Source organism: Calypte anna, chromosome 14, assembly GCF_003957555.1.
Source record: "Calypte anna isolate BGI_N300 chromosome 14, bCalAnn1_v1.p, whole genome shotgun sequence".
NCBI lineage: Eukaryota > Metazoa > Chordata > Aves > Apodiformes > Trochilidae > Calypte > Calypte anna.
The window spans coordinates 6,858,043-7,002,221 of NC_044260.1; the positions used below are offsets into that span (position 1 = coordinate 6,858,043).

Consider the following 144,179-nt stretch of genomic DNA (forward strand, 5'->3'; position numbering starts at 1 on the left):
AAAGACAAGTCAAGAGATGAAAGTCTAATTTAACAGCTTCAGAGTTTGGTTTGTTTTTTCTTTTCCCCCCTGCATTTCAGCACCTTGAGTCCTGCTTTAACAGAAACCCCACGCAGTGCCACCATTTGAGTAACGCCCTGGAGTGAGCCTGGAGTGAGCCTGGAGTGCCTGCACACGTGGACACCAAGAACCCTTGACACATCCAGTGAATGAAGATAAATCACATGAGAGACACCAGTTGTTTCACATGTGCTATCTTGAACCTCTTAAATGTGAAATGCACCCACACTGAGCTGATTAAAAGCTCCTGTGAATATGAATTCTTCTTCCTGAATAGGTTTCTTCACCACAAAGGAACATTTCATACATCATATTTGAAACAGATTGGAGCCTTAAAAGCAACTTTATTCTACTGCCATTACGAAACAGAGCTTTCATTGTCTGCTGCTGAAATGCTTTGAGTCATCTTCTTCCAGTAATAACTAATCTCTCGCTCGCTCTCTTTGTATCTGACAATTCATGGACAGCCCAATTACAGGAGAGGAAAGCAGCACACCAGATTCAGAGGGTGGACTCAAACACCCAACTCATGTTAAATGATTTTGGTTTGGAGTATATCAGAATTCATTTGCTTAAATAAATTAATCTGCTTTTAGAGCAGGCTGCAATAATAAATGGTTAAATTGTAGCAGCATCTAGTAAAGATGGAAACGAATATGATCACAAAAACCAGCAGACTGAAATAATCCAGTATAAATTGAGAAACCTGACTATTCTCCATGTAAAAATCAAAGCTCGCATTTTTATCTACAGTTTTTCATGCCAAATGAGCATCTTAGTTACACATCTTATCACTTGAGTGACCCACCAGAAAGCCCACTTCACACCAAGACAGGTATGTGTGTGAAAGTCTACCAACATGTATATCTCCATGAATTTCACCCAGACTTAAAATATGACTGGCACAGCTTTGATGTCAAGGACTTGTCACCAGTTACCCTCATGAAGACCCAGCCAAATCTATCAAGGAGCCTGGAATCTACAGGGAAAACCAAAACAAAACCAACACACACAAAAAACCCCAAACAAACAAACAAACAAACACCAGCAGGAGAAATTTTTAAGAATGGCATAATGAGCATGCCCATGATTTCAGATACAATTTTAAATTTCATCTCTCTTAATTCTCAGAGATTTTACAGAGTAATATTGTGAGGTTTGGGGGTTTTTTCTGTAATACTTAATCTGAGGGAAGAAACCTTAGAGGGAATACTTGAAGTGGACTGATAATTTATGTATTTCACTTTCAAGTATCTGCTCAGCAAGATGCATATTGAGCATATATCTGAAGTAATGAGACAGAGGGAACCCTTAACTACAATCATAAAAAATTAATTGCAGCTAAGATGCATACCATGTGTTCCTGAAGATAATCAGGAATTTTATATACCACACTATGTCAAACCACTTACCTACTAATGGACAGTCATTGATTACACACGATTTATCAGATTATTTCCTCCAGACCTGGAAGAAGGCTCATGTAAAAATTCTAAAAGTTTTCAGGATTTACCTCCTTGGAGACTGACATAATTCTGGGTCAAGAGCATGTAAGCCTTATCAGAAAATAGAGTAAATCTATAGCATACATTCATGAAAGATGAGAAGGAAGTATTAACATCTGCACATTAACACTCTCAGGGATTTCATGAAAATAATTATGGTTCCCCTACTAGCTCTGCTCCCTTACATCCCACATTTTCTTTTAGGAGTTTATTTGAATAACCAAGAGAGATGTCACAAACCTAAAACGAACAAAGTTTGTCCTTTAACTTACATTCCCATTTTTCTATTATGATTTCTATTGGGAACAGACAAGTGGCCAAACTTTGTGAGGATTTCCTTTCAGGGAATGCTGTCATCTCACTGAGCAGGATGTATCTAACACATCCAAAAGCTACTGCATCTCCTCTGATGCAGCCTGCACCACATTTCACAGCTAAAATGTTACAATCTTTAATGAAAAAAAAAAAAAGCCAACAATTCCTCTCAAGTCATGAAAACACTAAGCTTAGTTGTGACTGACTGCATACAGAGTATGTTGTGACAGATGCAGAAAGTGTTGTTTTATAAGAAAAAAGTTCAGACACTTCTTGCCAATGTAATTTTGATAAGAAAAAATCTTTGCCAAAGACAGATATTTGTTTTCCAAATCCTTATTTAGTCCACATCATTTATGTATTTGAGCTTCCACTTGTATATGCTGGCAGACAACATGACTGAAGCTTTCATCTGCACACAAACCAAGTGTGGGAATAAAGGGGCCATGCTTTATTCATCAGACAAGGAAACAGGACCATAATATAGAACAAAAAGTATCTGCTGAGACCTAATGAACTTTCCTGCCAGACAGATCTCACAGCAAATCCTTTGATCCTCGCAAGCACTATGTCAAGAAGAAAGGTCTGATCTCCTTGATCTAAATGCCTGCATCTCAAGCCCACAAACTGCCCAGCCTTACCTGTTACCACATGGCTGAGAGTCAGTCAGGACCCAGCTGGCTACCATTCTTTTTTACCATTTTTTTACCATTTCTTTAGAAAAGTCATGACTTGCTTGATGAGACCTCCTTTGCTCTTGCTAATAGCTAATGGGAAAAAGGCAGCAGCAATTCAGCTGAAGGAAGCTCTGGTCCATCTCACCTAGGAAAGAATTGAGAAATCCAAAACAAAAACAAAACCCAAAACCAAACAAAAAACCCCAACAACAAACAGAACTTGGATGAGAAATCCTCCAAGTGTAATAGTTTCAGAAAAACATAATGCATTATTACAGTTCTATCAGGCAAACAAGTATTTCAAATTTTATTTAAAAAATTCTAAGATTAGATTATTATAACTCCCACCTAGAATGAGGTATACTCCTTTCCTTAATACCATGTTCTATTTTACAACAAAAAAATGAGCACTGATTTATTTTCCAGGATTTTTATCTAAAAATGGAACATTTTTCCACGAATTCATTCACAATTCAATAGTACCCTAAGTTCCATTTTCAAAACTGGATTTTATTTTTCCTGCTATGTTATTGTTTTATTCCAAGGGGGAAAAATGCATTTAAGTTGGAGTGCAAGGTATATTCGTCATTTTTAATACCAGATATACTTTTTACTAGTCAGAAAGTAAAACACAGCTGCAAATTCATAAATTAAATTTGCAAAACTATACATTAGCCTCTATATTATATTTGTCACATACTCTAACATTTAGGCATAACTAACATACAGAAAAATTTTCTATACTAACCACCAAAGGTTTCATGCCCAGTGCAATGCTGGAATATCCCACCTGAAAAGGTGGCATGTTTAAGTAACTAATACCTGAGCTCTGAGATGACAAAGTCAGACATACCATAAAAATCTACATAACACAACCTTCAAATGGGTTTAAATTCATGAACTTAATTAACGATTTTGAGTTCATTACAGTCATAGCTGCAAACTCATATCTGTGTGTGCATTTGCATATGGATTTAAATATATACACATGCATACACAACACTTTCTGTCCATCAGCCTCACATCTCCCTGCACCAGGTTCAGAGCATTAGAAGTGTAGCATGAGATGAACAGAAGAGAGTGATGTGACCCCTGCACAATGCTGACACTCAAGACCCCTGAACAGGTCTTTTTGAAACTCTGTAAGAGATCTGTGTAAAGCACTTCTCACTTTCATTTTAAATAATGACTCGACTACAGTTGTACCTACCACAAGCCTGGACCTGCAGGTAATCAATGAGTTAGATGTTGTCTATCTGTTAGCTTGCAGGTGAGCTCACTCAGGAAAACTGATCAGATTGGCTTTCATAAGTTCCTTTGTCTCACAGACAGTACATTACTGAATGGTGCTAATTAACTTCAATTATGTTATTCTGAGCACGATAATGAACCTGTTGACTGCATATTAAAACCTAAAAGAAAAAAACAAACCCAAAAAAAAGTCCCAAACCAGACCCATCCTTTGGTATGGCAATCAAGATCATCTTTGCTTCTGTGGGAATAACAGAAATCCCCTAATTGAGTTCATCTGCAGATATAATCTTGAGCTCTGAACAATTACTTAAAAGTGGAATTTCTTGTAGACATGAAACAGACTATTCTGGTTAAAGGGTAGACTCTTAGAAAACAGATGGTTAACACATTAATTGGCTAGGAAGAAAGACAGTATACTGAAAGAAAAAAAATCTTGTATGCATACTTCCTATTTTCAGCTCTTCTGCAAAGAAATTCAATGCTATACATGAGAACATCACATCCATATGACATTAATGCAGTCATCACCCTTTACCATACAGGTTGTATTAAACTCACTTCGGGGTCTTTTCTATTTAGCCCAGACTATTATACTAAAAATATTATTAATAAAAAGAATACCATAGGGAGTTTTACAAAATATTTATTTTGAAAAAAATCACTCTGTACAAATTGAACATTCTCAACACCAAAGTTTTATAAAAATGCTAACACAACAGAATGACAAGTAAAACATTAAACTGATCTTTTCTTAAATTACAAAGAAACAGTCATTCTAAAGAAGCTATTGGAATTCCAAACATTAAAAAAAAAGAGAGAACTCTATAAGATATATTTTTATCTATTACAGTGAAATACATGTATCAAAGAATGACTTCTTCCATCCTTTTTATAAACTCCCCCAACACTGCCCACAACTAAACCAGTTACCCTAAATGGTTTACACTTGTACTGTACATAGCTTGTGCTCCACGAAAAGCCAGCACAATTTGATCACCATATTCTCAGTGCCTAACAAATAGTCACCTCTATACATTTGGTACAAAATTCTCTGTACAAACCAACATTGCTCAGGTAAATTTGAAACAAACTTAAAGGAAGAGTATTTATTTGTACCTTCAGTTTGGTATAACGAAGGGACAGCAATTAAGTAAAATTTCAAATAAAATTCAATAACTGGGAATACTGTCTTCTTTTTTTAGTAGTTACTACAGTATAAAAAATTTTATATACTGCAGGTTATTAGGAATGGCAGACCCTAAATCTAACAGTGCTAGTTTTATAGTTCCCATCATAAAATAAGATTTTACTGTACATTACTTAGGTTTCCTCTCTTCTTTTTAAGCTATTTGTGAAAGCTGTCATTGCATATTAAACTATCTTTTATAAACAGGAGGAAATATCCCATCACAAAATTAAAACAAGTAAAATTTTCATATCACTGTAAACACAATTAAAATGAAGACTGGCAAAATGCAGTGTGACAGATAAGCCATGGTCTGGAAAGCTTTTTCACATTTTCTTAACACAATATATGGTTCATACCACATAAAACAGCAACAAAAAAAAAGCTATTGAAAATTTCAAGTTACAGCCAGGGGTGCCAAGCAGGATCCATACGACAGAGATTATCCAAGCTATTTGCAGCTGCTACCAGAGTGTTGACTTTGCTTTCTCCTCCTTCAAACTGAGCAAGATTATGAAGTCGAGTCATGATAGCAGTAACAGCTTTTTGAACTAGTGAAACTAGCTGCTGGCTGTCCATATTTTCTGGCTGCCCAGCTGCTGAGAGTGGAGAGGAAGTATCCTCCTGGGTTTTTTTGTGCCATGCAATTATTTCATCCCGTAGCACTGTTTTTAGGATGCCATCAACCTACATGAAAGAAAAAAATTAGACAAATAAAAACTATTTCTTTACAAAATTTTATGCTCTCAGGGAATGATGTTTTCTGCAAAACAGGGAAAGAACACTGGCTGACTGCAATATACATCCATATGTATATTATATATCTGTATAAACATGTACATACAGGCCACTTCTATCCTCAGGTGAAAAATAAATGCCTGCACCAAATAGTTCCCTTTTTTCCCTCATCACTGTGTTGAGTTACTGACATTAAGCTGTCAACTCCAACAGTCCTGAGCTTCTAACACAAACTTTTAGTTATGCTGCCTGAGTCAAAATCACTGTCCATATTTTATGGACATTAGTAAAAAAGATAAATGCAGAAAAATGTTAGAAGTACCCCTGTCATATCCAAAAGATAAATAATCTAAAGCAATAATTGCTACATGACTGAACTGACCTGGGCACCCACTGCTCAAAAAAAACCTGAATGGGCATCTGTGCTTTGACCTTCAAGAAAACAAAAAATCTTAGAATATGTTAAGTTGGAAGGGACCAATAAGGATCATCAAGTTCAACTCCCTGCTCCTCATGGGACTAAACCAAAACTAAACCATATGACTAAGATTGTTGTCCAGATACATGTTGAGCACTGACAGGCTTGGTGCAATAGTCACTTCCCTGGGGAACCTGTTCCAGTGAAAAGCCTTTTCTTAATGTCCAATTTGAACCTTCCATGCTACAGCTTCATCCCCTTTCATGGTGTCTGCTCACCAGACAGAGGAGATCAGCATCTGCCTCTCACCTGCAACCCTTGAAGAAGGTGTAAGAGTGCAACAAAAGCACCCCTCAGCATTTCTTAGAAAAGAACCAATCAAATTATCTCAGCTGCTCCTCGTGCCCTCAAAACCTTTCACCATCTTTGTCAGCCTCATCTGGACACACTGGTAGCTTGATGTCCTTATCCTGAAGCACACAGAACTGCACACACAACTCGAGCTGGAGCCACACCAAATCTATGTGGCAAGTATAACTGGGCATCTTACAGGCTCTATCTGCAAATTCATTGGCACATATAGGCATGACTGTGTAAGATAAGATAAAGAATAATTAAAAAACACAGCTTTCTGCATTAGAGGTAAAGAAAAAAAATCACTTAAAGATAATTTCCTTCTTTTAAAAAGTAACTAACTCACACCTTAGCTACAGTACATTCTGTGCAATGTCATTCTGGTGCAAACTGCATGCCTCATTTTTGGAAAGCATTAGAATTTAAAAGAAGTTAAGACAATCACTTTAGAAAACTACACCCTGCTAAGAGCTATAATTCATCAAAGTACATCTTTAGCCTTCTATTCCATTAACAAAGAACTAAGACACATTTCAGTTCACAGATTATTATTATGAAGATTCTAAACAATATTGTTAACATATTGTTAACACTAAAACAACACAATTGTTATTTTACTGTTTATCACTGCTAGAATATTTAAGGTTTTATGAACCTAGAGCACTGAAACAATCAGCCTGAATTAACATGCTTGGACAAAAAATCAAGTTAAGGGTAGAACTACAACTAACTTCCTCTTATTTGTTCCAAAAAGAACAACTGATACCATTTCAGCTGCCCTTTGTGATTACCTGAGGGTAGGATTTAGAAACAAACACAGACTGTTCAGTTTCTATCTTAACTGATAAAGGGCTGTTCAGTATATAAATTGGCAAATATAACAAGCTGCAGACAAGCTTTCAAAAGGTATACAAACCTTAAAGTTTGGCTGTGCAAAGCAGCGAGCTACTGCAATCATAGATGCAGTCAGTGGACCAGACACCCCAATGGTGGTGAGAAATTCAGAAATGTTTGGTGTGAGCCGGAATGGAACTGGACGATTGGCATCCAAATCTCCAGTAGCATCATTAATGTCAAAGCGAAAGTAAGCTACATTCAGCTTGCCAGTATCCTGGATGTAAATCAAGAAGAAGAAAAGTAATTAAAGAAACAGATTTTCATTATTGAAGCCAAAAGAAGTTAGTTATTTTTATTTATTTATTGTGAATACTCAAAGTACAAATAATACTCCAATAGGTTTTCACTCAGTTCAAGAGTTTTTGAACAAAAATGTTACAGTCATGCACAAAGTTGGGTATGAACTTCTCTCCAAAAACATGTTCAAAATCCCTTAGAAAATACACATTATAGTAATATGAAACTCAAGAATAGATTCTTCTGTATCATGGTCTGTAAGGAGTCATGCAGACAAAATCTTTCTTTTCTATGCATCCCTGCTCTGGCAAGTACTCTCTGCATTTTTCACTCTGGGTAAGCATCTGAGTGCTTGAGAATAAGCCTCCATCCCTACATGCATTAAAAGAGAAGAAAGATTTTAACATACACCACCTTTGCCTTGCTAAGGTGGCAAGCTCCATTTTAAACGTTGGGTTAAAACAGAAAAAAACCCTATTTATATGAGTTGTAGCTTCCTTTGATGGTGATGCTGAAAAGAGAACAGAATTTGAAAAAGGAAGCTCTAAACGTTTGGGTTTTTTAAATCTGTTTGACAGAGAGATATATTAAAAGCAATACATTTGGAGAAGGACTAAAAAGAGAGACATCATTCACATGAACAGTTCCAATTCTGAAGAATGATTTTATGGACAAAGTTGTAAATTCTCATCACAAAAGGCAGGGTTGATGTCCACGGAGACTGCAGCTTAAATTGCTACCTACATGATGTGCAATGAGATATAAATGAAAAGCCTACTGAAATGCACTGTTAATTATATATGTTGAATCCCCATTTTGACTCATTTCAAAAGTATAGTTGAAATTTCCATTTGATCAGATGACAGCATTCATTTAGAACAAACTAAAGAATACCTGGGCAATCTGCAGCATTTCAGGGTTGAGTCTATTTAAATGAAAGATGAATTCTGCAAAGCCAATTAGGGCCAACTGAATAGTGAACATCTTTCGAAAAGTCCAGTAATCCGTAGCATTGGGGAATGTATGCAAAGCCCACTCCTTGAGCATGCTGCGTGGCACCATGTTGCTCTGTACCTCTTTAAGTATATCTCTGAGAACCTATAAATGAAAATACTAGCTCAATGAGATCATTTTTAACACCATTCTTAGCAACAAACAAACATGCAAAAAGCAGTTACCAAACATCTTCACTGAATTGCTGACAAAACCACAAAAATATCCTGAACTTGGATGCTTTCAATGTATCGCTGTTTCCTGATTTCTTCATCAAAACACAGTATTTTCCTAGCCCAAATTCTGCACAGCTAGAAAAAATTCTTTATCTGAAAAGACTGAATTTTCAATAAAACCATGTAAACATGAGAACTGTAAACAGGCATGTTAGAAAGCCTGAAACGGAAAAGTTATGTATCCTGATCTGAAATATCTTCTGTTCAAGATTTTCAATCAGAAGTGAGCTAAAGAGACATTCAATTCACAATGCTGCCCTTCCCTATGGGAAACTAGAGGAACATACTTCATTATTTTCTAGCTTAAATACAAGCTAGATATGCATTCTGCAGCAATGAAATACTTTATTTTAAGCATAATGGCAAAATCTGATATTATACATGGGCCCTGCAATGCATGCAAAGATGGCTCTCTGCATGGTTTCTTCATATACAGGGTAGAAGTTAGATTATTTTTATTATATAAGATAGGGAAAAACACTGGGTAATTTGCATTGTATATTACAGAAGCAAAATTAACTAAAAAATATAAAAAGATAAAATCTGAGAGCTGTTTTTAACTGGTTGTTAAGAACACTGTACAGCAGGGTTTTCCCTGGATGTACACATTTGAAAGATATAAAAATATTTAATTACTGTAGCCTAATCAATAGAAAACAGAAATAGAATTAGGATCTCTTCTTTTACAGTAGAAACCATGATAATGACACTGACTTGACTGAAATGGTTGTTAAAGAGTTTCATAACCAGAAGGAAAAAGTCTCAAAATAGAAGCAGATGTTAGGTAACACTTCACTTTATTTTGTAACAAATTTTCCCTAAATGATATCTGTGATGTAATTATACTGTGTATTTTCCAATAGCTGTATTTGAAATGGGACAGATATTTTATGCAAGAATTTGCATTAACCTTAAGATAAAAAACATAAAATACTTTATTTTTCACAGTTGGATGTGTTGGTGGCTACAGATAGAAGCAGCACTGTTCTTTCCAGGTGTTATGATTTATTAGGGTAAGATTGCTCGACTGTTTCTATTCAATTTAAGTTAAATGAATCCACAAGCAATTTTAGGAGAGGCATTAGAAGAACATGGGGAAGCCTGCCTCAAACACCATGCTGTAACTACTTATGTAAATCAGGAATGTTGTTTCCCATGTTATGAATTGATTATTTTCAAAGCACAAAAGGTAATAAATGCCTTGTATTTTTCAGTTGCAGTTACCCTAAACAACCTAGAGTAAAACAAATACAGCTTTTTTGAAGCTTTTTAAAAAAAATCTGAAATACCAGAGATAAGACTTTACAAGAATGCATTAAGCAAGATCAAAATAAGCCCACCACCTCCTCCCCCCCCAAAAAAATCAAAACACCAACTCTACAAAACAGATATGACATCTAATAAGAGGTGAAAGCTCAAGCAGGGGATACGAGAACGATTGGACACAAAAGAGTCCTCAGGAAAAGCCCTTGATTAAAATTCATTATATATTCTCATACCTGATGGCTGGCTTGAGTCCCTCGTGCTTGGACAGTTGCCAGTCTGTCATAGTAACGGGAAATGGGGTTATCATGCTCAATGCCTTTCTTGGCACAGCGTTGCTTATAGATCTCCACCAGGGAAAGAGAAGAGGGATTGTCCTCAACCAAACGCATCTGTGGAGAAACTGCTACAACACGGGGCACTGGGCATCATTTGAGAAGGGTGATGAGAGGATGGTGGCAGGGAGGGGTGGGGGCAGAGAGAACAAAAGAAAACAACAAAACAAACAATTAATCCATAACCTAAATACAAAGAACTGGCATGCAAGTATCAGGCATCAAAACACAAGTGTGATGACCAACAAAGAGAAAATTATTACTACACTCGTAAGTAATTCACAAGCTCAGTTAAAATGAAAATAGGATGGTAGATTTTTTTTTAATCTTAACAGAACCATTAACTATATTAGCAAAAAAAATTTTTAAATCAGCACTTGTTATTCTTCCTACTTTTCTTTAATTGCAGAAAAGAGGATAAAACTTTCCTTAGACAAAAAAGAGTTTGTAGTGTGTGCTTTCATGATAACTGGCATTAGGTCAATAAAAATTACTTTGAAGGAAAAAAGCTACTAAACTCAATAGGGTATTTAAAGTGAGTCAGAAATAATGGACAACAAAAATTTGACCATAGTTGAGTAGATGTTTAAATGACATTATTTGAAAATAACATACAGAAGACAGCAAAATACTCAATAATAAAATTTAAGCCACTGAGCTTTTTCACTGATGAGCAGAAAATCTGCAAAAAAACAATTTGCACCTTCATGGTGCTTAACATATGTATCATCCTACTGATTCTTGCCTGCATCCCCACCTACATTCATGACAGAAAATGCCTCTTCCATAGCCAGCTTTTCCAGTGACAATGTTTCTACTGTTTGACAGTGACCTCCAGTTATCACCAAAACTGTTCACCAATTGTTTCTCTCAGAATCTGTAATAATTAACTTCAGAAAAGTTATATATAAAGTATAGGGAAAAGTTGTTTAAATGCATTTAAATTGGTTCATGTAACTTCTTCAATCTTGAAGAAGAAAATCCATTCTGCAGAAGAGGTATTAATGAGCTGTTTCTCCTGGTCTGCTTCCATTAACCTCTGGCAGCAGAGAAACAAATGTGCTTTAGGTTCTTTCAAATAATATCAAACCGCGAGGCACAGAATTATTTCCAAAAATACTATAGTTTGAAAGCAGGCCTTTGAACAAAAGCATGTTACTTTACTAATCATGTTATATCAAGAATACATTTCTGTACCAGTGGCCTTCTTTATCAAAACCTTTCAAGGCTTTATCTAATGCAGTTCTGTTATTTTCACCTCAGAGTGATGCAAAATTGTCTTCACATATGTAGAGATACTGTATTTACCTTTTGTTATAACAAATCCTTGGCTTGTACATTTTGGTCTTTTTAAAGTTAGAACTCAAATAGACATTTCTAGATCCATATGTGCAAATTGCCTCATCTGCCCACCTACACTCATGACAGCAACTTCATGTCAACAGATACTATTACCCCAAAAAGAAAGACACAAACTCATACTTTTTTAAAATCACAACTCAGCACTTCTTAAAAGGACAACAGCAAAGCAGCAGCTTTGATGTCTTAGTGTCTTTGACAGAAGAATCCCTCATCAGTAATACTTTTCCTGCTCAGCAACCAAGGATTATTAGAACTGACTACAGTAATGTACAGAACTCATTTACTTGAAGTTATTGGTTCATTGACCATCTGAAATGAAAAGTGTTTATGCATTAATATGAAGTAGCTATGTAATTGTAGGCTGGAACTTCAATACAAAACAGAAGAATTTAACTATTTTTAAAAGATTAAAACATCAGTATTTGAACAACAAGCAGATCAAGTATATTGCCAGGTAAGACTCTCAATCCTGTTTTTCATTTCATGAATGAATTACTTCTAATCAACACATGAAAAAGACATGATAGACAAAGAAAGAAAACAAAATTCAGACTTTGGGTTCATCCTTCATTCATTGTTTCTGCTTTAAAATGCCTGAATTTGTGGCCTTTTTATTACATATTCTGGCAATTCATACACATAAGTCTTATTAGAATCCTCCTTAATTCTCATTAATTCTGTAATGTTAAAGTCTTGCCACGTGGTGCTGCTGGTAAACTGCACTCTCCAAACCAAGTAATGTTTCACAGGGTCACAGAAGTATGTTCAGCAGAAGTCATGTATTCAGTACCTAGATTATGAATCAATTTTATTTGGCAACAACTAACCAGTCAGTACCTATTCCTTAAGTTAAGCACAAACTTGGATATATAACGTTGCTTCAAAAATTATAAAGACATGTTCCCATATCACTCAAAGCTCAATTAAAAAAAAAAAAAATAAAAATCTTTCTTCTTCTGTGGAAGACCTAAAAGAAATCAGTATTCATATACTGCAACTTGGGGAGAAAAAGGTTTGTTATGTCCCTCTCATAATGTCTCTAAATGCTTCTTCTGAAGTACATATATCCACTTCTATAGCAAGAGACCCAATGGGCATGCTACTGCCTTCCATATGTTACAAATGAACTTTATACCATAAATGCTGCGTGCAAGCTCTTCTAGAAACACCCTAGATCAAATGCAATCAACTTTACCTCTTCAGAGGTAGGCTACAATGCCAGGGAAGAGCTAATAATCTAGACAGATGTGAATTTACCTTCTGAATATTAAAAAATTTCAGTATCAGTGATTAGTAGCTGTCAAAAACTTCAGCAATTCTCATCTTTCAGTCTAACACATATTTAAAAGTGTTACTAAAATGCAGTACCTGTAAAAAACAAATGTCTTTTTGTGGTTTCCTTCCTTTTCTCTAAGCAGGGGTTCAAAAGGCGAAGAAGCTGTAAGACGCGCTCCTCTCTGCGAGACTCTGTCAGGCAAGCATCATTCATCACCAGGTAGGGGTAAATCTTCCCATTATGGCCTCGGATATAAAGTCTTCTGGCTGCAGTGTTGTGCTTCTGAACTATCTCCACTCTGGGCATAAACCTATCGGGAAGAAAGGGACATTAAAGCACCTGAGCTAATCGCCTCTGATATTAAAACATGATGTAAAATGAAAAATTCCCAAAGACTTGAGGTGGCACAACTTTATTATAAAGTTCAGTTCTATTACCCAGCTAGTACAGTTCCTTTTTGTAGTCAAAAAGCTCTTCTGTTTTATTTCATTATACAAACACAGCTCTTGAGCAAAATTAACCACTAGACCAGACCTTTATCCCTGTTTTGAAGAAAGGCACCTCTTAATGACTGCAATAGAAAAACCAATCTCAACTTATACCAACATAAAAGAAAACCAAACACAGTCTTCAACTAACAGCAGAGTTGCTTAGCAAGGCAATGTACAATTCCAAAAGATGAAATAAAAGAAATAAAAACGATACTAGAGAATGACTCTATACATGTTATTTAAATACATGAAATATACACATCTACTTGGGCAGAGTGGATGGAATAAGGTCTAATTTTCTTCTCTGTTTTCAAAATTCCAACTACAAAAGGGTAGTTTTAGGTTACCTTGCTATCTTGATGTAATAATGTGTTGGCTTTGGCATAAGGAATTCTCCAGGTATCTCTACTTCTGCAGTTTGAGCCGAAAAATTACTAAGAAAGCGGCATTTTTCCTCTATGAGGAAAAACTTCGGAAGCTGTTTAGTTTTTGCCTCCAGAATTTTGATCCATTTCTTCAGTTTAGAGATAAGATTGTGAAGTTTCATTGATCCTGGCACACTGAAGTCAAAGTCTACAAGAATAAATAAATAAATAAAGATATACACAGATCCTCAGAATTTCAAATCCTACATATATTCTACACAGGGTATTTAACCAGTAAGTATCTTAAGTTTGCATTTTCAAAGACAATCTTTCAGTCACATGCCCTAAAGCAAGATACTTTACCATGTTGCACATGTATTATGTAGAAAACCATCACACTGGCCTCAAATAGAATAGTAAAAGGGAGAGTTACTACAATCAGCAACTCACAGACAAATAAAGGAAAGCACAGCTAAGCAGAGAAACATGGCTACCTATGAACACTAAGCACAAAGGAAAACTAGCAGGTTCAGACAAACACAGAATTGACATAAGAGCCATTACCAGAAGAGTCAGAGTGTAATTGGTTTAGAATCATACAACTGCAAAAATATGACAGTGGATGCTTGAGAAGAACAAATCCTACACTTCAGTCATGCCAACTGTACACACACACACATACACAGCTGTACTGCCTTTGAAATGCAGGCTCTCTTCAGTATTTAGTCTCTATAGCAAATCTTTTACTAAAGTTCTAAAATTATATGTAGTTTCAACCTGTCAAAATGTGCTCTCTTTTTCTGTACCCAGCTGTAAAACATTCCCCATTTCTTGGTAAATAATTAAATTTGAGATTTTCCCGGTTTATAGTTATCCAAACATTCAGATAACACACTCTGATATCTTTAAATACTATTACTGTATTTAAGTGTCTGTATACTGCAACCAGACAGTAAGCATGGAAAGAAGGCAGTAATAAACCCATCGATTGAATTAGATCAGATCATTTAGTGGAAGAGGAAAAGTAAGCCTATTTTACAGTTCAGCACTCTAATTTTCTGCTTGTTTCATGAAAAGTGATTTATTTATTTAAACATAGTAGAGGCTTTATACTTTAAAGATGGATGAAGAGCCTCAGCTGGGTAGAGAATCTGTGAGCAACTGCAGGACAAGTAGTAAAATTGCTATTATTATTATTATTATTATTCTAGTATGAGCTGCAAGAAAATTCCTTTTATTCTTTCCTGGCTTAGGTAGCCACCACATGGAAGAACAGATATGACAGACTAGGCAAAAAAGACAATCTTATACAAACAGCCTGCTCTTTCCTCTGCAGTATAGCAGTAGAGCAGCATGGAACTCTCTTCAGCCCACAAGCAAGTCTCAAGATCAATACATGGTCTTCAATATTCTATGCAAATATTTCTGTAACAGAAATCATTGCAATATCAACCCTTTTCTGGGCCAATATCAATGCTATCTTCTCAAAACTGTTTTCACTAATTTCAGAGAAAAAAAACCCAAACAAACAAATAAATGTGTTTGAATTTCCCCAGAGAGGGAAAAATTAATAAACCACAAATACAAATGAAATTATGGTTCAGCACTTCAGTACCAGAACAAGGAGAATGAACAGAGTGAGATAAGAAAACAGCTGCTCTCTCTAAAGCTCCTTAGTTATGTCATCTCAGATTATGCAAGTTAACCAACAGACTTGAATTTTTAAAAATCATTTTGTATACCAAAGAGTCTAAAAGATGCCATTTTAAGTTCAACATGTTACAAGTCAAAAGCAACAAGAAGAAAGAAATAGACTGTCTACACCTACACTTCTCCAAGTTCCCTTCATTATATGTACTATTACCAAATAAAATAATGCAACCTAGGATTCCTTTCATTTTGCTGCAGTTCATTAAACAAAGTATTAGAGGATACATAAAGCAATGTATTTCATTGTGCATACACAATATACTGATATGCTAGAAGATTTCAGTTAAAGTATACTAGACAAAGTCTACTAGACAAAACAGAAAAAAGAAACTGTAACAGCACATACAAAATCTCTTCCACTTCCATAAGAAAAAGTCTATCATCAAAAGTTCAATTTCATATCTATGGAACTCAGATATTAGTATAGCTCTGTAACATTCTCTTTTCTTTTTCTACCTGGTATGGGCAGTGTATCTATTGCAATATCACTGTGAAACATTCACTATAATCCCAAGCCTACCCTCTAGTGAGCAATGGGAGTAAATCATTTCATTAAAGTGACAAAAGTATTGAATCATTTCTCTCCTGATTCTCTGAAGTACAGGAAAGCATCCCCAGCCTGCAACTCATTTTTTTGCTAATGTGAATCACCAAAGACATAAAAATTTGCATCAATATATATTCCTTAAGAATAAGTCATGAATTTCACAAGAATAGATCTTTTTTGTGAAATACTCTATTTTAACTTTTTTTTTTGTTATCTTTTTTCCCAAAGGCACACAGTTCCATTTGCTTTTTTGCTCATGTTACAGAAAAGAAAAATCAGCTGGAAGAAAGGGAAATACAAAAGCAGATGTTATTTGTGTACAAACTCTCTCTTTGCAGACATTTTAATCTATATAAGCAGTAATTCTGTTTCAAACAAGTCTACTTTTTCCAGTACATACTACTGGAGATGATCTTCTCCAGGTAGCACATGCTGAGCTGAAATACCATACAGCTCATACCATCTTTTCCTAAAAAGAACAGGTGGTTTACCTCCTCATCTTTAATGGAGATATTCACAGACCATGATACTTTAGAAACTGCATTTCAACTGAGGGAGCCTGCTCTCTATTCTTAATGATGCTGAAGATTTTAGAGTGATGTATGTATTTCAGATGGATACACTAATTCAAAGTCTTGAATTCCTACCACAATCCATCCAACCCAGAATCATTGGAAAGTTCTTGCCATTCTCAATGAAAGGACAAAGAAGGGGAAAATCCTCCTGCCAGTGGTACAAACCTAAAAAATCCTGATAGTTCTTCACACAACTAGAGAAAGTTTAATACTTCTGAATTAATCACTTCTCAAGAAGCATCACAAAAAAGAAAAATATACTTTAGCTAGTGAGATTAGAGTGCCAAACCCTCTGTCCCCTCAAAGCCCTTGACCTACAGCATATTAACATGCATTAAAAAAACAAATAAAACACCTCCAAAGACTTGACAACAAAAACAATCCCCTGCTGCTACACTGGCAGAAAACAGTCTAATCTGTTAATGCTTTTAGCATGAGCAATAGCTCATTTGCAAGATTTTGAAGATTATTCTGACCATAGACAAAGCCTCTTATAAAGTTCATGACCCAAAGATCTTTAACTGAAGAGCCAGGACATTCATCATACAAGTAGCCACTTAGAAATTAAATGTAAGCTTAGCTTTGACAAGCTGTTCAAATTCTTTATATATAGGATACTGAGGAAGATCTGAGCATTCTCCAGGGAAGAAGAGGTGTCTTGATCTTGAAGTTATTATACAGACACTTACATACTCTCTCCTTTCCCAAGGGTTCTTTTTAATCTTACAAGAACTTCTGAAGAGCACCAACAAACACGAAAAATCTCAGTGACACTTGCACAGAAATATGAAGCAGGACTTGTGTTTTTTCAGCCAGCTCCAGAGGACTTTAAAGACCAGGCCAAGGTCAAATAACTAACTACAATCTAATCTCTTCATCTATATTTTGTAGATAACATCCTGTTATCTAAAAACGAGAAGTCAAGTAAGTAAATAGCTACCCAAGTGATTCTGTGCTCATGCTTGAGAGCAGAAAAAAAAAAGAAATCCTTTAAAAAACTGGACATTATTAACAGACCTCTTTCCCCTGCCCTCTCCCCACACCTCAGAGACACATGACCTCAAGCTTCCCTCTGATTATGCAGTTTCCATTTGCAGTGCAGAATTAATTGTGCCGAGTGCCAAAATTCTCAAGAAAATTATCCTGCCCTTCAAGTGTGTATTTTGGAATTTTCCATTCATAGTCAGCTTGAGTGGGGAGATGGTTGCAGAAAGAAGCCAATCCAAACTCTAAACTATCATCTGCCCAGGAAAGAACAATTGAGGCAGTGAGTTTCTTCTTTCACTGCTGAGACAGCTCTTAAAGGCAGTATTTCTTGCCATTTGCCTGTTCTTTGATGCCAAAGGTTTAGCAGAAAAGGAGAGAAGGAACAAAAAACAGATGGTCAAAGAACTATGAACTTGAAGTAAAAAAAAAAAATAAAAAATTCAAAGTAAAATTAGTCTTTAAAATATATAAGTTGGGATGGAAAAATATGACCTATCAAAGCTCCAATGGTCCAGACTGCTGCAGACAAACAATTTAGAATGTAAGAAATGGTGTGAGAGTCCCCAGTGACTCCAAACAGGAATCAAGATACAACTCAGATGGTGATGGAAATGATTATGCAACCAAAAAAAGTTGAAAGTATCTATAAAACGTAGCTGCCAACATTAATCTGGAAATAAGTGAAGAAGAGAGTTTGCTCCAAGACACCTCCTGATCTTGGATACTTTTGAAATGGAGGACAACCATTGTAATTATCTGTCCATCATCTAAGTGCAACTGGTACTGAAAGTCAGGAAAGCAAACTAACAGGAACATTCTAGTGTGATGCAGTAGGCAAGAGTTACAACTGGTTTCTCATAATGCTAAATCAGACTTTTCTATCTTTAGCACAGTAATTACAATCCTATTCATTTCTTTATGTACATTTTGCTGTTATTAGAAAATTATTGAAAATCTCTGTTTTCTGCATAATTAATTAAATTACAAAAATTCATAAGTATATTGACTAGTTTAATTTCTCCTGTTTTCTCACACTTCCCACACCCATACTGAGCCTGTTGTCAGTAAGCACCTCCAGGTCCCTTTCTGCAGAGATGCTCCTAAATTATATTTGTGCCTCTTGCTACTCCATCCTAGGTACAGAATCTGGCATTTAGATTTGTTGAATTTTATCCCATTAATCGCTTCCCAGTTATGATTTTTTTTCCCTTCTATATTTCCTCAATACTCATTAACGACACACAATGTTTTGCTACTTCTATTTCCCTCCTTAGAACACTTCATCCATTAAAAATGTAATCATTTGGTTCAGGACTTTCATTTTCTGCTCTTATGCAACTGTTGTGCCTCAAAGAGGACATCATGCCATATGCAGTGTGCACGAGACATATAGATCATATCTACGACCAAGTTACTTCCACAAGATTCCCATCAGTTTACTTATTTTCATAAAACTATCAGTAAAATGCTGAAAAAACAGCACAAGTCTTCTTGTCAAACTCTGTAAATGCTCAGCAGCTGTGTTGACCTCCAACAAATTTAAGTTAAAGCAACTTTATGTAACTTTGAAATACAAGAGTAACTTTCCACTGCAAGGTTCACCTCTGCAGTGGAACCAGTTTGATATGGATATGGAAAGGGTATGTTTTTAAGAAAAAAACTAACCATCTAAGATGATAGAATTGAACCTCATGCCAGCATCAGCTAAGTCCAAGTCCCAGTGAAGTAAAGAGAAAAGTAGATTCAGGAAAAGATGAAAAAACAGGTCTTCAGAAAAATTCTCTCTTTCCAGTTTTAAACAAATAATAAGTTTGAATTTTTCTGTTAAAAAACCATCACCTATTTTTAACTATTCATCTTCACCTAATCCTACCATTACCTTTATTTAGTTTGATTTAGTTGCTATAAGAACCTATGCAAACCTCAACATCCTGGCAATTTGCAACACTGATGCCAATCAGTGTCATTTTCTGTCATATGTAGCTGCATGGCCTTAACATTTTTCACCAAATATATCAAAACCAAGTACTCTCTACTGTACACAAGCTTTTCTTAGAATTTTAAATCAACACCAAATACTAAAAACATTCAGCTCCATTGATAAAGAGAAAATAAATCAAGGAAAAACCTACATCCCTTAAGTATAATTTTATTAGCTGTAATTTACCTAAAAACGATTTAACTTTGAGCAATAGGATATTTATAATTTATTTGTATAAATCACTGAAGTAATCTTACTCATCAGAGGTAGCTTGTTTTGAAAAACTTCACTTAACATTGTAAGTTTGGGGTTCTGGCATATTAGGAATATTTCATTAAATACTTCATTAAGTTCTGGCATCACATTAAAATAAGATGTAGAGAAACAAGATAAACCAGGTGCCTCGAATTGCCAAAGAGTGGATGTGAGTCCACCTGTGCCTGGTTAGGGCAGGCCCCCTATTACCAGGGGGCCAATAAAGGTGGAACACACCCACAGAGAGAGAGAGCTCACTCTTGTGCAAGGCAACGGAGAGGCCAGCAGCTCGTTGAGCCTCAGGAGCAAGTAAGGCTCATCCTGCTACAATAAGAGATTATTTTATCTCCTCATCTATAGCAGGGAGTTCTATGCAAATTGCTAAGATATTATAGTGAGGTAATCTAATTTATTTTTAAACACATATGTGATTTGATGGTAGTCTTACGTAATAACAATACAATATATTCATTTTCTATGCTGAGGTCTGTTTTGCACTTGAATTATTTTTATTATTGCACAATTATTACAATTACTGCACAAATTGTTTCAGGTCTGGTGAATGACAGAAAGGTGCTGTTTTCCATATTTTATCTCAGGAAAAACATTGGAAGAAGAAAAAAGGAGAATGACTTCACGGTTGAACTTTCAGGGGGATATTCCTCTGGAGATTAGAAGTACAATTTTAGAAAAAAAAATATTTAAGATTTACCTGTTGTAAATTGTCCTTTTAATTTCTGGAACACGGGATCTTGAGCTGTTGCCTGTGCTCTCCTAGCTAGTGACTCTGATGCTGCACTAGAAAACATGGTGGACACATTAGAGACATTCTCAAGACCTACTCCAAAAGTGCTGACTAACTTCTTCACAAAATTTAGTGTATGAGGAGTGATTTTGGCATCTGAAACAGCTCCACTTTTCTCAAAGGCAACTGAATAGCACTTCGCCAAGCCCTGCTGCAGTTGTCTTAGAACCTAAGGATTAAAGAACAAAAAAAAAATAGTGAGGAACATCAAGCCTTCTGATTTATTCCCACACTGCATTTTATGTAGTAAAGTTATTCACTCAGAAACATTTATTTAAAACTGTATTTTAAATTGTATCTAAGAGTTAATCAGAATGACAGAACTGAGCAGTGGAAATTCTGCATCACAAACTACACCCTGGGCCTTCAATAGAAGCTAAGTTTTACGTGTCATGTTTTGTGATACATTAAAGTGATGCAATATGACAAATAGTTCTTCAAATAAACACTGCTCTAGGCATACAGACAGAATAGCTTGACACTTTGAGAGGCAAATAATAAAAGTGGAGTGCTATGTCCATCTGCTCTCTGCTGTAATTCAAACTTTGGACAATAATCACTGCCCACCAAAATCTAGAAGGAAATTAGTATCTGTGGAAGTTAGTGCAAGAATATAAACTTTCAGTTACTACAAGCAACAGAGCCATTAATCAAATTAATACTTTTGGGAAACCTCTGTATTGCTTCCAGCAATAACCAAGCTCCTTAAAACTCCAACCAGAACAATCAGTTCTTCAACTATATGAGTTCCACAAATACATCAGTTCAGGCATATCATTCTAGATAAATATTTTGCAGTTAACCTTTCCTTAGATGATACATTCATATGAAAGTGTATTAAAGCCAAATACCTCTTCATGCCAATTCTCTCTGAACCAGACCATCTGATCTACAATGCCTTCCAGAGAAGACAAAAGTGTTGGATGCAATTCTCGCTGCATATGCATAATTCTGCTGCATCGCCACATGGGTGCAGTGGCTCTGATTGGCCCAGGATCTGAGGCAGAGTGGGACTGATTTCCAATTGAACTTGGCTGTTGTTGCCCAGAATCTGGAAAGTGCAAAATGTTGAAAAAAAAAAAAGTTACCTTTCACAAACTTGATACAAACCTGCACGAAATAAAAAGAAATTGTTCCAAGAACTTGCTTTGGATAATCAATAAGTATTACTCAAGTATTACCTAGTGAGTTTCAGATAATGAGATCAAGTTTCTTTTTTAGAAAGAAAATTTCCTTTTTAGAAAGAAGACTCTGCTCCAGCATTTATGACCCAGTTGTTTAAGTTATGGGGGGGCTCCTCCCTTCTCCTTTGGGGACATCTTTCACAGATAACTGAAGAATAAACATTCCTATTCCTACACAGCAAAATTCTCAGAGTTTATCTTTTAGTACAGCTGATCTCTCAAGTTACAGCTACTTTAGACAGTGATTAACACTTTTCCTTTAACAGATGATCATCCCCTACTACTTTACTGAACACCCTGACAGACCAATAGGTTGTGGCAAAACCTACAGGAAAATATTCTAGTTGTTATTTCTAAATGCATCTGTGGAAATATCGAGAATTTGGCACAGAAACCTCTGTCACTGGATACAAACATAGTGAAGTATTATGGAATGTGGCACCTCCTCTTCCAAAAGAGCACCCAAAGAAGAATAAGACATTATTTAATTAGTGCCTTTCAAAATTTTATACAGAAATTTAGTGAACTGACGCCCAAGTAAAAAAGAAAATGAACTAAACAATGCTCTTTGTTACAAAGAATACAGAACAGAAGGGAGAGTTCCTCCAGGAGCTCTCTGGGGATTCCCAGGCAATTATATGGGACAAGAGAACAGCTAAATTCTGTAGAACTGTTTAACACAACAATTCTAAATAGAATTTATTACTGGGAGAAAAAATGTTGTACAGTGTTTTCCCCACTTTCCAGACATTTCTTCAAAGTCAAAATTGATACTATTTTGTGCAAAGTTAGATGCTCATTTTACTTGAATCTTCACCATAAGAATTGAGTTGGTAAAGTATAGATTATTCAAAAAAAGCAGTTTAGCTTATCTGAGTTATATAAACTTATCTTTTTCTAGATTGTTTTTAAAAGTTTGACTTTTTTGAAAAGAAACTGAATAATTTATACCTCCAATCCAAATTACACTAGGACACCTATAATGCTCTTTTGTGTTTGAATTTTGTACCTCTCCACCAATTTTAAAAGATAAAAATGCATCAAAGAACATACATTGCTCAACAATCAGGGTGACACAAGAATGAAGGAGGTCAAATTCTTCTTGGTGAACTTTATCTAAGAAAATTCAAGCCATTTCAAGCCATCTGTAGATCTAACTTCACAGAATGCAAGTGAAGATTATAAAGAATTTTTTTCCTTTGTCTTACTAAATATGTCATTTTCTAGAGACTCTATTTCCCCAGTAAAATCAGGTGAAACTCAATACTGCAGTTACCAGGAGCACAAACAATTTGACCATTTTCAAGCTCACCACTTTTGTAGCGCTCTCGTTGCTCTATCTTCAAGGTCAAATAGAGAGTCCTGATGGGGAAGTAGACAGCCTGGGGATAGACCCTTCCCACCTATTAGGAGATACACATATACATATTTCTCTATTAAGGAAAACTGACCACAGATCAGATCAATACATACATGCTCTCTCTGCTAATGAATGCAACTCGCTTACCATCAGCTCCCTGTTTTAAATAACTGCTTATGGAAAACTAAAATTAAAGAATCTTTCAGCAACAGAAACCCAAAGAAGATGAAATGGTAACTCCCTGCACACACTGGTAAAGTATTACCTAATTAGGGCTTCCAGACCATATTGCCTAATAAACCTAAAAACAGCGTAATGCCAGAGAACCAGCTGGGCCAGCTCAAAGATCTTACTCATGTACATAATGGAAGCAAAACAGACATAATGACAGCAGTTACTCTTTAAACTAGGCCACAAGTCCCAGAGAGCCTGATAAGGAGGCCCATTAGAGAGCAGCTTTACTCCAACTAATTGTGGCACTTAATGCAAGAGGAAAAAAAATAATAAAGATTTTATGACTTACATAAAAACCCCAAAACCTAAAAAGATATTAACATCCAACACCCCATTTAAAATCTGCACGTTTCAGTAGCTATTAAGGGAAAGAAACAATGTGTCTAAGCACTAAACCATGATAGAGCAGATCTTAAGACATTATTAGAGGCTTCTCCAGCTACAATTTTAATAAATCATAGATTTTTCCCCCATCCCAGTGGGCGCAATACATGGTGGAAATTTTGCAATGGGATTTAACTGTTCAGTAATGTATTTATGGCAGATTACTAATGACCTGCATATGCTTCATTCTTTAATTCAAGAGTAAATTATCTGACAATAATTGTAAGGTTTACAATCTACCATTTCTGCAAATTAAAAATTTTAAATTAGTAAACAACAACTTTTTGTAATTTTTTATTCTATATTCCTTCTGTGGACCTAAAGCATTAAAGGAAAGACAAACAAAAATATCTTGCCATTTTTATGGGCCTAAGCTCCAGCTACAGTAGGACTTAAAAATAGGCACTCACTTCTAAAAATGTTATACAGATCTCAACAAAGTGTCTAAAACTCACTGAAATAACTTTTTTCTCTCTGCTGTCAGATGACAGATGAGCACACAGGTGTTGCAAGACAATACAAAGCCATACACATCAGAAATTTTGCCTTAGCTAATTTGCTTTCCTAAGCTATTTGGGTACGTGGTCTCTTCAAAGTATAATTTAATTTTGAGCACAGTTCACACTGAGCAGTAAGAGAACATTAACAGAAACATGTCCCTTATTATCCATTCGTTTACAGACATGCTTGAAGCACCTTGATACTGCTATAGGTGTATGTTCTATTCTGAGATTCTGCTTCAGAGCAGACAGCCACAGGCAGTAAAAACTTCAAATCCCAAAGCAAGATTAATCAAAACCCATATCTGCCAGTTCAGAGGCAAAAATCCAAGATGCAAGTTTCTTCATCTAACTCCCTAAACCGTATCCTTATTTGTCTCATCATTTGTTGTGCTAAACTTCAAGCAAAATTTTACAAAGCACTGGTAAAGCTTTCTGACAGACAGAGCCTTGTTTTTTAAAATCAAGTCTAACAAAAAACAAAGCAGTAATGAAATAGTTTGCCCTTTAGTCCCTAAAGCTAACAATTCTTTATTTCTATGTTACAAGCAATTAACTATATATTTCTAAATAATAATATTCCCCAAAAGTCCAGAGGGAAAGATATAATGCACATATGGCACACAATTTCTCTGGATTAAGTCTCATTAAGTAACACTCTGAAATTTAAACTATTCCACTTATCGAGAGAAATTAGCATTTTTTAAACTCAGCAGCCATTGCAACTAATAGCATTTTATAGCTTGGAATTTTCTTAATTTGCTTTGAAAAATATTTGTGGCTCATCTTAAAAAAAAAGATTACAGACAATAAAGAATTAGTGATTTTCTCCTGCACCTGACTGATGAGGTTCAGAAGGAGTTTGCCCTCTGAGCCAACCAGGCACGTCAACAGCTGTGGAATCCAGGCCAGCCACTGGATGGGTGGGACACCAATACAGTACTTGTCTACAGCATCTGCCAAGGTGTTCTTATCATCATCAAAACTCAGTAGCCAAAGAACCTAGAAGAGAATTTCAAAAGTAAATCTCAGGGCTTAAGTTATCATCACTCATATGATGCAGAAAAAAGCCACGGATATTTTATAATATGATAGTGAAGTCCTTGTAAGTGTCAAAGCCTCTTGGAACATAAGAGCTCACATTCATTCTGCCTGACCAATGGCATTTTTCCCCCAGATGCAATATCTAAAGGAGTTAAAAAACTAAATTGAAGGATAATACATGTTGTGAAACAGTGAAAAATGCCAATTATCATAACATTCCACAGATTCTTCAGGTTTCTGGCTTTTTGGTTGAGTGAAAAATGAGGCATGTTTATAGAACCTAAAATATGCTATTCAAATAAATTAACTTTGAAGAGAGAGCTTCAGTGGCTTTTTTGTTGTTTTATGTTATTTTTGCAGTCCACACCTAAAGATACTTTTTCTATAATTCAGTTTAAATGCAAATACATTTAAGTACTGACTAAAAATCAGTAATAGTTATACAAGCAGACAGAGAGAACAATAAACTTCGAGTGCTGTAGAGGCCACCTTTAATCTAAATTAATATTTTCTGTGCTTGCTTCACATTCTAAATAGATTGTCTTCCAAGGTCTGCTCTCATTTTTTACATTTTTTTCATGAGATAGGTTAAAGAAAATATCCCCAAACTGAAAAATACATATTGGAAAGAATTTGGGCTGAAATTGTTGAATTAGAGTAAAAAATTACAGAAGAGAACTATCTTGAATAAAATGTAATTTTCAGGTAAAAATATTAATTATCCAAACAATAAACAGACATAAAATTATGTTAATTTTAGAGCACCAAGGGACACCTTCCTGCAGCTATTTCACTACATTATGTAGTAGAAATGATGAATGTGATTTGTCCCTTCTACAACAGAGAGGTTCCACACTTTAAAATAACAACCCAGGTAATGCCAGTGAAGTAGAAAACACCATGATGAGTTAAATACGATGACCCAACAGCAACCACATGCAGACTTTCAGTCTAAATGAAAGCTTTCTATCAATAACTGATATTTCTCCTATTACACAAATGTCATCATTGAACATTACTCATCCCATTTTTGAAGGGTTGGAGCTCCAATTCTTTTCTAACCATCTAGGTCTTACCTTTGCTAAATATTTTCTTGATTTGCTCTCATTCTGATGACGACAGGCATGCAGGTAGCAAGTGATAGCAGACACACCCAGGTGAAGCTGACGTTCTTTCACAAAGATATTCTCCAGATAATCACCCCACATTGCCCAGGCTTTCACCAGCACATCATGCATTTGCACGGCTGCAGAAAAAGCTTTGTTTGCTTCTTCAGACCTGCATTGTGACAAGTGAGAATATAGATCTATACCAACAAAATGTTACTGTATCAGGTAAGAGTTTGATTTCTGATAGCATACTCATTTTCTAAATACTCATTGATATTTTTCCATTAATTATATTCTTTAGTAAGGTCTCATGCATGTTTTGCCTTAGCTTTCCTTAAAGTTCAGCAGCTATGAAAGCAAACGCTTAATAATGGAAAAAATTACAGAATAGTTTAAGATCTGCAGATACTTCCTGACAAAAACCTAAAAAAATCTTCCAGTGCACTGCAATTGTAATTCAAGGAACAGAGTCTGATACTGGGAGAAAGAAGAACAAATAATAACACAAGAATAGAAGGAGCAAACACAGAAGTGTCTCTGTGTTGAACACAAAAAAAGAAAGAGCAGTATTGGGAAGTTGCTAAGTTAGCTACCTTTTAGAAGACTGTATCTTACTTAATTCTTCTTGAAAAAATTTACCATCAGTTATATGTGGAAAAGTCAGCTTCCTCATCCTCCTCAGCTTTAGAAGTGCTTTTCAACAGGAAAAGTGAAGGCATATGAACCACACAGTTCTTGAGAATCAAAAGATTATTTGTTTGAGGCTTTTAAAGTCTTCTCTAGGTTTCCTGAAGTGTTCCTAGTTCAAGATTTGGCATAACTCAACCCAAGCCCTTAAACCTATGTAACTTTCAGGCATAAGAATAAAGGATGAAAAGCCTCACTTGCCCATAACCAAAATTAAGAAACTTTTAAAGCATACCAAGAGTCTTTATAACTAGAAAGAGCTTCTCTTCCTTACTAAGTAAGCACTGAAATAAAGCGTCCAAAAGTAATGTAAAGCTTGTTTGACTAATTTTTTTAAATTGTAAAGCATTTGTTTATTTTTAAAGTATTGGTTTGGAGTATTATACTGATAAATTAAAATGACTGATTATTGAGGCAAACCTGTTAAAAGGAAAGCAAATTTGTCTGTGGAAGTATGCATTAGTTTCCATGCTACATGAAAAAGTTACATCCTTGCTGAGTCTTTCTGCCCCCTAGACAGAGGCTTTGAAGTGCAGTACCAGAGCACCAGCCTGATAGATGACTTTGTATCTCTGCATCCCCTTTATGAAATAGGGACTTTTCAGTTGGGTTTTTATTCTCTCCTTCTAACAATCCATCATTCTTGACACTTGAGATGATTTTTTTTAAAATGCTTTATATCACCCTGCTCAGCAAATGGGCAGCACAGGGAGATGCAAGAGCAGAGGTGACCTTTAACTTCCAGTTTAGTTGACACACAGGTAATGAGCGTGTCACAGCCTCAGATTCAACAGTGTCACTGCTCCTAACTGTAACCTTCCTAAATTCCTGACCTCAGCTGTGGTGCTGAAAAAAATGCCTGTGTGTTTTTTGGTAAGATTAACAAATTGTAAGCACATCAGAGCCAGGTTTTAAACAGAAACCTTTATCCCTTCTATCCTGAAAGAACAAGCAGGGGCAGTTTTAGCTGCCTTTTACTCTACCTGCATGAATTTAAAAAAAATATTATTAAAAAATATATATTAAGGGAAGATGCACTTTCTTTCCTTTATATCTCAACTGAAACTAAGCTCCCTTATGATTATAAGAAAAATCCCATTGAAGTTTCCATCGCAGGAATTACATTCTACATATTTAAAATTCTCTCACATTCACAGAAGAAGTTATTAATATTTCCTGACTTGAGTGCTATGTGAGGTTGCAAGGTACAGCTTAAAACCTGATGGATATCATTCTTTAAGTGTCCACGTTGTAGTGGTAAAGGAATTATTCTACCCATATGTAACATGGAGCAATACTAACGTTAAAGATTGTACATAATAAAAGTTGTTGAAATCTGAAAGGTTTTTTTGGCATCACTGAACAAAATTAAGACTAAAATATTTGTTTGCTGAATTAATAGACAGATCTTCCTCAAAGTAGTAAGATGCCTGTCAGTATAAATCAAAAATATTAAAATGTAGTTGTGTGACAGCAAGGCTTACAGCTAGGTGTTTAATTGCTGCAATGCAATATATTTATAACACACATTACATTCATCTTTTCAATTGATTTATCCAAAAAGTGTAGCATTTCCATGTGGCATGACACACCAGATTTGTCTAGGCACTCTGAACTATACTATCACACATTTTCCTATGTCTTGACTAGTTGCAGGTATTAATGGGATCCATACAATGAAAATTTAAACAGAAAGGAGAGAAACAAAGAGATAGGCTAATTTTGTTTAAGTAGCTATAAGATTATAGACAGCACATTTCATTTCTTTGGTTTTATGTGTGATGTTTACATTAAGAACATAATTAAATAAGTCTCTTTTTGTCAACTACACTAAGACATCAGTTAGGCATCAGCTTGCCTAATTACTCACAGAACCAGGGCAAAAGTTAAGCTGTAATGCTTTGGACAAACCTATTTGCCCTGCCTCTTCCCATCTCACCCCTCAAAATCTATTTTTTTTTCTAAAAACAACTGGTGCAGTGTTTCCTTTAACTAGTTCTTTTCCTGCAATACTTGGAAATATGAGCAACCATTACACCTTCTAACTGCAAAGGAACTCATGTACACTTTGACTTTCCTACACAGTTGTGGCAAATTTAGGCTGGTATAAACATATAGAACAACTTTCCTGCTCAAGTACTTTCAGCTGCATTTTTCTCAGATGTATGCCAGTGCCTCTTCCAGCCAACATACTTACTTGTTAATCTGTGCCAAGAACATTCCTTTCAGTGCATAAAACTCAGCAGTCATCTCCTTGGTGAAGTACTTCAAATTGGTTGATTCAATAACTTCAAGACCCTGTAAAATAAGCCTTGGTGAGAAAAGCTTCAAAATCTGAAGTTTTTATTACAACAAAAGTGCAATAAAAAAACCCATCCAAAATATTCTCTTGAAATTTAAAGAGAACAAGTTTCTGGTATTGAATTTTCATTTTAAAAAGTCTGGACTGACAACAATTTTATGTTTCCACTGGCCCATGCAAAAATATTAGATATTGGAGACATTTATCTGGTGCCTACAATCACATTTTTTCCTTTCCTTTTAACACATACAATTTCAGTTCAGTAGGCTAGCACTCATCACTCATCACTCAGCCTGAAAACTGACTTAGAGCTTCAGTTAGTCTTGCAGTAGTGGCATTGCTTCCAACTGCACATAATACAATTTTCCAAGTATTTTCCATTCATCTATCTTGCAAGATGAAAAAATAAATAAAATACCAAAACCCCAAAAAACATACTCCCACTTTTTATTGATCTAATTTTTAATATATTCACAGTATTCAGTTCAAAGAGGACAATAACTATTTGACTAACAGCATTAAGACAACACTCTAGGCATGGTATAACAATGCCAAGAAAATTCAGACCCTGCTCTGTACACAGGTAGTTCATCTAAATCAATGTATCTGATGGCCCTTGTAATCCTCCTCCACGTTACAACAACATCAAAGAAAAAGCAACTGTACCTGCATACACTCATTTTTGCCCATAACTCCAGCCAGCTGAAGATAACATTTAACTTGCTGACGGATCTTCTGAAAGCAATCCACAATGGGCACAGTTGGAATTGTATGGATGCGACTCAGAATGTCCAGAGCTACGTTGACCAGTCCTTGTTTCCGAGCAATCTTTCCATACTGGATAATTGCTGATGCAGAGGCATGAACTCCCAACATAGCATTATTGGAACTAGGATCATGCTGAGAACTATTTTCATATGCAGTTACAATGGCTAGAAATAAAACATGGAAAGTTTTCCTTTATAAATGAAATTATATATACAGCAGTATCTCACACAGCAACACATATGAAATGATGACTTAAGATAATGAAACACTAAAGTGGAAACTGAATAAAATCCAACACTTGTCAAAGGCAAAAATATTCCTGTATGTTTAAAGAAAACAAAAAATAATACAAAGAACTTATTTCAAACAATGTGTTGTCTGGAAAATTACATGATGAATGCATGCTGGACCAGGCAGTTTTACCCTGGTAATGATGCTGTCTCCACATGAAAATGCTGCTCCAATGGGATAAATCATCTGACACAATAGGTAACCTGTTCCTCCAAGTCTTTACAACAGTCTTCATGTCATGTAAACTGTTGTTCCTCCCCAGATTAGTTGGTTGCAATCCTGCATTTATTTGGGCTGCTTCCTGAAGTTCAATTATTTGCTGTGCTGCCTAGAAAACACAGACATCAAAAAGGATAGGACAATAAGCTGGGCAATTTCAGTTAGAAAAAGCTCTCTATGAATGATGCCACCTTTAGATGATCAAGTAAGGATGAAACTCCAGGGATGAAATACAGGTATTAAGCAGTCGATTTCACGCATACCTCATTCTGACAAAACCTAAATGCCCTAACACTACTTGGTCACAAAAAGGCATTACTGATCTGTGCTTAATGTGTTCTTCCAATAGTACTATGAGTTTGGCTGCCAAGTTTAATATTGGGAAACTGTGAAATGTCTTTCTTTGATAGTATTAAGATAAAAATTCTCATCCTTTCTTTTATTTTGAACTGCAAATGTTTTCACAAACTATCCCTGAATGGAACAAACAAACAAAACAACAAAAGAACCACCACAGCAAAGGAAAAAGAGTTCACTGGAATCTACAGACTCTCTTCACCCCCATCCTTCTCTCCACACACATCTAAATAATACCACAGGTTAGAATTAAATTCTAGCATAAAGGCTGAACTTACTACATCAACCCTGGTCATAGAAAAGCCCAAGCAAATATATTTACAGAATGCTAAATACAAGGATCAAGTAAAAATATTGAAATTAGAATTTTTAACTTTCAAGACCATAACAACAAAACTTGTAACATAACTTACTGGTATAAACTTCCTGGTCATGATCTGACTTCTTGATAGAAACTTGCATGTACAGAAAATGCTACCTACGTTCTCCTGAAAGTATTCCCTTAAGATACTCTGCAGGGACCTTCACTTTGAGAAGTTACTCTAGTTTACAATGTTTTGTCACTGACATCTACTATCCTCAGATTAATGAGAGGAACAAACAGGAGATGGCAGAAGTCTCCAACCCACTAAAGCCTGCAGACATTTTGTTAAAACTTCAACAACCTGAAAGCATGAAAACTTTAATGGACTTCATTACCTATAGTACAAAAAAAACTGTGTAGTACTCTCTAGGCTACTGCTTGGTAGATAAAAGTTGTATTCATTGTTAATCAACCAAATAAAAGAGCTATTTGGGAAAAAAAAACAAAACAAAACAAAAAACCAAACCAAACATCACAGTCCAAATTTATTGAGTGAAATCTCTTGGAAAAAAATTTAAACAAAGTAATTTTCCTACAATACTCTCAGAATCAGCTCTCACAACAGCTTAACCTTCATCCTACACCCATTCATCACATAAATTTAATTTTCTCACAGGTATTTAATCACATACTATCTGATATTAAAAAAGTAATTACTGCAGTGCCAACTCATGGCTGCATTTGTACCTCTGCCAGTCATCCACTAATTTATTGATTCTTCACAAGGGATATATAAATATTAGATTATTTTAAAAGCTTGTTTTAATTTATATCTGAAAGCATTTAAATACTTCATTTAGCAACCCTAATTCCATCATGCTGCAGATTCTGCCATTCTTAGTAGAGGAAAAACTTCAGCTCAAACAAATGAAGCATTGTACTGATTTACTTAGCAACTTCCTCACAAGATTAAGAAAACTTCATATTCATTCACTTTCATTCACTGCTGTGTAAAGTCTATCCACAAGTACAGTTAATTTCTGCAGAGGTACCTTAGATCATGCAGATTTAGTTACCTATGAATCACACTGGGCATGACACACAGACTGCCAATCTTAAGCAGAATTACAGAAGCCACTATATCAAACAGAAGTCTGAGAGCAAAGTCATCTGCATTTCCACAGGTAAGGCTCATTCATAGTTCTCTGAGCAATGGTTCATCAAGACATTTATCCCTGTGATCAGATTTCAGATTGTTTCACTGAAATATTCCAGAAATTCTCCTCTGGAAATGAAACATTCCCTTAGCAGTAACAAGAGCTGATTTATATCAGGTATGTGTTTATCAGGCCCCCTGAACAGGGACACAATCAGCCTTAATGACAAATGAATGGTGTGTTTCATCCAGATCACACTGCAGAACAAACTGAACAAAATCTTGCCCCAGCCCCACTTCTATGCTCAGGCTGCAGCTGTACAATACATACCCAAAGGGCACAAAGCTCATTTTCAAGAAGCTTCTGGAAACATCAAGGCAAAATGCTATATTTAAGATGAGTTTAGGCACCTACTTCCATTAGACTATTGAAGCAAGATTATTCCTGGCAGTAACACCTACTCTCAAAAATCTCTTAGTGTAAAATGAGGCATTTATGTAATTAAATCCAAGAGAAAACAAAAGATTAAGGCTTGACACTTCATCTATTTCAAAAGGAAACAGAAGTCCACTTTCTTTATGGTGAAATATGTGTAAAAGTTGCAAAGGATATAAGCAATGCAGGCTTACATGACAGTATGAAACTTAAGTGAAAAAACTTTTTACTTCTTTTAAATGATCTTGACAACGAATTAAGCTACTTAAAGTTAGCTAAACTCAACTTCTGGCAGGTTTGATTTTATTTTTTTTTTTCATTTATTTATCTGCCATCTGATCAATTTTTAAATAGCTCCATTCTGCAGTTTTTAACAAAAAATACCATTACAAAACATTAATCAGTAGAATGCTTTATGCTTACGCTTATTCTAAGTCCTGAAACATGATAATGAAAAATAACTGGTGATAAAAAAGACTTTTAAGTCTTACCTGGAGGAGAGGAGTATGAACATGGGAGACCACATGAGGAAGCCTTCGCCATTCTCGAATAGCCAGACTACTGGCCATCTCTACCAGACGTTCAATGAAGTTCAGCTGCTGCTCTTCTGGATGGCAGATTGCTAAGTATCCTCTGTACATATTCACTTTCCATGCCATCTCCTTTGGACAACTCAACTCCACCTGGTAATGAAACAGAAAAAAGTCTAGTAAACAAAATCTTCAGACTCACGTGCCTTCTTAAAACACATACTTTTATTGTGTTATAAAAATTAGCTCAATTCGTAAAAATATCAGACCAAAATATCAAAATTCCTGTTATTATAGGGGTCTCGGCTCTCAAAGGTATTGGCAAGGGCAGGCTAGCAAAATAATTGCAAGTATGGCACAGAAGTGCCTGCACACAACCTGCTGTTGGGGTATTTTTACTCTGACAACTCCAGGGTAGCTCAGACAGGGCTGAGCAAGCTGAAAGCAGTCTTGCAATATGAGCACAGAGCTTCCTGCAAACAACTTCACCCTCGATAAAGAAAAAAAGGTGCTTTTCAGTAGATAATGCATACTACCTCTGAGGAGTTTCTGAGGCTCTAGAAGGAGTAATGTCACTTTCTCATTTAAAAGGATTCTGTCCCCACCTGTCAGCCCATTATGCCAGCATGAGGCTTCTTAACTGCCTGCTCAAGGGCATTACTAAGTTCATGAGAATGAACAGTTAATATTTTAAGCCATCTCCAACCAACCTTCCCATTTATGTCAAAGAGATTTCTGAATACAGGTGAAAACTCAGATCAGATTGCTAACATCACTGAGTAGTTTTAAGCCATTTGCTTAAACTTCTGGACCAGTAGAAACTGACAGAAGCAACTAAAACCAACCAAGAACTTGAACTGCCTAGCAGCTAAATTCTGTGAGCAGTTTACAATAAACTTGCATTTAACCAATGCTCCCTAGATGATACTGCAGGCCTTAAATCTAGAACCTTTTCCACTTCTCTTTCTTCTGCTTTAAATCAAATCCCTTATGGGTGGATATGCAACACAAAAATCCCTCAGCATTATCTTCTTGTTGATGGTCTGTACCTTCCCATTACAATTGTTATTTCTGTTATCCCCAACTGACTTTTACACCTGAGCCAGCAAAGAGAAACTGCCAGGTAGCAACCTTACACTTACACAGGGAAAATAATCTCTTTCTTTATTACATTATCTACTGGATCATTAAACACAATGGCAATGTGAGCAAATGGAAACGAGTCTCGGGTCCTATCAAAGGCCATTTGCTATTTTAATAGCTTAACTTTTAATGGCTCTGTAGGTAGATTATTAAAATTGTTCCACAAAAATTTACAAAACCTGATACATATTTGCCATCTTTTCTGACTTCTCTTGTGAATCAACAATGGAACTTGATAAAAAACAGCCACATTAAAGAATATCAATAAAATTGGAGCAGCAAGTATAGCAGCACAGAATCAATTATTCTTTCATATCCTAATGTTTATGCAAACATTTCCTGACACTTTTACAAGAATCAGAGTAGAGCCACAAAAGCTTCGTTTATGGCTTCAGCAGCATTTTCTCCTTAGTCATTTAGTAAATGTCTCATTACTGCAAATATCTCATTTAATATAACTGCAGCTAAAGCACATCAGGAGTTACTCGTGGTTGTCACCTCCACTCAGCTTGTAAATCTCCAAGCCCAGAACCTGTCAGAAATGATTTATTTAATTCTGTTCAAACTCAAGTTTTATAATATACTGCACAGCATAGTTCATATTTTAGGCCTTGAATGTTTCTCAAATATTATTTTTCTAAGTAGCCACTGAAGCTGCATGCTTAAAACAGAACACAAAATACCAATTGTCATAAAACCAAAGGACGTTAATTAAAAATTAAATATAACTGGTAAGATAATTTTTGTAGCATAAGGAGCTTGCTGCTTACAGATTTGGCCTCATATTGCCTGATTAATGATAAAATCCATCCTTAAAGATACTTATTTAATCTGAACCATGGGTACAATAAATATTGAAAAATTCCATTTCAAATGTTGCCATAGTTGAATAGTCTTCATTTAGGTTCCATCAAAAGACAACCCTACCCTTAATTAATTCAGCAATTTTTAATTTTTTCATGGTTTAGCCTTTGAAGCAAAACATACTGATTGTATCCACCTATTTTTGGTTCTGACAAACTAAAACATTACAGAGAATAAAAATAACTACATTTTAAAAACATAATATTGAGTCTGTTTTGATGAAAGTAAGAGAGACATACAACTCAGCATATTTATTATGCAAGACTAAGTTGTCAGAATGAAGCATGCTGTTAAGAGTATTTTGTAAATAGAAACTTCATCCTGCAAGATATTGGAATTAAAGGATGCTCAGCATTTTTCATAACCCTGTTTTATCTTTTACAAATACTATAAAACGAGACAGTCAACTGCCAGCTTGCAATGCAACACATTTAACTAGGAGGTATTGCTTTAAACTTAACAGTACTGATGAAATAATAAACCCCAGTTAATCAAGGGTCTAATTCTTCTCTCTCTCAGCAATATGAAAAAACAAGTGCCCAGGGCTCTGCTCAGAGCTTTGTCAGGGGAATTGTATTTTAATTAAGCAATTCATCCCCTTACTCCAAACTCTGGCATCTTTAGCAGAGTCATTCCAGTAATGTGACCCGATATGGCAATGGTTCAATGAAGATCCACAAGCTACTCTCTTGTAATTTAATGCAGTATTCTCACATTTCAGGTTTTATTTCTACACCTGGTTTATGCTTCTACATTATGCAATCACAAATGAACAGCTCTACCTACCATGAAAAATGGATTTATTTCCTTAAAATCAAAATATTAATGATTTTTTTCCAGTCTTCTATATAAAAGTGATTCTGCATGTGAAGTTTTAAAAAATAAAATAAAAATTGCCAGAAAAATCTATTGATGATTCCAATAAGCCCAAGATGGCTTCATAACCTGACAATCTGTAGCAATCTCAAGAACAATAATTACCATCTTATTCACATGGAATGTTTCTTAAAACATTTGGGAAGAAAGATGCTTAAGAGAAGAGATGGAGGAAATTAACACCTTTTCAGAAAAATGAGTGGTTATTTTCAGCATGTTTCCCTAGCCATTTTAATCTTATTCATATAAAAAAAAAACCCACATCAAAACAAAAAACCTCCAACACACACTTGGAAAGTAAAAAGATCTTCCTGATCTAAATCTTTCAAAATGTTATTTTTCTGTAGGTACTGAGCCCCCTGCCTTTAAACAGTCCTGTAACAGCCACAACCTTATGGAGCATTCATTCATCAAGCACCCAGACAGCACAGAACACACAGCCTCATGAGCAAAACCCAGGAAAGGACAAAGGGAAGGTTAAATGTTTTACAAGTGCATGTTGTTCAGCAAAACGAATTACAGGCAGAACACAATAATGAACTCTATAATGAATCAGGAAGGTCAATAGCAGGGAAGTACAAACCATACATATTATCCATAACTAAATGAGGATGATAACCACCTCACTTGCCATACACAAGTTCCTTAGTTTCTGAAGTGCTGTACTGATTTCTAACACAACATAGAACAGGCAGGGCACATCCATTCTACTTCAGATGATGGCAGAAAGGCTCTGGCATTTTAATTCTTAGAGATACCAAAACTCCACTGGACAAGGCAACTTGATCTGCTTGGCCCTGCTCCAAACAGAACATTGCACCAGATGACCTCCAGATGTCCCTTCCAGTTCTAACCACTATATGGTTCTGTAAACATTACATTAAATCATAAAAGCATAATCATCAATGCATTAAGCTTCTGAGTAACATCAGAAAATTCCAAACTCAAGTTTTCCGATTCCACAGAAAATCAAATAAGGAACTTACAGGAAACAACTACTCGCAGTGCTATTTTGAAGCATCAGCACTCTCTTTCATACACATATATACCTAGAAGTCTGTACAATCATTATATTTACTTCAAGCCTAAAATATACTACAAATTGTCACAGTTTCAATGGAGATAAAAATACTTTTCAGCCTTGTTTCATTTTTTCAATAAAGACTGTAGATTTAAACAGTGTCATTTCACTGAAGTCTACTCTTTCTTGTCACTGACCTCAGTATTTTCACTTGTATGCTTTCTAGAAAAGTTTTTGGAGAACACATTTGAAAGACAACTATCTAAAAGCTAAGCATGCCCTTCTGCTTCTACCTTACAATTCTCTTTACTTTATAAACCTGTTTTTGCAGGTTTATCAAAGTATTTTTCCTCCCAGAAATATCCTATCCTTTTCTGTAATCCTGGGGATCCTTATTTAAGTCCAATTCCCATCTCTCTCCCTATCAGTCAATTCAAATCCTGTCTCCTGCACAAGCAGTCTCATTGATGCATCCTGCAATGTTTAATTCAATGCATTTCTCCTCTCTGATAGTTTTACCCAGTCCTTTACACTTGTGCAAATAAAATCACTTTCTTTGGTCTATTTACCCACTTATCCCTGCCACTCCTACTCAAACCTGTACTCCTCCAGCCTCACCTCATACTCTTCTCCTTGATTCCTAATCTCAGGGTCATTGCCTGAGGCTCATTACGTGGTCTTCTTGTCCCCTCATCTCTCATTAGATCTCCACTTTCTACTTGTGATCACACTGGGTCTAATCTCTGGTGCTCCCAAGATATTTTTAAGTTACATGTAATGGATACATTGCAAAACCAAATGAGCCTTATTTTAAATGGAACTCATTTTAAATGAGAATAGTTTCAGAAATCTAGTAGCTACTTTGCAGTAATGAAGTATTTGAATATTTTTAAAGAAAGAAAAAGATAAAAAAATACAGCAAGCAGTCCCCAGATATCACAGAAAACAACTACTACTGAACAAACAACAAACTTTCTATTATGTCTCTGCTAAGCAATCCTGCAAAATCTAAGAAACAAAAATCCCACGATGTCCCAAGTAAGTATTCCAATACTTTTCTCACCACATACTGACAGCTTGAAATTTGTCACTGTCTTTGTTAAAACAATAACTACTAGTAAAATCTGCAGTGTACACCAGCCTCATCTGTATAGCAGCACTGAAACTCAGATTTCATGTTTTGCTCTTTCAGGATTTTTTTTTTTTAACAAGGATCCTGAAACACAGCCTTACAAACATTCCTCAGATACAGTAAGGTATTTAATATAAACCAAATTCAGCTGAAAAGTTCCTGACCCTCATATTTTCATACATGTCTTCATCTCCCTTCAGATGCAGTGGAAATAAACAGAACAAACTTTGTTAGGCAGTTTTAAATTTGGACAGTAGGAACTGAAAATGGTTTGGCTTTATGTTTCAAGTGCTAAAGTAAACAAAAACAGGGATAACGGCCTTTTACACCTGAAAGCATAGTTAAATTGCCCACAGACTGCAAGATGATAATAGATTATTTTCATACTTTATTCCCTTTCACAAAAGGAACATCTGTTCTTGTAAAGGTGTAAAACACCTTTATAATATAGGTGTATTATATAATATATATATTATATTACAGGGTAAAATAAGTGTATAAAATGGTATATAAAATAGCATCATATTGGTATTAAATCACATGAATTTGCCAGGGGTCCCATTTTAAGTTTCTGGCACAAACTTCTGCAACAAGCATTTGCTGGTTTTCAGAGACTCATTACCATGCACCATGTTTTTCACTTGTCCTGGCTAAATTTCTTACATAGAGCAGCTTTATAAACAGATAGAATAGAGAAACAAGTTTGTCTGTTGAAAAGATACTCTTCAATTGCCAAAACTCCCAGCTGTGTGCTGGGACATCAAAGAGAACTCCCAAAGAGCAGTTCACTGGGTCAGTGAAAGGAACAGTAATGATGACTTGACAGAAATGTAATCCATGAAATGAACAAAAAACCTAAATATTACTATAAAAAGCCTTCACTCACCTGCACCAGAGCCTCCTTCATAGCAGTCCAGTTTGAGACCCTCCATGCACATTCCAGAACTAAGTAAGGATTTATATGACCTTTTGACTGGCCATATTCTGTCAAAGGTTCCCACTGGTTCAATTCTTTTGAGCAACTAAGAAAAAACAAAAACATTGTCAACTTGGTCAACAAAATAATTTCAGTAAAGGTGACTTTTGATGTTGTGTATTGGAATGTTATCTGCATATTTGTCTATGAACAGCTTTGCAAGTACTGCAAAAGATTTAGTTTTATTACCAATTATAATACAGAAACTTGTGAAGAGGGAAGAGCTGCATTTTGTGTCTCCCAGAATAAACATTTTAAAGAGGAAAAACATATTTTTGCTCTAGTCTATTTCCACTGATAGCATATAAATTTTTACCAGCACTTCAGGCATATTACTTCAGAGGCTCTGCTAAAGGGAGTAAAGGAATAGTGGGTTTTGTCCCTTTTGTTTCCCTTCTGTTTGAGCTAAGTTTATTCTCTTAACTAATGCTTTAAACCAGCAGGGTATTTTACATCTATTGCAGGTGAAAATACTTGTTGTATATCAAGTATATATTTAAATCTTACCGAATCCAATGGTCTTTCCCACAGCTGATACTCAGGGAAGATAGAAGGGAAGCATTGTTCCGTTCGATGCTCTTTTTTAGCCTTTTCCATTGCTTTTTCATAAGTTTCTTGTGCTAAATAAAATTTCAAATCATTTTTTTTCCATCTGCTGTATGCACATTAAACTCAGCATCTTTTATTTTTTTACATGTGGTAAGAAAACATCTACAAATTCTAAATTAAAAAAAAAAAAAAAGTTGAAGTGTGTTAACTCATTCCTTAATATGGTGATTATTTGGTAGCTTTACAAATGTAATGAAAAACTGATGGATGTGTTTGAGTATTACATCATTTAAACTACTACTTTGGCCAGAAGGGATGCTGTGGCACTTGCAGTTTTAGAAGCCTCAAGTTCTTTATTAATTAGAATATTTTCTTGCTGAACATAATATTTCCCTCCAATGACAGTAGAAACTATTCAAATTGTTCCAAACATCAAGAATGTACCTGTTCAAAAAAGCCATGTTGTTCATAGGCAATAGCAGTTGCTGTCTCTGGGAATTTACAGCGTTTCTGCCATAGTCCAGCCCACATATCCTCCTCTTGTAACAATGAATAGAGCTCAGCAAGGGAATCCAGTATCTCCTAGAATGTTAAGCAACACATATTTCTCCACAGTCAAACTGTCCTTACAAAATATGATAGATAGCAAACCATATGTTTTACATCAAACAAATGGAGGACATGGAACAGAGAAATGTTTATGTAAGCTCCTTTTAAAAGCTCTAGAAGGCAGCATTAGCAACAACCAAGAGCAGAAAACAGTAAATGACAGAAAAAAGAAACAAAAAAAACCTATGGCTTGTACACTGATTCTTGCTTGCCTTCCCTAATATATGTGATCAAAACCACCAAAAAACAAAAACTGTTTAAACAAGCAACAACTTGCTTTTAACTGTAGGAAGAATCTGTAATATTTGGCTTCCTAAGGTGATAGCAAACATGACAAGGCAGATCAAAAATACTGACAGACTACTGAACACCCAGCACTTGTTTACAGGGCACTCTGATTTGTTATAGCTAAGGTCATAATACCAAGAGACTTAATTAGGAAAACCATAGTCCCTTTCAGGGAGACAGAGACAACTTCTACTTCAGGATTTAAAATGAGGGTCAGAAATGGTTTCATGTAATAGAACACTACCTGTTGAGGAGGAGTAAATGCTTTCCTGCTCATAAAATTCTGTTGATCTGTTTAGGTTTAATTTGTAGACTCAGTCCTTTTTCAAAAGCTTGATGTTCCAAGCATCAGGCGTAGAACGAAACCAGAGATTGTGAGTTTTACCCAAGTATTTCAGGACACAAGGTCTGATGGGAATGGGGGACACACTGTGACATTGCCTTCCACAAAGCAATTCAGTGCAACTTGGCTGGCAGTCTCGCTGTACTTGATGACTTACCACTGCACAAGAAGGGGCTTATTCACCTGCTAAAGCCTAGAAAATAAAAAGAAACCATAAAAATAGTTATCTGTTCAATCAGATTCTTCAATTAGAGAATTTAGATTTAAAAATCCTGTTAATACAGGGAACAATTACTTGACCCAGTGTATTTCTCTCTGTTAAACTGAAGGGCCCTCTTTCTTTCAAAAGATGCATTCATAGAGGTGTATAGCATTCACCAATCACAAAGAATGGAAGCTTCTCAAAGCAAGTGAACCAGTCACTTATGAACAAATACATTTTTCTGAAACAGCAGTCATTTACAAAGTGGAATTTGTAAGTGAGGAGAAAAAGATTCTCACGTGTTGCTGTCTGTCAGACAAGATTTTCCAAAGTCGTGAAAAAAGCTGTATCCAAGTCTTCTCTGCTAATGGTGTAGAAATATGACATAACTGAACAAAGGCACTCAGCAATGCTCCAGTCTAAAACAAAAAAAGAATATGTATATAAATGAGAAAAATACAATTAATACTGTGGAAAAACAGCTCACAGTTATACAGTTGTTTAAAGTGTAATGCAAATGCCTTTCCCAACCAACATAAAGATGTTTCATTTAATAATACAGATAACTGTAATAAGAATTTAATCCTACTTTCATGTTGATTGAGACTCTGATTACTGTAACTGAGGTTTTTTTATTGAAGAAAAAAAAAAGGGGAAATGGAAACAAGTTGATAATTAATTGGATAGAGTTGTAACTACTGCTAGAATTGTTTCAACATAGGTTTCAGCTAAAATTATCTTAATAGAAATTATTTAAATACAAGATGGCAATACACTTTTCTGATCCTACACACATGGTCTTTGCCATCATTGTTTTCTTATCTAAATGGTTAAAATACACTTACAGATGAAGCAGGATGAAATCTAATTTTTTAGTAAAGGGACAAAGTAACAACCAGCAATAAAGTGAAGGCTTAAGAATTTTTTACCCTATGCAAATAAGAAATTACCTTCAAATAAGAGATGTCTTAAGATAAAAATCATTATCTAAAAAAAAAAAATAACAAGGACCAACAAACTGTACCAACCTTTACTTCTCGAAGAGAGTCAAGAAATTTGTCATGCCTGTTGGTCAACATGTGCAGCTGATTGCCAATGTCCTTCTCAGAAAGTTCCTTAGTTTTAGGTGTACTGGTCTGATCTCCCGGAGCCAATTCAATGTCTATTTCAACATCCTATACAGAAGCATGCAGATATTTTCTAAGTACTTTTTGGTTTTATCCAAGCAACAACAAAATAACCTTCTAATCAACTTATTTCAGGTCTCACTGCTTATTTTTGCTAGTTCTTCAGGTTCAGACACAGAATTGCTACAGGCTAAATGAATGACTGCAAGCCCTGAGAAACCCATGCACTATTAAACTACAATGTCTTAGACCCAGGACACACTGAACAATCCTTGCACATCATCTTCAAGATATTCTCCAAACTCATTTGATGAGAAACTAGGAGGAAGTATACACCATCAAAAAGAACACAGTATTTTCTGTTACCTCTTCTTTGGATTCACTGTTTTCCCTTTCACGAGGCTCTTGTTTGACGTGGGTCACCATGGCAAATGCTGCTCTGTCATGACTGTCAGCAAGGTTGATAACATTGGTGATAGAGGGAAGCATAGCACCCTGACAGCTTGTCCCAATTGTAGTATTTCTCTCACACACTGCCAACAGGAGCTAAGACATTAAAAACCAAGAAGAGTTTTCAAATATAGGTTTTACAGCAGTATTTCAGGGAAAATATCACTATGTTTTAATATTTAATATTTATTTCTTTATTTAGTATTTAATTTTGATTAATAAGATAAAAGTTTCAATAACATGATTAAGGCCAGTTTATCACTTTTATTCATAAACACAGTAATACATTTTCATGTTCATCTTATCACATTTTGCCACCATTTTGAAGTTCATGACTGTATATAGTATTTCAAACCTCTCCTGCAAAACACTGAATAAAAAGGGATCTTACATGCCTAAATCCTGTATTTTGTACTTTTTAACAAATAGATTTAGTTCCCCCAATCAACTAATATATGCAGAGATTCCCCATTACAATAAAAGCCTAAAAGAGGTTTGGTCCCCTCTTATTTTAAATAAACCAGCCAAAAATTTCAATTTCATTTCCATGCTACCCCAACCCAACAGTTGTCATACCAGGAAGCAAACACTTTCCAGCCTTGAAATATCTACAATATCAACACCTGTATTTTTATAATCACCATTGTTTACAAGAGATGGATTGTCTTAAGCTGGTCATTAAGCTTTTCACAGAGAAAAGATATTTTAAAGGTTGATTTTAAAGCTCCTTTCCAGGAAGCAGCTTTGTGATTTTGACACTGTACACATTTTAAAGCACCACTGGAAGTATCTGAGGCAGCAGACTTTGTATTTTTAGCTTTGATACCAACAGTACATACTAAAAGACACAGACTGCACAATGCTTTTACAGCCAGCCAAGAAAAATGAGGAATGAAACATTCCTTAAATTGTGTTAGTCCCCTACCTCGATGCACTGCTTTATCCAAAAGTGATTTCCCATTGCTTCCCAGTTTTGAGAACAGGTCACATAGAGCAGGCGCTCATAAACTCGACGTTTCATGGAATTGTCAAACACCTCAAAAAACTTGGCTCGTATGAGTGGCTGAGCACAACGCAAACCCGACAGAAATGCTGGCTCAAGTTTAGCAGTAAGTTCACTACCAGAAAGATTCTCATCCCTAAAATGAATAAAGATGAAGGACAGAGACATCAAAATGAAACTCTTCCTACATTTTGTGTATAAAATATGGAAAATCAAGAGAGGTGACTTCTGCAGAAGCCCCCATGGTGTGGCACACATTCGGGTGCAGCAGTTGAAAAAAAAACAGCAAAGAAAATACTGCTGCTTCTGAGAAAACCACCCCAGAACTATCCCAAAAACTCTTTCAGGATAAAACTATATCATAATTGTGAAACGATATTGGCCATATTTGCATCTTGTTTGAAATGCCAAATGATATTAAGTGAGAAAAAATTCTGACTACCAACCAGGTCCACAACAGGGCTTTGCACAGGTAACCAGAAAAGAGAACAGCAGCAAACAGCAACTCAAAAGATTGTGAATCGTCAGCACAAAATTAAATACCTGGCATTTTTTGATTCAGTAACTATTGCAATTATTTCATGTTACAAAACCTGCCAGTTTAGCTAGCAAAGAAAACTCTCCAGGAAGTATAATTTATAATAAATTTCCAAGAGGAAAAAAAAAATAAATCTTTATATAGAGGTGAAAAGAGACAGATTTCAGCTGTCACCACAGTGTTTAGAATACAACCATCTACAAGGATCCCCTGGTGCCCTGAGGAAGGAAGAGGCTGGGGTGCAGCCAAAAGAAAATCCTTTCTAAGGAACTTTTATTTACCAATTGTTTTTCGTAATTATGAATTGTAGGATCAGTGAAATTAATTGATTTTGCAATTTAGAAAAGAAATATTAAAATATATTACTTAATTCAGACTTTAAAAAATCAATGGCATGTTATAAAGGTCATATATGGTACAAATAATGAACCAATAAGCTGCAATAAATGATAATTGCTATAATTACCTATAGACATAGTTAACAAGGTCTAAGAACTGAGCATTTAATTCAAGGTCTTCTGGAAAACGCTTTTCAATGTAAGTCATCATTTTCACTAGTAAAATGGACTTTTCCCGGAGAGTAGGTGTCTGTGTTAAAAGAAGACATGATTAATTTTGTCAATTCATCTTAAAGCATGCAGAGAACAGGCACATTCAAAGTGCAGCTCAGCCATCCTTTATATCACTCTTTCACTTCTAAAGTGCTGAAAAATAGCTTGGTAGAAGGTCACGGTTCTTAAAAAGAAAGTAATTCAAGTGCTTATCCTTCTAATACATGCTAGAAAATTTTCAAGCCATGACTAAAAGCTTGCTTAAGTAATTCAATGATTACAAAAATCAAAAGCATCTTTCAAAAATGTAGGTCCCTTTATACAGCACTTGAGTGTTAAACACTCAACTCGAGCAGAAAATAAGGCAAATTGAAGAGGGCACAAAATGTTACAGGAATAACACAATTTAAATCAGCATTAATCTTCCTCCTAAAGACTCTCCCTACCCAAGATAATGTGAAAGATATTTCAAAATCTTAACTTCAAAACAAGTTCTCTGCAATACAGGTTTTGAGATCAAACACCTAATATCAGACTACAAAACGTTTAGCATTTTTAACTCCAGTTACTTTCACAGATCCTTACAAACCTCGATGTCAAAACCTGATGAGTTATAACAGTACCTTATAGTGACTTAGAATTTAAGAGCAATAATGATTTTGTCTTCTCAATTTACCTGATTAGCTGCCATTGGGGAATTGTTTTTCACCCACTCTTCCACTATTTTTACCACTGCACGAAGAATTTTGGAATCAGTAGATTTTTCAATGAGAGATGTCAGAATAGCCTGTATAAAATTTTTTCTCATTTCCATGCTCATCACAGCCAGGCGAGTTTTCACAAGATCCAGGCTTAGCATTACCAGTTCACTTGTACCTGCTACAGATGCAAAAAAGGGATCAGAATTGTGTTTTCATTCATAAAAAACCTAGCAAAGAAATTTTCACCATATGCTACTGTCATTTTTCAAATAGCAACAAGAATATCTGTTAGCTGGAAATATATCCCTAGAAATAATGTTTCCAAAATTACTAAAAAGCAAAAAAACAAACAAACAAAAAAATTAAAACCAAACAACAAAATCCATTCAAAATCCTGAAGGCAAATCTGTGTGGCTTCATTTCAGTCAATCTTTGGTAAAAGATACCACAAAGCCCCAGCAATTAAAAACTGCAATTAAACTTGTGAAAGGAGTATTATATGATGCAGCACACCTATTCAATTCTGTTCATTTCCTGACTTGCTTATCTGTCAAGTTTAATAATTTTCCTGTTGTTTCTCAGTGTTAATAAAGTCTATAATTTTCTTATAATTTACCTAATTAAATATGGGCTAGGATTCTAACAGCAGCAAATACTTTCAAAGTATTTTCTTCAGTAGCTTGTCCATTAATAAATTACAGTGCTTTTGACCAGCACTGAATTTTCTTCTACAAGAACATTTGATTTTTTTTCTTTCAATGATTCATGACCTAATTCACTTGATGACAGAGTTGTACAGACTTAAAAAGATGCAATTTTAAGATAAAACCAAAAGCATCAGCTACAAGAAGTCGATTTCAGTTTTTCCAATACAGTGACATAAGAAGGAGTTAAAAAAAAAAAAACAAAAACCCACAATCAAAAAATCATGAATAATTTCTAGATATGCTGTAGATCAACAAATATTCACTAACTATTCACTGAAATTCTTGGGCTGATGTTGAAATACACATATTAAACAGGTCACAGGAACTCAAAGCACATTATTGTACTTCAATACATCAATAATACTGTTCACTAATGCTGAAGTATTTTTCTCTACAAAATAATATAAGTCCCTTTTAGGATGAAGATATTTTAATACTTTATAGCACTTCTAATCATCTACATCCTTAGACTATATAATGTAATACCTGTATTTGCTTCTGCTGTTCCTGCTGTAGCCTGTGGGTTTAGGTGCTCCCTGACCATCTTCTGCAGAGATCGCATGAAAACTGAAATCAATCTGTCAATATAGCTGGGATTGTTACTGCAGGCAGACTTCAGAATCATCAAAGTACCTACAGGAAAAAACAAAACTTAAGGAAGTAGAACTTCCAGTGTGCATGACCTGAGTAAGACACTGGTTTTCAACTTGGATATTCCATGTGAAAACACAGGGAGGTGTTCTAGCAGTATTTTTTCCTCCCATTAAAGAAGCACAGGACTACCCAAGTTGCAAATACTTGAAATCTGGATAGATTTGAAGAGAAATTTCAGTCTCAACTTTAGTCTACCATTAAAAAAGTTATTTTTGCACTAGTCAAAATATTTGAAAGTTCTATATCAAAGTGTGATGGAGGGCAAGGGGGAGAGAAGGGAAATGAAAGCAGACATTTCTCTACATCCTTAAATTATTTTTTTTTTTAAATGTAACTAACCAGGCAAAATTACTCTGCTCCTCATGTTGCACATTTCTTTTAGCAGCAAAACATAGGAAAACTTACATGAATAGGCCTATGTTTAGTAATTTACAATAACTTTTTTAACAAAAATTGCACAATCTTGGTTTTCTATTCTGGAAACTTTTTATAAAATTTCGTAAAGTTTGCATACATTCAAACCCATGAGGTTAGCAACATCTATGCTTTAAAATATTTAACTCTTTTAAAAAAGACATCCATCCTCTCAAAGTACACCCTCTAAATAACCTATAGGTATCCCTTTCCTTACTACAACTTCCGTCATTCAAGAAAAATCTACAATAATATTTATTAAAATGTGCTTTGTTCATTGAATTGCTGCTTGGAAAGTCTTTCATGCTCAGCTGTGCACAAATTTGGCACACAAAGTTCCACATCTTAAACACAGAATTAGTAAGACATGCACTGCCTGGTGGTTAGAGTGCAGAGCTGCTCTTAGGCTCTGGACAAAATGTAAGAAACATCTTTCTTGGTTAGTTTGTTGTAAAGCACATCCTGACATCTGACAAATAGGCAATTCCCAAAGCAAAATTACAGCTATCCACACAGATCACAGAGTAGAATAGTGAAAGACATTTGCCATTTAAATCAGCAAGTTTTCCAAAATTGTGCAATTTCAGGTCTGTATTACCCACACAACCAGTTCTGGCCCAAACCATATTACTCCGATATATCTTTGTCACTCCATTATGTAGCTGAACTCTCCACCAGTTAAGTGAGTACAAATAACAAGAAAGGTTGCACATTTCACCTCTTCAGAGTGGCATATGTTAAAAATTCATATTTTCTCACTTGAGGAAAAAAACAGCATTTTTGTAATTTCTTACCTAGTGAGAATTCTAGAGCAATAAAAAAATAAATCTTCCTACACTATTTAAATCAGCTGATAAATGAGGCTTTAAAAACAACAGAAAAAGAAAGTATAAGGCAATGTAAGAATGTTTACACAGTTCCTTGAAACATTCTACTGTATCTCAGAGAAGCAGGATTTTGGCTTTTTCATGTACTTCATATTTTGGTTAACCTGAATGTTCCCCGTGTCCTTTGAATAGGAGAAGGTTTATATCCAGCACAGCTGCAGCTCCCCACTTCCAATTATTGCTCCCAAGTCAGCTACCAGGAGAAGACAGAATGCAATGAACCCCCAGACCCTTTTTTCACAGACATCCCAAGCTTTTTGCTCAGGTCAGCTCCCAATGCTTCCCACAGCCTCCTCTGCACTATATCAGATTTCAGTTTCCTTATGGAAAATAAAAGCTGGTGCCAAAGATCATACTCAGTGTCGGGCACTCTATACACATCTACCAGTGATGGAGGAAACTTACCAAAGAGCTGAGAAGGATTAGCATTAGTGGCTTTTTCATAATTAGTAAGTCCTTCATAAATAACCTTTCCAACTGCAGCATAAAGGCACTCCAGCTCTTCATACTTTGAAGCTACACTTGAGGTACCTACAGAATTTACAGGATTGTGTTTACTTTTGTTAACATTAGCTACAGAACAGACAAGGAACAGTTACACTATGAACACTATAATTACACTATGAATCTTGCTTCTAAACCAAGGCAGCACTAACAGATCCTTCATTTATAGAAAACTGTTATACACCAGTGTGTCTTTTATAATAGGGCACACTTCTAAATAACTCACTTTGATGAGACATCTTAGATTACTGGTTCCTTTTTAAGAAAAGATTATCTAAGTTAGTTTATATTAAGACACACCATATTGTCTTTCTTTTTACACTCTAGCTTTCTTCCTTGGTTTAGCAAAACAGGAAAGCTTAGCGACTAATAAATTGCATTTCTCAAGCTGAAAAACTGTAATTGCAAAAATACATTCAATTTATAGCATGCATTTCTTCAACCAAAGTTACGACAGCCACAGGTTATTAAGTTTTTATGTCAATGGATAATGATGTATTCCACATGATTACTTATTTCAGCTTTTCTTTCTTGACACAGGGGTTGAAAGTGCAAGCTCAAATGGACCATTAAATGCAGGAATCATAAAACAGAATATTAGCCCATTCTAAAGAGATTCTTCACCCCACCCTTAATCACTAACTTACACAGCAACGAAGGATAAAAGGAAGAAGAAAGAAACAACATACTTGGTTCTGTAGGGAAAATCCCCATCAAGCGAGAAAGCAAACTGTGGACTGCTCTCAAAACTTTGGTGTTTCCACAAGTCATACAAGCTGCTACACCTCGTTGCAGGGGTTTGAAGCTACTAAGGATAGCAGGGGGCTGCAGTACAGTTAAGAGGAAACTTAAGACCTCTAAGCCAGTGCAGATGTTGGCAAAGTTGGCCTGATTGGGTTGTTCCTAAAGAGAACACAGACAAAAAGGCAGTGAGCAGGGGAAAGCACACAAGTATTACACAGTTCAGTAAGTCTGGATCAAATCTGTGGGAAACAGATAATAAGGTTCATTATTCTACATGAGTGAAGTTTCAAGTCAATCTTTTGTATAATTCATGAAATATAAAACTGTAAGATACAGGGCTCTATAAAATCTTTTAGCATAAAAATGTTACTTGTGCATTTACAGTATTTGTTCCTTCTAATGTTTTGTAGTCCTTTGAAAGTTGCCTGCAACCTTGCTGGTGAGGAATGCTTTCAGAGGACAGTGTTTTATCTTTTTGTCAACTTTTTTTTTAGAGGCAGTGAAGAGCCAAAAAAGCATATTCTATGGTAAGTTATAGTTTAAAAATAGAAAAGGGGACATTTTGAGCTCAAGAAAAAAAACAGACCTATAAATTATCAATTCGCTGGTAAATTAGTTTTCTGCAGAAGCTTTATTCTTTTTTCTGAATCTCCTGAGTAACTGACACCATATACCACAAAACTATGATCAAAATCCCTCTTTTAGAAAGCTTCTATCCCTGTGTTAAGTAAACAGCAATCATGTCCACCTTCCCCAAGCCAGAGGGATGGTATGGTGCATGTTTGTCTTGAGGCAGGGAAATGGCAATTTAATGGCAATTTTTACTCAGGTTGCACACTTCTCAAGAAAAGATGAGTAAAGCAACAAATATGAGCTCCCTGGAGCACTATTAACCCTTGTAAACCCAAAACAAACACAGCCACATAAAAAACTCTTCCAGCAGGAGAAAAGGAAGAAAGTAAATACTTGCCCTTTCAAGGACTATCTAGCTCCATAAAGACAACAGTGTTATGAAAGTATAGCACATGCAGATCAGCATTTGGAAAATAATGAGCCACAGCAAATTTTCATGTTTATCTTCAAAATGCTTAAGTTTCCAAAACATACATAACTCCTTTATTCAAGGAAACAAAAATGACATTAAGAGAACTCCTAAAAAATTAACACAGTAAGAGTTGCTAGTCTATTGATTGATATGATACAAATAAAATACACATAGAAAAACTTTTTATATGGCAAAAAATATACAAATAGAATACAAATTATAAACAAAACACGTTGTATCATCAAATAAAAAAGAAGTTAGCCTTTCAGGGAATTTTATATTACCATGAGGTAGCCAGAAAACTAAGAACCAATAAAACTCTATCTCAATATGTAAATCTCCCTACTAATAAAAAAAAATATTACCACTGGAGCAATTCATATACTTCACAATCTATGCATTTGACTACAAAGAAGATAAGATTAAGACTGTAAAATCAGTCTCCAGATCTCAAGATACCATCAGTATTCAATCAACTTATGTGCTAGTAAAACCTAAAGATGTACAGGACTGGAAGGTTACCTACCACAGTCATCAGCAGCTTATCAAACCACTGCAACTTCAGTTCTGATTTTGGCCACATGTCTGGTCGTAAAGCTGTTTTCAGAAGGTTGACACAGCGTCGAGACAGCAGCTCCCCAGGAGAACCAGCAGTGTTTGAGTTGTCATTTACCTAGCAATGAATCAGAATTAACACAATGACATCCTTTAGTAACCAACTCATTAATTCATTAACACATTCAAAGCAAGCTTATAATTCCTTATTTCTGAAATGGATGAGCCTAAGTAGTTTTATTGGTATAGCTAGGGAGCATTTAACAGCATAAAAACCTGACAACTAAAAAGTAAATATGCGAAGTGGTGCCTACACTGCTAGCTAATTACCCCAAATCACCCATCAAATGTATCTTAAAAAAAGCTTAATCTACAACTCTGAACATTAATCTTTTCAGTTCCAAGGTGTCCACAGACATACACAGCTCTTCATTCATTTCACCTTTATACTTCAAGAGCATGTCTGTTCTGTGCAATAGACCGTGGTGTATAAAATTACATATTACTTGCCAGCAATCTGCTGCAGAAATAGAAGCCATAAAATTAGTCAGCTTTGGGCTACACTCAGCTAGTTTTCCTCACTCTAGAAAAGCTAATTTGCAAGAAGACTTACTTAAAATCTTTAGTAAAATGGAGTCTTTCAGTTTCAAAATCTGGATTGCATCTGTTTACAAATTTTTACTTCAAACACTCCTTGTATCAAACTATAAATGTACAACACCAATAATATGAAACTAAAACACCTCTCATGACTAATAACCATCATTTGTGAAATGAAAAACATGCAGAAACTGGTTAGCAAATTCAATTTTCTTTCCTCTTTAAATGAAAAAAATTTGCTTTTTATGAAATTTCACAATAAAGGTTCTATCATTTTAGCAAAAGAGAGTATCCATACACTAGAATAATACAAGCATAAAATGACTCTTATGAAAAGAGGGGTATATGCTTTTGGCTTCTAGCCAAAAGGAGGGTGTTTGGCTACTCATGCTGCTTTGGTATTTGCATATCAGAATAAACAGACTACCTGGCAAGCAATTCTAATCAAGAAATTCACAACTGTATCTGTATGCTGCTTGTCAATCGGCTTGGCAAGAAGTGCATCAGCTCCTGGCAAGGACTGGCTACGTCCAAATACCTGCATATATACAAAACACACACAAAAAAAAAAAAGCAACATGGAAGGAGGATTACAACAAGCAGAACAGATTTAAAATATTTTTTTTAAAAAAATAACTTTCAATTCAGGGAGTTTCACAAGTACTCTTGTGAAACTTTCACTAAACTGTCAGTCACTGGAGTTTATAATTCCAGAATCTCTGAACAAAACCTGATTTTTTTCTTACAGCACTTATGGCTCCTGTAGCTGTCCTGAACCGTTTTACTTCTTGACCAGAATCAACAGACAATCCTCTTTTAACAGCAGATGAGGCAGAACTTGCTCCTTCTCCACTTGCACTTGAATCCATATCTGAATCTGGCTGAAATAGCAATGTGCACGTTAAAAAAGCATTTAAGTGTATAACAGTTCAAGCTTTACCAGTTTATTTAGACTTCCTACCTGCTGGTCTTTAATTCTTTGCAATTCCCATTTAATAACTACTTCAGCAAGATCCACAGCTAATTTTCTTTGCTCTATCGTAACACTTGGAGTGAAGCCCAGTCTCTGCATGGCACTAACCATATGCTGAACCAAGTGATGTCTCACTGGATAATAAACCTGAAAAGATGATTTCACAGCCATGTTAGCCATTACCCAACAAAATCCTACACAAAAACTACAGAGTTGAAATAAAGTAAAGTAATTAAATAGTCTTTAATTCCAAAGCTTGGTAAATCCATACCATATTCAAATTTTGAAATCTGGAAAGGGAACCAATGCTTTGAAAATAAAATGTTGGTAGTGATTAATTCCACAAAATTAAGAGGTACTTTTCAAGATAAATGATTTTTCTCAAAGACAAATCATTCTAATTTTTTGCCAACCCTTTTTGAGATCTACAATGAACATTTGAACAAACTCCAATTTTTTTTTTCAAAAAGGAATGAGGCCTGAAAAGTGTTTCAAATGCATATTAGGTATCTACCATTTTGCATCATATTTTAACATTTGTCTTCAAAAATGCTCCTATCCTGACATACTACAGAGTTCTCCATACTACAGAGTTCTCCATTTGATTCAATATTGCGCAACATACATTAGCTGGAGATAAAAGTAGCATAATTAACCCCACAGAATATACATAGTCAAATAAACAAGGATTTCTGGAGGATGGAAAGGATGGAAAAGAATATATATTTCTGCTCTTTTTTCAAACAACTCTTGAAGAGTCCTCACAGCTCTATTAAAGAGTACTAATTGCATATGAAATAAATTAAACTCACAGATCTTCACCTAACATTTTTGATTCTAAATTCAACCATTCTAAAGCTCAGCAAGTTGTTTCCTATTTAATTTTAATAGTTGTCTTCAGTTTTAAATCAAACAGCTGATGTCCTTTGAAGCCAAATTATATACATCAAATTATTATTTTCTAATCAAACTGCAGTTGACCTCCTTGATATCTTGGATACAGTGACAACGAGAAAAACTGCTACAAGTACCTTGAAATGTTGTACTATCAAGTGCAAAATATGTACTAGCTGGGGAACTGTATGACCCTCTTCCACAATGATTTTCCGTGTCCAGTGAGTCAGCATCTGGTGTCCATCCTCCATCCGAGCAGGCACAGCTGGAGTCAGGATTGCCATGGCCTGCCTGACAATAGCTCGGGCCTCCATTGCATGAGCTTTCAGAAGACTGTGAAAAACCTAAACAGCAAAGTTTCTGATCAACATTAATACTATATATATTTACAAATATATACAGAGAAACTGAAGCATATATTCTCAGCAACATGAGTTTTTTCCTAAAGGCCAATACTTTGGTAAGTGTATGATGGAACTTTATCATCAGAAATATATAGTATACACTTCTGTCTTCTTTATGTTTCTTTTTTCTTTCTCCCTCTCCACTGTCCAATTTGAAATTTTCCTTTGGTCCCCACACTCTTACTCAAATTAAATGGCTGTCTCTTAAATGAAGATATATTACCAGGTCTGTTAATTCTACCAGAACAACTTTTCCTTGTCCCATTTACCCTCTCTGTTTTCACTTATCTTCAAACTTACTTCTACACTCTCCTATCCCCAAATAAATTTGTTATTTATATTTGGCTTGCTGCTTCTTTATCTGCTCATTGCACATCAATTTAACTCTTATTTGTATACAAAGTACCCAAAACCACTTCTGTTTAAAATTAAAATGCAAAGAAAGCACACTAGAGAACTTCTATCAACACACCCTAGATGTATGAATTCATGCCCATAGTCAGTACCTGCAGAACAATCTTCTTATGTATGGCAAATTTGGCAATGATGTGTGCCAAGAGCAAATGCCCACTGTATTTGCATGCTGGGTCTACACAAGCTTTGGACAAGAGGCAAGGCCAAGCAAAGGTCATCAGGCGCCGCAGTTTGCTGTTCCGGTTTTTGTTATTGTCATGAATGTGATGTGGAGCGTGCTCAACCAGGAGTGTGGCAAACTGCAAGAGATAGATCCTGAGAGAATCCAGCATATCAGCCTGTTTTTCTGGATCAAGCACCTAGTTCCAGGAATAATAAAAGTGGAAAAAAGGAAGGTGAGAAAACACACAACAAAATAACCTTATTACCTATAAAATTCCTCTTTTTTTGCTCTGTCAGTGGTTTTTAAGAGGACTAACAACTATAACCGTATTTCTCATTCTGTTTAATGCCCACAAAACAACCTCCTGAGGTGAGAACTTTTAAATAAGCAAACCCAGTAAATTCCAAGGTGTTAACGTATAAAAAAAAAATAATTAAAAACCCAACCCTCATGTTCACCATGATCTATTTTATAACTGCTAACTGGTTCAATGAAACCAAAGTAAATTACAAAGATACTGGTTTTCAATAACAATAAGCTTTATGATAAAGACTAGAAATGGGCCTGTCAAAGACAGACATCCAAGTGAAGTCAAAGAGCTATTAGAAACTGAAAATTGTCCTACTGGTGAGTGATGATCTCACAACTGTTATACGATTTGACACAACTAATCAGATTCACAAATAGCTTAACTAATTCAAATAAGGATTGAGAAGCAAATGAGAGGAACAACTTTTTGTTTTAATTTTCTAACACCTAACGTAAACAAGGACTGTTACCTTTGTTATAAAAACACTTGTGATGCTTTCTGGATTATCTCCCTCTGGATTTGGGGGTCCCAACAGCTGTTCACCTTCTCCTTTTTCAAAACTGTACAAGAAAGCAGGATTCATAATATGTTGCAGCACCTAAAGAATATAAACAGAAGAAAAATTACACTCATCTGTAAGATTCTGTAAATAGCTGTCAAGTAATTACATATGCAAGCCTCTGTGTTAGACATTCACTTTTTTACAAAAGGAAGATATGAATAAAACTTTAAGAGACAGATACACACAGATTTCTTCCCAAACCTCCCCCGACCATTTTCCCACAGCAAGGTCAAAGATTCTTAGAAAGTGTACATTAAAATAGTCAGCACTGAAAGCAAGATAAATTGCTGTTTCTGTTTATTATTGCTATTTCTCAGGTATGATATTTTCACCTAAATGGCTCTGCCAATTATCAAACTCATTGACATTTAAGTAAGCGAGTTTTGTTGCCCTAGTTCTCAAGAAGAAAATTAAACCTAAATACCAGAATTCTTTGCTATAATTACTTAAGTTACCTTGGCTTTGAGCTCATCTCCAAAGTTTGGGTCATTGAAGTCTACAAACCGGAAAAACAAAGCCCGTTTTTGGGGAATACTGTAGTTTTTGGGGATCTCTTCCTCCATGTATTCCTTTAGGAAGGTCATATTGCAGAGAAATCGACCTGTAAAAGCCCGAAGCAACTGGAAGAGCAACTCTATATCTCCATAATTCCGCCTGTGGAAATACAGAAAACAAAAAGCTTCTCTGAAAAAATACCCGACCAAACTACTACACTGCTAACTTGATGAAGAAACTAATCTTGGTTTTAAATAAGCAGAGTGCCAAGAGCAGCCAGGACCAGTGGCATGGTTTTAGAGCTAGTGACAGTCTTATGAAATATATTAAACTTTCTCTTCAGTAACTGCAAACTCATTTTAGTACCTCAGAATACCTTTACAGTATTTTCAAAATTTAAATGAAATCATGTATGCAACCTATAGAAAATAAATGTTTTTTACATACTTGCAGTAATTCAGCAGGCAATATGCTAATAGCTTAGGTTCTTTCCAATTTGTCGCAGCCATATTCTCCTTACGGTGTCTCTCCTGAAAAGCTTCACTCACCCATACACGTTTCAGCTGATTCACCAAGGAATGTTGATTTGCCAACCAACATTCATCATTCTTAACAATAATACTTATGATCTGTCAAAAGGCAAAACAAGATAAATGCAGAGTCAACATGCAGCAGATCTGTCTGAAGAAACAACATAAAAGCATTTCTTTAAATCAATTAAGGGTTCTAAAATGTTTAGAGAATGTCAGAAACTATTTCAGTTGAATTTTTAAAGGAATTTCTCTTATAAAAAAATAGTTTACGTTGCCATGTTTTTCTCCTGCATCTTACTTGATTAAATAAAAAGTAGAGCTCATTTCAGTCTCTCTTCCCTTCCTAGATTGACTCTGACTACAAAAACTTTACATATTTGCAAGCATTTTTCACCAACCTTTAAAACATACACACACTTGAAAGTCTCTGTATAACTGGCCTGTAACTAAAGAGGTTTTAACTATCTTCTGCAGAGACAAACAAGAATAAATGAATACCTTAATAGCCTGAAACTGAAGATCAAGACGCATTGTGGTAGTGCTTGGAGAACCAGGTCTAACAGCTGCTTGGGTACCAACAGGTAACAGCAGAGTGATGAATCTGTTAGGATTAGCTGCCAGTACATCTCGTAGAGGTTTGGCATCTTTATGTTTCAAGAAACTCTGAGGAAGAAATCATTTTAATAATAATCTTTAAGAGAAAAAAATATCAAAAGGCTATATCATACTTCAGCTTTTATATTACTCACTAAAGTTGTAGAGGTTACATTTAACATATATAAAAATAACCACTACAACTTCAGTAACAATTTTACATAGTCTGGAAAGGATTAAAATCAACATCTCAGGACAAACAAGAGACAGAATAGGTACCCTACAGGCAGAGTATGACCGTGATTAGGGAAAATATTAAAAATTTTTCATTCATCAGATTTGTGAAGATGAGGGGTTTTTCCTACTCTCCTTCCCACACAGCTTACCATAAACATTCTGCTCCATTGTGGATCATTTAAAGTGGCTTCCATCATGAACAGCTCCACAGTCTGCGACGGATGACGTGTCAAAAATTTTATCAGTGGTTCCCTGAATGGACTGCCAGCCTGAAAGATTCAAAAAGCTTAAATTAAAAACACAAAATAAAGAGTATTTCTGCAAATTTACCAAAATAAAGAGTATTTCTACTAATCTACCAATTCTGAGAAAAGCATATTTGACTGGGCATTTAGGCAGCCACAAAATATTCAGAACTTCAATGGTGAGAATTTATTGACAGTTTCAAAACTTCACTTTTAAGAGTCTAAGAGAAATATTAATACCTCCTAAAAGTCTTGAAGAGCATATTTATTTGTTAAATCAAATGTTCCCACAACATATTTAGATTATAATTACTGTATATTAATGTTTAAAAGTACTATAAGCAAAAAATATCAGTTAAAAAAACAGTTGATTTCCACTTTTACCTCAATTAACATTGCTCGTTCTGTTTTCATAACAACTTCCAGGAGGGGTTTAACCAATGTCTGAGGGGCAGCTGGGATCAGATGGAATAAATTTATAATTGCTGAACAAATCTTCATTTCCTACAGGTAAAAAGAAACACAAATTAGTATTGCTAATTAGATACATAAAAACACTATCACATATCCTTTCCTCTCTTTAATAGCAGAGCCAGCAACTAAATGTAAAGGGTTAATGTATATACAGCATCTACTTACCATGATGTATACAGAAAACTGTTCTTGCAGAAGTCTACCCTTTCTCCCTTATAATATCATGGTTTAATTTTAATTTCTTTGTACCTGTAGTGGTGGTTTACATGTATGAGCTAAACACTGAGTAATGATAATGCTGATGGGGGAGTTATGGACTGATCACTGCACTGGCAGAGTGGTTCATGCATCAAAAATCCAGACCTTCCTTTCTAACCAGTTTCATGTATACTCCCCACAACCCTGCATCAGACATGATGAGAAAGACAGGCAGCTTCTCACAGCACTGTTCAATGGATCTTGCAAACAGCTGGTTACTTCAAAGAAAAGTCAGCTCTGTTTTTCCACTAGGTATTGAATTCTTCTTAAGTCCAAAATAATTCTGTGGTTTTCATTGTGTAATTTAAATGGGTACTATACTTCAGTTTGTTGGAGTGTGGGTTGTCTTCAGTAAGAAAAGTGAATGGAAAAACACAAACCATCCATCCCCATCATTTCTCTAAAGCAAATTTCTGATGTGCAGTAACCAAAAGAGCATTACATTAACCAAAACGCATTACATTTCCTCAGCTGCATTTAAGCACAAAGTATTTGGCCCCACTCCTTTAACATGATCCTCCTAAACAGACCTTCAAAAGACTACTTAGGACTAAGAACACATATAAAACCTTATGCCTTCACAGAAGCTAAAAATCCTGCTTTTCCTATTACAAACATGCTTTACATCCTTAACAGCAATGTTACCAAAACAACCCTGCCACAGAAAACAGAAGACAATTCACAGCACTGCACTCAAAGGCACAGTGCACTCTGCCCAGAACACAGTAATAACACTAACAGATCACAGTTTAAGAGAAAGAAAATAAAATAAAAATCAAAATCACAACAACAAAGAACTTCCTGGTCCTGAGTTTCTCACCTCTACCCCTTCCATGGCAGGTTGAACCAAAACAGAAGTCACAGAATGAAAAGAAAAAGCCCACAGAAACATCAAATAAATGAACAAATCAGTAAATGCTATTATTTAAGTTGCAGTCAGAAACTGACTTTCATAGGGTTATTTTCCCATCTCAAACTGAAAGAATGAAGACAATGAGAATCTCCCATGCGGTGAATTGCTCTCCTAAGAATTAGGATGAAAAGCATCCTTTTTTTTTCTTGCACATTGTTCAAACATAGCTTTTCAAATATTTGTATTGAATAAAATATATTAGAGATTACTAAGTAAGGGGAACAAAAATTTAACACCTTCAGTGACAAATTTGTCCAGAATGAATAATGAAATCACTTTCAGTACTTCAACTACAAAACTATAAAGTCCTTCTAATAGGCTACAGTCCAGAATTTCCACAGTGATGTCCCTGTTCATGAGGACAGCCAGAGGCAAACCCTCTATTCAAAACTTGTTTTTCCAATTACCAGACATGACCTAAAACCCTTTCCCTTTCCTTAGGGAAGCAGAGAATAGAAGGAGTTTAAATCAAAAATTTTATTCATTGGGACAACAAATTAGATCTTAATCACTACTTAACATGTTACACTTTAATTTGTTCATTTATCTGAACAGCCAAGTTCAGGAATACAGTAGGACTGCCAAAGTTAATTAGGTGAACAAAGAGCTCAGTTATTTTAGCAGCAATAGTTGTTAATATGCAATATTTATAACTGAGGTATCAGAAGTTTTTAGTTTGTCTAGAATCATTTAAATATGTAAATTCATTTCACAGATATTTGGACTGCCCCATTAAGTAACCTGACTAACTGCTTCCTGCACTATGAGGGAGAATTGCATCACAACATCAGCACCTTCATAATGTGCTGCTGGAAAAAGATGAAAACTCTTTAGGTCAAAGAAGTCACTGTAACAGTGCTGTGTCCTGTTTCAGCTAGCAAACACAAGGCTTTTCCTCACCAGCTCCATTGTCCCTTGTGTGTTTATCATCTTCTAGATGTAACCACTCTCACTCAGACTGAATGCTGCAACTCCTCCAACAACAGTCCCTAACATTGCCTTCAAGTTAATATCTCAGATTTTGGAATCTCACTATGATCAAGAAGAAATTAGAGTAAGAGAAAGGCCAACTACAGTAACTCTAACCACCAGTTTCACCATCCTAGTTTTTTACACATCTAGAATTTACAATTATTGCAACAGCACAATGTACATACAAATGTAAGTACAAAGACTGCCATAGCAATTGTATAGAGACCTCAATGTCTGTTCTAAAGTTTTAATTTTTAAGAAAACTTGACAGCAACAGCTGGAGGAGTTGAGTAGTTTCAATTAGTTTTTCAGTCATACAATTCTATTTTAAAATGCTTCCACAGATTTCTCTCCTCCCTTAAGATGTGACACTATATTTATTTATAAAGTGTCTGATGTACACCTTGCCCTCAACATAAGGAGGTTACACACCAATACAAAAGAAAAAAAAACAGGTTTAGAAACTAAACACACAGAAACTACATAGAAAACATCAACAGAAAACATTAAAAGCAGAAGAATTCACATTTAAGTGTGATTTAGGGACAACTAAATACTGTTCTAGAGGTGCCAGATTGCAGTTTGGAAGACTATTGTGATAAAAAAGATCCTCACGATATCTGTAATCATCAAGTGTGAGGAAAAGTGAATCCCAAAAGAAGAATAGGAAGATTTTACAACTACTTGAACATGAATAAATTGTGTTTAACTAAAAAATGTACAGGTTTTAAGTTTAAACATAAGAAACAAATTCTTTTCAGTTAGAGAACATCTAGGTCAAAAAGAAAGCAATCACTGCATTCACATTTAAAAGCTTTCTTTGCAGTGACAGGAGAGAGTAATGAAAAGCCATTAAGCCACTGCCATGTTTTGAAGGAAATATAAAGCCAAGCTAATTTCATTCTAATTTGAAAAACAAAGATTAATAAAATTCCCACCAATTTTTTCCTAGTTGAAATAACAAATCTCAACACTTAATATAAATTATTAATTAAAATTATGAAAATTCTGGTAACCTATATTACACTAAAATAGGAATTTCCTTCAGTGCTGTATTGCTAAGCACACACTGTGTTGTCATTATGCTCTGTAATTTTCCATTTATAAGAAAACTGATCAGCTGGCAAATAATGAACTCATTTTTCATAACTTATATGTTAAATTAACTGGGATTATATTATTATTAGTAGTAGTATTATTATTATGTATAATTTTCAAAATACTATGTTATGAAGATCAAACATATTAGTGAAAAAAGGATTATGCTGCTAAGCTCATCAGCCATTCCAATAAAGAACAGATTTCTAAGCAGAAAATCCTGAGGAAAAAAAAAAATTGAAATCCACGATCTGTTCCCACAACAACCTGTATAGAATAGGCTGGAAAGTAACTGTTATCAGCAGATAAGAAGCTCCTCTTACCACGCTTTGTAACAAACATTCGATAGGTTCATTATCTTGCAACAAAACAGGGTGTAATCTGTTGTGGCAACATTCACAGCTGAATGAGTTTTTTAATTCCAAAACATTAATACTATTTATTTCTTATCTTCTCACATTAAAGCATTCATTTACTTACATTTCCATCACTCCGTTGTCCACCTTTGTGAGTAATAACAACAACTTCCATCCATTTACGCAGGTGTTGCTAGAAAGAAAGAACAATTAGTATTATTATTCTAATTATACTGTTCCATTATAGCAAGTGACAGCCTGTGCTACGAGAACAGAAGGAACAGAGGCAGGAATTATTGTTTGAAGAAAACAAAGGGAAAAGGAGTACCCATTCTTATTGCTTCAGTTGAAGAGTTTACTGTAGCCAAAAGTCCTCTCCAGAAAAAAGGAGTTATAGGAGTGCCATTAAAAGGCACCAAAATCTGAAGTCTGGTGGGCTTACACTTGTTTAATTATTTGCCTTATATGCATATATTCTCAATATTTAAATATCCAAATTTAAAGGATTTAAATTTAAAGGCTAAAGGGCAAATAATTCAGGTATACATTTTTAAAACTGTACATAAGAAGGGCAATACCTTCTGCCATTTTCTGTATCAAGAACACCAAAACAGACATACCCCACTAGGAAGGAAAACATGTTTTCAATGGTTTTGTTAGTAATTATGCTGCTAGCACCTTGCTTAAAGAAAAATTTGTCCAAGCAGATCTTAGCATAACTAGGTATGTCTGCACTAGAAAACAATATCTCTTAACATTTCACTTTAGTTGTTTTTTAGAAATTAACTCATTTTAAAGATTGTTTTTCTATTAATTGTGAAACAAAAATCTTTTACTTCCTATATGTATATACATGTCAAGTGTCATAATTTGTTCTCTGATTTTTCAACACCACCAATATTAACTAAAAGAACTTCTTCTGGAAGAGCAAAAGAAAACTTAAATTGACATACCATCATTTGATCACAGAATTTATCATTAAAAGAGTTTGGGAAAAGTCTAGTGACAGATGTCAGACGATTCACAACATTCAGTGTCAGACTTCGATAGTCTCCCAACATCATAAGTAATGGTCTCATGTGTGTGTGAATTTGATCAACTTCTATGGTAGCTCCTTCCAAGAACTGCAAGAGAATAGAGTATTAAGATACAGATGCAGAGAGGAGTGACTTTTGTACAAGTATCTTTCTTAAAATAAATTCTGCTGACTTGATTTTTCTTCTTTTATTTTGTACTTTCAGATCACAACAGCCTAAACAGTATTTATTACTGGAAATATATTACTAACAAGATGGATTTGTGAACCACTTAAGTATTTCTGACACACTGTAAGGTATTCCATGAAACAATCAAGTAGGAGATCTTAATTACAGATGGAATGAAAAACTACCTCAATTATAAATTCAGTATACAACTATGCACAAACTGCTTAGACACTGCTTTAGTAAGAGCTGCCTGTGAATCTGGCTGAAAGCAACAGAACAAATTTCTGTGTATAATCTGCATACATCCTGAATAATGTAAAAGGTCAAGAGAACCCAGCTGCAAGTAGACAGAATATTTCCTGTCATAACCAAACACCCTGTGGGCACAGATATATCACAGGAAAAAAGACTAGAAAAATTCTATACCAAATGCATAGGTCAGGAGTACCCTTACTTGCTCCCTTTTACCTCTCAATCCAACCACATTGCTAATAAGCCATAAATAACAAGTACATTCCCTTTGAAGACCAGTGTGACATGAAAAGATATCTGACCTCTAATCAGTCAATGGCCTAAAAAAAATGTAAGCCATCAGTATAACTACAGTTATAGTCCTGTTACAAGCCAATCTACACATCACTACCATGTAACTATTTTGATTATAATTTCAAAAATATAGAATTGTATTAAAATCCTGCTGAAGCAGAATTAAGCATATCTACTGGGCAACAAATCATGATGAGATAATATCCTTTTCCCTGTCCTTCCAGCTTTTTTACACTATAACTTAGCATCTAGAGAACAGATAGTGTAGTGTAGCACCATGTAAGGATATTATTTCTGACCTTGTTCACTGAAGACATAGTCCTGTCCCCCTGAAGGAAACTGTCAAACTGTGATGCAGAGTTTAACTTTGCTGCATTGCTTACTTTTTCAAAACCAGGTCTAGGGTCCCTACCTATTTTTCTAGGAACAAAGAAACCCAAGAAAATCTTTTACAGTAAAACCAGGAATGCACATTGATAAAACTGCTGGGATGGACTCAACCTGTTAATTTAGAAAAGAAGATAACCACACAAACAGAAAGACTGAAAGACTGGACAGACAGAAACACTTACCATGTTCCTTGTCCAAGAGCTTACAGTACTTAATTTCAAGGGCTAGGTAACCCAAAAAAACCTGCATCTGACAGAAACTTAATTATATTGGTGTCACTAACAAAAACTTAACAGAATCGCTATTATTTTCTGTAGAGACCTTACCCAGGAAGCTTTGTAACAAGAAAGTAAAGCAGAAAGAATTATAGCTTCAAAAGCAACAATATTTTACTACACCAACCTTTCTCATGCATGCTTCTCCTGCCTCCTGCAGTTCATTATTTGTTGAATTAAGTGCCTTGAAAAGTGCAGCAATGATTTTCTCTCTGGACTGAGGCAAGTAATTGCAAGCAGCTAGAGCATCTGTAAATATCAAAGTAAATGTGTTCTCTTTGTTAAGCCAGTTTCACAAGAGAGGAAAAAACACTTCCAATTCTACATTTCTTCTCTTCAAATTTCTTTTTATTTGGTCTTAAATTAGAGACAGCTAAAACTTAACATGCTTTGCCAAAAGCAACAAACATCATGAAATAGTAAAAGAAAGGAAATTCTATTAACAGTGTTCTGAAGTGTTCCTAATGCTATACAACATAATTAATCTAAAATATTCTAGGTTCATTTCAGAAATTAAACCTGAATCATTAAGGAAGCAACAATACTTTCCTATTATTCTCCATTAAAGTGTGACCTCTAGAGAGCAGTCATCAGCCTTCTGCTGATCTTGGTTCCCTGCTGATCTTGGGAAGACGACTGCCCATTGCTCCAAAGTATACTTCTCTACATCAAATTTTGCTTTGGAAGCTTTACTTACTTAAGGCTGCAATCCGAAGAGGTACAAGTGATGGAAGACTCTTGTAACAAGGTAGTTTCATTAAGGAACCATCTTCAGCCTCACACAAATTCAGTAACTACAGAAAAAAGAAACAATGATTCTAGTAAAGCGCTGCAAATCACAATTGAAATTACTTTATCAGTTACCTTCTGAGTCTTGTTTATTCAAAGAGCCAAGTTTATGCAAAGCCATTAATCTATCTCCAAATGTCACCAACACTCAAAAATTCTACTCAAAGGTGTAAGTTCCCATGAAGAGCAGTGATTAGCTAGAGGTAAGAGAGCCCATTAGCACTGCCATCAGTGAAAAGTCAGGCAAAAATTAGCCCTTTTGCATGTTGTTGGCCAATACCTAGCTGCTCTATTTGTAAACAGGTTGCTCATACACTAAAAGAATAGGTTTGCAGAAAAGCTTGCCTCCTGAATGGCAGTAAAAGTACTGAAAATATTGAGAAAAGGAGTAAGAGAACAGAAGGAGATTTCTAGAGAAGAAATGTACTGAAAATGTCTTCAGTAATTCAGTCAGTCATAGTAACTGCCCAGAAAGACAATGCTTTTCTGAACAGCTCTCCTCTTTGCAGGTATTTTCAATATATGTCTGTGGTTTGTGTTGGAAAACAGTGAACAAGTAGAAACAAAGTTATGAAATTTAACAACAACCAGGTTGCACTGATACCCAAGAATGCTGTTAAGATTCAGACCTTCACAGTACCAATGTATCACTCTCACCTTTACAGACATTTTTTGATCTACAGCACTTTGGGTTTGTCTTAAAGATAAAACTGAGGATTCTCCATTTTAACAAGGGAAGTTCTAACACGATCACTACATTGAAGTATGAGTATGCCAGAAGAAAGTACCTCTGTGTAGAAAACCTTGTGTTCCACAACATTTAGATCCATGGTGAACAACCGGGGTTGCAGGGTCGTGCAAAATGTATTTCCCTCCATCAGGCCAATCTGGGCATTTGCAGGTTGATGCCTAAGTAAATGCTTTTTAGGAGGAACCATGTCTTGGAGGACCTACATAATGTAATTTAGATTACTGAATTAGAAGCCTGTTCAAATGACCCCAAGCTTTGTTCAAATGAGCCCACAACCTAGCCACTAAGAAGACATCATTAGTCAAGGCTCCATTTACTACTGTGGTTCTAAATGTATCTTTTTAGAAATCACTAAACAAGAATAAATGTTTTTCTCTGAACTAATTTAATTCACAGCCAGTTAATGAAACCACCCAGTATTTATAATTATTACATATTTTCTGTGAACAGATCTATGATATTTAGTAACCTCACATAATGTTATAAACAAAGGCAGTGGTATAAATAACCATTTCAAAGGCTCAAGAAACATGCATATTTTAAGCTCCTTAAACAACAGAATTATAAAACCATTACTGTATCTTTTGCCTACTGCATCCACTTCTCAGGTAGCAACTAGGGAACTCCTTTGTATATTCCCAAACTACAATAACAACATCTATAATTTCATATGTTGTGGTGGCCTTCTGTACATTTATTCGTCTTTCAAGAGAAAAACGTTCTAGCAGCTTTAAAAGTTATTCAAACCAACTTTGATATTCCTAGTCTCTCTCTAGATAGGAAAAAGTTGCAATGTAACTCATATTTATTGAGCAACAGAACACTGAGGTTCAAAGTGCAGCACCTATCAGACCTAGCCTATGTCTGATTGTGGTAGGAAAACAGCCCATAATTACAGGAAGTAAACTGAATTGTAGACACTATAAACACAGGCTAAGCAGTAGGGCACAGCTTGTATTAATCTCTGCAGTACTCCAGCCACAGAGTATTTTAGAGCAAAGAAACCTAGCAAATCACAGATACACACTGTCAACACTTTAAGAGCTTAGTTTGCAGAAAAGCACTTTGCAAATCCAAACTAGTAAACAGCTTCAAACTCACTTGGACTTAGAGTATTTCTCCTTACCTCTTTATGTGGCTCCATAATCACTGTGACACTTTTTCCAGTGACTTGAGCAAGTACCTGCAACGAATGCATGGCCTGTTTTCTCACAGTAGAGTTTGGAGATGTTACTTCTCGAACAAGGTCATGTGTTACATGATGAAAAGACTTTTCCTGTGCTACTAGGATTTCTTCTGTTTTTTCTTCATCTTTTAAAGGAGTTGCACATCTAATCAAAAGCTGTTCTAATGTGGTCTTCGCCATAGCAACTGCTCCATTGGAAACCTAAGGTATCACAGATTATTTGTACTAACTTAAGTACAGAACACAGATCATAAATCTACACACTAAATCTTCAATGAACAACATTCAATTTTGATTCTAGAAGCAGCTAAAAAAAAAACAAAAAAAAAACCACCAAAACTGTGGTTTCTTATACAAGTGACAGTGAATCTATTGCTCCTTCACTGATCTGAATGAAACCTCTACATTTCTACTCAGTAAGAAGCAAGTGTAATTCAAAAAACTGTGGCAAAGTTATGTTGAGAGAAAAAAAACCCCAAACTCATTCATAACTTCAATTCTTCATTTAAATTATATTACTAAAATTCACTCGTAACTATCACAGATAAAATACATTCTGAAGTTAAGTAAAATCAGGATCAGCAAGAGTTTAATCTGTGGGAATTTAAGAATAGAAGTTTGCTTTCCCCATACTATTCAATATAATTAATTAGTTAATTACCTCTCCAGTTAGATCCATCATAACAAAGAGAAGTGCCTTCAGGAAAGTCTGCTGGTTCTGGAGGACCCAAATTAGTGGTAGTCGTTCCATAAGAAATTTAATTGACACAACACCTCCTAGTTTAGCATACCAAGCTTGTTCATAACAGCAAGCACATAAACGTTCCACAATGTATGAGAACAAGGGAAGCTGACAAGCCTGGAAACAAAGAAATGTATCAGTTTGTTTTTCCAGCTCACTAGAAGCCTCCAAAATTTTAAAAGTAAAATTGCATTGGCTGAAACGAGACCATTTAAATATATTTTAAAAATACATATATTACCCTTTCCTTGGAACCCAAGATAATGCTTGCAACATCAAATATCACTGCTAGAGCCACTTCTCCTATTTTGCAGAGTTCTTTCTCCTCATATGCCATGCAGATTGCTATGGCATCAATAAGCACCAAGGGATCCATGCCTTTTGACCCATTTTCTTCACTATGAAACATTGCTGTACTAGGCTGGCTTCCAACCTGATAGCACTGCAGCAAAAAAGGACCTGCAATTTGTATTAGGGAAGAGAAGAGAGAGAGGGAAAAAACTAAAACAATGGATATTTAAATATGAATAGTCTTTCAATTAGATTTTGCTACTCCTCTGACTAGCTAATAGCAAAACCAGTAAGCACTGTGTCTATTTGCATATAAATGGATTGTAAGGGATTCTTCACTCTTAGCAGAAAAAGATTACATCTTCTTGAAATTTTTCTTCTGTGAACTAGACTGCAAGAAGATTTAATTAAAATGAAGGATCATAAAAATTCAAGTTAAATTAACGTGAGAACAATGGTATGCTTACACCTTGTCTTTTCCTCCCAATTACTTGGCATACTGTACACCCCTGACAAAAATTTTACTCCATAGATGCAAGACACCACAGTGCTCTGAATGTCTATTTAGTTCTTCTCATGGCCCTTCAAAACCACAAGTGGAAACAACCCAATTAAAGACCACCTGCAAATATAACTGCATATCAAGTTACACAGATGCTCAAGAAATATGAAATGTTCCAAGCAGCAATAATGTCTTTGGCTGTATCATTTCCAAAGTATTATCACGTGATTGTTTCCTAAAACTTGCTTAATAATTTTGCTCTGCTCAAAAGAATTAAAACATAATTAAGCCATCAAATGAAAACCAACCTATCTACCCAGAAGCAGCAGCAATATCATCACTTTCTCTAAACAGATTACTGTTAGAAAAAGTATAAACTCCTCCACCCCTCTCATGGCCATTCACATGATCTCTGTTACACTTTACTTACCACACTGCTGAGCCACTGCCACCATCGTGTAGTGGCGGATCAAGCTGGCTACAAAAGGCAGAGCACTGGGCCTCAGATCTTTGATGACTGCTGACATGAATGCCCCTGTCAATGCCTGTTCAAAAGTCTTACGAGCTGGAGTATCCTGAGCTTTGTATCTGTGTGAAATAATCACACTGGGGATGGACTTCTCTGTAAAGCTGAAAAACAAAACTAAGTTCATTATAATCCTAAACTGCAGCACTGAGAGTGCAATCATGAGCACATCCAGTACTTGATTTAAAGCTTGCTCTTGATACCTAATTCCTCCTCCACTGCCCATGGTCCCCTTGTTTTTATAGAGTTAAACCAGTTCACTCAGTCCATATTAATTTTTTCAGCCACTGGTCTCAAACATGATGGATAGCTCAATTTCTTCAGGAACATTTAAAGCCAGTGGTTCAGAAGAAGCCCATGTATATTACAAATAATAGGTACACAGGCATCGTACTGCAATTCAATTACAGAATGTTATTTTCAATATTTTGACATTTTTCCCCTTTTTCAAATGACATTTGATTTGAATCTTGAACGGCTGAAACATTATTTATCAAATCACTGCCCAACAAAACCTATTCCTTGTGAAGTTGTATTTATGTCAAGTCTAACCCGTCCAAATTGGAAAAACTACTATAATCTTTAGCTACATTTAATACACTGCAAAACTCAAAGTAACAGCATAATTTGTAGGCATAGATGTCCAAGTTGTCTAAAAGCATTAAACTGATTTAGAATTGTAATAATTGATATTCAAAGATACAAAAACATTCAATAAAAAGCCTCCACATTAACACAAACTGGGCTACATGTGTGACTATGCCATAGTTCAGTCACCAAATCAAACTGAATTTTGTGTCTCTTTTAACTTCAGTAAAAACTTAGATGTACATACAAAATGCCATAATCTAAGTTCATAGTTAAAATACAATCATCAGAATAATCCAACTATTTAAACATATTAAACTAAATCTGACTTCTAAAAAGTCTGATCATATGTCATTGATCAGACACTGGAGTGTGATTAGGGGAGCAAAAAAAGTATGAAACATTAACACATTATTGGAATTAAATAACATGCTGACAAAAATCTTCTTACTGCAACGTCCTGCACTGATTTATAAGGATAAAACAGTAGGCCAAAAACCCATGAAGAATACATTGCCTAGACTAACCATTTACTCTAGGTTATTCTAAAGACACAATAAATTTTACATACACATTTATGCTTAAAGAATTGTCATACTTGGGATGTGCAAGAAGTTGGTACAATGCATGTTTATTATCATCCAGGCTCATCATAGCTACTAAGAAACACTTGATTACTTCCCATGCTTGTCTCCGATAATAGGGTTCTGTGTTGGCACTCTTCAGACAGTCCAGAGCAGTCTCAATTGCCTACAATACAGAAAAGATAGTAACAAAACACTTCATGTTCTTCATATTTACAATAAGGTGCTTACTTAAGGGACCAATATATTTAATACATACAAAAAGTAGCTTTAAAACTATGTACAATTTTGATGGCCTAGATTAAGAAATGCAAAGAATGCCCATGACAGCAGACTTAAAAATATTGTTATATCTGTTATGCTTTTAAAAATGCAAAGTTTCATGGCAGATACATGAAATATGATCATGTACCTAATATTTACTAACAGGGTCAGAAAGCATTTGAAGTCATGGGTAAAGTATAACTTTGATCTCCTTCTGCCCCCTCAAGAATATTTTTCTCTCCTCTTCAGCAGTAACTGCTGTTCCTAATCCCTGTACACTGTAATTATAAAATGTGTTCATGAACATATATAAATGGTAACGAAATTGTTCTATATTACAAATTCCTTTGCTGTATTTTCCATGAAAATCAAGAGCTATATCATACATGATGAAATGGCCTTGTAAGCAACTTCTAATCATTGTTTCCTTAATGGAAATAGTACTCTTCCTTTGCAAGAGGATTCAATACATTTGAGATTATTCAAACAATCTCTTAAAATATGAAAGCAATGAAAAGGGGTTGAACAGCATTTTAAAATCTGTTACATTTAGGTGTTGTATTGGAGGAGATGTATAACAATTTCAAGGGAAAATAAAGAATAAGTTGGCAAACTTCTACTAATTTTTGCATGTCAAAATGAAGCAACAAGTTAGTGTAGGTCTACCTGCTTCATATGATGACTGTTACCTAATCACTACACAGCAAATAAAATAAAAAGTTCTTTGCAGTGACTTCTGAAAGAACTTTAAGTATTTTTCCTGCCAAGTCTGGCAGGAAACAAATTACTTGAAACAAACAACAACAATGAAAACAAACATAAGTGGGTTTGATTCTGTTTCTTTATCACAACATAAATGGATTAGAAATCTTTGTCTAGGTGGAGGGGCATACAATAAAAAATAAAGTAAGTATGCATTCAATCCTAAACCTATTTTCAGCTATACAAATCTTACAGTGTTAGATATTCATTAACCCATATCTGGAGCTTGCAGACATAACCCATATTTTATCAATGTTTCATAAGCTAACAAGCTCCCAAATAAATTTGTAACAAAAGAAAACTGAGTAAGATGATTTCTCAGCACAGAAAATAATATAAGCCCTTACCTTTTCCATTGGGAGTTGAATGGATGCTTTACAGTCTGAAAATTCAATTGTAATGCTGGGTCCTTGGATTTCTGTGACTACATATTGTAGTTTCTGGGATTCCTTTAACATCTTCCTGTTACTTCCACCAAATTTACCAAGTACACGATAAGCCACATGAGAAATGCTGTCTGCAGGGTTGCGCAGTGTACGCCACAAAGCCTGTCGTTGTTTTAAGTGTTACATGGTCAGATCAGGCTCACTGCAAACATTTTCAAATTTTAATGTAAAAAAAACCTTGAGGAAAACACTTATTCTTGTATCTGTGTATCTGCTCTTGAATAACTTCTAGAAAATACTTACCTAGATCGAATAAAACCAGTCCCAGCTCCCACCAGTTTAAATGCTTTATAACAAGGCTGTCTTAAGTGTAGGATGTATTAGATTATCATGGTCAGCTACAAAATTTTTGCCACACTGAAGTGTAATCACATGTTTATAGCCAATATTAGATGAACATTATGAATATAAAAATAAAAACAAAGCAGGCCAATAAAGGCTGAAGTGAATTTAACTCAAAGAGCTAGTTTTGAAACACAAAAAGCAAACACAGTAATTAGTAAAGGATAAATCATATGCAAGTACTGTAGTAGAGGAAATAACCAAATTTAAAACACTGTTCCACATTTCAGCCTCGTCATCCTCACTGCATATCTAGGACTTCATATAGCTGCAATCCTGATATGCTGATAAGCTTTTCTTGGTTTGCTTTCTAAAAAAGTAAATTTTAACCATTTTCTGTAGCAGTGCATCTTAGCAGTACACACATAGTAACGCTGTTGCTATTGAGTTGCAAGTCTTAACTTTACCACCTTAAAAGAGGGTACGGAAGAAATTAATTCCGATTTAAATTTTTCAGTTCCTCAGCTTAACAGCTTACATACAAAACAGACTGGTATGATTCTCACAACAGATTTTTCAGGTTTTTATAAGTAAAGGTTCACAGAAATGTCTAATAATATTTAATGAATTGATGACCTCTTGTGGTCTAACAGGAAACAACATGTTTACCTGCATCAGCTCAGCTCGGACTGGCTGAATGTGATCGTACAGGAAGTCTGGCTGCAAATTATCCACACACAATTCCAGAGTCCTTAAGCCTTGGCTAACCAGGGTCTGAGATCCATTGAGCGCCGACACCAAGGGATCCATCAGCATTGGCAAATAAGGCAGCAGTGAACTCAAACGAACTGGCACAGTGAGGCAGAGCTCTACAAACAAGTCTTTCATGTGTTGTTTATGAAGGCCACTTTGCAACATATTAAGTCCTGAAAAATCAATAAAAAGTTGTACACTCAAAGGAAAAAGGTTTTACTGTAAAAAACTGGTATGTCCGAAATTCAGACTAACCTGGCATTTTTAAAACCTGTAAATCTCATAGCTCTGTTAAAAACTATTTACAAAATATGATGCTACACATAATTATAACTTATACCTAAGGATTTTATGCAGCAAATACTTTTGTAGGTACATGTATCTACAAAAAAATATTATCTATGCATATTCTAAAATTTAATACTAGACTCAATAAAGTAGCATTTTAATACAGTGGATGAAAACCACAAATATTATTTGACTCAGAACAAATTTTAAAAAAAAAATATTTACAATCCTGAAAAGAAACATTAAATGAGTTCAAGTACATTTACTGTCTCGTACAGAGTAAACACATTTCTCAACTCATTTTTTTCCCCATCGAGATTTCATATATTTCATAAACCTAGCGTGCACTTCTACATATAATGATTTATAGGTAATGTACATATTTTCCAGCTATAATAAAAACGACTCCTACAGCTGCAGAAGGAAACCACAGGATTTCAAACTCCTGGAAATATGCTCATACTAGCTTGTCCTCAGGTTTAAGTAGCTCTTCATACATCTTTACTCATCCTCAGCATCTCTGGACTACAGTCTTTCCAAGCACAAATGCTCTGTTATTTAAACTGATTGTCATTTCTGTGTCTTTGTACAAACTCACATCACTTGCATTTATATTTACCATGCACTTGCAGGTGCACACACACACCCTCAACTGCAGAACTAGAGCTTCTCTGTGGTGCTCTTCCCACAACACCAGTGACAGCAATATTGCTTCTCCTGTTACTCTTATCCCTCAGCACTTAATGCTGTCATCAACAGCAAAAAAAGAATGAAAAACAAACAAACAAACAAAAAAACCCACACAAACAGCCCCACAATGTAAAACACGGGAAAAAAAAAAGCAGCAGAAATTGTGAAGCAGCCAAAACTATGGAGCCTGAAGCAGCTGATAATAACTAAAAATAAGCCACATTCAAGATATTTAATCAACTGCTAAGCTCAAAATCAGAAGCTACTTATCAGAGACAGGGTTTTAGTTTTGCTTTTTAATTACACAGCACAACTTTATTACTATCATTTATGTAAAAATGATCAGAAACTGGGGTGGGGAAAGAAGGTTTTGTTCTACCTTGCAGTAAGTTTGGTAACAGCGGCAAGAATTCTTGATATAAGAGATCATGACTGCCTCCTCCAATAGATCTGAACAGTGCTCTGAGCAGCAGGAAATAGTTATAGGGCTCTTTGGCAGTCTGTGCAAGTTCCATAGAGCTGTTCACAATCTTGTGCAAATGTGGCTACAAAAAAAAAAGTAAAGCTTGAAGATTAATAAAATACCAGATTTGTCATTATTGTACTGTACAAGAGCTTAGAATGAGCAAGTTTCTTAAACCAAAACCTTCAGCTATTCCAAACACCCTGATCCCAGGCTAGTTTTATACCACTGTTGAAGAGTTTAGTTAAAAAGTTAATCTATATTTGAACAGTATCAAGAATCCAGAGCATTCTTTCATTAATGAAACCCTGCTTTTGTATTAGCAGAATTATGAAGTCTGCTTGCTGCTCCAAGCATTACTTTTATTAAAACAAGAAACCTCCTGCAACTCTGACACATTGAAAAATATTTGCACCACCAAACCAATGGATGTGAAGCAGAAATCAGAAGTGTCAGAATGACAAGAAACAATAATCCACAGTATCCATTTACTCCTGATCTAACTTCATCACTATTCTTAATTTTTATGAATGCTGAAATTTCACATTGAAAGCAAACTTCTGCACATGACAAATTGGTTATGGAATTAGTGGCCTTCCTAGAGCACAAGACAAACAGTTAGCAGGAATCATTTAAAGTAATTGATAAATACAAGGGTTCTCACAGGGACAAACAGTGACACAATTCTGGATTTTAACATCTAAAAGCTTTCTACATTGCTATGCAAATGCTGCAAATAGCCATCATCATTCAATTTAATTGTCTACCCAAGGCTCATGTCATCAATCCTGTGGAAAGAAAAAAAAAAATCACACATAACAGAAGCATGAAACTGTGAAGATAGTAAATCACAGTCTTTAAATTGGATCTCCAGCCTATAAACTCCAAATGACCTTGATTCTGATGACAAACAAGAAGAATTTAAGCAAGATTACATGAATATTGATTTACATTACTTATGAATATTACTTCATATTGGTTTTATCTTTCAAAGAATTTGGAAAGTTAGTAGTCCCTACTCTGTTACAACCAGAAAACTGAATTAAACCTGTTATAAGAAATCACTAAGAACAGAAACAATTATCACAGTTAACTCTATCAGAAATTTTGTTTATTCTAAGGTAGGGGGAAGAGAAACAGATAGAATTAATGAAAGAAGGAGCAGCAGACAATTAATATCTTAATGTTTCTTCTGGATACAGGCAGCTGTTACTTTTGTGAGAAAAGCACATTCCTGCTTCAAGCTCAGTATTTTTAAACTCACTAGATAATGAGATTATCTCATCAGCATAAATAGATCCCTGGAATACACATACAATAAGTTGTTGAGAAAAAATATAACACTCCTTAATCCAGACTTTTCAAGAGCTCTAAAATATCTAACTTAAGACATATGCCACTGAATTACATGAATGAGCAAGATTCACCAAAACACAAAAAAGTGATTCCAGTCTAAGCAAAACTCAAGTTATTGTAGAAACACAGGGCAAAAGATATGCCAGATATGCATATCCTGACCATAAAGTCACACAGCTCTATTGCAATCCTAATCAGACCACAAGCACCTGCTAGTTATTTATACTCTGAATTAGAAATTACTTGATAATTTCCAATACAAAGCAAACATCCACAGAAACCATCACTTACAAATAGGGCAAGGTACTTAGCATTTGGAATAAACTGAGATGAAGCTCTAATAGTGGTTCAAATATGAAAGGACTATCAAACATCAGACAGCATGCAACTCTTCAGGTTCTTCAGACATCTGAAGAATGTCTTAAGATTCAAAACAGGGTTTTTTTATTTTTAACACAAATTACTTTTACCTTCAGCATTTGTTCATTTTCAGCTGCAAATAGTGAAACTGAGCCAAAGACTAACTTGAACAGCTTGAGATACAGATTGGAGAGTTCCACATTGGATCCCATTTCTGGCAGTCGATCCAGAAGATACTCTACCAAAATTGTTGCAAAGAGGGCAGAGGTAGTAGGGTTTGCCAGGAAGGAATTGGCAACAATCTATTAAAGGAAACCACAAAGTAGTTACTGTTGCTGTAATAAAAACACAGGAATAAATGCACTACCCATTTAAAGACCAATTTCTTTCCCCATCTCCACTATTACTCAAGTGATTCAAGTTGTCCTCAAGTTATATTCATGGTTGTTTTCCAATAAACATTCAAGTTTAATTTTACATGTATATTATAGGACTTGTCTTCTATAAAACAGTAGAATGTTAACACAAGAAACTGAACAGGACTAGCATGCAAGCTTTGAAGCAGCATCTACAATTCCACTTCAGCCTTGTGTACCTCAAGGCATGAGCTATTTTCTACATGCCACTTATTATCAATTGAAAAAAGTAAACAAAAACATAATACCTGCAGAGCATAGTTTTTAGATATTCTCTCCACCATGTAAGGAACAGTGGTTTGAAAGATTTCTTTAAAAGTTAGAGGGTTCATCATTGTGAATACACCAGCAAAATGCTCCAGGACTTCCTTTTCCTCTTTCATTCTCACTGTCTGACAGTTTGCTACTCGAACATATGTCTGTCCATTTCCTGCTATTTGGACCTACAGGAATTAAGAAAACATATTCTGGTTACAGAATCCAAGTAAATTTTTCTCCACTATTCCTAAAATACCTTTGAAAAAATCTGAGATTTTACAGGCTTCAAACACAACCCCCATACAATTAGAAGCTTGGTGTAAGAGCCAAGAGGGACAGTAAAAGTAAGAGTTTCTAGCACAGTTTTTAAAGTCAGAAGTGGAAAAAGTCAACAGCAGGAGATACCATACTGTGTTTGTAAAAGTTAATTAAATCCAAATCATGTACATTTGCATTTCATTAGTACTTTGTGTAATTACAGAAGATAACCATAGTCATGTAAATGCTTGAACTGATAGCTCAACTATGTCTTTGAAGAAAAGATGTAATCCACTACATGAAAGACAATTACTTTTAAGACTGGCCTGACTACACAGACACAGGCAATAACAGCTGTTAAAAAATAATTTATTCTTTGCAAGAAATAAGTACTATGGAATTGACAGTATTTCCCAAAAGCTGCAGCTCTGAAATTCAAGATTCAATAAAAACATACTACAAATGAAACTTGCCTTTTAGCTAACATGTAAATTAAAAAATATGTAATAAAAGATATAACACAGAGGAAAGTGCCATGCAGCCAGTTACATACCTGATAAATATCTAAAGCTTGCATTGCATATTTCACAAGTTTTATATAGATCTGAGTCTCTTTAGGTTGCAACTGTTTATTGGGAATGAATTGTGCTTCTGAAAGAAGATAAAGAATAAAACAGTAGTTAACCTTTAAAAATACTATTTACTTTCATGCTAGAGAGTTTTATTTGTAGAATGACAAAAGATAAATATAATTAAATAATATGCAATTTTACCACCAGGAGCTTTGCAGGATGTTATGCCCCATGTGATTGTCTTGACACCACAGACCAAAGTTTTCACTAAGCTTCGGCAATCTGTGACCTGAAATGTTTGTTTATCTTCCTTCTCTTTCTCCCCTTGTTTTTCAAACACAGGTACTGGTGCAGGGGCCACTGGAGTGGCTGGGGCAGGAGATGGAACAGGAACAGGCGCTGTGTTTGCTGCTGGGGGTACTCCTGGTAACGTGGCTTCAGCAGCCCCAAGTTCAGACTGTGGCTTGCATTTTTTAAAAATTACAGAAAGCTGGTATCTTGCTATTGTGTGAAATTTCAGAACAAAAACCTATGGCACAAACAGGATAGGCAAATGAAAGAGTAGGGAGGGGGAAGAAAAAATAAGTTTCTTCTTCAAAAATCATTTTAAATGTAATACTACTAAATATTTCAAGTCAGCATACAGAGATAATTCAAATTTACAACTAAGTATTTCTGAAGTCATTACAGAAAACATTAAGTGAATCAACAACATAGTCTGCTTGCTTATAACAAGTTCCAAAAGTTAAAATATTTACTGAAAACTAGTAAAACCATCAACTAAATCTGATCTAATTCTATTTAATTTAAAATTAAAGCTATCTGAATTATTTTTTTTTAAATACGACTTAATATTTCAGCCTATAAATCTTTACTATTAAGTATAGAAAGCTTGAATTTTTAGGATATTTATGTATATGTAATGTGTGCCAGATGTACACATTACAGGTTTAAGTTTCAGTTTTATGCAGCACATTAAATTTAGAAAGCAATAGTCAACCCTGTTGACTGTTTTCCTACTAGAAAGCTACTTCAATTTGAGAAATCTGGAATAAAGGATCCATTACAATGCATAACATCAAGATTTTTTATTTGTCCCATCACGTGTATTTCGTCTTCAGGATAAAAGCCCATGGCCAAATTACTGCTACTTTAAGAGAAAAAGGAGTTTAGGGTAATATCAAATAATCTGGAGATGACTAAAATGCCTAAATCTCTTCCCTGGTGCTTTCAGTCTGTCTGTGACAGAGAAGAGCCAAAGGTGGAGGGGATCCATTAAACTGAGAGTTCAGAGGTCCCAGTTCCCTTTGCAAAACAAGCTTCCTCAGCTTCCTCAGTCATCTCGAAGTGTTAACACCAGTTTGAGTTAGACTTCAAGACATCCCAAAACGAGACCATTCAACAAATATTTACTCTAGAAGTATTTACTTTACATTAGGCAACCTTCTTCCATTGATAACTTGGTTACAGGAAGCAGGTAGCATCTCACTTGTACTATACCAAGGATGCAGCTTTTTGAGTGCATCCCTGATTTTTAAACAAACAAAACAAAAGCTTCAAAAATTCCTCCACATAAAAAAGATCCTTGAAAAGTATTAGGAGGTCTTTGCAGATATTTTCACATTTTACAAATAGTACTGGGCTATGCCAACACCTTTAAGATAATCATCTTTCAGGTTTAAAAAAAACACAACCAACCACATAGCTTGAAAGCATGAAAACAAACAAAAAAAAAAAAAACAAAAAAACCCAAACACATCACATTCTTATATACTCTAAAGTGGGAGGAAAAAAAGATTGTAACTAAATTTTATAAGAATAATAAGATTTAAAAAATCAACAGTAAGTTAAGCTACACACAGCATCAAAGAAGTTCAGTTTTCAGCTTTGAAACAAGTCACTGAATGATTCAGCTGAGCTGGAAAAGTATCTCTGCTATACTTGAGATAGTATCCCAGTTGCATGGCATTTTGAAAAAGCTCTTCTCTAAAAGTATTAAACAAAATATGGTATGGATAGTGTTTCTACATATTCTCATTTCTGAAGAAAGAAGAAAGCAAAATGTGATTGGCAACATACTAAAAAAATAGGATAGTCAACTTATTATCAAATGTTTTAAAAAAACCAATACCTCCAGCATTCTCATAAGAATATCTCTACCATTTCCATTTTCCTGTTCACTTTTAGATCGGATACAGTCTACCAAATTTAGCAGGAGCTTGCAAGACATTGTCTGGATACTGCTTGGCAAGGATTCATCATCAATGTTCTTGGCAAATAACTGGACAGCAAGGGAGAGATCATTGAGTGGTAAATGCTGCCGGACATGGTGTACCAGGTCTGCCAGTGTGCTGTATGCAAGAGGTCTAGCAGTGAAAACAAGAGATGAAGAAAACACACTGAAGACATTTAAAACCATTGTTAATTGGACTTAACCAGTAATTATTGCCTGGAGCCATTCCCAATATTCTAAATCCAAATTTTCTATTTTGCTATGCAAAACCTGAGTTCACAAGGTTTCTCCAGTAACACAAGAGAATTATAACCTGCACAATCTAAACAAAGTTGGATTAATCTCTCCCACAACACTGATATCACCTCCCTGATCCTTCTTCCTCCAGTGCTAAATACCCCCAGCACACAGTTTGATACACATATAGTTAAGAGCAAATGAGCATGCTTTAGGTCACATGTTAAGCTGTGTTGGCAAGCTTTCAAAATTAATCACTGATGATTAACAATTTCAAAAGTAGTTTTTCTTTCAAAAAAAGTAGGTTTTTTTTCAAAAGTAGATTTTTAAAATAATTTCTTTTCAAATACAAACTTTAAGCATCCGGTAGAGCAAACACCTCTAAATCTGATAGATGTTGTCAATAAGGTACACTTGCTATTTAACAAGAAATAATTCTCCTAGTTCACATATTTTAATTTGGTCAGCAAATGCACATGCAAACAGTAGACTATTGAAAACAGAGTATTCTCCTCATTTATGTTTTTCAAGTGCAAATTAATAAATTCTAAGGTACTTATTGACAGAACCGTTGAAATCTCACTTAGATTTTGCACTAGACACAGGATTTACACAGTTTTGTGAAACACAAACAAACCACCAATTTGGTTGTGCTCTGCAGTTCAAAAAAATGAAATAGTTTTCATTCAGCCCTTAATTCCATTTTACCCTACACTCATGTTCCCATGCTGTGTCATCACTGTGCTAAACAGTCACTTTTCACAGCAGCAGAAATCCTCCCAACATTGGAATCTAATGAAATAAGTTCTTTTATGCAAGAATTTAGGACCTTATAAAGGCACACAGGCACTGTTGTAAATATTAATAAACCTTCAAAGGTTTATTAACCATGGCAGGCACTCAGATTCCAAAGTTTTTGTCATACCTCAATGTCTCTCGGGCAGTGTATCCTGAACCAATTAGTATAGATTCATCAAATAGCTTATCCATACATGGAATAAATTCTATAATTACAAACAAACAACAAAAAAAAATTCAAAATAAGATAGTTAAACATTAAACTGCTTAACTTAGGTATTTAAGTATTTAAGCAAAAATCAGAAAGTGAATTTATTATTAACCTGATTCCTGAAGCTTATAAAAGACAGTATCATTTACAATTAAACTTTCATTTAACCTCTTGCAATTACAACTCCACTGACACATGGCCCTTGAGTAACACTACAGGACAGAGTCAAAGTGATAATGACAAGAACAGTTACATCCAGAAATAAAAAAATTGCTTATATTACTTTCAGCTTTGCAGAACTTTATAAATGTAACAAGTGAGTTCCTGGAAAAGACAAAGTTTGGGCAACCATGTACAATACAACCCTGTTTTGTTTGGCTTCTTATGATACAAGCTCAGAACCTAAAGAGGAAGAGACACAACCTGGGGTGTGTCTATCTGTGTGGCAGATTTCAGTAGCAAAATAGAGTGACAAAGCATGACCAAAGAAGTATTTTCTTTTTAAATATAGAAATCACCAAGTGTATGGAATTGATTAGGTCACTGCATCTCATAGACAGATGAGGGAAAAGGCAGGAAGGATTACCTGCTCCCACCTCCAAATTGTGCAACAAGCTAAATCTTATTAACATTTTGCTTAACGTCAAATAAAGAGAAACAGACAGAAACCTTCATTCTCCACAGATTTCCAAACAATACTTAATATAAAAACCCAGCATTTTTTCAATTAAATATGTTTTTGCAAGCTAACAATACCTGTAAGACATCACCCTGCCCCATAATTGCTATTAGCAGAAGGAAAAGAGGACCTCACAATAAAGATGACAAGATTAGTTTCTATTTTTTTCAAATTACAGTTATCTCCAATTCCACCAAAGCAGAACATACCCACCAAACCTAGCGAATTCAGGCAGACAAAAAATGGCTTTCCTCTGCTTGAGGCAAATATTAGGAGCTGTGTCAACACATGGTATCAGGTTTTGATGGAACTACTTCCACTCAGGTTAAGAGATTAATATTTTTAAGTATTCATAAAACTGTAGATAAGATTGCAAATCAACATAAAAGTTTATCATCAAATGCTAATCACTTGCAAACACTGGGAAATGCCAGAAAAGTTCACTATGTCATCTTACACTGTGTCATGGTTTAACACTGGGCCTGCAATTAACCAAATGACAGACGCTGCCTATTAACCCCCCTGATTATTTTTAAGGAAAAAAAGAGCAGGCAACACAAAAATCACACCCTCTCCCAAAATAATCAGTGGTATGTAATAATCCCAACCAAATAATAAGCAATATGCCTCTTAAATACACATGAATAGCTGCAATCTTTCCAGTTTCAAAAGTACTACATACGGCTCCTCAAGTCTGTTGTCAGGATGTGCTTTGCAGCAATCAGCAGCTCCTTCCTCAGGTGTGCTGTTTCAGCTGGACAATTGGAGAGCAATTGCAACATTCCTTTTACCATTTGCTGAGAATATTTAGCCACTAATTCCTGAAACAAAAAAATAACATGAACATAATTACTATGAGATTCTGTTTGAAGGCTTTGCTTTACATTTATAAAACAACATTCAGCTAGAAGTCATTTATTTCTCTTTCAGAAGTCTGCCTGTAAAGCTAAACTACAACAGCTATTCCATAAATGTCTGGGGCAGGGAGAAAGGCACAGTTTTACTTTGCATTCACATGAGAACACTTCTGAGAGGATAACAGAGGACAGCCTTATCTACAGATTTGGTGCACAAATGTTCTTCTCTCCAAACCCTGATGCACCGCAGTCTTGCTCCTCCACTACCTGCCATAAACTCAGGGTCTGTTGCACTGAGAGTAACAAGTTAACAAAAATGCAACCTACCTGGTAAATTCTTATGATGTAAGCCAAAAAAGACAATGTTTTAATTTGAGCAGCAATAAAATCAGCGTAGAGTTCCTTGTTATAAAGTTTATGTTGCCTGAAATTAAATTGAAAAGTGGTTACAAATATGTTCCTTCTCTTTGATACCTTCATTCAGAAAATCCATGGCAGTTTCAAATTATGTCACCTTACAGTGAGGTTCTCACTTTGTAAGGAAATAAAGTTGTCATGGGAGAGTCCATTTTCAACAAGCTCTCTGCCATTCAAATTCCCAGCATCTTTTGCTCTAAGCAGGAATGCACAGCCCTGAGGCAGCCATTCAATTGCCAGTTTTCTATAGAAAGCCAATCTATTACATTAGCAATTAAATATTTGGCTCCCTTCCCCTAACTGGGGGCAGGTATTTTTCTTCCTCCTACAACTTGTCTGTCTCTCAAGCTTCAGCCACTTATTCAGATCATCTGGGAAGAAAGGGAAAGACAGAGATCTTGCTCCTGCTGCCCTGCTCAGCACTACTTGCTGCCCCTTAGAAGCATCTCTATCAGAAGCAGGAAAAGGAGCATAAACATCTGCAACATCACAAAGCTTCACCTCAGCTATACCTTGGCAGAGCAAAAATGTATCACTGGTGCTACAGCAGTGTTCATCACATCCTATCTGTGGTAATATGAATAGTGGAAATATTTGCCAATTATTTCACCTACAAAGGCTTGACAATTTTAAGTCAAATAATAACTGCTACTTTTGAGATTTTGAATCTAGTAAGACTAGAAGCAAAAATCACAGAATATAAGGTAAAAAATATCTTGGGCAATACTGAATGGCAGGTTTAAATAGTTTATCCAAAATATCATCAAAATATTGTTAAAATTCTCTTACCTTGCTTGGGTAGAGACCTGTATTATAATTGTGTTCATAATCAAGGGCACAAATTCAGCTACTACATTATGAATGTTCAGTTTGTAGAGCTAAAAAAAATAAAGTATTACTAGAGATATTTACAGGTTACACTAGCAGTTAACTTATTTCATAACTAACCAGAAAAAAATGGAAATTCAAGCAGCTTATTTTTAGATCCTATTTTAGTCCCAAAAAATCCATTACATTCATTTTTCCTAATACATTACTCAGATGAAGTTACACAAGCCATTCAGTAGTAAAAAGTATTTACATGCAAAACAGTGGACTATACTAACCTGATACATAAGAACAACAATAATAGGTAGCTCAGCCAAGACCTTCAGAGATAAAGACCCCCTGGGAATTATAGAATGCTGGAAGAAAGAATACATATTTTATAAACAGTTAAATTATTAACTCAAAAAAGCATTTGAAACACATTCTTAAAGAATCATTTTAATAGAACTATATTAAGCAACAATAGCATTTTAAAAGCACAAAACCACTGGGTATTACATTAAATAAAAATCCTGTAACTACAGCCACATAGAAAATATCTGATAAGTTTCAATCAGCTTCTACAAATGGATCTTGATAAGGAAAACAAGCAACTGGAAAGCTTCTCACCTTCACCCGCCCTTAAAATCTGGGGTATAACAACACAGCCTCACAGCTAAAAAGCAGCTGGAATACTCACTGTTCTTGTTTCACTGTCTTCTCTTTCAGGGTTTACTTTCACCACAATTGTTGTAATCATGCCAACCATTTCAGGAGTAGGAATGGTGTTCTCTGGAATCACCTGAGGATTCTCAAAATACCGATTCTACAAGCAAAGACGAGAAGAGAGGTACAATAATGGTAATAAACACTCAAAAGTAAAGAGTCAAAAGGCCATTTACCTCATAGAACTCCTCAATACAATCTTCTCTACTGCTTACTGCAGACAGTTTATACTTTTCTATACACAACACTTACACTGCAGCATCCACTAGAACTGGACACACATGCTGCCTACTTTCACTCCCACTACAGCAAAAATCAGAAAAGCAACCCCAGCCAAGGTGGTTCTTTTAGTGAAGAAAAACAGCCCAACAGATACTCTCTGTCAGTGGAGAAGAGCAGGCAATGGCCTCCACTGAGATCAAGCACACTGAAGAGCTTAATCTGCTGGAAAGTATCTCACTCTTCCCTCAAAAAAACACACTTGGCTCCATGGACACCACTGCAGTCAACTGACTAGTGCTTTATCAGATAATTTCACCTCAGTTTTCTCATACCCCTAACAGTGTGCTAGAAACAGAAAGTTTTCAAAAAACAAATCCAAATTATTCCATTTTTAGATGCATTTTTGTTAAGTATTTTTATTAAAACTACATTTACTTTGAATAACTAAACAGAAAAGTAATTATGTTGATATCCTTTAGAGATAAAATGAAAAACCAAAAACTAGTTCCCTGACTACACAACAAGAGTAAGTTAAGAAATAAAAAGCTTACCACTACTTTTGGAAGTTCCTTGTAAATCTGCTTCACAAAGTCCAAAAAATGATGGATCTAGGAAGGAAGAAATCAATTTACAATAAAGAGGGGGGAAAAAATTAAAAACCCCACAGTTTTAGAATCTCTGTATTAACAGCACAATTACATAAAATCTTCAGTCACAACTATATTTCTGTGATGCTTAAAAAAAACCTGAAAGCACTCTCCTATTTCCTTCTGTTATGCCAAAATTCAAATTGCACTTATAAAGAATCTGAGTACTTATTATCTCAACATGGTTTCAGTACAGGATTATTGGAACTAAATATTACATACCAACTAAATCTTTCCAGGAGAAAATCAAGGAAATAAAGCAACAGGATAAAAATGCAAAGTTTCAAATACTTCAAGAGACACAGGAGAGGAGAAACAATCCTATTATTCTTTTTCCAGGATTTTCCCTTCACAAACCCTTCTGTGGGAATTTTATTCTTTAGTCTAATTATATTGCCCATAGACACAGCAAGAACTACTAAGCTCTAGAAGGTTGTTTTCCCAGGAGTGCTAGCACTCTGCAATCCTCTTTTTAGAATCACTTTAAGACAAAAAAAAAAAAAAAAAAAAAAAAAAAAAAAAAAAATCACAAACAAAACAGTTATCACACCAGGTCACTAAAGGTTCCTTTCAGGTTCCTGCTAAAAGCACAGCAGGAAAAAAGAAAACACAAACCAATCTGCTTAAACACAGTAGCAATTCTGAAGAACATGGCACTACATTCTATACTATGTAACAAGATTTATGACCTACTTCTTGTGTGATTGCAGGTCGGAACTGTTTGTGTAATTCAATAATTATTCTTAAGCAAATCAGCACATTTTCTTCATTCTCCGTCTGAAAAAGAGAGAATTTTTGCTTAGCCTACTGCTGAATTCTTCCACTGCTCCGTAAGTACTTCAAAACCCCATAAAATCATACTCATCTCAGCAACCTACAAGTGCCCCATTAATATGAACTCGAGTGAGCAAGAAAAGCTGTAGGAAGATTCCACACTAGTGAAGCACAAAGAGAATTCCCAGCCACTCCTGTTCCTGAAGCACAGTTATTTAAAATCCTGCTCCCAGCAATTTGGAGATTGAAGAGGAAAAGCTTTTTGAAAATTAGAAACAGTTTTAAGGAAAAAAAAAAATACCTCAAGAAATCTAAACATCACAGACAGGATATTCTTGGTATGAAGACGAAGATGTTCATTTGTTGGTATTCTGTGAATTATTTCAAGCACCAACTTTCGGAGTTGCTGTCAAGAAACAAAAAAACAAATGGCATCTTACTTTTGTTAAGATGTTTATATACAAACATATCCTTCCTACTATGGCAATAAAGAAAATTTAAGAAATTTACAGACTTTTTTTCAGGAACTATTTAATGACATTGATTCAACTTTTGTCTTTCATTCCATAGTGAAGTGAGTAATTTGTAACAATCTGTTGTATTTCAGTAAGACAACCAATTATGTTGCACCTACTTCTTCCTCGTTCTACATAAAAGCAGAGATTTGCAAAGTTTGCAACTTCTTTGGAAACTGGACTTCTGGAATTGCACTCCAATGACAACAAAGTTTACACATAAATCAGTTCATTAAGTTAATCAAGTACTTCATGAAACAAGTACTCTGCTGCACACATTACAGAAAGGTAAGACATGCTCCATACAGTTTACCTGTGCTGGCTTCTCCTGCAGAAACTGAACTTCTCCATCCTGCAGAAATGTGAGAAATCTAGGGATGATATGTTCCAGGAAAGTAGAGTACTGAGGGGATGATGTCACATTCTAATTAAGGAAAAAAAACCCAACACAGATATAATTGACATTACACAGGTGATACTAAGTTACACTCAAAGCCACTCAAACATTTTCAGTGACTTTTTCATAGATTCAGTGGTTACTCATCTGGTGACACATTACAGAGCACTATTAGTGAAACAAACAAAGGTGAATGCAAATTTCTTTCTTTCCTCCAATCCTAACAGACTTGCTAAGAGGGGATACAGCTGGAACAGCTGATCCCAACTGAACACAGGGATATTCTGTACTATATAATGTCATGCTCAGCAATACAAAGCCAGGGGAAGATGCAGACTTTCAGAGTGATGGTGTTTGTCTTCCCAAGTAGCTGTTCTGCCCTGCTTTCCTAGAGATGGGTGAACAGCTGCCTACAATGAAGTAGAGAATTAATTCCTTGGTTTGGTTTGCTTGGATGCACCACTTTTGCTTTACCTATTAAACTGTTTTATCTCAACCCATGAGTTGTCTCACTTTGACATTTCCAATTCTCTTCCCCATCCTACAGAGAGGAAGTGGGAGAGAACAGCTGTGGGGTGCCCGTTGCTGGCTCGGGCAATACCACCAGGTCAACTTAAACAGATAGAAAAATCAACCAGAATATTTTTATATAGTCAATTATGGTAATATGAAGTTCTGCTCACCCCGTGTTCAGATAAATGCAGAAATCACAGACACCTCCTTACTCACTTCTATTCACTAAGCAAGGATAAAGCCTTTTAACTTTTAATAATACAGTTACACCAGCTCTAAAATTATTATTCCACTAGGTTGTGATATCCTGAACTAGACAAACAAACAAACAACCACACACAAAAAAAACCCATATTAAAAAAACACACACCAAAAACCCTGGATGGGAAATTCCACTGATAACTCAGAAACAAGGAAAACTGTCACAGCTTTCAAAATCCAGCATCTCCTAGATGTAACTCTGCATAAAGCTTACTTTAAAAACTCCAAGGACATTAAACAGAGCTAGAATGAGTGTTTATGTTTCTGTATCACATATAAAGCGAGATCATTTCAAATAAAGCAGACAGAAAACAAATATTTTTTAGTAGTAGCACTTTCTTTTAAATCACATGACAAAAAAAAAAAAAACAAAAAAAAAAACCATCGTAGTGATTCTAAGATCTTGAACTTATTCTACAAAACAGTAAGTTCTTCATCATCTCAGAACAGACACAACTAGATATTCAACTAAATCATAATAATGCCTAACACAGAATTGGCTTAACTTGTGTTTTGCTTTTTTTTTGCTGCTTATTTTAACTTGATGGGTCATTACTATGCAAAAGTACTGGAGCCACCTTCATGCCTCATGTAAGATTCTGTATCCTAGAACTCATCCCTCACTCCTGTCCTCTGAAAGTACTCAGAAGAATCAGAGGGGCCTCTGCTTCATGAGAGCACAATACAAATGTGAACTTAAGAAAGCTTTAAATACAGAGATTTCACATCATTCAATAAAATTGGAGTTCTATACAATCTATTCCTTCACATTTATTTAAATGTTTTAATAAAGATTAGGGAGCAAAAAGGCTTTCTAACTCCTAATACTGTAATTCTTGAATAACCCAGCTATTTCCTAAATTCAAACCTAAAAACAACTTTGTATAACAATATCAGCAGTAAGTTATGAGATATCAATATAATATTTTAACCACGTAACAACAGAAATCAAACCAACATACATTAAGCACAAGAATGCCATTTCAGAAGGTTGGGGGGTTTGTTGTTTGGGGGCTTTTTAATTTACCTCAAAATTCTCACTGACTTCTTGCATCATTTTCAGTTTGGTTTCATCAGCTGAAAATGGAAATTCAAACAAAACAAATTTAATATAAAACTGCATGATGAAGGAAGAAACCAGGCTCACTGACCTAAGAAGCAATCAGATCTTATCAGTTTAGCTATCACTGCCCAGTTTTAAGGGACACACTCCTCACAACCAACCATCACACAATGCACACACACCACTCACTCACTCTGGCTCAAGTAAGTGTTACTCATCACTTTGCTTCTTCAAAGTCAAAACTCAAAGGAAATTTCAAGTAAAATCAACATGTTTGTGAAACTCTGCTGAAGAAGTGTAACTTCCGACGGAAACAAAGTATCTTACGTGTATTGACATCCGTAAGAGCAGCCACAAACTGCAGGTATTTTTTCATCAGAGTGGTTTGATCCACCACAGTGGGCCCTTGTGCTGTAACGAATGCCATCTTGGAGGAAGGATCAGCTTTCAGTACATAAAATCAAGACCAACACAACTACAACAACAACAACAAAAAAAATACAAAAACACTTTTTCAAAGTTAGTTTCTATGGATGGTTAACAGCAGTTGTTACATCAGCCACATTCATTCTCTTGACACATTAATGCAGGCACACATTTTCCAGAAAACAGATCTGTCACATTTACTCAGGGTTACAAATATAACTCCCAGCAGGTCCATGCTGTGGTATCACACTTGTATCTACAAGTGGTTTCTGGGCTCATCACACCACCCCGTTCACATCCACGCGTTCCGGCTGGTTCCGTTCCTCCCAGAGGCATCAGCAGGCTCAGGGATGCTCCTGTGGCCCCACACCTGTTATCTGACCCGGCAGCATCCCAAACTTACAGACCTTTGGACACACCCCGGCGGGACTGGCTGCCAGAAGCAGTCCTGCTGCCTTTCTCGCTTGTAAAAAAACCTGACATCAAATTCAGCTTGAGAGGCCGGCGACCTCTCTCCTCACCTCGGTTTTCCTGTCAGCTCTCCCGCACACCACACTTCAGCCGAGCCGTCCTTCAGGGCGCCCACCAGACCCGCAAACACCCCGACCGGCTCCCTCAGGGCCAAGGTGCTGCCCGCAGCCCCCCCTTTACCTTCCCCGCCGCAGGGATGGCCGCCGCCGGGTCTCTCCCCGCTGCCAGGGCAGCATCACGCCGACCCCATCCCCGCCGAGGTGCGCGCCCTGTGAACACGGTACCCGTGAACGGCCGCAGCAAATCTTCCCGCCGCCCCCCCGCTCTTCGCCGGTTCCCATCCGCGGCCCGAGGCCTCCGAGCGCCGTGCTGGCGGGGCTCGGGCTCCGGCCCCTTCCTGCTCCCCGCCGCACACCGGTTCCGCCCCACAGACTGCGCCGCGCCAGGCCTCGCCTCCCGCCGCTTCGCTTCAACCCCGCTCTGGCGCCCAGGCCCCGGTCGCACCGAGAGGCTTCGGTCACAGCCCCCAGCACTCCTCACCCCGCAGGTCCCCGGGCTCGGCCGGCCTCAGCCCCCCCAACTCCCTCCTTTGTTGCTCCCGGAGGCCGGCGGCAGCGCATGGGCGCAACGGAAGCGCCCGAGCCCAGTTCCGGCCGCCTCCTCCCGCTGCCCGCCTCCCGCGCATCTCCCCGGGCGGGGGAGGGCGCTGAGGCCCACGGCACCTCCCGGCTCCTCACCGCGTCCCTGTGGATTTCGCCCCAGCGGGAACGGGGTTTGCCAGCTGCCGCGGGGCCGCGCTGCCGGAGGCGAGGACATCCGGACCCGTCCCTCCCTCAGCCCCGGCTTCTCCGTTAACGCAGCGGCTACCGGGCGCGAAGCCGGTAACAGCGGGCGAGGAGTTACCCCGTGCACATGCGGCCGCTACAGTCCGCCCGGCAGACCCGGAGCCCTCCCGCCGGGACCGTGCTCCGCCAGCGCAGCCGCGACCCGGAGATGCCCCTGGGGGAAGCGGCGGCAGAATCGGTTCGGCCGCGCCGGGGAACCAGGAGCAAAGGCGGCAAGAGGGGGGCTGGTCCGTAAAGCAAACAAAAAACCGTGCATCCAAGAGGAAGTCAATACAGTAAATACTTCAAATAACCCAAACTCCGCATTGCGTTTGTGGGAGCCGCTTTCCTGGCTTTCTCCAGAAGCTCTCGGTGCCCACTCGCGGTTACAGACCCCTTGGGAGCAGCCGCCGGGCTGGGCGAGCGGGGAACCGCAGCCCCACCGCGCCCTCACACCGGCACAGCCCGACAAACGCTGCATCTTTGCCCTGGCACCCACCAAACAAAATCACAAACACTTTCCCCAAACGCTCCCTCTCTCAGAGCTGCTCCCACCCTCTCTGCAGATGAGCAGCATTTTTTTTTTTTTTTTTTTTTTTGGGGGGGGGTGGGTGTGGGATTTGTTTTTTAAATATACCCCGGTGTTTTTGCAGCAGCCGCTTGTCAACATTAACCCGCGGGACCTTCCCCCGGCAGAGGTTGGGCGCTGCCGCGGGGGAGCGTCCCGGGGGCGCGGACCGAGATGCCGCAGTACCGCCGGCAGCCTTGGGGGCAGCGCCCGGACCCAGAGCGACGAGACCCGGACCCGGCCCGGCTGTGACTGTCCCCGGCTCTCGCCGCCCCAAGCATGCTGCGGCTGGTCTGCCTGGTGCTGCTGCTGCTGCTGCAGAGCCGCTCCGCCCCGGCGGCAGGTAAGGCGCCGGTCTGCGCTGCCATCGCCTCAGGGGAGCGGGAGGTGGGGTGAAGGCGGCGGCGGCGACGGCGACGGGGAGAGGGGGGAAGCGCTCTGGCGGGAGCTGCTTCACTTGTGGGGCGGTGGTGGTTCCCTACCCGGGCTTGCTAGCCGTGGCCAGGGATGGAGACAGCTCCGGGCGCTCTCTCGCCAGCCCGGACTTCATTCCCAGGCGCTGCGACCTTGGTGCTTGCAGCGAACCGGGGCATCTTTACTCTTTCAAATCCAAAATCTGTACTTCTGTTTCTTCCTTGCTTCACAAGGCACCTGGGCAGGCTCTGTCCCTTGCTTTGGTAGCCTCGCTGAGCTGAATTCTGCAAAGAGAGGTCGGAAATGTAGAAGAAATCCCTGAACTGGATGAAATTCCTTGCTCTGCCGGTGACTCACTGGGTGACCTTGAGTTAGCCACTTTATCTTCAACTGCTGCAGCTTGGGCTTCAGGATGGCCCTGGTTTGTAAAGCACCGTGATAACCTCCAAGGAGAAGTGCTAGATAAGTGTGAGGTAGCTAGTTATTTTTTCCACCAAGTTCTGCTGAAACAAAGCAGAGGGCAGCGTGAATCTTCTAGAGATCAGAAACCTGTCTGTGCCAGATTTCATCACAACATAAGCATTTCACTATTAAATAAAAAACTTGAACTCAAGACCAGTCCCTTTTTTGTGAAATGGGAACAATGGAATCCTTCCTCTGACAGTGATGTTACAGTTCTTTCTCACACTCCTTTCACATCCAGATTTGCTCATCACCTCTGATCAATGGAATAAAACATGAGCACCAAGCACATGCTTTGTGTTCTCCTTTCACCCCATCCCAAGCTGATGGGTGTAGGGAAGGCAGTGCAGGGGTAGGGAAGGCAGTACAGGGGTTAGCTGACCCCAGTGCTCCCTCCACATTACAGGTCATGGATGAATGAGAAATGTGATTTCTGAAGGTCCGTGTAAGTGGTCTGGTGGCTGCTGAAAGAGAAAAGGGAAGTTACCAGCATGAGAACCCCCCAGAGCTCTGCTTCTCTGCCCACCACTGGCCCATAACCTCTGGGCAACTTGTTCCAGAGTTTCACCACCCTCATTGTAAAAAATCACCTCCCTCAGCCTGCGGGACACACTTCTTTTGGTGCACCCCAGATGGCTTTCTGGGCTGTGAGCACACATTTCCAGCTCATATCCAGCTTTTCATCCTCCAGTACTCCCAAGTCCTTCTCCACAGAGCTGCTTTCAGTTCCTTCATCCCTCAGCCTCTATTGATAATAGAGGTTGCCCTAAACCAAGTGCAGGACTTTGTACCTGGCCTTGTTGCATGAGGTCCACATGGATCCACTTCTTGAGCTTGTCCAGGTCCCTCCCTTTGCATGGTGACTAATCTGCCACAAGGGTATAGTACAGGTTTTCTCTGCATTGGGATTTTTGGTCCTTTCCTGGAAAAGGAAGTCAATGATAGACCATAGAGAAAAACTGGTATTGAAGTTTTTCTGTTCAGTTAGAAGGAAGTGGAAGAGTCTCGTGGGTCAACAGAGCTGACAGAAGGATCTACTTCTAAAAGTTTGAAAGTTCATTTTTAAGATGGAGATTAGAGCTGAGCTTGATTTTCTCTAAGTAGCTGACCGTTTAGTGACATGTTGGATTGTTACTGATGCTGAAACTAAGACCAGCATCCAGCTCAGCCTACAAAACCTCCTCAAAGGTTTTGTGATGTTCTAGTCTGAACGTCTGTTCTACTATTAGCATTTCTAGGATGTAATCTAACATTTTGTTTAATGCTATTTGTTTGAACTCATATACATGCATTTGCTTCTGCTTCAGGTTTTTAAACATTATTTTTAAAAAAAATAAATGTTGAAGTCTTAGCTGTCATTGTGGGTCCCATACCTACAACTGGCAATTTAATGTGTAAATAAATAAAATTTTAAAATACTATACATTAAGCTTTGGTTATTTGGTTGTGTTTTTTTTTCTTCTGATTTTCACAGAGGAATACAGCCTGGAGATAACCAACAATGGCCCCATCACAACAGGAGCTCAAGCCACTATTTATGCCAGTCTAGGTGTGAAGAATAAGAGTGTCACCTCAAACTTCTATCAGTTTAGTTGGATTTATGCTCCTTTGATTCTGATAGAGAAATCTGAGCAGCAGTTTAACTCCATGATTAATGTGACTGGTGAATTTCCTGGGACTTTTCCCATCTCTGTCTGGGTGACTCACAGGAACTGTTGGTTATGTCGGCCCCTTGCTAGAAATGAGACCAAGCTTCAGCTTACAGGTAATACAGCTTTACAGCTCCTGTGCCTTCAGGAATTCCATGCAGATCAGAATGCTTGCTGCCTTTGCTAGCATCAGAAAATGAAGGCAGACTTCTGAATATTCAAACAGAGTCTGCTTTGTGGAGGCTTTTGATTGAAGATGGTTTTAGACAGGCATTTCAGCCAGAGTGTGGTCTGTCTTTATCTAGAAGCAAGTGTGAGTCTGCCCTTGTTTCCCTGCCTCTGTCACTTAAAGAAACTGAGCTAGAAGCCAGATACCTCAGTAGCTGCAATGTATAGCACGTTATCCATAGCAGTCAAATTTTCATTTCTGAGGAAGCAGCTTAAACTAAAAACCAAACAATCAAACAATCAATCAATCAAAAAAACACCACCAAAAAAAACCCAAAACCAAACTCCACAAAACCAAAACACACCCAGCAACTTAAGAATCCCATAAAATAAACAAACAAATACTCAGATGTGAAGGGTGTATATACTGGTTTCATTCTGAATTCCTTGATTTAGATACTTGACGTTAATCCCATTTCTTTTTAAATCAATAGTAAAAATCAATACTGACCTCAACCAATGTAGGATTATTTCTCCTAGTTCTCTTAGAAGATTTAACATGACCCATTGTATAACCCTTAATAAGTAATTTAATCTCTCTGTTTCACTAATATATATAACAACACAGGTATAAAATACACTTAGCCACATAGAGTAGGACACAGAAAGGCCTATACAGTATATTTTAAATCATGTTTTTTTATACTCACACAGAACGTGCTGTGAAAGTGATACATGTTGTCATTCTTTCCCCACTGTATTATTCTGCAGAATTTATCACAGGAAATCTTACCATTGCCCAGATAGAAGACAGATTTATCACACGTGGTTCTAGCTCCTCCATGGGCACCATGACCCGGATTTCTTTCTGTCTTCATGACCCAAGTCATTACTTCAAGTCAGCATCATTTGTCTACAACTGGAATTTTGGAGATGGGTAAGTATGGTTACTTCCTTTACTCTAGTGAGTACTCAAGGTGGCTCTGATTCTGACTCTCTGATAACCATTTAGAGAAAAATCCTCATTAAATTGTAGGATGAAGCATACACCTTGTCAGCTGGTACATTCTGAGCATGTCAACCAAGTGAATTATGAAAACTCTAGAAAATTAGCCACGAACACTCATAAAAAGGTGATGTTCTAAAGACCTAAATTTCTTGTTCAAATGTATGCTTAGGTGTATTACTGTGTGTGTGCAATGAGCCAAACTGAACTGAATGAACTGGAAAGGTAATCTTTGATTCAGTTAGCTTATAGTCCATCTATTATAAAGGTAGTTTTCATATTTACTGACTATTCCTATTCCATTTTGTGAATGCTTTTATCACTATCTTTTGTTTCCCTGATAAAAACTGCATAAACGTATTCTGGGTATTGTCCTGATTGTAGTTTTATTGGCAATGCCACAGACATTAATCCTCATTGATTTGCACATAAAATAGGATTAGAATCACAGGCTGTAGTGTTTTCTGTAAAGAAAATACATTCAAGCTTGCTCCTTTCAAAATAAAAAATATCAAAGTTGTTGGTAAAAGACAATTCTGATTCTAAGCCTCTTCATGTTACACACAGAGTTTCTCAGATCACCAAGGAACCCTACGTCTACTACAACTGCTCTCCCATGGGGAACCGCACAGTGCACCTGAAAGTTGTAGCTGAATGGGAACAAGTTGGAAGCATTGCACATGAAAGAGAAACAGTGCAGAAAACTGGTGATTTTACCACTGCTCTGGAACTTTTAGGTAACTATACAACATTTTGCCCACTCAAAACAGAACCTGCTATATAAAGAGACAATCTAGCTTTAATGTGATAATATGCTGATACAACTTCAGCCTTGTTTCACATGCAAGAAAAGAGGTCAATGTTATTAAATTAAGAGTTCCCACTGCAAAATGGACTTTGTGCTGCTCTAGAGCAGAAAAAAATGGGAGGAAAATATATCAACTTTTCTGTTTCTTTTTCATTTACCAAAAGTTTAACTGTCTTTTGTAAAACTCTCACATAAACACTTAAAACTTACTGTAAAATCTTTCCCATAAGTTAGGAAGAATTTTTTTGTTTAGTTTGTACCCCTAAAAAAGAAAGAATAAATCTATTATATACTAAAAAAAAAATCACAAAACATTCTGAAAACTTAACTCTATTAGTAGGATTCCCTTTTGGGTGTAGGCAAGTACTATTATTTGTGTGACTGATGGAACTAAAATCTTCAAGTCTATGTAAACAAACCTTCACTGGAAAACCAGTTAGTTTCAACTTTATATGTGAAGTGTGGCCTGTTTTTGTCCCTCCTCTCAGATGCTGTTAGAGGTATTAATGTAGTGGGCTCCAGAGAGACTCATGTAATGGAAAACTTGAGTTTATCTCTTCATATTAATGGCACGTAAGTAGCAAACACTTCTTCCCCTGCAAAGCATTGTTTATTAAAGTGTTTTTCCCCACTGTTTCCTCAAAAGTCAGCTGAACCCCACAGAACTCTTTCTTATTACAAAAAGAAATTACATTTAAACAAAATACTGTTGAGTATTGCTGTTTCCTTATTCAAAATACCATGAACTCTAAGAGCCTGAAAGAGCATCTTATCAGAAAAGTAGAATCTTCCTTTGTAAAGCAAATATTACTTTTACATCTTTGTTAAAAAAATAAGAAGAGAACTAGTCAGAAAGATAGCTGAAATAATTAAATTTTAAAACCTTCTTTTGAATTTCTCTCCACCAATTTCCCCACCACTAAATTCAGCTGTAAACTGAAGACAGGATGTCCTGTTCAATAGCAACCATCCTTGACATGGGAATAGGGGGTCTGAGAGATAATTTTGGCAAAGTTAACATGGCCACATTAAGACAACAGGCAGACTCCAAACAGTAAGGATTAGAGGAATGCAGGACAGCCATGAGCACGTTGATTCTAGCACAAGATTTCCCAAGCTGCTTTACTTAGAACACATGAACACATTTTTTGGTATGGCAGAAGCATTTTAAATGCCATTGAAACACTCAGGAAAGCTCTTCCACCATGAAAATTCCATTCTTTTCTTTTCTTCTCTTTTCTTTTTTATTTTCTTCTCTTTTCTCTTCTCTATTCTTTTCCTTTTCTCTTTTCTTTTCTCTATTCTTTTTTATTTTCTTCTCTTTTCTCTATTCTTTTTATTTTTTCTTTTCTTTATTCTTTTTTATTTTCTTCTCTCTCTTCTCTTCTCTTCTCTTCTCTTCTCTTCTCTTCTCTTCTCTTCTCTTCTCTTCTCTTCTCTTCTCTTCTCTTCTCTTCTCTTCTCTTCTCTTCTCTTCTCTTCTCTTCTCTTCTCTTCTCTTCTCTATTCTTTTCCTTTTTCCTTCCCTTCCCTTTCTTTCTCTTTCCCTTTTCTTTTCCTTTTTTCATTTTTTCTCCTGTTACTTCAGCCCACCGCTGGCGTTATGCTGGCTGATCAAGTCCGAGTGCATTCCACTTGAAAGTGACAAATGCCATCTGGTGGTGATTAATGGCTCCTGCTACAACCTCAGCCAGACCTTCAGTGCCGCGGGGCAGTACTGCCTCAGTGTGCGGGTGGAGAGCGGGGTGAGCATGCTGCAGACCTACCATGAAATCAAAGTGTGGCCAACAGGTAAGAAGCGCAGGAAGGTTCCCTCCTGCCAGGTGATCGACACTCTCATGGATGTCAGGGACCATTTCCAGCCTACAGATGAAGTTCTGGTATAGGTCCCAGGAAGCCCAGGAAGCAGGAATACAAAGGACAGCCTATAACTGCAACTGCTCTGAACTTCTTGTGTTCTGCTGAACCCTGAGTCTCAGGAGTGTCTTGAAGCCCATGAGTTTCCTGGGAAGACTGAGTTACTTAAATTACATATTTTTCAGTGTAAATAGTCTGGCTCCTTTAGTGAGAGAGGACTAGTAGGTAAACATGCATTGTAATACCCCTTTAACTGAGCAGTCTCTGTTTTTATTTTTGCTTAGTTTAGTTATGGTTTTTTTCAAGGATAGATTCTTCTAGGCCTGCCAGGGGGTGGCAGTTTTTAGTCTGTTAAAGGAAAACCGAGGTAAAAAAGGAAAGACCTTAACAAACTCACAAACCCTCATTTCCACTTCTGGGATTTCAGAAAGACCTGAAATTATCTGGGCTGAAAGATTTATTCCATGTTACATAAATGCCCTTTGTTCTAAAAATATGAGAAGTTCTCCTAAAACAATTGTTCCTCACTCGGTTCTCTTCTCAGTGTATTGTATCATTCCAGGAACCCTGCCTTGTGCTCTTTCCTAGGGATCCACCCAGCTCTCTTTGTCCTGCTCTGCATCACTCTGGTTTCAGCGATGTTAGGACTGGTTCTGTACACGACCTTTCGGAGTAACACACAACAGAAAGATCTCGTGGAGGTATTCAGTTACTTTAACTCTGAGCTAGGGCAGTAATTAGATGCCTGTCATCCATGTCCCTTCTTTAATCCCCAGGCAGAGGGGGAGGGAGCATTTCTCTGGTATGTCTGATCTGTTCCATAGAAAAAACAGGAACAATGTGGGCAAACACTTGAAGCAACAGACACACTTCTGTCCAGGTTTGGAGAACTGTGACTACAATTCAAGTTGCCAGGGATATCACTGGCAATTTGTTAATATTCCCAGGCAGGGGCGTACATTAAAGTATCCCTTCCAGAGGATCCCCAGAGTGGCTCCATGAACAAAGCAAGGGGTGGTGAGAGAGGATACAGGACAATAAAAAAGGATTGGTATGTTACCTGACGTGGCATTAGATTGTCACCCGACCCTGGTATCACCTGACCTTTATCTCCCCAACTCCCATGTGTGGTGTAGCTTTCACTGCTACTTTATCTTATCTGTAACAAGCATGAGCTCCTAAGTAAAAGGAACTTTTATACCCTTCTGGAAAATATCTAATACAATTTACATCATATCACAATATGAAACATATACCTCTAGAGAGACTTCCTGTGAGCCAGGTATAAATCAGAAATCTATTTGAAGTTGGTAGCTGACTGAATGAAACTGGTTCAAGACCAACTGACCCAAAGTATTCTTGCTAGGCTCATTTGAGCCAATAGGACCCAAATTAAAATTTATCTTTTTGATGTTTCTTTTCCAGGTAGCTGACTTTGACTTTTCTCCACTGTCTGACAAAAACCTGTCTTATCATTCAGAGTCACGCTGCAGCCAAATATGTTGCAGATCATGTTGTCTTTGGTCATCTCAAGAAGCTGCCAGGGAGAGCCATGAACTTCTACATTCTTTTTACAAGCCAGTCAAAACGTACACAATGTGAAGAACACAATTGCACTTTGGTTACACTGTCAACTTATTCACTTATGATGAGTTACAAGCCCAGTGCTGCATGAATGGTTTGGTTTTGCCAATGCAATGAGGTTACCACTTTAAGGCCAGCACTTTAGTGTTTGATTCTCTGAACCACAAAAAAGCAAGTCCTGAAACACAGTAGAAGTAGGTTTGTATTTTTTAAATTATATGGGTGTATACATTTACAGCTGTAAATGCAACATTTTATTCTTCTGAAAAATTGTTTTATGTGCAGGTTTGCTAAATCACTACCTCTTGTAATTTCTCTGTTCCTTCTGCTGTCTATTTCAAAGAAGAAAATGCTTCAGACGAAGGTACATCTCCTGTGTTACCACAATACTGCCAGAAACGGAAGTCACCTAAAATGTTGTTGGTTGTGTTTGTTCTAAATAGGAACTGACTTGCCCAGGCTGAGAAAGGCCTAGGGGATTCCAACAAACCAGATTACCTCATTATGTTGCCTTTTTTCCTCCTGTCTTAAAAGACCCCTTTTTAAAGCTACCCAGTTTCTGTGGGACTGTAGTGCTGGTGACCTCCTCATGGTGAAGTAGGTGCTACCAGCAGTTTGGTGGGATTACAGCAAGTGCTGTAGAAGACTCCACATGTCCACCACTTCAGGAAGCAGTACACATACTACTCTAAATCTGCTCGTGGGGCCTTTTTTTTTTCCAGGCTGTTCGTTCTTTTCTCTTATATTACTACCCAGTTGGTCACCAAAGCTCCTCTGATAAAAAAATGCAACAACCAGGAGCTCAGAGCTGCTCAACAAAACATATTAAATTCAAATGATCGAGGCTGTACAACCTCTGGGCCTGTTGCAGACTATGTTTTACTAACAGCTTCCAGCTCACCCAGGTTTCTGCCCCCCTAGAGACTTTTACACAGAAGTGCCTTTGTGCCCATTTCTTTTTTTGAATGTGACCTTCCCCACCTTTGATTTAAAGCACATGGGGATGGCCTTGGGGGTTTTCAAATATATCATCATTTCTCAAATACACTGATAGGGAGATATTTGTCTGCATGTGAAGGGATCCACCATGAAGTCCTCCAGGTGCTCATTTCATACATTCAACTTGTACATTTCCTCAGAGGAGCTCAGAACTTCAGTTTTTCTGGGAATGGCTTTGTTAAGTAAGCTGACACATTTAAAACAGAATAGGATCATCAAAGATAAAACATGATCCAATAAGCCCACGTTTTTGTTTAAAAGTATATTCCAAGGCAAAAAAAACCTTTTTTTTTTCTTTTCCTAAGAGAAATTGTGTTTGTAAGCAAGCTTGGTGATTAGGAGTGGTGTCCTTTGTATTCCTCCTCAGTGCCCCAGTGTCAAACTTGTATCTCCAGTCATATTCAGTCACTGTTAAAAATGTCTCTCCCCTTAGGCCAGCAAAGGTGGTATTGCTTTAGAGACCTTCAGTTTTATTGCTTATTCCTGAGATCCCCAGAGTCTGAGCCACAGGCAAACGTACATGACTTGTTCTGGGACATCATTGTGTTCTGTAAAGGGCTATACAGTCCTTGGGCATTGGAAATAACAAACTTATGCTGTGAAAATTGCACATCAGAGTGACAGTGGCCCTAGACAGACTGCACAGTGGCTTTCAGCAAACAAAAGTTTAGTTTGGGCTTCTTCTTTTATTACATTTGTGACAGACATGTGACCCTTGCAGCTATAATACACCTAAAAGCAACCTATTGGCACACTACTGGATGTGTATTTCTCACCCATATCACATTCCTACCAAAAACAGTAACTATGAGAACAAATTCAGTTATAGGCACCTGAAAGAGGGGTCATTTGAGTTGGAGGAAGATCATATCAAAAGAGTAAGACCTATGCTCTGCCCCATTTTCCACTAATAACCCAGCTGATTCAAAGGCTATCATTAAGGTATCAGGCCCCAAACATTGCTGCTTTAGTTTTGTGCCTCCCTGCTCTCAGCAGTACACCCAAGCTGAGAAACAGCTGATCACTGCAAACCTGGCTAAAATGGGTATCAAACCCCAGGCAAAAAGAAGAGGTTCCTGAAGTTAGTGATATGATATTCAGGCCTAGGAAAATTCCGTTTCCTATAGAGGAAAACAGAGCAAATGTCCTTCAGAAGAATATTGGCTCCCATTCTATTCCTGAAGTGAACAAAAAGGGGTCAAATGATTCGGAAAGGTAGAAAAAAAATAAAGTGCTGCAAGGAGGAAAGTCAACACTTTCAAATAGTGGAAGATTCTGTTCAAGAGCAGATGGAAAAAAATAGAAGTTTGAAAGAAAGACACCTCTTGCAAAAAATAAGCAGTGGAGAAAGTACACTGTAAAGGGCATGTCAAGAAACAAATTAGGCAAGAAAATTTAAACAGCCTTAACAAATTGAGGAATAAGATAAGAAATGTTCACATGAACATGTTTCAATATAAAACAGTTTCCTGCACAGAAGACTGATCTGTGGGTTCAATAAATGCCTCTGAAATTGAAGACAAAAAGTAATTGAGCAGTTCAGGATATAGTAAGGAGATTAGTGGGATGTAAAAAGGATCAGCAGGAGGATTCATTTTGTTAACCTTAGAAATCAATGACCTGGAAAAAGGAATGTTCAGCAAAATGATGAAACTCAGTGATTCAAAACAAGAGTCCAGTGACTGCAAAGCCAAAGAGCAATTAAATTCAGGTGATAAGCAAGACTGTCAGCAGATAAAAGGTAAAATTATGCAATGAGAATTAATTACAAGGAAATGGATTTGAGAGCAAAAATGTTCCAGAAAGGTGTAGTATAAGAGCACACAGCAAAGCAAAAGAACTTCTGTTATTCTATAATTTGTCACATTAACAGTAGTAACAGTTTCTGCTGTAAACAGGGGGACAAATTAGCCCCTTATCTTCACAGGAGAGCGTGAGGCTCAGTGGCTGAACAGGTCAAGGCTCCCTCTCTGGGAAGCAGATTACACAGCCCACACTGTGAAACAGTTTGCTGGGGGAAGAGAAATTGTTTCAGGAAAAGGAAGGTGAAGAATATAATATTTAAATGCTCAGCATTATTATTAGATAATCAACCAGCACTTCACCTTGATTTTGGAGAGTCAGTGCCAGTTTCCGTGGAAACTGAAGTGTTATCCTGCAGCTGTCACAAAATTGTTAAATTCTGTAGATCTCAGCTTTGACAGCCCACTGAGCACTACAAATGTGGATTTTAAATTGCAGCCACCAACATGAACACAGAAGTTCCAGAAACTTCTTGGGTCTCATCTTTCAGAACTGAGTATGCTCATTGCCAGCATGTATAATTCCTACAGCAGTGTGTGTAAGGACAGCAGGTGCAGTATATGGTAGGGTTTGCACAAAATATCATCATTTCACAACTGACACAACTACACAAGCAAATTATACTACAGCACTAATGAAATATTTCTCTGGTCCCATGACTATGCTAGCCAAATAATTTGCTAGCCAAATAATTGCTAATGCATCTACTCACAGCAGTCCTGGGAGGCAGAGAATGGATATTATCACCATTCACAGGAGGCAAAAGGGAACCATCCTGAGATATGGAGCTTGCTTGAGTGCCAAGGCAGCTGTAAATGCCTGCATAAAATTCAAGATCAGAAAGATTAAGGAGCCATGCAGACCATCTACCTAATCTTGGTTCTTATTACAGCCTGTGGAAGTGAGCACTACATTCACCTGGCTTTCACAGACACCAACTTGCTGCCCATCACACCAGCTGTACCACGGAGCCTGGGCACAGCAAGCTGAGTGTGGAGCTGCGGTTTGGGGACTGCTCAGCAGGTGTCTCCCAAAGCACAGGAATATTTCCACAATCTCCACACTCCCGCGGGGGCAGGCGTGAGCCACTGCTGAGACTTCCAGTGAGTATTTTCACGCACGCCTCGCTGTGGCACGGAAGCTAAATGCACAACCAGACTCGATAGAAGATCCATTCACAATACGACTACCAAAGTATTGGGCACCACCCAGGCAGCTGTGAGAGAAGACTGAGTGTTGATCACTGTCCACAGAAACATTTGCCTTGCACTGGGTGAGCCCTTCATCCCTCACCAGAAGGCGATGGACTGAGTGCTGTGCAGGTGGTAATGCTCCCAGGATAAAGCTTTCTGGCCTTTATTCAATGCAGGTGACAGCAGAAGACACTGTCTGACAGCCCCTTACATCAGTGGGACACATGCTGCAGGAGGGGAAACTGGTGGGACCAGGCCTGTTCCTGTGAGTGGAAGCAGTATAACTTTCCCTAAAGGAGAGTAACTGAGATGTCTCTATAAACAATGACTTAAATTAAGGAAAATGAAGAAGAAAATAGCCCATGGTATAAAACAGGTTCTGTGTGCACACAGCTGAGCACAAAAATTCCTTGAAATCTTAAAATCACCTGGAGGTCCCCAGTGCTTCAGTGGAATGACTCAGTAACAGGGAACAAGCAGCAACTAACAGGCACATTCTGATTTAATGGCTCTCTAACCTTAGTCCTTCCTGGTAATATAAATTAGGACTCTGTTATTTAAAGGTTCTTCTCAGACACAGTTTAGATACAAACGAGGACAGATTACAGTAATTGTGATCAACAGCATGTATTTAATATTTAAAAAAAGAAAACAAAAACCCCAAAAAAACAACACCAAAAAACCCCATAGTTCTGTAATCACAGGAGCAGACGTGGAAGGGAAGTTCCTCGGAGTGGTGGAAAGACTCCAAAGGAAAGGTAAGCAGCTTTGCTTCAGTGGGAGAACCCAGTTCTCAGGGCCACATCAAATGGCCCACAGTGAGCACCCACACCTGGAGAGCTGGTGTCTAATGGAAAACCCACCAATAGATTTTTTTTCCACATGCAATGAATTCACTTGCAAGGCACTATCAGAAAGTGCAGGGCAGCACCTAACCATAAGGAAAGAGGGGTAGGTCAGTATAGGCCCCATGAGCCACCAGGGAAAGACTTGGATTTTTGTTACAGCCTGAGTTTTGTATCTGACTTTATACCAGGTAGATCTACTTGTGGTATTTTGAGTTCTTACATGAGACTTTTTTTCCTTCTAACAGCAGTAGGATACTAATGCTCCACCCTGTCAAACACCTGCAAGATTTCCCATATGGATGAAAGTAATCATACTCAGAAAGGTAAGAGTTTCACATCACAGGTCCACCTCCACAGAAGGAGTGAGGCATCCATTTCCTATGGACATCTCACCACAGATAGGAATTACATTCTAAAGTATCCTTAAGACTGACCCAGGTCATGCAGCTTGGATGGGGAGGTAGGAACTTTCAGAGGCAAATGGATTTGCAAATAGCCATAATTTTATCCTGGTCTTACTCTCTTTTCTCTGATTTTTTTAATTTGTTCTTTCTTTCCTTGGTAATAATTAAGTAGTGGGGAAAACCTGCTCGCAGACAGGAAGACAACCTGTAATTAAATGTAAAGTATTCTATTTAGTTCTTTAAGAATTATAATTTTTTTGTAATAGGGTATGTGGAAAAGCTGCATACATTTTTTATGACCAGGACTCTCAACTATTACTAATGAAGTACAGAAACAAAAGACAGGACTCTCAGTAGGGAAATACCATCCATTAAATGTCTCCCTGGGGATCAAATGACACTTACAATTGAGAGACACTAACTGCCTCCCACATTTCAATTGGTACCAGCAGGACACCTATTTGTAAGGATTGGTGCTGCCTGTACTCTGCTAATGTAAGATGCCACATAAATATTGTCTGACCTTTGCAGTAGATATTACCTTTTTTTTTCCACAGACCAGCAGCCTGATTTTACCTTTTAAAACCACTGATTCTACTGAATTCTGAAGAATCTGCAACCCCATGAATGTGCAGTCCCACTGAAGTCAATGGACTGTATATATGCTGCATATTTTCTGATCAGGACTTTATACATGTCAGCCTTTACAAGACTGCTATGATTCTTCTTGCAAAAGCCTTTTACTAAATACCTATCTTTTTACCTGCCTTTTACTAAAAACCTATCACCAAAGATCAAAAGGTTTTTGAAATCTGTCCCCTAAGAAAAGCAAAAAATGCAAACTTACAAATTAACTCGTTTCAAGACCTATTAATCAAAGGCAGATCTTTGATCAGTAAAGGAAGTTCTCTGTGCCAAAGCAATGAGCACTTTAACAGAGCACTATTACAACCCTGTGGGTTTATAATTCTTGAGGCATTCGCTGGGGTTTCATGGGTGTCACTGTCAAGGGACTGTGGTGGGACCCTCAGGCACATCGACTTTTCATGATTTTACCACTTGAAAACTCAACAGCTCCATCCCATGTACTAACTGCTGCCTGCATTTGGCTTTCTGGAGTATTCAGTAATGTCTGAACAGGAACTCCCTACGTTTTTATTTATATGCATTTATATTTACACACACCCGTGCAAATACAAATAGCTGTACAATATCCTCTGCCATTCAAACAAGAAATGCACAATGATTCCTTCCTGCAGTGGATTTTACATGATGCCTAGGAAAAAACAAAAACAAACAAGCAAAACCAACCAAAGAAACAAAAAACTGTAGTCACAAATAGCAGAGATTAAACAGCAGCGTCAGGGTTTGAGAGATTACAGATCCCATATCCGCAGATGTTTGCAGCTGCCAACAGTCCTGTGATTCAAAGAGCTGATCTCCCACGTCACCACAGGACAGGCAAACATCACCAGATCCTACCCTTCCTCGAAGAGCTTATTTTGAATCAAAACTTGCCATGCCCATTGCAGAGGTGGTCACAGTTCAGTGACAAGCAAACTGAAACTCTGTTCCCAGAACTTTTCAGGGTGTAAGAGACAAGAAGGATACTTCATAGATATACTGCACCAGCAGGAATTCATCCCTTACATGCTGCTCATTCTGAGCTGCTACAAGCTGAGGACTTGTAGAAGGCTTTGTGAGAGTCACGGTTGCAATAGGAAAGCAACAAATATGCAGTTATTATATATACATATATATATAACCAACATGGTTTTCACACCACACACAAAACACAGGTGTGCAAACTCATTATTGGGGAAATTAATTAAATTAATTAATGCAAAATCATTTCTGTGGACTGACTGCCATGGAAGGAGAAAAAGCCTCACAGCAAGCTTCTAAATTGAAATAACAAAAAGCTATTAGCAACACTGGGATCTTACAAAGGGACTTTCTGTCCAGAAAGGGATGAAAAAAGTGTAACACCCTTCAGGGAAATATCAAAATGAAGCAAAAAGCATAAAAAGCATGAGTCATTGCAATGGTATGGAAATTTTCTGGGTAACATCTGTTCTTCTGTAAAATGTACTCATGAGAGTGAAGGAGAAAGACAATGGTAATGAAGGTGTGTGCACAACATATTAGGGAGGTTTCAGAAAAGGTGGGTATTCTCATTCACTGGCAGTGACACACAGTGATCTATTCATCCTCTTAAAATGAGAAAGTGAATGCACAGTGAGAGGGGTGTGAATTCACAGCTCAACAGCTCCTCTGCACTTGTTTTTCAGGTAAATGCTCTGCCATGCAAGGTGCCATTCACCACAGAGGGCTGCCCTCCCCCTGCTCCAGCTGTGCTGTGGGACCAGTCCCTGGGGCTTGTCTGTAGCAGGAGGAGCCCTTCTTGCTCCTAGGGCTGATCCTGAGGCCTCGGGGTTTAGCCCATTCCTGGACGATGTCCTAGGGCTGTTCCTGGGGCTCTGGGATCTACCCCTTCTTGCCTGCTCCTGGGGCTCCTCAAGCTGTGGGCTTCTCCATCCTCACTGAAGAGTGAGAGCCCCCTCCGCGGGTGTCAGCTGCTCTCTTATTGCTCCTGCACATGCTCAGGAGGGAGGCCAGACACAGGTGAACCCACACCCACTCATCAATAACTCAGGGCACCTGGTCCTGTCTCACTACACGTGTCCCTCTGCTGGGTCCACCACAATGACCACACCTTGGGAACTGCCTAATTCACATCAGCTACACACCCGGAGCCACCTCACACCAATGGTTCCATTTGGGCCAGTCCTGCTGATACTGCCCAAACCCAAGGTGTAGCTGCTCGTGCAAGCCCCTTCTGCCAGCAAACAGGAACAGGCAGCAGCCTCTGGCAGAAAAGCACTGAGGAGCATGTGGATCAATAGCATCTTTTGTTGGCTCATCTGGACCTGCAAAAGGGCATCTGTCCAGGGCCTTTCTGAGTAGAGTAAGGTGCTTCACACAAAGGAATTGAGGGTGTTAGCTCATGTGCTGTCAGTTCACAACCTGGTTTACTTGCTACTAATTGTTTACGCAAGCTTTGAGACAGCCTTTCTGTTTTTTTCCCCCTCTCCCTAGAACAACAACTTTACTTTAGTAATTCTGGTAATGCAGGGTCTCCTGGGTACAATGAAAATACAGAAGTCCCCTTGCAAACCCTAGATAAGTGGCTGATCTTCTGCTCTTTTAATATATTAGGAGTAACATGTTGCAGGATTCGAGCCAGCAGAGAAACTGGAAAGAAAACAGAGCTGAGCAGCTCTGTTGGACTCAGTCACCAAATGTACAGCAGGTTTGTCACTTCACAGAGCTGCACCTCACTTCTGCTCTATCCCAGACTTTGGGAGACTTGAAAAAATAAAATTCATGTGAATACAAGTTGGTCTGATTCTGCTGTGGTCAGCTCTGGTTTACATCACCCACAGGTCTAAAAAACGTTGAAGCCCAAAACATTGAATACTTAGAGGATCAGAGTCACCAGCTAAATGAGGCTGGATTAATCAGATGTAATTAAACACTTCTATCAGAAAAACAAACTTGAAAATGGTTCATGGCCAGTGCTACAAATAGATCAGACAATGAGTGCATTTAACCAGGTGCTCCAAGGAAAGACATACAAAATCATTATTTGGAAGTCTTTCTGTTGCCCTAGAAGTTGATGTTTATTACAACATCACCACAAATTTTAATGTATAATGGGGAATGTTCTTAGTGCTGTATAATTTTTAAAACAGATGGGGCTTGTTCAGTTCCAAAGCTCTTGAGTATAAAATTTTTCAGTATAAATCTGGAGAATTTCCACCTAATTTATGCCTCAAAGTTAGCAAGATTTCACAGCAGTTGGATCTGTTTTGCTAACTCCAAGAACACAGCCTGTACCTACATCCTCACATCTGTCTTCAACAGGGCTACAGAACCATGGAATGCAAATATTTCATCAACAGGCATGTGGGACAGCATTACTGTTTGCATGATATTATACTTGGAGTTTTAAGGCAGAGCGTGCCGTTATGGATTCATATTCAATTCTTTATCTATGCTGCACATGACACTCCTCTGTAAAACTGTTGTCAAATTTTTTTGAGAATTTCCTTTTTTTATTTTAAACATGACCTTTAGCATTATAACCACATGCCTCGGCACCATCTGTCAAATTACTCACATGGAGCCATAAAAACATTCTAGAATAATCTAATATACTTCTTGTTTGCTAGAGTGCCACAATTTAAAATATTTCTAATTCAGATTTGACATGGCTACTAACCAGCACTCAATATCAGAGGAAAAATAAGTATTTTCTCTTTCTAATGGTATGCAACACTGCAACTTAAAAAAAAAAATGCTTTGTATATATTACAGACCAGCAATGAATCACCCAAGTCATGAAGTTTTGGAGCATGACATTGCATTGTTCAGATGTGGGAGAGCCTGCAGAGCCACAGCCACAACATTTTAGATGTCATATATTTTTCAGCCTAGAAATGCTCAAGCTATATGTAGCTATATATTTTTTTAAATTGCTTCCTTTCTCCTGAAAGGAAAGAAAGATTGTTAAGTGGTTTTATTGTGACACAGAGGAAATCACATTGGCTCTGAGAGGAAATAACATTGTAATCAAAAAGCCTTCAAGAGTGCATCAAGGATTCAGTAAACTGCATTGAAACTACTCCTTGGCTTCCCTCTGCAGATTCCAGGAGCTTTGGTGCTGTGGAGAGGTTAGAGACACCACCAGGGGTGGGAAGAAAGCAAGGGTCCTCATTTCAACATCTTAAAGTCAGTTCACCTGCAAACCCACAGAACATTCTGAAAGCTGAAGCATTGATAACTGCTGTTAACATTATTTTCCTCTTGTGCACCTTAATACAGCACTTAATGCTAGGTTCATTGTCACAGCCTAAAAGACAACTGACAATGTGACAAGAACATTAAGTAGCTTTGTTGTAGGTGGCTTGAGAGGCAAATGCACACAATGCAGCCTTTCTAGTTTTTCTCAAAAAACTGTTCCAATAGTGCCTGGACATTCTCAGAAGCCCAGAGAGTGACCAAGGCCACAGGTGCTACTGACAGCCCCTGAGGCAGGAGGGGTTGTGCTAGGAGAAACCTCAGTTCTGCTTTGGGAAGTGGTCCTTCTTGGTTCCCACTTATCAAGATGGCTTTTATGGAGTAACCCAGAACGGCATCACTGTGAGAATGTCACATACCTTTAGTGTGCCTTTGCAGTTCTTTCTCCTTGCTGAGGCTTTTCTAACAACTCTGTCACTAAAAAAAGGGTGCCAGAATACCATGTTAGCTGTAGATTCTCCCCTATTACAAAGCTAATGCAGCAAACATATGCGTGCATCTAAACATTTATAGGCATGTGATAAAGTGTATGTTCCACCCACCTCTGACTAATCCATAAGCACTGCAGATGAATTCTCCCAGTCTGTGTTCTAACAAAGGAACAGAGATGTTTCTTCAATACTTCTAAGCAAGAACATGAATTTCCAGCTTTATACACTCTGTGGAAGGTTTCCATTAAAAGCAGTCACTTTACACCCCTCTTTGTCTTGTCCCTGGTTAACTCAGCTATGCTACTACCTCAGAAACCTGTAGGAGGAATAAAATGGATCCAGACATTGCAGATGGAAATGGCAGCTAAATAAAGCACTTCGCTCCAAAATCTACCTCATCACAGAGGAAACTCCTGTGTAGACAATCCTTAGTCATCAGTATTTAAACCCAAGTCAGGGATTTTCACATACTTCATCCTTGGTTCTTAATATGTACTTTCTTTCAAAGTCCAAAAGAGAACATTCACAGATTTGACACATCATTTTAGTCACACAATTTCTAAATAGTCTGATGTGGTTCAGATAAAAGTAGATTTTCAGAACTTACACTGATCTCAAAGAACTCAAAAGACAGGAGACTGGTGATCAGCCACACAAACCAGGAGTAGCAAAGAGGATGAAGTTACTATTTGGGAAATCAACTGCCAGGCTGGTGCTGGGTATCAGCAAGGAGTCACATCCCTGGAGAGGCAAATGTATCAACAAGAAGTAGTGGTCCCTAATCACTGATTCCCTTATCGGTTGTCTCATATGAGCCAGAAACTACAACCTGCTGCATGCTCAGAAGCCAGGTACTACTGGATCAGCATCATGCTGACTTTTGATTGAAACATCTGTTTATACCAGGTTTCTGCTAACATGCTTAATGTCCAATTTGCGTGCTATATGTATTTTATATATATATAAATATTCAGCAAGACTGTCCTTGACAAGCTGCCAGCTCCTGCACTGAAAGATACAGTCCAGAAATCCAGAGCTGTCAGGCTCTGTGTGGCTTGGTCTATCACTCACAAAACAAACCAAAAACCAACAAAACCAACCAAACAAAAACAAAACAAAAAACTCCCCACAAAATGAAAGAGTATTTCTCTTAAGACTACTTAAGAATAGAAGGTTCCTACTGAAACTATATCTGTTATGGAGACCTGCTGTCCCTCCTAAGAGTGCTGCCTTACAGCAAGCCACAGCCTAGATCCTGCATATGACCAGGCATGCAGCAATATCTGCACTACATTCAAGTGGTGCTGATGGGAGCTGGCTACAGATTTCTGCCCTGGAGAAAGAAGGACCTGCCTGTTTCTCAATCCATGTCAAAGGATTGAGCTCTGGGGCTCTATGTGTGAAAGCAGCTACCTGTGCTATTTGAGCTATAAGAGGAATCCCGGCAGCTCAGACATGGGAGTGAGCTTTGTGTTAGGACAATGGCAGTGAGCTGGGCTGTGTTAACCTGCCTTACACTAGAAAGGATATTTCATAAGCAACACAAACACTGAGTAAATAGTGACAGGCTGCAAAGCCCTCCCTCATTTGTTATCTAGAAGCTTTCCATACTATGTAGATTAAATAAAGATGAAATTTTTCCATTGGTTGAAACTGGGCATAAAGATGCTTCTCCACCCTAAAGCTGCCTGCCTTCCAGTACTCCACCAGCTTCTGGCTTTAAGCTTGAAATGGTGTGAGTTTTGTATGCCCTTGCAGTTCTGTTCTCCTGTGGGAACCTGAGAAGTGGAAATACTGCCTACAATTTGTGCTCACAGGGGTTTCAGCCCAGGTTTGAAGACTCGTGACATTCAAATGAGTGAGAGAAGCCTCAGAGTAGTGTCTAAACTTTGGGTAATGCTTCTGAACTGCACTCAGCAGCCCCCAAGGACTTCACCTGTCATTTTTAGAACCTCATTAACTAGAGCTTAAGGGAAATAGCTATAGATATTATTCAGCAGGGACATCCTGCCATGTGGAGCAATGCTCTCTGCATTCATTTCCATTTCTGCAGTGTTTCAGTATAGGATATTATTTAGGCATCAGATCTGAACAGAACTAATTGTATAATAAAAAACAATGACTGAACAGGTTATTGCCACAATAACTCCTACGTGTCCACTGTGTACAGTTAGTTTGGTTGCTTACCCCACTTAGGAAGCAGATCTAGGCAGTCCCATTCCAAGTCATTCCTTGTCATTCTGTGCCATTTCCTATTAACTGGACAGAAGTGCACATCACTCAGTCAGATCATTATTGAGACCATAAGACATACTCCAAACTAAAGGAGGGGAAAGGGAAAGCAGATCTCTGCTTGCAACTATTAGTAAACCCTCCATATACTTCTCTTTAGTGTCTCTTCTCATGTTCTTTATATTGCAATTAAATGCAGAGCTTATCCAGGGGAGGTAGAGCAAGTAGAAGCACTGCCATCCCAGCACATTCTTCACTGTTTTGTTACCTCCTTCAATGCCCTCTTCGGTTTAACTTTGCATCCCACAGCCAGGGGGATGGGAGTATCATTCCCTGGTCTTCCTTATCATTTTTGGAAGATTCACGAAACTAGAGATGAGCAAAGAGAGAAGGAAACCATAGATTCATTGTTATAAACTCTCAAATCACACCTACAAGCTTGCCACAACACAAATGGAAAAACACAGATCTCAAACTCCACAGAGAAATTGTGCTTTTAAAGTGTGCAGAATTTCAGAGCCTGAGAACCTCACCAAATTCATGCAACATGATGGAAAGTCCCATAACTGCATCACAGTTTCATGTATAGTTACAGCAGACTGGTAAAGCCTGCTGTAAGACTAGGAAACAACCTAACAGCTTTCCAGCAAAGTGCAGTCACCTAACTCTCCTGTTACAGTCCCAAAGTCTCAGCAGTTTACATTTCAAAAACAAAAAAGAAAAAAAGCAAACTGTAAGCTAGAGAGGTGGCCAGCACACAGGGCAAACCTACATGGTGTGGCAATTCAACCACTCTCCTGACACCTCAGACTTCCCCCCATAACCCCAGGGAATAATGGAGATATGAAAAGGACAGGACTGAATGCACCATGTGTACAGGCAGAACTGAAATCACTCTGCACACAGACATTTCTGTTCATTTGACTTTTTAGTGCTTGTGACCCCCCCTTATAGGAACTCCTTACAGCAACAGCAGCCGCTCACCCTGTCACATCTCATTGCACACCACGGGAGGCTGCCCTTTCATCTCCAGGTTTTTTTAGGCTAAGCTTTAGCACATCAGGGGGAACATCTTTGAAATCCTTGCTGATTCCCACTGGAAGCAGTGCCAAGTGAAAGAATCATTTCCCAGACATTTTCTTTCCCCAGGGCCACAGGCAGGCTTGGCTCAGCTCAGCTCTGCTCTGCTCACAACATCCTCTAGAAACAAAACAAGCCCAATCTCCAGCTCACCTCTTCCAGCAATATTTCCTGGGTCTGCACAGAGCCATAAACCTCTCCCATCCCAGCACCAGATGAATCCCAGCCCCAGCTGAAGCCACAGTGGTGGTGGAGGGCAGCAGCAGTTACAGAAGCAGTTCTGACAGATGTTTTAAGCTCATTTAGCCTCAGCTTGGACATTTTAGTCAAAATTCTGTGCCAGGGCTGGGCAGGAGAGGTTTGGGCTGGAGTATCCCTGGAACAGGGTGAAAAATTGGGCCTCCCAGACACAGGCATTCGTTGTTCCTAGGATGGACTGGGCCCCAGTGCTGGAGCAAGTCTTCCTTTCAGCCACCAGACGATCATACAACAGAATCACAGAATCGTTTTAGTTGGAAAAGACCTTAAAGATCATCAGGTCCAACTATGAACATAACACTGTCAAGTCCACTGCTAAACCATACCTCTAACACCACATCTAAATTTCTTTTAAATCCCTCCATGGATGGTGAATCAACTGCTTCCCTGGGCAGCCTGTTCCAATCCTTGATAACGCTGTCAGTGAAGAAATTTTTCCTAATATATAATTTAAACCCTCTCTGGCACAACTTGAGGCCATGCCCTTCTGTTCTACTGTGTGTTACCTGGGAGAAACCAACATCCACCTCACTGCAACTTCCTTTCAGGTAATTGTGGAGAGCAATAAGGTCTCCCCTCAGCCTCCCTTTCTCCAGACTAAACACCCCCAGTTCCCTCAGGCACTCCTCATAAGACTTCTGGTCAAGACTCTTCACCAGCTTTGTTGCCCTTCTTTGGACATGCTCCAGCACCTCAGTGTCCTTCTTGTAACGAGGGGGCCAAAAGTGAAGACAGTTTTTGAGGCACAGCCTCACCAGTGCCAAGTACAGTGGGATGAGTACTCTTGGTATTTTTTGTTTTGAAGCAGCAAATAGGAAGAAATATTTAGCTCCAGCAAAGAGCCTTGTCTCTTCATCTGTGTGGCCCTTTTGATGAATTATAAAGAGCCCATGCTGCTTGCTAAGCATGCTACAGATGCCACGCCACAGGCAGAATTCTTCTGTATTTTTGTTTTAAGTGAAAGAAATATTTTCCGTGATTACTGTAAATTATAGGATGATTGTAAATTGCAGGATGATCTTTGTGCAACATGGAGACTGGGTGCTCTTGCCAGGCTGGGAACACTTGTACAAGTGTTGTACCAAGCATGTACTCCTGAATTTGTTTTATGGAATGAATGATCATTCTATGACATCTACATAGACTCTTAGTCAAACCTTTTATTTTATTCACAACCCTTAATTTCTCCACAAAGCATCCCTGTGAAGCAAGACATTTTACAATCTTCTTTTTTTCAAATAGAATGTTAAGATTTGTATGGACCATAAAGAGATTTAGATACTTAAGTAGGAAATGGAAGCTGAAATCCCACTGAAATGAACTGGAGATAAACCCTCAATGGGACTGAAATGCCTTAATACTTAACCAGATTTCTGCCTAAGTGATTTGCCCAAGGTCATATAGAACATTTGGAAAACCAGCTCAAACTCTACAGCTTGCTCAATAATTACTGTCCCTGTGAAGGATGGAAATTTAGTAATTTTGCAAGGTTATTTGGGAAAAAGGACACGCCTATTGTGTCAGCTGACCCAAATGGACATAATTTGGGTATCTTTTCCTGAACACAAGATATCAAAGCAACTATTCTGCTTCCCAGCTTCTTTGGAGGTAGCCTGGAAATCTCAGCACAGGGCTGCCTTGTACCTCAATGACCTCACCTAGAGCAGAGCAGAGACTTGAGCCAAAATCCCATGAGTTCTACCCAGTTCCTTAACCACAAGGGTAGTCCTCCCCACGTCATACCTTTTCCCTCTTGAGGGGTCAGGATGAATGAATGGAACTTTTTCAAACACCACAGAGAGTGTTTGATGTGGTGGGGCCTGAATTGCCTCTTTCAGAGTCTGAACCTCTTCCATCCTCATAGAAAAATAAAATCTTCAGATTTTTTGTTTTAAATTCAGATCTAGTTACTGCTGAGCTCTAGAAGCAGCATGTATACACAGGAAGCTTTATGCCTCCCTGACTGGTGTCAGGCAGAAAGTAAATTATTTATAAAAGCACACCATGTGATATCTTATTTTGGATTTAAAGAGGCAGGAATGACAGGAAGGATAGTTTAAAATGCATTCAAACCTGAGACTTAGTTTTGCTCAGGATCACCTCCCTGCTAAGGCTGGTTGCACAGAAGCACAAGTATGAAAACTCATCTCTGTTTAACTGAATAACTTCATTCACTTCAGTGGAGGTTCTCCTAGTCACCACTGATTTACACATGATAAGGATCAGGATTTATAAAAAAACATCTCTGGTGCCAGCACTTTGGGGTCAGTTTGCAAACCCAAACCCACCTTTCCTCTCACCACCTGATTCACTTGTAGCTTTTAATTTTCCATGCACAAAATTCCTCAATCCATTTCTTAAATTCATGGTAGCCAGACAGCCCAAACCAGCCATTGCTACACAAAATCAAATCACCTGAAATACTTTGCTGCAGCAGAAGGCATGAGCATGAGCCTCACCTAATACATGATACAAAGCTGAGCATAAACTTGACCACAATTTCAGCAGACCACTCAAGGAAGTAGACTCTAATTTGCCTTTCCCTCACTGACATGATAAATCTGTACTTCAAATCTTTGTTTAGATCCTTAAACCATGTGCTTTTGCATGATTCTTCCCCAGGTTCATGGTTAAGCAGTAGGACTGTGCTCACCCTGACTCTAGAGTTACAGCTGCCCTCAGTTTTCATGAGATTATTGTGTCTTCCATAACATCTACTGTCTTTCATTTTCCTACACATAAATATGTAAGGGAAGTATGTCTATACCTCTATAACATCTTCTGTAATACCTGAATAAAGGCTCCTGTGCTGGTGTCACACACAACATTTAGACTGCTCTCACCTTTGGGTTTTAAAGCTCAGTCAGGGACATTTCATCTCATTCACACAAATGGGTTTATTTCAAGGCTTTCCCACAACACAATTAATATATAATTCAATTATATTAATTCAATAATTAATGTATAATATGTTAATTAAAATAATTCAAGTGTCCTGGGGAAAACTCCAGAGACTGTCACTTTCTTTTGGTGATGACCTATAAAGAGCTGTAAAGAGCTCCTGCCCTTGATTTGGATTTTTTCATTTCAGAACGAGTGGCACAAAACCACTGTGCAGAGCTTGCAATGTATCCTGCAAAGTTATTTCTTTTATTACAAAGCTTCTCCAACCTCACATGGAAAAACAGTTCTATATTTCTCAAGCTGCTTTAATAACTGAGCTGGTGCTGAATTATTGCTGAATCCAGAGGATGCACCCAAGTGCAGACTCCGCTACACAAAAGATAAATGAACTCCTGGCTTGGCAAAGGCTCTTTTAACCCTACGGTAAGATGAGCTGCTGGGGCTGGAGTGTCTGCCCATGATGAACAATTCGAATGGATTCTGAGGACATTGACAAAAGAAAAAAAAGCTGTATTTCTTGCCCATGTCCTTCAACCAATATTAACTCTTCAGTGTCCTGATCATTTTACATCCTAGAACTGAACAAGAAAACTCTTCCCCTTAAGACAGGCTGCAATAAACTTATATTAACTTCAAAATTTAATTTCCACACTTTCAAATCCTTTTATGTCCACTGTGATAACAGAACTGAGACTTTCACACTTAGAGGCCGAAACCTGACTTTCCGTCTGTGTTTTGAGTGGTCAAGCAGACAGAGTTTTGATAATTTAAAGCCATTTATTGCATCAGTGGACATGACATTTTGTGCCTAATCAGCCCCAGGGCAGGCAGGCAGAGCATTCAGTTCTTCCTTCTCTGCCACCTATCCAATTACCATAGAGGCAGATTTGGGCATGCTGGCAGAAATATGAAATTTCTACTGTAAAGGCAATTTTTAATAACTCAGTCGCAGCTCATAACTGCAGAACTGTGATCTAAATCCAGTAATAAATAATATTTAAATATTAAACATCACTAGGCATTTAAGATTCCTCCAGATGATAAGCCTGGATTTTTCTTCCTAGTTTCTGAAATTATTTCAGTAAGATGGTGTTTATTTCTGCTGCTCTGCCCAGATCCTGGATAAAAAGATTTTGACATGCTTGCTCCTTTCTCTTTTTTTTTAAGCTGCATAACGAGGATCACTGACATGTTCATGACACCATCTCAGCAATAAGGCCACATGATTTCATGTCAGCATAAAAACAAAAAAAAAAAAAGGAAAATTGGAGAAAAACTTTTCTGTAACATTTCAGCAGCTGTTACCATAGTAATAATTCGTTTCACCTAAGACACCAAACATCATTTCAAGGATTTTTCCAAATGCCCACAGAAGAAGTAGCAGCCATCAATAACCTTTCTCTACAAAGACTTCCAAAATTGTCACAGACCTTCCTCTTATGGTATTTGCTGAAAGGAGAAACAAAACAATGAGGGCTAGAAATAACATCTCTGTTAAGATTGATGGATGTGAGGAGAGATAGACATGAAAAAAACCCCTGTGCTGCATCTTTGTGTGCCCAGGGCCTAAGCTTCCCAAACAGTCAATGACTCCGACTGTCAGTTTGAGGGATGTCAGCACTGAGGCATCCAGGATCCTAAGCAGGAAAAGCTTTATGAATCAAAGCCAGATCTTTTAATTGTCTGAAGGGTGTCACCTGCGGGGCACTATTTTGTTAAACCAAGCAATATAATAAAACAATAGCATTTTTCACTGCTGGAAGGTTCTGGGGAGATTCTGGGGCATTGCTAAGCAGAGTACAGGGCAAAGGAGATCTGCCATTCACCTTGTTTTCTAATGCTGCAGAAAAGCAGATGTGATTGCAAACAGAAACACAGCCCAGCTGACAGAAGGTCTGAGATCTACTGATGCCATTCACCCACAGCCACATCATCATCTATGCAAAGTTGGGTTTATCCTAAGTTAGGAAAAGGATTAGAGAAACAGTGGGGTTGGCAGCAGGAGGATCCATGGCACCTAACAATAGGAAAAATTCCTTCCCAGCTCTGAAAGTGGTGATTGCATTAACTTTGTATGCTTACAAGAATGCCTGTAGTTTACCAATCTGTCTCCTCAGCACACCTAGAGCCATCACTGAAGCCCCAACATCTTTGTCTGGCTTTCTCAAAGCTTTGTAATACAGATTCTCTAAGTGTCTCCTGGGGCAAATAATTACAAAAGGGAACTGCATCTCCTCAGTTATAAAAAAAGGAAAGAAAAAAAAAAAAAAAAAGCCATCCATGCACACTCATTTTCAAACATTGGTTTTGTAACACTCAGAGTTGTTTTCCCGTAGAAATTTACTTTGTGTGAGTTCCAGGGCAGAGATATGTAGAATTAAGTACACTCCTAACACATTCCTCAAGTAAAAAGCACTCTTATTTTTCTCTTATGTTCAAACATCACCAGCACAATAGATCCTGGACCACAACTGGAGTACCTAGCAACTAGCAAACTACAAATAATAACCAGAAACATTCAGAAAAGATCTGACCTTAGCAAAAGATTTTAAATGCTTAGGGAAAAACACTGCTGAATCCAAGCCATACTGAGAACCACCCAAATTCTTGTCAGAAAGTGTTTTTCCAAGGGGTCTTGATATTATAGGAGTTTGTGTGTTCTGGAACCCACAGCATTTGTCATTTCTCTGTATCATTTGAGGCCTGGCTTACAGCAAGCTGTCTCAGTGATCTTCATCTGACTGTCCAAGTCTCCTTTTTCATCAGTAACCCCTCTGAAAGAGTGGGAATGCAGCAGCTCGCAGTCACTGAAATCATGCAGCCAGAGAAGGTCAGCACTGTGAGCATGTGGGTAATTCCAACATCTGTGCCTGGAGTCACCTGCTGGGAATGAGCAATCCTGGAACCTGAATGCACAATTAGACCTCCTGTTGCATGTCAGCCTCTGCTGAAAATCTATAATTGAAGTGATATAATGATAATGAACAGGAGATTTGAAAAGCAGATTCAGGAAAGGCAAGAGACAGAGATGTGCTTAATTATATGAGTTTTCCCACAGGGTATTACAAAGCATCTTCCACTGGTTCTGTCTCAAATGACAGAGCTGAGAAGGCTTCCAAAACCTGCACAGTGAGGGGCTCATCCTGGCCACAGCTCAGCCTCATAGAATGGTTTTAGGCTCTGGAGCCTTCCTACCCTCTGCCATGTTCTGTAGGGAAAGGGGAAAGCCAGCACTGCCATAATAAACCCGAAGCCTGTGCCTAACTTTCTGTAAGGTTTTGCTGTTTTTCAAGTCCCACAGTGGGGGGACATGGTCAAAAAACAAGCATTAAAAAGGGTCATGAAAACAGTCAGTGAAACACAAAAATAGACAATTTTGGTTTAGTTAGTCTTAAGTATTTGTGCAGCTGATAGTAAAATATTCTTTCTGCATCTGGGCAGGTTTTACATTTTTGCAAGAGTGCACTGACCTAACTTTCTAAAAGAAAGTATCATTTCAAAGCAGGAGATGTTTCAGATAAAACCACATCAAACTTACTTCATTTTCAGGCAGCAGGTAGAAGACTGCATTTGTTTCAAAGAAGTTTTCAGTCAACACAAATGTTCATTTTTCTACAGAACAAATTTTTAGCAAAAATATTTATTGCCAGATATTTAAACTCTGGTAAGAGTCTTGAAAATTATAAGCCTAAGAAGCAATAGTCAGACACTGCCACTGCTGGCTGGAATTTATGAACCCTGCAGAAAAATGCAGATAGGAAAACTAAAATCCATTTCCATCAGTGGGTCACATGCATACATCCAGCATTATTCACAAGCACTTCAGTGCCCACAGAGCATTAACACTGAGATATCACTGATTTTGTCTTACTCTAAACATATATCATTAGACAGCAAGAAATAATATTTGTAAACTTTGTAAATTTGGCAGCCTGCATGCAATACCAGTCTGTCAAAAGATATTTTTCCATGTCAATCATACAGCTTCAGGATAAAAGATAAAGTTTTTTTACATATTCATTAATTAGCACTTAGCTTTATTTGAAAACTGCATCCCTCACAATGTGTCATGTTAATATGCCATAGCATTTTGAACATTATTGGGTTTATGCTTAGTAGGTGTATCCTGCTAGAAGAAAGGATTTTAAATTAGATTAAATCTTATACATGTTTAATGTGGTGTTCTCACAATTTAAAATACTACTCTATTAAAATATCAGAGAGAAAAACTGACTCAGAGAATAAGAATGTGAAAAGAATAGATCATGAGTGAAATGAATAATAGATTAACTGAATAATCATATTACTACCTATATGAAGAGAATGAATCACAGCAATCTAACACTGTCACAGAAGAAAAAAGGGAGAGCAGGCTTGCCAGTACGTAACCATGCTCATTATCTAATATGAAAAGGAAGAGGTAAGTGTGATTAGCACTAATGAGAAGCCATTTCATTACAGCTGATGCTGGGTATCAATCCCAAAGCATATTGGACAAGAATGCTCTTCTGGAGATCCCCTTTCCAATCTGTCATAAGTCATTCCACTCTCATTCAACCTTAAATGGCCCTGACTCTGCCCCTCAGCAAGACTGAAAGAACAATCTCTCCCACCTCTCTGCATCACTAACAGGCATTAACTTCCAGTACCATCATTCAGACAGAGCATCCACCAGGACTTGACAGCCCTGAACTACTCATAGGAAGATTTACTCTGTATAACTTTCATTAATGAAGACAAATCATTAAGATGCCAAACCAAAGGCTATGGACAGCAGTGGAAAGATTCCCAGTGATTCAAAAGGGATTTGATTCAAACTGTAAGTCTACATATACATCTTCACAATACAATTTTAAATCACCATATGTGTATATCTTCTTTATATATACATTTGATTCATTCACTATAATTGCTATGAGTGCTTATCTGAATCCACGCCTGCAGCATTAGGTTAGACATAACTGTGATAATTAGATGAGACAGACAGCATTCAAGTCATGATAAAGAAGGGCTCTTACTTCAGCCTATTATCCAAAAAAGTTCATTTTTCTCACTGTGCAGGATACACAATTTTAATTTTCTTTGCTGAGTTAAAGTTGCTGGCAAACTTCAATGGCTCTTAACCAAGAGAGGATTGGTGGAGGATTCTGAAGGCACAATGTGGGAAGACTAGAATGGTGTGATCTGGAACCATGACTCCTCCACATGGAAGAAGTTTCCCTTTAATGGCACAGCTCTGTGGACCAGCTGCAACCTGTTCATGATGCTCTTCATCCCTCCCTTCCCCTGATGTCCCCTCCTCTGCCACCTCATCTCTTCCTCCTCAAAGAGCACAAAACAGTCAGAGTGACTTGGAAAATGGGATTCAAATACTAATTGCTATAAAAAATACAAAGAGCTAAACAACATGTGCAGAGAGATCTGCTGGCACTTACACCATTCACCACTCTGGCATTACCAGCTATTCAAATACAAAGCTTACAGAAGAAAGAGCTGATTAAAACGGCAAGTGGCATATACAAAACAGGACTTGCCACCCAACAGGCTGTCTGTTAATGAGAAAGTAACATTTGTTCGAAGTTTCTAAACTTGACCTTGTCAGCACCAGACTGAAGGAAGAGGATACAAAACAGGAATAGCTGCTGGCATTAGGAGCTCATTGTCAGCTGAATTCAGCATCAGAAGAGCTCACAGTCAATCTGCTTCGTGCTTGCCTTGGTAAGATGTGTTTAGATATCTAGGGACATGCATTTTGAGAGAAGGAAGAAAGCAGGGAGGGATACTGCACAAATGCCAACTAAAACACAATATCAGCATAGACAAGCAAGGCCAGATTCTGCCTTTCCAGCTACAGATGCATGGTAGGAAAGGGAGAGAAGAGAAGAGAAGCTCAGTGGCAGCAGAACTTAGTCAGGGACACTCATCAAGTCTGCAGCTCCAAGAAATTTTCTGTGGAAATAAGAGCTCTCCCAGGCACTGAAAAACACATTGTGAATGCTCTATAAGTCTGGCTGTTGACAGCCTCATAGATACACCAGTTTGTGCTTCAGGACCTCCTGTGGGTAGGTTTATAACTCATGCAACACAGCACAATGACCTTGCTCACATCTTGGGAGCTACCAGATGTTCCCCTCTGTCACATGAAAAATCATGGTGCCCTTTCAAATCCCAGACATGGTCAGGAACAATACTTCAGAGGGGCTGCTGCAGGATCATGTTTTTCAATCTGGCCACATACTGTCACTTCACTAAATCATGGCTAGGTTTAGTAAGGTTGTCTCTGTGCAGATCAGTTTGACTTGAAGAACTTCCCCAGTCAGTCACCTGGAGTCCAGAATCACTCACCAGGCCTCTGCATAAGGCCTGGCATCTGTTGCATTTTAAAAAAAAAAAGTTTCCATCAATTAAGAGTCAGTGATTCAGAGCCATGACAAGGCAAAGTGACTCAGTAAGGGACTGATCGGGAATGCAAACTCAAACTGCAATGTTCTTGCAAAACAGTGAATTTTTAGCTTTACAGCGTGCTGCAGAGCTTGCTGGACACCCATGCAATAACAACAAGATCATTCTGGCAGCTTGAGCTGCCAAATACTACCCAAAATTGTTGCCACAGCAGGAGCAAATTATTTCATAGCAATTGGTGCAGCAGTGGCTTTGGATGCAGATCTAGCTTCCCATACTGGTTTTCTGCCAGGTCTCAGCATCTCACAGCAACAGGTCTCACAACTCCAGACAGGAAGTTCTGCCCCTGTGATAGTCTTTTACACTTATAAAATTACCATTACAGAAGTATATATATATATATATACAGAATTCTTCTACTGCCAGTAGAACTTGTTTAGTATAGTCTCCTAAAAAGGATTATAACCAGAGCCTATTTTCCAGCAGTGTAGCTGTAGGAATCTAAGGATGATGGCAAGGTTTGTGGAAGGAGGAAAATCCTTGATTATGCCAGTTAGTGTACACAGGAAAATCCCCAGAGATATCGACTGAAGAACATGGGTTCTTCTTCAGGGCTGAAATGGAAGCAACAAGCTGCTAACAAACTGCTTAGAGTTCAACTTCATTACATTAATTGAAACAAGGCTAGAAGAGGAAACAGCCTCTGCAAAGACTGGACCATAAATATATAGAACATGATTTTCCAAGCACTGCCCAAGCATGTTGGCAAAACTATTCTTGATCCAGATACTAAAGCTGAATAACATAATACCCAAACATTAAAAAAAATAATAATGCAGAGAATAGAAAGGAGAAGAGTGAAAGTGACATATGTAATTTTATACCTAAGGTTTCAAGAGGACTGTTACTCAAAAACTCAGGAAACATAAAATGCCAAAAAAACTGACTGAAAAGGAAAAGTAAACAGAATGAGAAGTGGCAGTTCTTGGAGAAAAATTAATGAGCTGAGAAAAGCCACAATACCACAATTAAAAAAAAATAAAAAATAAAAAAAAGGAAAAAAGTCTGGCTAAAAGCACATTCTCATTTGCTACAGAGTGAAAGAGGCAATTAGGAATAAAAGGCCAATATAAAATTACTGAAAAGGAGAAAATCAATAGGAATTACTGTAAAAAAAATTACAAAAGATGAAATATTTATGAGGAAAGCTAAAAAAAACAGAGACAAAGTCACTGCAGGCCTGGCTGAGGATAAAGAGTTTAAATAGAGCGAAAGAATCTAAGCAGCACAGCAGTGATACAGCTGCAAAGTCTTCAAAATGCAGAAGAGAGAAAATTGTTACATATATTAGCAATATATTTCTAATCCATATAGAAAAAGGGTAGTAGGAAAAATAATTGTCTTCCAGTTCTTGAGAAACTAAAGAGGATATTTGAGATCTAGGAATAAACATTCAGGGCAGTTAAGGAAATCCTGCACAGAGGAGCTGTAGCAGAGTTAGATGAGATCTTATTAATTTTTAATACACTTTGATATCTCAAGGAAATACATTCATTTTCACCAGATTCATTTAAAGTTAAATTTCTAGTTATATATCTAGGAACAAGAAGTATTATCTAGGCCTAGCTACAGAATAAGGGACTACAACCTAGAAAATCATACTTAGATGTATAAATAATTAAACAACAACTAGGGAGGTAAATCTACTTCCATTTGCATTACTTTTGAGACTGATTATTAAGTATCATATAATCTTTTAGTACCTCAATTTTAAAAAATAACAATGAAAATCAGAAAAGGTACAAACCCACATAATTTCTTGAAGGATCAGAGAACATGCCGAGTTTTATAAGACAAAGAACTCCAAACAAGAGACCAGAAGCTGTGTGTTTTACAATGTACAGAGACTTTGGAAAAGGAGGAGGAAAGGCAGAAGCTGAATGGTTATTAATAAAAGATTCCTTAATTCAGATGAGACTGGGCAAATTCAAAACAGCGCCCTGCAAGGCACATAACATAGAGAATGATGAAATGTCTGAGCAAACACTGGGGAAGCAGTAGATTGTTTGAGGGTGATACACTCTTCCTTATGTGATGGAGAGGCACCAAGGGCACCAGGTGTCAAAGAGCAGCACAAACCCAGCTGCCAGGGACAAGCCTTGCACGACTGCTCCTTGCAGCCCTGGGTGCCTGGAGAGAGAGACAAGCCCTGCAGGGCTAAAACAAAATGGGCTGAACCGAAGATGATGAGCTCTAAATCCATTTGTGCCTTGCTGTCATCCTCAACCCAAGAAAGCAGCTGGAGGCAGATGATTTGAATACAGGAAAACAAATCAAAATGGGTCCAAGCCACAGAAATACCAAATCTGCTGAACAAGAACTTGGTGGAGCAAGACACAAACAACTCCTCCCTGAATGCTATTGCAGCAGCATGCTGCTCATTTATTCCTTTCCTGGCACTGAGGCTTCAGCCTTCACATAGGTCTCCGCCTCCTGAAACACCTCTCCACTCTTCACCAGCACAGGGCCATACATAGTGTTGCTCTTTCTTACAGCAACTGCAACTAAGTCCAGAGCTGTTTTTTGCAAGACACAGGTGATAAAAAGCCACCTGAGTTACAGAAGCTTAATAACAAGTAGAACTGCTTACAGGAATGCAAAGGACCCCAAATCATTTGCCTTTACAAACAGGAAAACAAGGAGGCTTGGCTGAGCTTCTCAGGTTAGCACATAAGCACTTGATTCAGCAGGGAGGGTATGAAGCCTGATGGCATAGAGATCAAACCCAGGCAGCATCACCAAATATTGGGCTGCCTGTGATGAAACAATAAAAAGCAAGAAGAAAGCATGCCCTTTGTGCATTGAAAATTGTATTTCACGTTTCATTATTTATAGCAAAACTTTCTCACATCCTGACAAATCTGCAGGGCATTTCTTAGTGCAATTTTTGCATGAGTTGGCAGGGTACTGCCATATCAACACTGATGAAATCAGCCTTACACAGACATCTTCCCAACAAATTCGGTCGAAGCATGAAAGACACAGCAGCTTTCAAACGTTCTACCTTGTAAAATTAAAAATGTTATAAAATTTAATCACCCTCTATCTAGTCTGTGTCTACTGGATATATTTATGCTCCCTAGAGGGGTTAAAACAACATTTTTAGCAGCTGCCTCAGAACACAAATCAAATCTCTGTGAGATGCTACAGTGATTTGCATATTATTAAGCATGATCCTTCCCCTCCACTGCAGTTTTGTTCCCGTGTGAAGGTTGCCACCAGCTGCACGTGTGACACTTTTCCCCGTGGCTGTGGCCGGAGCAGTGAGGAGGGGGCAGTGCTGAGGAGAGCAGGGAGACGGGAGTGGAGCTGCAGCCACCAGGGGAGCTTTGGCAGAAAGGGGAAGCGCTGAAACGCTTCTGGCAACTTTTGGTTCTGCTCAGACTTAGTTGGTGAGCATTTCCACAATGTTAACAATGAACTGGGAGATTTCTGGCCACAACATGTTACGTTGTCATTTAATCTGTTTTGCGGCACACAGCAACACAAAGCAGGCCGGGCTTTAAGCGTTTGCTAAGTAGGGCATCAGGTGCTTTGTTTGCCTCCTCCTCCTCCTCCTCCCCCCACCCTTTTGCAAAGAGCTCTTGCAGAATTCATCCGTGAGACTCAGATGGGTCCAAGTAACACCCAGCATAACCCATGGAGGTCAGATTGGAGCCTGGAGGTGGGCTGTGGGGTAGAGAATTCACCCTTAGGAGAGGACATGACAGCAAAGGACTCCAGCTACAAGCCCGGAGCATTTTTATCTCCTTCTAGACAACTAAGAGCACTGAAGGGAGAATATGAAGGGCTGACAGGCTGCACACAGACTGCTAACAATTCACCAGAGTGTGAACAAAACGAAGGCCCATGCCAGACCAGCCCAGAGGGCCCGTGGCTGCTGCTTGGCAAGCTCTGCGGAGCCAGCCCACACAAGGTGACATTGCCACAGCTGAGGTTCAAGGTTACACTTCTGGAAGGAATAAAAGCTTTGTGCCAAGTGGGAACAAGGGAAGCTGTTATGCACATCAAAAGCCAGATTCTACTCTCATTTGGGGGCAAAATCCAAAATAATTCCCTGGCAAGCAGACCACCATACTGCTCAAGTCTATGCAGCATTTCTATCACCGTATTTAGTTTTCCTGCTGTAATAAGAGGTCTCAGCTGTGATGTAGGCCCCAATGTGCTAGCACAAAAAGGTCAGACAGTAATGGAAGACTGGCTCTTCCAAGTGCACATCTGGCCCCAGACACTGGGTTACTCGCCCAACATGCCCTCCTCCCACCCTGATACCCTTCCACAGGAGAGGCAGCCCTGTGTCTTAACTGAAGTGTCTATTAATAGTGTTTACCTCCTTACAAAGCTGTTGCAAAGCTTAAGTAACATTTGTATTGCAAAATGCTTTAGGACTGTCAGACACCAGGCACCACAGAAAGCAAAGTGTTCCTATTGCAGACAGCATGGCTTGGCTTTGGGAAGCTGCAGGCTGAACCTCGGCAAGTACATTTTTGCTGCAAGTGGGAACAACGAGATGCGTAGTTTGTATGCACATATTACAGGACTATAAACTCCATTTTTCTTTGCTGCTTGAAGACTGGTGCCATGTCCTTTCTACACCTGCAAGTATTTCTGTGATACAGCTTTCCAAATAGTGACTATCAGTTCCTTCACTACCTGGCACAAAACCTGTTGAGCAGGGTATAGCTGGAGCCTTCTGCTGCCCCTACCTCCCAAGACTATAATGACAATAGAAGCCATTGCTTTACAGGGACTGAACACTCACAAAATTGATTCAGAGTTGGAAAAGTGTAGTTCACCCCCTCCAATGTTACAAAGGATGGCATCAACTATTGAAAAGTACCTTTAGATGTCATTTAAGTGCCTATTATAAACCCCCATGGAAATAATATCTTGAAGCACAGAAATGGAGACCTCACATAGCTTTCTCTTTATTTTCCCATCAAACTATCAAAGTGAAACAGTTTCAGCAGGAGTTCCTTCTATGCCAGCACATAGCATTTTACCTGATAAAAGCAAGGATTAGCATAGGCCCAAACCTGGAATCTCTACGAAGTCTGACATGTTTATAGTTCAAACAAAAATCCAGTTTAAAAAAACAGAGATGGGTTCTGGTGAATCATCCATCTGTGCACAGCACTGACGTGTAATGGTAAAATTTTTTTCATGTTAGAGCTTTTTATCATCTTTTTTTTTCCCTATCAGTCTTTTGAGCTGAGAGGGAGAAATGTGATTCATTTTTACGAAAGTGAGGCAATAAAGCTCTTGCAAGGTGTGGTCACCCTGTGCTCCATTTCAATAACAGCAATAACATCTAACCTGCTGCTCCTGCTGCTATGCTCTTACCCTTCACATGCTAAGCTCCTTATTTTTAATCACAGGTTCCTATCACATTTATAAGGCAATGGAAATTGTATTTTTTTATGTTGGTTTTTTTTTTTTTTAATCATTTGCTATAATAAATTGAAAAGCACTCAGTGAGTCACTGACAGATCATCATCTCCTTCGTATGCAATAGGAAGCTGCCGCTGGGAGATGTACCCCTGCAGGAGCAGCAGTCTGTCAGTTCTGCTTTGGAAAGGCTGTGGCACAATTCTCTTTTCCCATGAAATTCTCATTTTCAGTATGTAAAAAGGAAGCATTATAACAATGTAATCACTAGATAAGTCAGCAATAATGTTGTTTCAGTGCTGCAGGTTATATACACTAGTGATAAATAACTGCAGTACACCACCACATCAGGCTCCATCCTGTTCTACCTACAACTGAGCCCTTGCCCTGGTACAGCTGCCAAACAATAGACAAATAATCAAGGGTTCTGCCAGTGAGCTCGCTGCAGGGCAGCTCTTTTCAGCAGAGGTTCCTAGGGGAATGACAAATACCTCCCCATCACAGCCAGCCTCCTACAAACCACTTTCACCATGGGGTTTAGCCACATCTCATCCCAACAGAGCTGACAGGGACAAGGTGTAAACTCAGAGAGTCTTCTCAGTCACAGCACCTGCTCCACCTACACACATCACAACTGGAAACTAGCACTAGCAAACCCAGATAACTCCAGATCACCAACAACAACTGCTATACAACTTTGCTATTCTAGCTGGAAACCACAGATATAGCAAGTCCAGTCTCAACAGCATCACTGAAACTGAGAGAAACCTGGAGCACTGAGAATCTACTGCTGGAAACTGGTTTTACACTTTCTCTGTTCTTTTCTCTTGAGCATTTCAGACAGAAACATCACTTCTGTTTCCAGACCTATGAATCAAAGGGCCTGAAGTATTTCTGAATACTTACGTTCCAAGGTGGTATATTGCTCCCCTGTAAAATCCCATTCTCAGCATTGCTCAAGCTCATACAGTGTGGCATTACACACTTTGTCAAACGCATTGTTCACAAATATTCATCCTTGAACTGATTCACTTTGAGCCAGTACTGGAGGAGAGGCAGCGATTATGGGGAGGAAAGTTGAGTTTCATGTTTAGAAAGCAGCTGGTTTTTAAGCGACGGGGCATCAAACAACCATTTTCTGTGGTTTCAAGGCCACTGCACTTTTGTTTCAATTCCTGATATGATTCACATACCTCTCTTATCTATTTTATTTGAAAGGTCTTTAAATTCAGTATTGTGAAAATTTTCAGTTACAGCTAGATTTATTAATATTAAATGCCAGTGATAACATGATCTGATTTATGGCAATAAATATTAACTTTCAAAAGCTAATTACCACGGCATTTTATCAGTGCCTACTTTGCTTATGTTGAATCAGTCCATTGGTTCACAAGCCCAAGAACTCAGTAGGTCACATACTCCTTCAGCAAAACCTGTGGATTCTTAAAGTAAATGAAATTGATCTAGCCTGCTTAAAATTTATTCTCTTACTATTCTCTCACAGCCTGTATCTTATTGGGAAAAATATCTTCCCTTCTTCAACTATGGTTTACAGACTTTATCATAATGTTTATGCTACAGACATACTTCAGTTTCCCTCATGTGTCAACAGTAAATCAGACTTCTTGGCAGGCTCTCACCTAGCAGAGCCATATTTGAGCTCACTGAGCACAGAACTTGGAAATCAACAGAGCATTTAAACAAAAAATTGCTGACCATCTGCATTTATTCTAACCTGGAACTCTAAATTTATTCTATTGGTCAAAGATTTGTCTTCCAAGATGGAAAGAGGTTCAGTCATTACTATGCAATCATGAACAGATAGTATGTAACAAGCAAGGTGTGGAAGCTCCTCCGGTGCCTCCCCACCACAAGCACTCTCCATTATTTGCACTGAGCTGAATTTCTTCAGCTGGGAGAGGTTTCAGAGCAGTCATGGGAGGCCATTAGGGGTTTAGAGTTACACATATGGAGATTTTTCATGCAGACACAGAAGAGAAAGCATCTTTCCTATTCCCATTAGTTTATGTCATATTGCAGTTGCTTTTATTATTATTTTTTTTTAATCTTAGCTAATCAAATTCTTGCACAGCTGACATTTATGCATTCTTCAACCACTCTAGTTCTGTGTATCCTGCTACCAGTTCTAAACAACCCTGGAGAGATTTCCTCCCTACTGCCACCACCACCTGTCCCCTCTAATTAGTGTCAATTGCAGTGAAAATCTTTGTGATATTGAAACTATATCAAGACACATGTACATCTGTTTAGAAAGGCATATTTTCTTTCCACAGGAAAAGCTGCCATTTCACAATCTGTTTGCATTTAATTGCAACAAAAAGTCAACCTTTTATTTACCTGAATGAGAATACTGATAAAATTATTTGTTACCTACTAGAAATATTTCAGAAGTGTCTAAACTCGGTAAAATCAAATCACTATTATGAAGGATTCAAAGAGCATATTAGATTATTTAAAATGCATTGGGATAAATTGCACTAGGACAAAAAAAAATATTTGTATTTATTCTGTTTTTTTCCTTATCAGAATTTGTGGTCAGTTATCAACGTATTTAATTATTGTCTGTTCCCCAACACTCAATGTTTAATGGAAAAACTGTTCCATTAAAACATTGCCAACTAGGTCTAGTTTGGGTATTCTGTTATCAGGTCCTTGTGTTCTCCTCTGTCCCTGTTACAACCTGTCAAAAAGACATCTGTATTTTCTTTCAGAAAAAGTACTTGAGCGAATGGTTAAAATAAAATAAAATTTTTTAAAGTACAGATTCTAGGTATGGCCAGTGTGAGTTAGACCCTGCTTCTCTGGACAATCATGAGCTAATATTTGTCTGAATATCTCCAGAGGTTTGTGTCTTTTTTTGTGAAGCACCAGTCACTGGTGAAACTGCCTGATGAGATTTTTCTCATGAGTGGGCAGTATCTTAAGTATTAAAACGTTCATTCACCACTGGGATAAGAATATTTGGTTTTAACTTCATCCTCTCTGAAATGTTCCTTTTTCAAAGCAATAATTGAACTGCTACATATATCTGAAAGCAGAAACAATAGAAATACTTTGACAGAATTAGAATACAAAAAGATGCAGTGAAGATTCTACTTAGTGTACAAAACACACCTAGGGGGTTGACAGATTTGTGATGAAATAGTCACTAGACAGTCTGATCTGTTTCATTCACCTATAGCCATCTACAACATCTATAAATCCTCTAAAAACTTGAATACATACAGAATATGTGGTAATACCTGTAGCATCTCTTAGTAACTGATTAACCCCTATGTAACTTCTATGAAATGTAAGTAAAAACAAGAGGAAATGATCTTCAGGTAAATGTTTTGACTGCTTCCATAATAGATTTGATTTCACCAGTCAGGAATAAATTTGGTTCTTCAAGGTCTGAACTGGCAAGTTACTTGATGGTGATAGACATCAAAATATTTTCAATTATAAGACATGTTCCATATTTCATACTTCTTAAGAGCAACATTAACCAAAAATTCTGCACATCACATTTTGTGCATTACCCATTCTCCTAATCATAAAAAACTTGCATAAGAAACAGGGTGGCCATTAATATTTCATCCACTTCTTATTGCTTTCTGGATTTTTTACGGGTTTTTTAGCACCCAAAAATTCAGGTGAATGAACACTTGTCTGTTAAAATTTATTCCTTCACTAAGAAATTAAAGCAAGGTAATTAGAGGACATGAGAATGCTTTTTAAAAATGGTTAATTGAAGAGCTAGTTACCACGACAATGAATTGCCTAATTAAAATATTATCATGCTCAGAACTAAGGAAATCAGTTCATGCCAGCCTAACAAAGCTACTTTCATCTTTGATAGCTATTCCTGCTGAGAAGAAGGAAGAAACTGCCACTATTATCAATGCGATATCAGAAGTAAAAATCTCTTTTATAAAGCATCAGGCCTAAGGAAATCTTGTTCTCATACACAAATCCCTACCCATATATCCCCAGTTAATATTTAGACTGTGTCTATATTTTGTCAATATTTCCTTCATCTGCATAAACAACTAATTTAAGGTAATATTTTCAGTAATACATTTCTTAAGGGCCCTGCAATGAGCCAGTTACTCAGTAATGGGAAATCTAATCAACAGGGCTACGACAGAAATATTTGCAAACTATGCAAATTAATGTAATGTGAAATCTCTTGGTTTGCTTAGTGGTATCAGGGGACACGCATATCCTACTGATGTTATTGAGAGGGCTTTTTCCTTCTAAGATTTAGAACAACCACAGGAGTAATCTGAAGCTCAGAAACGGAACTGAAACACTTTTCCTGGCTTTGAAAAGTTAATGTATTGCTCAGATTTCAGACACTCACATTTCAGAAAGAAGCATTTTATATGCTTGCCACTCAATTTAAGCTTCCCACTAAAGCTGGAAAAACTTCTATTAAAAACTGGAGGACATAAATATTACTTTATGGTTAATTTCTTCCATTTATTTCCTTCTCTTATTTAAGATAGATGTTACCTAGACACAGAGCAAGAAATGGTCTAAAGCTGATTAGCTGGAAGATATATCTAATTCATAAATGTACATCAGAGAGGAAAATCACTAGAAATTTCTGCAAGATACTATGGATGTCATTCAAATAGCTATTTTCAGGATTCCTGTTCTTCTGTCCCAACCCTGAGCAAGGCTTAAAGCTATTATTATGACTGATGTACTCAGCAAACTTCCATCACAAAACCCAGTTAGAACTCTTGATGAGCATTTCAAAGAATACTAGGAAAGAAAAGTATGAAGACATAACAAAACAAACACACCCACAAACAGTCGAAATGTGCAAGGTGTTCAGATGCAGCCAGTTATTTAAGTCTCACTGTTGAAGGAATCCTAAGCAAAGAAATCATGTCAGTAAATCTGCTTGTATTTAAACATGCTAAGTGCTACAGGAGTCATCATTCAATTTGCTCTAGGCTGGATTATTTTTTCTTAATGCATTTGCCCTGTTTTACAATTTTTCACAGCCTCTTGTGATTTTTCTCTATTGTTAATTAATGCTTACTCTTCCAGGCATTCTGTCTGGAAAAGAATAGATCCACCACAGCTTTGTATCATTTGTTTCTGGATTTTTACAGTCTGCAGCAGCAGGTCAGTCAAACTACCTAAACTGTACCACTGAAATCATTGCTGTCAGCAGCTGTGCCTCAGCCACAGGGCTCCTGGGCTGGGGCAGCTCTCAGTGTTTCCAGCAAACAGCCAGTGTCTGTCTCTCCACTCCTGCTGATGTCTCATCAAGAAACACTTCATTTTGTTGATTGATTTTTTCCTAATTACCAAGCATCTCTCTTCTGAACTCTTCCACTGATTTGTTCACAGTGGTGTGAAATCCAAGAAGAGAAGAACTAAGTGAAAGCAGTGAAGAAAGGAGGACACACACAGACTGCACAACTACAATTAAACTGCAAAATATGTATTTTGCCAAGAATAAATAGAAAATGATGGACATACAACAAGAAAAAATAACACCTTGCTTAAAGGAGAACACTTCTGCAGCTGAATAATGCACATAAAATCCCTAGGACTTCATCTCATTATGGATCTCAGGAAGTAAGATCAGACTGATAAGAAAAAAACAAGGCTTTATGCTGCAGCATAGCAGAGGAGCTTGTAAATGAGTAGGAACCATCAGTTGGTCTTGGCCTTCAAGTGCAAATCCATGCATTGCTACTTGAAAAGCTTTTCTACACTGTACCTCAGACACAGGTCACATCTGCCCCGTAAAAGATCACCAGTCCAGAGATTCCAATTATCACCTAAGGTTCTAGAGCACAGCAATATGACAGAAGGAAATTACTGACCCTTCTATTCTGAAGTGATAGAAAATACTTATTCTCAGTGCTGATGACTGCAGACCTGCTGTGCAAAGTGGTATAGAGTCCATATTCTTCTTGCACTAGCCAAGAAGTTAACATCTCAGCTGTTCCATGAATCTCTGCCAAGTACTCCATCCAATCTCCTCGAGAATTTCATGAATATGCAGAGGCCAAATCTCTTCTCCCTTTGACATTATAAACTGACAGCAAAGGAAAACAAGGTTTTGCTCTTACAAGACTCTCACAGAAAAATAGAGCAAAACTAGAGATGTCTATGGACAGGGTTGAAAATTTCATGCAATTTCATTTCTATTACAACTCAGTTACTACTCAATGAATAAGAAAATAAAAAAGCAGTCTACTTGTGTTAAAATAGAAATTAAAAATATTATAGTGTGATTTGTGCAAAGAGATGCAGAAAAAGAATGATCTTATGGTGAAAGCAATGGACTGCACCTGCAGAAAGCAGAATTAATTCCCTGCCCTTTAGAATATACCTATGTCATGCTGTGTTTGATCCAGGAGCCTTTAAGAAGAGAAGGAGCCTGCATATCTAGGAGGAAAGAATTTAACTTTAGATTTCACTACTTCTCTTGCCCTGGTGCAACTTCTTTTATCAGGAGGAAAATAAAGCATTAAAATGCTTTTTTTTTAAATGCAGTACAAATAAAAGTGCTCTTTTTTTCCTGAGTAATTCTAAGTAAATTATGAGATAATTCTCACTTGCTAATTGGTTTTAAAAAAAAAACTAATTACAATGGACCCTCACTAATTCACATAACGTTCAGGATAACCATTACAAATTACTTGCTAATTTGCAGAATGCAGCAACAAACTCACACAAAAAAAAGAATCAGAAAATGTACTCGCTTCATTTAGACTGTCAACTGTAGTTTATGGTTTCTTCAATTATTTACAGTATGATAATACTTCCTATTATACAAACTAATGTATCACATTATATTTTGTAAGAATAATGGAATCATAATTTTGTGTGAAATTTCGGCTAGAAAGGCACTGTTAATAGGTGAAAGAAAAAATGCTTTGTATCCATCACAGTGGATCTTAAGAATGGATATCATGTAGGACATCTTCAAATGGGAACTGGAAGAGGAAATTCAGACCTCAGCATAGCAGCCAAATTTCCAGGTATCCTGAAGAAAGATGGTTGACCACCTTATAAAACTCATTTGGCCTATGGAAAAAAAAAAAAAAAAAAAAAAAGTAGTGAAATGCCAGTGAAACTTAGAAGATCCACAAACAGATACTCTAGCTCATCGTCTGAAGTTCAAAGATGTATCTTAGAATATATATCACTGAGGATTTTTAGGAAGTTTTTGTAAATGGAGTGCATCTGTAGGTTTTCATCATCTAAGACAGAGCTAAGACAAATCTGTCCTGAACTTGGAAATATAAATTACTGGAAAGTAAGAAAAGCACAAGACTCTGGAGAAACCAATTAACTTACGAATCTACTATGACTGAGAGGCTTTTGTACACTGTACTCTTCTTGTAGATACTTCTTAGCAAGACCCAGTGGAAATTGAATTCGTTCATATTCAAGATGCCTAGAAAACTCATTCATCCTGAGATCTAATTATAAAAGTATAGCTGGGACCTTCAAGGTAAATTAAATTCCTGAAGGGTAATGGATATATGCCCCTTATAATCCCCTCACACAAACTGGCCAGAGCAAATGCACAATAAAAAGACAAATGTTTTGTCTTCAGTTACAGAAATTTATATTTATTTCAGCTGTTCCACAGTTGTCACACACATTTCACTGGAGACATTTCTTTTAGAGCCAAGTCTCTGCATCTATGATCACCTGTTTACCCAGAAAGAAATAAAACCAGCATTTTGAGATATAAGAAAAAAACATTTAGACTTTTCCCCTCTTTTTATCAGGCAAACTCTCTTTCCAAAAAATTTTAATAACCCCGATCCTACATTTGACAGGAAAAATAATACTGATGGCTGACACTTTACCAGAAAGGCTTCTGAGGCTCTTTTATTTTCACGTCCTCTATTAACTTTGTGAGAGCAATGAAGATGGGAAAGCCAGGCACTTTCTGGATGTGTGGAGTGATGGTACAATGATACAGAGAAATTGTGACCCAACTTTGCTGCTCTTACAAGGGTTAGGAGATAAAAATGAAAATTATGGAAAACAACATAACTGTATTTCCTGCATTTTTCAAGCCTAGATTTGTATTTAGCAATGATAAGACACGCACACAGCAGATGTGTTGCTCACTAACTGCAGTGAGTAACAGTGTGATGGCTCAGTAAGAAAAAGCTTTAATAAAAGTTACAGTGAAGTAGAATTGTCATTTGCTTCCCTGGAGTAAGAACAGAGAATTTCAGTTCATAATATTGGAATAAAAATAATTGACCATACAGAAGCACAGTTACAGCTGATACACTGACAAAAATGGTGCTGTAACAGGACTGGTTTGATTCTCTTATGTCTCCAGTGCAGTCCAAGATACAGACAGTTGCTCTGGAAAATGAGTGGTTAGCTTTTACCTTTTAGCATTTTTTACCAGTAAAAAATGACATTAGTTAAATTTGAATACTTAATCTTTTATCAGAAAATACATGTATAGGACTTTTATTAAAACACCAGAAAACCCTCTGAAACTGCTTTAGTGCAAATGAGTCTGAGCACAAGCGTGCCCATGGGGGGAAGCAAAGAAATACAGATTTCTAGTGGAGCATCCAGTCAAACGAGTAAGTCTCTCGATGGTCAAGAGCAGATCTGTCAAGTTAAATGCAGTTCCACCACAGCCAAGGGCCACTCCTAAAGGTTAGCATCGTGTCTCCCTCATTCAGAGACAGAGCATCTGATTTGGTAGCTTTGGCAACAGAGTTGGAGTGCAACACAGCACTACAGCATTCTGGGCATTAATGAGGGATGGATGCACTTGGAAGACTTTCCCCAGATAGGGAGAAAAAAAAGTTTCTCTCACTCCAGCTGGCTTTTCATTCTACTGCTCCTTCCTGATGAGGCTTATTCATTTCTACCAGAGAGCAGCTAAAACAAAAGCTGATCCTGTATAACCAACAGTGGCTGGCACAAAGGAACGACAGCATCCTGCTGGGTCACTCCAGAGGTGCTATGTCCCTACAGTCATTCACCTGCCCAACAACCTTCTACCTACAGCTGCTTTCTTCTCAAAGCACATCCATGGCTGAGAAATTGAAAAGTAAAGGTTAGCAGAGGTTGATTAGATATCCATTTAAAGAAGAGAAGGCAAAGGGTTCATATGTAACTACCTGTAATTTGATTTCTGTTCCTATTTCTTTCAAGAATGTAATTTTGACTTAAGTGCTTTATAAAATATTAAATAACCTATATAAGGGCCAAATTAAGGGCAGACTGTGCACAGAAGTCTGGAGTTTTCATGTAAATATAGTATACAGAGTTCTTCCTACAAGATATTTCTACATACAAGTCCTGCTGCACCTGTGTACTCAACCCATCACAACAATCTCACCAGGGGACCACACACCTACACATCTCCCCTTACTATGGCAACTGACCACCTGTTACTTATTCATCATCACAGGTGCCTATGATGGACAAAGGAAACTAGTCGTATCTTTAAGAGCTAAAAAAGAGCCAACTTCAGATCCTGAAGTACTTGCACAAACATGTTTCCTTGCAAATCAAAAAGTAGAACAGGTTGAGAGGCATGCAAAGCAGATGGGTAGGAAGGTTGTGTCTGGAGGAACAGTCCCAGCTTGACATTACACAGAGACTCGCACAGCAATGACCAAACCAGGCACTGCATCCAGGGAAGCACAGCAAGCATGTCAAGAGGGTTTCCACAGGAGAGCCTGCGAAGGCTCCTTCATTGTCCCTTCTCTCTCCTTTTTTTGTTTGTAACTTCTGGGTTGTTTTTTTCAGCTCCACATACCGATCTCCTCCAAGCTTTTGTAAAAGTTGAGTCATTAAACTTTTTATTTTCAAGCACACCACTGTTGCAAGTTTGCAACATGTTTTTTACTCTCTTTTTCTCTCATATAAATCTTTCAGAAACAGAAGAAGACTGTAGAGTGTGACAAATATTACTCTTCAGTCTCTTTGTTCTTTGTGGATTTTTATCACTTATATAATTTTGCTGCTAACAGCACCTTTGTACCTCAGACAAATTCAATAACCATGAGTCAATCTACAACCCATACTGAGCTGTCTTCTGTTTCATCTTGCCTATTAAAATCAGCACATAGTGTTTGATGAGTAGAGAGGGTCCTGATTCCAGCTAGTGAAACTCTCACCAAGTGGTGAAGCACACAAGAGCTATGAAAGAGCTGCTGTGTCACATAGGGCTGAGCACATCACGCTGGGCACCTTTCAACACGAGCACTTTCTTTGTCATGCTTTCCACCTCTGGTCTCTGAAAAGCCTCTTTCCATAATTATGCAACCTCTTTTTACTTTTCTTTCATCAGCTGGGGAGGATGACTCCTCCTGGCTGGTGCTCTCATAGTCCAGTGTCCCCCAGTGTCAGTCATGTCATTTGTCAAAGTGATATTTCACCATGGCACAGGTCCTTTTCTGTGCATTAAATGTCAGCAGTGGGGTGGCAACAGGAGGAGGGAAAAGAGCACTACAGTTTTTTAATACCCAAAGCCATCATCCTTTCAATAGCAGTCAAAGGGGCACCTGGAAGCTCTCATTTTCATGGAGGTGATGATTTCTGCTGAATTCAGTCCCAGATCCTTTTTTTTTTTTTTCACTTGGGGGGTGGAGTAAAAAGGGGGTAAGGGATCAAATCCCCAGCATCCGCTGGACAAAAGAGGACAAAACAATTTTAAAAAGCAAAGTTTTCAAAAATCTCCCAGTCAGTGCAACTCATCAAGAAAAACCAAACCACCTCTAGCAGCTAGGATTTTTTTAGGTAAGCCAAATATATATTCAGATATAACAGGCATCTCCCTTGAATTATAAACATTGTTTAGAAATCCAGGAAAAAGTATGTCCTTTAGTGGCCTAGCAAGTTATTATGGCAACCTAAACATTACAGTAAATATTACACAAAAGAGTAATCAAATGCTACTTGATCCTCTGTTTGTTATTCCTTATAAATATTAGCAGATAAGATTATACAGCATACCATGTCCAACATTGCAGCTGGAGAATTTCTAGAGCTCTGCAAAGACTTTGAGTCCTTTTGAGAGGCATCAGAAAACATACAATTTACTCATCTAGTTTGTAAGAGTGTGTTCAAGAGCTGCTGCAGTGTGTACAGAGGGAAAAAAAAAAAAGGCACAGCTATCAGATACAAAACAAAAAATGAAAGCAGGATGTATTAGTAGGAAGGGAGAGGTCTAAGAAAGGCTGCTACTCAACAGGAAAGAACAACTGAATAAATGAAGCTGAGCAGAACAAAACATTCAAAGCATTTACTCCCTCGGTCCTCACTAAATAATTTTAATTGTGATCAGATGGCCTACAAAAAGTGATGCTGGCTCAGAGATGGCTGTATGAACTATGACAAAAATCATAAGAAACTGAAGACAACCTGGCTAAGTTGGAGGTTTTTGTATTTGTTTGCAAGGAAGAAAAAGTAACCAAAGGAGTATTGAGGGAACTAGTTGTACAAGTTTTGAAGAAGTAGTTGAGATAGGTGAGAATACAGATTCCTATAAAGTAAGCAAGGGAGGATCCTGGTATTTATACATCATTCAGAATGGAGAAAAATACTGAAATAAATAACCTGTAGGAAACCAGATGACGTGAAGATGAGCAATAGCCAACAAGGGTATGTGAAGAACAAATACATGAAGCAAATGCAATTTCCTTTTCTCTGACATTTCTTAATGGCAGTTCATAAACTCATTTGACAGTTCATAAACAACCCTGGGAGTTACAGTCTAGATACACCTACTACAGCCCAGTCAAGCAAATACACTGTCAGCAATATATAACTAAACTGGGAGGGTGCACTGAGCAGCTCTTTAGCAAATGCTGCCAATCAGGGGGTTCATTGCAGAGAAATACTTTCATTGCAAGAAATACTTCCCAACATAGATTCTTTGTCAGTATTCAAGAACTCAGGAACACTTCATTAATTGCTAAATGTGCTTTCATATTAATTGGTTATCCTATTTTAGTTGTTTGCTTTTTTTCAAGACCTACATTTATGTCTTCATTTGTGAGTTTATCAGATAGATGGGGAAGAGTTACAAGGAGATCCCTCAGTACAAAAGGCTTCAGTGCATATAGGGAGATTCATCCTGTTCAGAGATTCATCATCTTAAAAACTCTGCAGCATTTCAACGTCACACACATGAATATTTTCAAACTTGTGATGTCACATGGTGTAATTGCTTTTGATGCAGGTTTCCTGACTGCAGTCATTAGGGAATGCAGAGCTGGCAATGCAATCAGAAAGCAATGACAAAGGTTTTCCTTCCAGTCACTCCTCCAAAATAAATTTTTTCAGCTATCATCCTGACACAGTCTCTGGGCTTGTTGAGTACCCTCAATTCTTAACAAATTTAGTATCAGCCTAGGACACTGGGCAGCACCCAGGCCTCAGGGTATGTGACTCATTAGACACAGTGAATGAGTTTTCCAGCTTGGCATTACTATTTTGTGCAGTGTTGGTGAGTTACCTGCAAAGTACATCATGCTATCTGAAACAGAGTAATAGTGAGACAAAGCATGTCATGACTTGATGTGATTGCTTGCATTTGATAAATTCTGTTGATTTGCCTGTGCTCAGAGCCGAGGTGCTGTGCAGCCCTGCCCCTCTGGGGGATGCAGACCTGCTCCTGGCAGCAGCAACACTTTCTTCCATAAACACTGTTATGTGAGCAGGCAAGTGGTGTAAGTCTCCCCTGACCTCACACTTAAGAGACCTCTGCAGGCTGTTCGCTGGCTTCTAGTGGAAACACTGGTTTAAAGCCCTTTTGAGTAGTAAGATGAATTTATTTCATCTGTATGCTTTACAGATTTTTGGAGGATTTCACTCTCTAGGTATAATTCTCACAGGGGAAACTGCTCATCTCTGAAGGCTGGCTATTTTTGTTGCATTTGTTTTGGTTTTTAAATTCAACTTCCTAGATGGAACAGCATTTTTGCCATTAAAAAATTAATTGATTACATGTTAAAAGGCATTTGGAATATTTATATCTGTTTCCCTAAAGTATAATTGAGCCCACGTGCCCATAATTTAACTATTCTCTAGATGCACTTTAGAAAGTTTTTCTATTCACTATGTAATATTTTACAGCCCTTGGTACTTTTTCTGTTGTCAGACTGATACTGAATGGTTTTTTTTTCTACACTTCCCAAGGAAATTATAACTCAGGGTGCCTTCTCATCACTTCACTGTGGCTTCTTTAGTCTAAATAAACTCACTTCTTTCAGACTGTATTTGCAAACTCTAGTCCTAACCATCTTCTTCCTGATTGATACAATTGCTCTTCCTCAACTACTGAAGAATAATTTTACCTGTTGTCCAAGTCTCAGAGTCCTTTTCTTTTCCATAGGCTTTCACACAAAATTACTGAGAAACATGAAATGAACACAACACCCAAGTTTCACTATAACACCTTACAAAATATGAACAGTTTGCCTCCAATACCAGGAGTAAAGAAACAAGTAAAGACTTTAAGGCAAGCAAAGCTCTATGGCTGATAAAAGCAGACTATCATGGTTACCAAGCAGGTTTATAGACATGTTATTGAATGCTAGTGTCTTTCATTTGCAGTAAGACATGCAGAAACCATTTCTATTTTAGTATACAGCAAGAATTTTCACATAATTAGATCAGCTTTCTTCTGTATTCAAGCTTCCTACTAATTGGTAGTGCTGGATATTCCTAAATGAATAGCATTAATTTTCTTTATATTTCTCATGATCATGTCTTATATTGCAAACATTCCTTTTGCAAAATACATGATGTCCCAGACACCCGTTAATGGAAGTTTCATCACCAACTTCAAAGGAACAAGACTTTTACCCACAGATCTAATGCAAAACCCTCAGGAGTTAATGAGAGTCTTTCCACTGACATCAGTGTGGTTTGAACAAGGGTAAGAGTTGCTCTAATTCACTACTTTAGACCCTGATGAAAACACTTAAGCATTCCTCTAAGAGTGTGCTTCAATGCTTCATTCCATGTTTATCAGTGATGGGGAAGAGAACCAGGCATTTTCTTGCAGCCATATTTACTTTGTTCTTTGGACTGAAAATGAGTCACTTCTGCTTGTATTATATTTTTGTAAGGTTAGCTAGAAAGACTTCAGGGAACTTTCATTTCCAAGTACTTTAATCTCCTAAGAAATTCCTCTCAATTTAGTTATCTAGGTTCTAATACCTTAATTCCTGGAATACATAATTATACATGCTAAAATAATAACTTATCCCTTGACTATTTCTTTTAGAAGGACTTCTCACAGAACTGTCAAGGCCATGTAAGAATTAGCATTCATTACCCTGAGGCATTTCAGACCAACACTTGCTATGCAGATCTATTAAAACCAATGATGAGTTTTGAATAAAACCTATGAGACTTAGACATGATCTATTAAGTATAAAAGTTTTAAATTCCTCTTCTTCCTCCTCCCCTCCCAATGAATAGAATGTTTTCAAGCTTCAAGCTGGGCAGGCACTGACAGGAAACATTATCACACTTAATGACTGGCATGCAAAGAAACAACTGAACCCCCAAATATTTTCTTATGAAAATTATATTTAGGATTTCATTATAGCCATGCAATAGAAACTACCACCCTATTACTTATTTGTAGTGCAGCAGCAACAAGAAATCCAAATCATGACTAGGAAAATTGCATTACCAAGTATTTACATACCTACATCTGTGTCCCTAGTGTTTATGATTTATAGAGACAAGATAAAAGACTGTTATCTTTTTTCTGCAAAGGTGACTCAAAGAACAGAGAGACCAAGTGACCCTCTGTAGTATGAACAAGATGACTCTGGCTGAATGAGAAATCAAATCTTCAAATCTAGTCCTAAATCCTCTTAATTGTAGCAGTGCCCATCTTCAAGCATTTTGTTTCCAAAATCTTGCAAAAATAATCCTGCCCAGTAGCTGCAAAAGACCAAATATTTGAAATCCAGCTGAAGAAGCACAGCCAAGTCATTAAACCTACAGCAGACAGTGCCACTCACTCCCCTGGGTAGTAGCAACAGTGTTTGCTCTGATGTTAGGCTCAATCTCTTCCTATAATTTTTGCTTATTTTCAAGTCTGCAATGTTCCAGTTATCTTTTACAAGCCCATCACTTAGGCACAGATCAGATCATCAATCAATTCAGTTTAATTTAACAGCACAGACGTGGGGAGCTTTGTAAGGATAGTGTGGCACACGCTGCACATTCCTTCCCATCTCAAGGTAGTAAGTACACCATGAGGAACTCAGAAGGGCCTGGAGATGCAGCTTCTGCGGGTAAAAAGTCTTCATTCAGCCAAGCCATGTTATTTCATCCCAGCACAAGGCAGTAACTCCCAGTGCCAACCATGTTTAGAAACCAGCAGAGGTGTCTTTCCCAAGGCAACAAGGCCCTATTTCTGCCATGCTAATCAAACCCTTCCCATGTGCTTTCTGCCAGAGGTTGCTGAATCCCAAGATAATACTTTTCTGCCAGTGATATAGCAGTGTTGTTGCAATTGTCTTATTAATTCCCAATAGCATGGGGAATTAAATGGCAGTAGTAACAGTCTCTATAGAGAGCATTTCTGAAGCATGAGACTCTTTAATGTAAGACTAGAGCAAAGAAATGCCTGGGAAGATAAAATCAATTAAAAAATGTTACTGTAAACATTACCCTCACCCTCCCTCTGGTTCTGCCACCCAGTGTGGCAGACGAAGCACTGGCAGCCACTGGAAGAATTTCCCTACTAGTGAAGTTAAGGGAAGGTAAGTGACTTCCATCTCAGGCAAAAGCAACATGTATTGATAACACTGAATTTCAAGAATTGTGTTGGCTGGGCTCCATCTTACATCACCTCTCATCACATGCACTGAGACATTATGACATTTGACAGGAGCTCCCAGACACCCCTGAACCTCAGAGACACAACTGCAAATCACAGTCAGCAACTGCACATTGGGAAGTCAATGAAGCAATTACTCTGCTGGCATATCTTGTAAGTCACTTGGGTTACATTGCATTAGTCATGCTCCTGAGTGTGAGTTGTTTTTGTTTTAATTTAGGAAAACTATCACACTTCTTCCATTGAGCAGGAGGGGGAAGTGTTTCTG

At 37.5% G+C, this 144,179-nt stretch overlaps 2 protein-coding genes across 2 annotated transcripts; one reads left to right on the plus strand and one right to left on the minus strand.

Annotated features, from left to right (window-relative positions):
* Nucleotides 1-4,500: 4,500 nt before the first annotated feature.
* Nucleotides 4,501-90,161, minus strand: TRRAP (transformation/transcription domain associated protein). The gene is given in 75 exon segments (XM_030459744.1): nucleotides 4,501-5,684; nucleotides 7,424-7,618; nucleotides 8,536-8,739; nucleotides 10,370-10,554; nucleotides 13,199-13,416; nucleotides 13,945-14,170; nucleotides 20,730-20,991; nucleotides 21,674-21,873; nucleotides 23,319-23,409; nucleotides 25,322-25,486; nucleotides 26,605-26,806; nucleotides 29,522-29,622; nucleotides 30,293-30,558; nucleotides 30,818-31,013; nucleotides 33,649-33,840; nucleotides 39,610-39,745; nucleotides 40,207-40,220; nucleotides 40,222-40,316; nucleotides 40,689-40,830; nucleotides 41,390-41,404; nucleotides 41,406-41,435; nucleotides 41,437-41,493; nucleotides 41,496-41,681; nucleotides 41,990-42,109; nucleotides 42,719-42,865; nucleotides 43,184-43,363; nucleotides 44,193-44,406; nucleotides 45,275-45,396; nucleotides 46,036-46,238; nucleotides 47,254-47,400; nucleotides 49,128-49,253; nucleotides 49,916-50,129; nucleotides 51,542-51,688; nucleotides 52,598-52,708; nucleotides 52,917-53,051; nucleotides 53,132-53,290; nucleotides 54,175-54,381; nucleotides 54,948-55,214; nucleotides 55,798-55,926; nucleotides 56,346-56,544; nucleotides 56,833-57,014; nucleotides 57,417-57,581; nucleotides 57,899-58,018; nucleotides 58,379-58,498; nucleotides 62,190-62,258; nucleotides 63,019-63,189; nucleotides 64,609-64,730; nucleotides 65,179-65,275; nucleotides 66,059-66,220; nucleotides 67,148-67,408; nucleotides 67,869-68,066; nucleotides 68,191-68,408; nucleotides 69,173-69,372; nucleotides 70,455-70,606; nucleotides 71,814-72,014; nucleotides 72,864-73,120; nucleotides 74,305-74,470; nucleotides 76,215-76,406; nucleotides 76,769-76,963; nucleotides 77,590-77,687; nucleotides 77,810-78,137; nucleotides 79,740-79,974; nucleotides 81,004-81,082; nucleotides 82,449-82,587; nucleotides 82,951-83,047; nucleotides 83,830-83,918; nucleotides 84,147-84,224; nucleotides 84,548-84,673; nucleotides 85,347-85,403; nucleotides 86,136-86,219; nucleotides 86,518-86,622; nucleotides 87,045-87,155; nucleotides 88,930-88,979; nucleotides 89,293-89,440; nucleotides 90,043-90,161. Coding segments are annotated over 74 exon segments (11,514 nt in total). The 5' UTR covers nucleotides 89,393-89,440; nucleotides 90,043-90,161; the 3' UTR covers nucleotides 4,501-5,399.
* A 1,326-nt stretch (nucleotides 90,162-91,487) lies between these two features.
* On the plus strand, nucleotides 91,488-99,220 carry TMEM130 (transmembrane protein 130). Its single transcript, XM_030459919.1, has 8 exons — nucleotides 91,488-91,597; nucleotides 93,605-93,895; nucleotides 94,719-94,884; nucleotides 95,521-95,690; nucleotides 96,250-96,334; nucleotides 97,350-97,552; nucleotides 98,207-98,319; nucleotides 99,044-99,220. Exons 1-8 carry the CDS (start codon nucleotides 91,534-91,536, stop codon nucleotides 99,218-99,220), a joined length of 1,269 nt encoding a protein of 422 aa, XP_030315779.1. The 5' UTR covers nucleotides 91,488-91,533.
* The last annotated feature ends 44,959 nt before the right edge of the window (nucleotides 99,221-144,179 follow it).

What these genes read in the sequence shown, in the direction of transcription:
- TMEM130 (XM_030459919.1), top strand. Translation starts at nt 91,534, where the DNA reads ATGCTGCGGCTGGTCTGCCTGGTGCTGCTGCTGCTGCTGCAGAGCCGC. An exon ending in GACCAAGCTTCAGCTTACAG is followed by an intron (nt 93,896 to 94,718) that starts GTAATACAGCTT and finishes ATTATTCTGCAG; the next exon opens with AATTTATCACAGGAAATCTT. An exon ending in AACAGAAAGATCTCGTGGAG is followed by an intron (nt 98,320 to 99,043) that starts GTATTCAGTTAC and finishes TTTCTTTTCCAG; the next exon opens with GTAGCTGACTTTGACTTTTC.